The 124,023-nt window shown below is 32.3% G+C and overlaps 8 protein-coding genes across 28 annotated transcripts; 5 read left to right on the top strand and 3 right to left on the bottom strand.

Moving 5' to 3' along the window:
- Positions 1 to 13,641: 13,641 nt before the first annotated feature.
- On the bottom strand, positions 13,642 to 15,610 carry LOC145318266 (uncharacterized). Its single transcript, XM_080159586.1, has 3 exons — positions 14,926 to 15,610; positions 14,470 to 14,717; positions 13,642 to 14,139 (listed from the first exon to the last, which is right to left on the bottom strand). The coding sequence occupies exons 1-3, from the start codon at positions 15,607 to 15,609 to the stop codon at positions 13,752 to 13,754; spliced, it is 1,320 nt and encodes a 439-aa protein (XP_080015712.1). The 5' UTR covers position 15,610; the 3' UTR covers positions 13,642 to 13,751.
- A 9,358-nt stretch (positions 15,611 to 24,968) lies between these two features.
- Positions 24,969 to 33,739, bottom strand: LOC145316378 (calcineurin subunit B type 2). The gene is made up of 5 exons (XM_080156830.1): positions 33,628 to 33,739; positions 31,879 to 31,979; positions 26,172 to 26,271; positions 25,664 to 25,727; positions 24,969 to 25,308 (listed from the first exon to the last, which is right to left on the bottom strand). Exons 1-5 carry the CDS (start codon positions 33,702 to 33,704, stop codon positions 25,138 to 25,140), a joined length of 513 nt encoding a protein of 170 aa, XP_080012956.1. The 5' UTR covers positions 33,705 to 33,739; the 3' UTR covers positions 24,969 to 25,137.
- A 2,001-nt stretch (positions 33,740 to 35,740) lies between these two features.
- LOC145316390 (adipocyte plasma membrane-associated protein-like) lies at positions 35,741 to 41,496 on the top strand. 13 transcript variants are annotated; one of them, XM_080156853.1, is made up of 7 exons: positions 35,741 to 36,833; positions 37,455 to 37,788; positions 38,116 to 38,660; positions 39,029 to 39,167; positions 39,667 to 40,073; positions 40,423 to 40,520; positions 41,014 to 41,496. In XM_080156853.1, the coding sequence occupies exons 1-5, from the start codon at positions 36,724 to 36,726 to the stop codon at positions 40,009 to 40,011; spliced, it is 1,473 nt and encodes a 490-aa protein (XP_080012979.1). In that variant the 5' UTR covers positions 35,741 to 36,723; the 3' UTR covers positions 40,012 to 40,073; positions 40,423 to 40,520; positions 41,014 to 41,496. The 13 variants fall into 13 exon arrangements, with proteins under 13 accessions (XP_080012979.1, XP_080012975.1, XP_080012972.1 ...); XM_080156849.1 differs by having other exon boundaries at positions 40,969 to 41,496; XM_080156846.1 differs by having other exon boundaries at positions 40,712 to 41,496.
- Positions 41,468 to 47,686, top strand: LOC145316394 (protein RER1). Of its 4 annotated transcripts, none has more exons than XM_080156864.1 (8): positions 41,468 to 41,602; positions 42,623 to 42,727; positions 43,258 to 43,363; positions 44,390 to 44,604; positions 44,990 to 45,043; positions 45,311 to 45,830; positions 46,296 to 46,869; positions 47,500 to 47,686. In XM_080156864.1, the coding sequence occupies exons 1-6, from the start codon at positions 41,525 to 41,527 to the stop codon at positions 45,344 to 45,346; spliced, it is 594 nt and encodes a 197-aa protein (XP_080012990.1). In that variant the 5' UTR covers positions 41,468 to 41,524; the 3' UTR covers positions 45,347 to 45,830; positions 46,296 to 46,869; positions 47,500 to 47,686. The 4 variants fall into 4 exon arrangements, with proteins under 4 accessions (XP_080012990.1, XP_080012989.1, XP_080012991.1 ...); XM_080156863.1 differs by having other exon boundaries at positions 46,296 to 46,889; XM_080156865.1 differs by having other exon boundaries at positions 45,320 to 45,830; positions 46,296 to 47,566.
- Positions 47,687 to 50,013: 2,327 nt separating this feature from the next.
- On the top strand, positions 50,014 to 54,071 carry LOC145316392 (uncharacterized). Its single transcript, XM_080156859.1, has 4 exons — positions 50,014 to 50,071; positions 50,763 to 51,056; positions 51,596 to 52,064; positions 53,048 to 54,071. Exons 2-4 carry the CDS (start codon positions 50,768 to 50,770, stop codon positions 53,451 to 53,453), a joined length of 1,164 nt encoding a protein of 387 aa, XP_080012985.1. The 5' UTR covers positions 50,014 to 50,071; positions 50,763 to 50,767; the 3' UTR covers positions 53,454 to 54,071.
- A 4-nt stretch (positions 54,072 to 54,075) lies between these two features.
- LOC145316393 (uncharacterized) lies at positions 54,076 to 58,066 on the top strand. 6 transcript variants are annotated; one of them, XR_013878458.1, is made up of 4 exons: positions 54,076 to 54,113; positions 56,031 to 56,288; positions 56,937 to 57,510; positions 57,714 to 58,066. XR_013878458.1 is itself a non-coding variant. In XM_080156860.1 (3 exons), the coding sequence occupies exons 1-3, from the start codon at positions 54,094 to 54,096 to the stop codon at positions 57,379 to 57,381; spliced, it is 723 nt and encodes a 240-aa protein (XP_080012986.1). In that variant the 5' UTR covers positions 54,076 to 54,093; the 3' UTR covers positions 57,382 to 57,998. The 6 variants fall into 6 exon arrangements, 2 of the variants coding, with proteins under 2 accessions (XP_080012986.1, XP_080012987.1); XR_013878459.1 differs by having other exon boundaries at positions 56,937 to 57,503; positions 57,714 to 57,998; XR_013878460.1 differs by having other exon boundaries at positions 56,937 to 57,503; positions 57,689 to 57,998.
- A 74-nt stretch (positions 58,067 to 58,140) lies between these two features.
- On the bottom strand, positions 58,141 to 64,922 carry LOC145316396 (uncharacterized). Its single transcript, XM_080156867.1, has 8 exons — positions 64,823 to 64,922; positions 64,284 to 64,326; positions 63,523 to 63,552; positions 62,718 to 62,770; positions 61,700 to 61,768; positions 61,106 to 61,141; positions 59,459 to 59,562; positions 58,141 to 58,520 (listed from the first exon to the last, which is right to left on the bottom strand). The coding sequence occupies exons 1-8, from the start codon at positions 64,877 to 64,879 to the stop codon at positions 58,505 to 58,507; spliced, it is 408 nt and encodes a 135-aa protein (XP_080012993.1). The 5' UTR covers positions 64,880 to 64,922; the 3' UTR covers positions 58,141 to 58,504.
- Positions 64,923 to 87,674: 22,752 nt separating this feature from the next.
- Positions 87,675 to 113,849, top strand: LOC145316395 (uncharacterized). The gene is made up of 3 exons (XM_080156866.1): positions 87,675 to 87,989; positions 102,361 to 102,536; positions 111,449 to 113,849. Exons 1-3 carry the CDS (start codon positions 87,927 to 87,929, stop codon positions 111,624 to 111,626), a joined length of 417 nt encoding a protein of 138 aa, XP_080012992.1. The 5' UTR covers positions 87,675 to 87,926; the 3' UTR covers positions 111,627 to 113,849.
- The last annotated feature ends 10,174 nt before the right edge of the window (positions 113,850 to 124,023 follow it).

The raw sequence follows: 124,023 nt of genomic DNA, 5'->3' as shown, positions 1-124,023 counted from the left end.
GTGTTTTAGGCATGCTAGAATTGTCCTATAGTGCTCAAACATGGCACGATAGTTCCTTTAACAGTTAGGACAACTTAGCGAGCGCAACAACTCTATACATTTAATAAGTCCATCTATCCCTCCAAAACATCTCGATTTAAAAAAAAACATTTAACAACAAGTTTAATGTAATAGAATTAACTGATTCTTGAAAAAAAATGATTCTTAAAGCGAATGGGCACAATGTTGTTAACGAAGCTTTTCTACAAATAATAAAGTCTTCTTTACAAGCATTCTCTATACATTTAACCAATTTCATGAATTTTGGTTTGGACTTATATAAAGTGTTGATTGCATTGTAACTTTATATTGTCAATGTTTTTTTGTTTCGCTGTTGTCATCCTTGTTATTATAGTTTAGTGAAGGTAATGACATTATTGTATTGATTATTGATATTCTGTGCAAACCTTATCATCTCATTGTATCTTCCTTCTAGCGGCTACGCCCCTAGAAGCCTCTAGAGGCGGGGAGGGGACCTTCCACTTTCAAGTTTAAAAAAAAAAAATTTGGTGGTCATTTTACTAGGGGCGATTTCTCTTAGGAGGGTAGTGGTACCCTCCACCAAAATAGTTATAAACCTTCTAAGGACATATGAGAAGCTACTCTGAAAGGAGAACGGTACACACACAGACAGACAGAAATTTTATTATAATATTGGCCTTTGTAAGAAGAATTACTATATGTGGAGGTTAAGGAAATAGTTGTGCTAGGTTCGAAACCTAGCCATTTAGAAATGAGATTTACATTTCAATTTATGTTTGCTCGTAAGTCTGTCAAGTAAAAAATAACTTCGTCATAAATTATTTAATGAGGGTGTCAGGTAGTGTGAAAACCCCCTTAAAATTAAAAATAGGAAGGTCTGCCTTTCCATTTTTATAACCCCCTCCCCCCCCTGTTAAATCGCTGTGCACGCCACTAAATATATGCACTTGAAAAGTTATTATATTCAATAAAATAATATTTCTACATTAACATTCTTTAGTGTAGAAATATAAATCAATAATTTCATCATAAATTACACAGTAGGATAATGTTAAAACATTAAGTTCTTAGAAAAGAATGTTAAATATTAAGTGTTTATAGCGTATTTTGAACAAATATTATGAACATTCTGACCACTTTATTGGTTAAAAAGTGTACACGTTTTTTTTTCATCCTTATAATCATCCTGAAAACAATTAATTTCTTGGGAATGAAGCTTTCTTTAAGGAAATTTAATTATCCAAATATTTAGTTGCTCGTAGAATGGGATTGAATCATTTGAGACTTAAAATAAACAAAATTCGTCTGCTGGAAATTCAGTTTTGACAAACTATTGTGACTGATTGACAATTTAGGATAATAAATCTATTAGAAATATATCCATTACTGTAGGTGTTATGTCAGGAATCTAAAGGGATAAGACAATGACCTTTAAAGTCACGTACATACCCAATGAAGATAAACAAAATTAACCCTTCTTTAGTGGTTTGGACATCAACTTAATGAACCAATCAAAATTCAATAAAAGTCCCCAAAGTTGTTAAGCCAATGAATAAGAAAACGTTATGTAAAAATGTTGGGGACTAGTGTAATAATCAGCCCAATCTGCCGCCCCTTCCTGGTCTTATGTTCTTCCAGATATATTATACATACATGTGTAAATACATTTGGTTGGGCTTATTTTTCTTTAAACTTTAAAAAGAAATCTGGCTAATAAGAAACTTTTAGGCCTTTTTTAAAACTACATTTGTTTGTATATATATATATGATATTATTATGCATTAGATGTTGAAAATATCATAAAATTGACAATTGAATTAACTTGAAATTATGCACATTTTTTTTTGAAAATCAATAAAAATAAATTGATTCAACTTATGAAAACGGTGCTACTCTATAATTTAACGATTTGTAAAGATTTTAAATATTTTTTTTTAGGGGGCCTCTATTTCTGAAAGGATATAAAGAAGTAGAAAAATAGCCTCAAACCGTCCTAAGACTTAGATCAAATAATAATAAATGGCCTAAATCCACCCCGAGACATATGTTAATCTTCTCTCAAATCGATAACCCAATCGGTTCAGTGGTTAGTTAGATCTTAAGCTACATAGAAAATAACGAACTACTAGGACTATAATTGGACTAGTGACTTCGCCCCCATTCAAAATATAATTTTCAAAAAAATTTAAACCATATCTGTGGGGTAACCCGCAAACAATTGGGGCATAAAATTAACAAAAGTACAACTTAAAGCAACTATATATAAATTTAAATAAAAAGTATAATAGTTTTCTAATATAAAATTACCAATGTTATTGCATATAAAATTATTTTATAATTGATAATACAAACAAAACGCAATAACAATCTACAGAATAATCAAATGTGTAATATATGTTTTCATTAATAATATAATAACTAAATAATAATATTGTAACACACTTTTAACATTTTTTTATGTAAGAAATGGCAACAGTTTTAAATAGAATGAATCCCTAGTAAGCACTGATGATGGGAGATTATTTCAAGCAATTTCACGCCGCTTACTAGTACTACGATACCACTAACACACACACACACCTTAACTCGTCGTAATTACACACACACACTGATATTAGAAACACCAACATACAACATACACATTGAAAAGATAGACACACACACACACACACATACATATTCAAGCCACACACACTTACATTCAATAGGAAGATAAACATACATAGAATCAAGCCAATGCCTCACACACACACACTCACACGCATATGAAAACACCGACACGAAATCATCCCTCTTAAGCAGTAAAAAATTTAAATTTCATCTCGTCTCCCCATTTCCTAGAACTTTTTTCCAGTATGGCTTTGAAACCGACTAATATCCACTGGATTTGAACCGGTTCTCTACTGAAAATTCATGTATTGCATCGTAATAAAGTCAATTTTCTACAAATAATAAATTAATACAAGTTTTGTTATACATGGGGCCTTCGGTCCCTTGGGGCTAACAAAACTGTTCTTTTAATTTTTCATTTTCATATCCGCGGAAAACTGTCTTTAATACGATGCGATTAATAACTATTCTACCTTTCCCTTTTTACTACGTAATTCTACAGGTGTCCCATTGTTGTTGTGACTAACCAGGGCAGTTGACGTGGGCAAGAGGGCTGTTTCATTGCAGGGATAAGACTATGGCCGATAAATTGATGTACTATGGCCTATGATGATACACAAAATAGCCCCTTCTGTAGATTACAATTAGTGGTTGGAACTTTATGAACCAACCAGTCAAAAATCAATATTGGTCCCCAAAGTTGTTCAGTCAACGAATAAGAAAACGTTATTAAAAACTTTGGGACTAGTTTAAAAAACAGCCCAATGTCCCCTCCCTCCCAGGCTAATTTCAATGTATAATAAGAGATGTTAAGGAGAGACAAGAGGTATGGGGGGTTCACAATTTGAATGGATATAGGATATATTGACAGGAGAAAATTGGTCGTCAGTTTAGAATGCTAACATGGGACTCATTTATTGGTCAGTTCATTCATCCATTAGGAGGGGTTGGAATAAAGCAGTTGGATGAGGTGTAACCTTTTTTTAGCCAGCTGTTTTTATTATTTAAATTTACTTTGTCAGAGTACATGAAAATCTGGTGCAACATCCACGTAATCATATATCGATTATAATATGTGTGTGCTTGGTTTTATACTGCTTAGCTGAGTGCTTTCTAATAAAGTAACACTAGCCTAGTCTTTTTTATGAATATATTAAAGCTAATCACAAACGGTTTATTAGGGACCCCTTAAAAATAAGGGTATCTTTAGCCTTACTTTAGTTTAGGGGAGATAGTCTACCCTTAAATTTAGTAATGTCAAGCTTAGGTAAAGATTTTGATAGGAATACTTTAACCTTACATAAACCTATCATATCAATACAAGGTACCAGGGGCGTCCAAGCTTTTTTTTTTGGGGGGGGTAAAAAATTTTAGGGGGGGGGGTAATTCGTGTTTGGGGGGGGTAAAATGGCGCGCGAAGCGCGCCGAAATTTTTTTTTACCCCCCCCAAAATTTTTACCCCGGGGGTAAAATTTGATTGGGGGGGGTAATTACCCCCCCTAAAGTCTGTTGGGGGGGGTAAATACTCCCCCCAAATCTGTTGGGGGGGGTAATTACCCCCCCCAAACTAATTTACCCCGGGGGTAAAATTTTTGGGGGGGGTAATTTAATTATGTAAAAAAAGCACCTACCTAATCTATTAAGTTAATAATAAGTACTATCTTATAACATAAAGTAGTAAGTAAGGTTTATTTGACTATAGCTTCAGATTTCATTACTTTTAATACTGAGTTCTCCTTTTTAGGAAAGCTTCACATAGATCCCATGATGGTTCCACACTATTATAGGTCAATCCTTTGAGTGGTTTTAGGCTATTTTTCTCCTCCCTTTTTACCCTTTAGAAAACACGAGTTCTTAGATGCTAAGGGCGCCACTACTATTCAAATATATAGTAGTATCTCATTCTTTAGAACATAAAAATACAATAATTAACTCACTAACCAATGAACCAATATGATTTTACTTTAAAGTGAAGCGTTTCACTTTTCATTATTTAATGAAATATTTAATTTAGTTAGGTATCTATTTTATGGAATCTTCAGTGCTTTACAATTACATCAAAGATCCCCGGGATGGTTTTAGCCCTTATAAAGGCCCAAGCAAATAAAACATGATCAAACTATTAAATTTTTTGTTATCATGGTTAAGAACTGTTTTAACTGGTTGGACAGTAAAATTTTTTTTTTAAGAACATTCAATTTGGGGGGGGTAAATACCCCCCCCAAAAATTTTTTTTTAAAGAATATTTAATTTGGGGGGGGGGGGTAATTACCCCCCCCAAAATCGTTTGGAGGGGGTAAATACCCCCCCCAAAATCGTTGGGGGTGCCGACGGCACCCCCAAGGTAGGGGTAATTTTTTTTTGGGGGGGGTATTGTTCACAAAATTTTGGGGGTGCCAAATGGCCCATTACCCCCCCCCCTTGGACGCCTATGCAAGGTACCCCCCACATCTACCCTTTTCAAACGATTCCCCCCCAATGAATAGCCGCCATAACACTCACCATTCCCCTCCTCCCCCCGTCCCTTAGTGTTCTTTCAATTGGGGTTATATAAGAAAATTTTCATTAGCAAAGTTTCATTAGACTTAGAGGCGTTAAAAATTATCATGAATGAGGCTGTATATTCTATTTTAAGTTTTCTACATTTTTTCCCTTAATCTTAATCTTGTTTTTACTACTTTAGAGATTTTTTAGCTGATTAATAAAAACTCTTCCTATCTTTTAAGTAAAAGATTTAGGAATCCCTATCATAAACCCCTCTCCCTTTATGATGCCCCAGCCTTATAAATCCTCCCTTTTCATATAATTCTCCACCTAGGGTTACCTGAGGGTGTCGTTAATTTATTAAAAAAAATAATGAATAAAATTGTTTCTTAGCTTAACAATTTGATATATTTTTTTAACAAAAAATTTTGTGGATTAAATTAAACTTTAATACAATAGAAAAAAATCTTATAGAATCATATAGAACTAAAAGCATACTCTTTGTAATAAGTTTTAAATATAACTCTTTGTAGAATTTAATTTTCACATCGCCATAGTTGTTAATTCAATTTAACAAAAAAGGATCAAAGATTCAGCACTTTTTCCATTTCAAATATTTGATTATGAGTCATGTGATTTATCTATATTTCATGTAGTGCCTGTATACCAAGCAAAGAAATCACTCTGTACAAAAAAAAATTTAAAATCTTTCTTTATAAATCTTACATCTTTAAAGTTTAGAGAAGTAGCCGCAATTATGTATAACAAATATAGGATGTATGTCTGTGTGTGCGTGGGAATTGAATAGAAACTTCATTTGAAACTAATTAAGGCCATAATATTTTTTTCAATTCAAGCTAAAAGAACGATTTGCTGTTTTTAAAAATAACCAAAAAAATAATAAGGAAGTACAGCCGTACTACAGTATAATTAACCAATAGATATAATAGAACTAGATGGTCAATCGGGATCCATAATTTGTGAGACTTAACCCTTAACAGTTGGGCCCCTTGCCGCACCTTTATCAGTAGTTCAATGCCCCCCCCCCCCCATTATCTCAGCTCCTATTAAAGCTAGAGGGCTAAAAAAAATTGTGCAAGTCCCCTGTTTGATAATGAATTTCCGACTATAAGTGAGTGAGAGTCAATTTTTGCTTCCTCCACACTTTTATTCAACAACCTTTGTTTTTACGTCCTTTTTTACTTAAGGGGGGGATCACCAAAAAAACATAAAAAAAAAAACTTGGGACAAAATACAACTTTTTTGGAGATATATTTTTCATCCCCTCCATTTTATTTTATTTGGGGGAGGGGTTCCTGAACCCCATAAAACATCCCCCCAAACCTGTAGTAGTACATCCTCATCCTTATACCAAAGTAACAGGATGTTTGTGTGTCTGTCTGTGTGTCTGTACCAAAGGATCTCATAACCGCTGAACTGATTGGGTTCTCCTTAACAAGGTAGCTTCTCATAGGTCCCGGGAAGGTTTATAACTATTTTCTTGGGGGGTGGGACACCCCCAACGCCCCCAAAAATGAAAAATACCCCCCCCCCCCAATTTTTTTTTTTTTTTTTAATTTTTTAACTAAAATTAAAAATGATGATGTGGGGCACCCAGCACGCCCCCCCCCCTAAAAAAAAAAAATTTTCTACCCCACAAAATTTTTTTTTTACTTTTTCTTATAAAATCTAAAATAAGAAATTGGGTTATCAAATTCGACTCCCCCTCCTCAAGTGCCCCTAGAGGCCTCTAGGGGCGTAGCCGCTGGTAAGAAATATAGGCATACAAGTCAATTTCAGGTTCCATGTATGATTCTGAAGGTACTGATCCTCCAAGCATAGATGTCCAAGGGGGGGGGGTGAAGTGGGGATTACCTCCCCAAACAATTTGAGGAGGGATAAATACCCCCCCCAAAATAAAAATCTCTAACAAAAAAATTTTTGCCGTAATAAAATTTAAATTACCCCCCAAAAAATTTTACCCCAGGAGTAAATTTGGGGGGGGGGTAAACAAAATTTACCCCTGCCAACAGATTTCAGTTGAGGTAATTACCCCCCCAAGCAAATTTTACCCCCAGGGTAAAAATTTTAAGGAGGTTAAATAAAATTTGCGGCACGCTTTGCACGCCATTTTATCCCCCCTTAAAAAAAATTTCTCCCCCCCCCCCCACAAAAAAAGCTTGGCCGTCCCGCTCCAGGTATCCAGAAATTTTTTTAAAACTCCTTTTTTGAAATGAAAGAAACAGAATTTAAAAAAAAAAATTGTAGGGTGTTGTGCAAGGTCGCCCCAACCCCATAAAAATTGAAAATTGAAGAAAAAAAATTTGACAAGAAAAATCTTTTTAGCGAGTGTGGAAGGTCACCCCTTTTCCAAAAAAAAATAAATTTGAAATTGAAGACAAAACATTTTTTAAGAGGGTCACCCCATCCCCAGAAAAATTAAAAGTGGAAGAAAAAAATATTTGTACCAGGGGGTGTGGGAAGTCACCCCATTTCATGGAAGAAAAATTTTAAAATGGAAGATAAAAAAATTTCAGATAAAATATTTTTACAGGGGTGTGAGAGGTCACCTCACCCCCAAAAAAATTCAAAAATAAAAGAAAAAAAATTGAAAAATTGAAAATGGAAGTTAATTTTTTTTTAATTTAAGGGGGTTTGGGAGGGTACTCAACCCCAAAAAATATAAAATAAAAGTATTTGAAAAAAAATTTAAGGTGGTGTTGGAGATCACCCACCCATGAAATAAAAAAGTTGAAAAATTAACAAAGGGGTTTGTCTTATAGGAACCGCTTTATATGTATAACAGAATTTGATGCCAGATAGACCATCTAGATCTTAAATATCTATTCATTGGTTGTCAAAGGTGTTTTAAAACAAGTTAGAGAAGAAAGAAAAATTACCTGCTTTCTCATACATTTAAGAATACCTTAATTTATTTAGGTGTCCCTAACTTTTAATGTAAGCCTACCTTAAAGTTTTACTAAAAACCTTACATAAGTTTCCTAAGTAACCCTTATCAACCCCCCCCCCCTTCCCCTCTCTTCTCTCCTCTACCTGCTTTCTTTCCAATTAAGTACCCTTTAGCTATACCTAACTCTTTATGTAAAGCTAGTCTAATCCCCTCCCCCTTTTCAATGCCACTAACTCATATATCAACCCTTTTGATCCACTTCTCCAAGCCTTACTTATGAAAAATAAAGGTTACCTTAATTAATTTTAAAAATAATAAGAATTAAAATTCTTTCATATGCAGACAATTTGATGTGGACTTTGTGTGGATTATTTTTAATTTTACTACAATAGAAAAAAATTATAAGGCAAAATCTTATAGAAATAAAAGCTACTCTTTGTAATAAACATATCAAATTGGATAATATGTGACTCTTTGTAGATTTTAATTTTAACATCTATATAGATGTTCATTCATTTTAACAAAAAAGTACATAGGTTCAACACTTGCTTATTTCTAATATTTGATTATGTGTCATGTGTTTTACCTATATTTCACATGGTGCCTATAACATGGTAAGAAATCACTATATAACAAGGATGACAACATCCATAAAAGCGAAGCTCTGAAATGGAAGGACAAACGAACTTTAACACTTGTAGATTGTCAGAACTTAATTAGCAGAACATTAATACATCAGTACAAAAAATATTGTAAGTAAATTTGTTGCAAAACTGCATAAATAGATGATACTGTTTAAGGACATACTAACATTTTTGGGACTTGTTTATAGAGATGCTTTACTTATAACATTTCTAGTGGCACTTTAGATGTTTTTATTTGTTAAAGTCTCTACATTACTTCTTTATTTTACGATAATTCTCTTTATGTTACAATAAAGTCTCCCATATATTTTAAATATTTCGATTTTTTGTTATTTCTCTTGGGAGGTTGGTTGTACCCTCTCCCAAAATAGTCATAAACCTTCCCAGAAACCATGAGAATCTACATATTAAGGAGAACCCGACCGGTTCAGCGTTTAGCGAGATCCTTTGGTACAGACACACAGACAAACAAACATCCTGCTACTTTAGTATACGGATTTTAGCGCATATGAAGGAACACAAATGAATATATCAATCAGTTAAATGTAGATGAAATCAGGGATCTAAAGGGATAAGACAATAGTAGATAAATTGATACCCCGCCCAAATTGAATTTTGGGATGCCTAGGCAAAATTTTTGAATTTTGATCTCCCCCCCCCATATAAAAAAAGCTTGGACGTCCTTGTCCTGTACAATTAGTGGTTGAAACGGCTGGATATTAAGATTAATGAACATACCAATTAAATTTCGAAAAAAAGTCCCAAAAGTTATTAAGCTATTGAATAAGAAAACATTATAATACAAATTTGGGGACTAATGTAATATTTTAGAAAGCCCAATGACCCCTCCCTCCCTGGATTGAATGAGAATTTGTACTTGCTTTCTACCTGACTTAACTAGATAAGATACCTTTTATATGTTAAGTATACCTAAGTAATTTTATGTAACCCTAATTAAATAATTAAAAAATAAAATTAAAAAATATGAAAGATAAGTCTGAATTAGAGTAAATTTTTTTTCGTCTACATAAATAGAAAAAAAGATGCATTATAAATCACTAAAAGTGTACTCATTGTAATAAAATTTGAATTATAGCTCTTTAAATGTAGAATCAAATAATTACATCTATTTTGTTGTTCATTCATTTTAACGAAAAAAAATAATTTGCAAATGTTTAGCACACCTGCCCATTTCCAATATTTGAATATGATTTGTGTTTTTTATATATATTGGGGGAGGTTAATTTACCATATTTTCTATTAAAAAAATCACCCTATAAAAATATTTTTAAGTAACCATTCTTTATAATTAGAAAAATCAAAAATATCTTTGGTTACTTGCTATTATTTATAACACAGATAGGATGTATGTGGCGGAATTTACAAGGAACCGTGCTCAAAAACTTTAAAAAAATAGGAACCCCTAGTAAACTTTATAAGATACCTTAAACCTTTCCTAAGTCTTACTTGACATTACTACATTTAGGAATACTTAACAATAACTAAGAAACTCCAAAGGTATACTTAACTAAAAGCTTACATAAGCCTGACATAAGAAAATACCATTAGGGACACTTATCTTCTTTTGTGATTCTCACTAATATCTGATTGTATGCGATAAAATTAACAAGTGCCAATTTTTATGATAAATTAAAAAAAAACTAAAACCACTGAATACTTTTCAAAGCGAAGCTTTTCTTCAACTAGGGTAGGTCCGTCATTCCCTAACAACCAGTTCTGATCGTTTATTTAGGCAGGTTAGAATTGTATTATCAATTTCAAATTTTGCACGAGGATTTCTGTGACAGTTTAGATTGATTCGCAACCCTATACTCGTTATTAACTGTTCGTATGTCCATTTCATACATGTTAATTTTTAGCTTTTTAATTAACAATTTTCAACAAATGATTACACTATTTTGCCTCATTATTTTTACTTGCAGTTTGTGGTGATCTGATTTATTTTATAGTTTCTCATAAACCAAAGGCTCATCCGATGTAATATGGGTGTATTTGTCACGGGCTACAACATAACGACTGTGTTTTCAAAGATTAATAGTCATAATATTCATTTTGTTGTTTTTATCCTTGTTGTGTATCAATTCTGCTTGTGACAGTTTAAATTAAGCATCAGGGTCATTCTTGTCACATTTTTATCATCGTACATTTACATTTTTCTATAAAATTTAGATTAAGTTATGTGTAAGAGATTTTAAGATAAGACAATAATTATGAAGTAGAAATGTTTGGACACTGCTAGTTTGTACAGCCCAATCAAGATTTAATTAAAGTCTCCAAAATTTTAAGCCAAATAATAAGAAAATAGTCAATAATCGTATTGTATTATAGACAGCTCTTCGCGGATAATAAAATAAAATATTATAAGATGTTAAGAGTTCAACTTATAAAACAAAATATGCATATTTTATCTTCAAATATGTAAATAACAATCAAAAAGATGAATAATTTGTTTTATAAGTTTACCTCTAACTCTTGAAAATAATTTTTTTCTCTATTTTTACTTGTCCAGAGACAACCTGGAGGCCAGCAGCACCTGAACCTGAAGACTATGAAGATGATAATTAGAGGTTTACAGGTTTTGTGATATTATGTGCTTACCTTTATCTTTATTGAATGAAACATTATATTAAGTTATGTGTTGCATCATAGGTATGTGTAGCATGGTGACAATTCATGCTTGGAAAGCTTGAGAGCTGGCTATGCATGAGAGTCAACATCTATAAATATAGCTAGATGCCCTGTTTTTAGTTAGTTCTGTTTTGCCTTTGATGTTGTTAGCTTATGCGCAATATCAATCGGACATAGGAGCTCTAACCGAAAGACAGGTTCGTTTATATGATTTTATATCTATTCTTATATATCTATTGTTTTGCCTATTGTGTAAAATAATAACGATTTCGATTTAATGAGTTGTGGTCAAAGACACAGAGGGAGGCGATTTACTTCAGTTTGGACAACCCACTTAATGAACCAACCATTTAAAATTCAATACAAGCCCCCAAAGTTGTTAAGCCAACAAATAAGGAAATATTGTCATGAAAGTTTGGTACTAGTGTAATAAACAGCTCAATGACCCCTACCTCTCTCTGGTGATACATACTACATTTAAAATCCTACAACTCGTAACATTTTCTTACTTGTAATTTGGATATTATAATTCTTGTTAGTTCAACAAGGACAAACTACCATATAAAAGCGAAGTTAAACACAAAAAGATCTTGGTTCCTTGCAGTTGTATAAAACATTATCACATTAAATATTCGTCAAAATTAAATTTCTTAAAAGAAGATTAACATTCTTTTTTTTAAACCCATCCGGATTTTTTTGCCCTTTAACTCTCCTAAAAACAAGGATGACAACATCCATAAAAGCGAAGCACTGAAACGGAAGGACAAACGGACATTAACACCTGTATAGTGTCTGAACTGAATAATCAGAATATAAAAGTATAAGAGTCGACGCAGAAGGGGGGGGGGGGGGGGTAAAATGTGGTGACTCGTCACACGACATACCAGCAATTTTATTTTGGGTGCTACTCCCTTAGTTTTAGAGATAATTGGATGAAATCTTTTGGGCTGGGTCACTAATTACCCCAACTATTGGTATCTTTCCAAAAAAAACGGCGGCGGGACCGCCGCTCCCGCCGCACTTTTCCGCCGCCACCAAAAAAATATTTTTTATTGCATTTCTCGCCGAATTAGGCAATTTGGAATCATTTGAGACCATGTTATTTTTTTCAAAAATTTTTCCCCTTACAAGCAACCCTGCGGGGGGACTTAGTCATTTTTTTCAAAATCTCGTTTATTTAAATACAGTAATTTTCCTGTGATTTTGAAGATATTGAAACAAAATCTTTTTAGGTTGGTAAGTAAAAAATATTTGAATTAAGAAAACGGCGGCGGGACCGCCGCTCCCGCCGTCCGCCGCAGTTTTCCGCCGCCACCAAAATTTTTTTTTTTTAAACATAATCTTTTATCTTTTAAGGTGTTGGGTGGGTAAGTAAAAAAACATGGTCTCAAATGATTCTAAATCGCCTAATTCGGCGAGAAATGCAATGAAAAAATTTTTTCTGGTGGCGGCGGAAAACAGCGGTGGACGGCGGGAGCGGTGGTCCCGCCGCCGTTTTCCGCGGTGGTACCTCTGCCATTTTTTATTTAAATATTTTTTACTGACCTAGCTAAAAAGATTTTGTTTCAATATCTTTAAAAGCACAGGAGTAGCACTGTATTTAAGATATACCTTGATAAACGAGAATTTGAAAAAAATGACTAAGTCCCCCCGCAGGGTTGCTTGTAAGGGGAAAAATTTTTGAAAAAAATAACATGGTCTCGCCGCCGTTTTTTTTGAAAGATACCAATAGTTGGGGTAATTATTGACCCAGCCCAAAAGATTTCATCCAATTATCTCTAAAACTAAGGGAGTAGCACCCAAAATAAAATTGCTGGTATGTCGTGTGACGAGTCACCACATTTTACCCCCCCCCCCCCTTGTATGTTAATTTGTTGAAAAACTGCTTGATACAGGATAATGTTTATGGACATACTTACATTTTTAGGACTTGATTATAGAGTTGCTTCGCTTATAATATTGTTCTTTGTTGTCACAGGAATCAATATACCAAAAATCAGATCAAACGGATAATTAGTTCACATAAAAGTTTGCTTTTAAAAAAGTAGAAAAACCAACATGTTTAAAATGGACGTACGGACATTCTGGTAATGATTATAGAGTTGCTACGCTTTCTAAATCGTACCTAACTACTACAGGAATCGTCATGCAAAGTTTGAAATCGATAGGACAATTCTAACATGCCTAAATTAACGAATAAAAGCTATCTATCTCGGACGGACGGACGTACGGACGGACGGACCGACCCTAATTATAGAAAAGCTTCGCTTTTAAAAACAAGGTTTTTTGGGGGGATTTTTTTTGAAAAAAAATTAAAAATAGTTTTAAAAAATAAGTTTATTTTTCATTTTTAATTATTTATATAAAAAAAAATGTTTTCATTAACATTAAAACTGACATTACTCAATAGCATCCAGATCCACATCTAGAAGTTAATCCTCCACATCACCCTCTGTACCACAATCTTCGCTGCTATCACTGCTTATGCTTGATTTTTCCATTGTCATGGGCTCAGGAAGAGATATACCAGCAAGAAAAGCACGTGCAGTTTTGGGATCTTTAGATTTTGCAGTTTTTCTCTTTGTCCTGTAAATGGAAGCCAACTTTTCAGCTTTCTTATGTCCTAGACTGTCTCTGGCTTTAGACCAGTCAACTCCAACTCTGGAGAACCACCTCTTAATTCCTGCGGAGCTAGCTACGCAGGAGTGTAGTCCTACCATGAACTTGGCAAACTTAACAGCTTCCAGGTCGCTGCCATCTCTTTCAAACTGCTTTAGTTTGATGGTCCACCATTCAACAGCTGAGAACTTATACTTGTACCTTAAATGTTATTGATGCTATAGGAATCAGGAATCAGTTCAATTAAATAAAGATAACTTTAAAAAGTTGTAAAAAACATTATGTTTAATTAAGTACCTAAAGAAGATTAGGTTTATTGAATATGATTTTATGCTGCGAGAGCTCTAACCCTGCGGGGCCAATTACCTAACCCTGTGGGGCAATCACCTAACCCAATATAACCTAACCTAACCTAAAATAACCTATAATAAGCCATTTAAAAAATACGAAGAATCGCCCCTTACGGTGCGTTGTTACGAAAGGGACTATTCCCCATTTTTTTCATTCTATTTGTGAATCAATTTAACTAACCTGTCATTAAACATCTTTGAAGAGTACATTTCTGTATCTTTGAGTCTGTATTTTTCAAGCTGAATGAGCAATCCAATATCATATTCTTCTAACCAGTCTTCAGCTTCCTTAAGATTTTTATTGTGGTTTTTAAGATTCTTTTCATGCACATCAGCATATCTATGGTCTGTTAAATAGGCTACTATATGAGGGGCTTCAACTGCTTGATTGAATCGTGTCTCTATGATGGAAAAATCTTTCTTTATATCCTAAATAAAAAGCATTAAGAGTTAAAATGTAATTTTCACTTTATGTTGTTTTCTTTAAATTACAGCATTTATTGCATCAAATTAAGCTGTTAATTGTTGACAGTTATACATTTTAATTTCTGACATTTATAAGGTTTATTTAACTTTTGTTACTATAGGAAAGATAAAGAATTTGGAATTGATAAGCTTAAACTAAAATCTAAATTACCTCATTCTTAAGTAGACCAATCCAGGTGTGTGTTGCATCTGATAATTTGCAATGGTCTGACTGGAACTTATGCAGGGCCTCTCCATAAACTTTCATCTGGTCTGTCAATCTAAAAACCTCTCTTTTAAAGTCTTTTAGCAATAAAGATTCGTAGTGGGCTGAACAACCATAAACTATTATTTCAGGATATTTTTCATTTACAAGCTTTCTAACCTTCACCTTGTTTTCATTATCAGTGCATATACCAAATACTTTTTTATTGTACTTCGTTTCAATTTCAGTGATGGCTTGGTCTAACAAATCAAAACAGTATTCTGCTGTATTTATTGTAGATCCTGAATCAATCAGAGAATGCAAGAAGCTTGTTTTTCCATCAGTGAAGCAGTGACCTATGATAGGATCATTTGAGCATGATGACCAACCATCTTGTGTTAGAATCAATAATCCAGTAGATGCCTCAACTCTTGCAATAACTTCATTTTCACATTCTTCATATATAGTATCCAGTAGTTGGCCAGAAAGCTTCCTACAGGTTGGTGGCTTGTATCCTGGTCTAAGCAGTCCGCAAAGTTTGACAAACTCTTCTCCTTCTACTGATCTAAAAGGAATATTTTCAGAGAAGACAAATCTTGCAACTTGTTTATCTAGGTTCTCAGCTTGACTGTATGTAGTTTTCACAAACATAGAATCTATTTTTAAAGCCATTGTCAACAAAGTCAAAATGAAATTGAATGAGCAAATGACAATTAGATAACTTAATTAACAACATCAACAATTAAAGTTTTGGATTTCTAGTTAAGCCTTTCACTTATAAAGCAAAATTAAATCAATGGAGAGGTAAAGGGGACTATGCATAAGCAAAAAATAAATCATTATAAGCAACTTCCAGCAGTGATTCCAAAATTTTTTTTGTTAATATACTAGGTCTATTATTTATAATACAAAGTAGCTTGATGTCTGTCCGTCCGTCCGTCCGTCTGAAGCTTAAGATCTCGGTAACCACTGAACCGATCGGATTCTACTCTTCAGGGAATGTACCTATTGGTCCTGTGGTGGTTTTAGGCTATTTTCTTGGGGGGTGGGGCACCCCCAACCTCCCCAAAAACAAAAAATCCCTCCCCAATTTTTTTTTGTTTTTTTGTAGGAGATATCCTTGGTCCTTTTTTTTGTAGAAGATTTCCTTAGTCCTTCTTATTTTTTTTTACGAATTTCACCTAAACTTTTTTTTATCATCTCTTGGGGCAAAGCCCCTAGAGGCTAGGGGCGAAGCCGCTAGTATTATATAAGGTAGTAAGCATTTTTTGTCTGTCCTGAAGGATCTCGCTGACCGCTGAACCGATATTGTTCTCCTTTACAGTGAAGCTTCTTATAGGTCAAGGGAAGGTTTTAAATTTTTTGGGGGAGGGTCTCTTAAACCCTCTTTTGAACTCAAATTTAAAATGGGATGGTCGACTTTTCCCCCTCCTACCTTAAGTGCCCCTAGAGGCTTCTAGGGGGCGTAGCCGCTAGTGTATGATATAGACATACCAACTAAAAAATATAAGTTTCACCATGTTTTTCTATAAATAATTTTTTAAAATGCTAAGCATTTTTAAAATTAATATCAAAGTGCCTTATTGAGTTTCAAAGGTTCAAAAAAAATAAAATGCCAAAACATAAGAAAATGCTGTAAATTACGAAAGTACACAAATAAAACTGTTTACAATATTACAAGTTACCATCCCATCTTATAAATAAACATTTTTCATTGTAAAAGTTAACTTTTGTGGCACAGCAGTTTGAACTCAACAAAACATTTGATTATACATAGACAAAAAAGGCCTAACATTTGAAAGTTTTTTTCATTTAAAACTTGGCGAAACTTATTTCTAAAAATTAATATACGATATTAAACATAACCCTAGTATATTCTTTAAAAAAATATTTAGAATCATTGCTGAAAGGTGCTTAGAATCATTGGCTCTGGTTTGTGCATACTTCTCTTTAATGTAATTATTATTCATTAATGATTATAAAACTTCTTCAAGAATAATTGATTTATTGAAATTCCTGATTCTCTAAAACGTTTAAGGCTTGGCCCAGGTGTTGTTGATCTGGATACTGAAGCAGAGGCACATGTATCTAAAGTCATTGTACCTTGAACTTCTGATGATGATTTAGCAGCTGCTTGCTCTAGTGTGTTTGAGGTTTCTGCATTGAAATTAACAGCTTTATGTTTGCTTTTATATTTGTTACATTTGTTTAAATGGCTGGTCAATCTTGCTACTTTTGGCCATCCTAAAAATTTTATATTGTACCTATGAATTATTACAATTAAGGGGGGGGGAAGTTTTGACACATTTGCGTAAACAGGGCACACCCCTCCTCAACCAAACTTTATATTAAAAAAATGTCCCAAACATTCGGACAATTGGGCGTTCAAATAGGACCTAGTGGTAGTTAGAATCAGTTGAGAACAAAATCCTAGCCGTTCCTTCTTGCCAGATATGGCCATTTTAAGATTTTAGTCAATTTACACTAAATAACCTGATACAAACTTCACTCTTCTTTGAATATTTTAGTGTAATTGTAATGGGACAACCCAAAAATAGAGAAGCTTTGCTCCTCTGACCAAACTGACTGTCTGGAGTTTCTAACAAAAAGTGACTTATTTGTTAACACAAGTTTGGATTCGAACCCATTCCCAAAACTATCCAATATGGAATAGCTGTATATTACAGCATAACAACAGTAATTTGTCTATAGGGCTCAGGCAATGGATGCCCCTCTGGATACCCTCTGTTAATCCCGGCTGTTGTTGGTGATAAGCAGGGTCAGCTCCTTGTTGGACCTGTACCTGGGGTTCCCAACAGCCAAGCCTCTGCGCTGTAAGTTTGGCTTGGTCTTGACCACCACCTCTGTCCTCGGGGTTAGTTTGATGTGTCTGGGCCTTCCCCAGGCTTGGCAAGGCTGTGGCCACTGGCTTAATGGGAGTGGGGGCAACCATGGCTACTCTCCCAACTGATCTATATCATCAGCTTACGTCCATCAAACAGTAACTGTGTCCCCAAACTCCATCAGAAAGAACCCTCCCAGGTTCAGGGTATGGTTCAAGATGCATACCAGCATCTTGTATCCTAAGCCTAGGTATGCGGCCCACCACCAATGATCAGTTTAGAGAGTAGCCATGGCCACTCCCATTAAGCCAGAGGCCCCAGCCCTACCAAGCCTGGAAAAGTCCCAGAGCCCCTCCCACCACCAATGACTGAAGGCAAGATTCACTCTAGTCGTACAATCAACTGTCTGGCCTAGGCAGCTTACATGAGGCCACTGTCAGCCACAGCCATTGTCCCCATTTGTTCAGAGCTGACTGATACCCAGGATATGGGTAGCATGGAGTTGCTGGCCATTCCCATCAAGGTAGGGGCCCCCAGAAGGTGGAAAAATGGACGGGGGCTTTTCTAAGTTGTACACCCCCATGGTGTTCAAGGTGCCTCAAAGAGGTGCGAACTGGATAGGGTTGGGTTTACACATCAAACTGGATAGGGTTGGGTTTACACATCAAACTGGATAGGGTTGGGTTTACACATCAAACTGCCCCCTAGACAGAGATGGTGGTCAAGACCTGGCTGTACTGCAGGGGTCTGACTGTTTGGAAACCAAGGTACAAGTCCAACAAGGAGCTGACACTGCTGATCACCAACAACAGCCAGGATTAGCAGAGGGTATCTAAAGGGGCATCCATTGCCTGGGCTCAATATACAAATGAAATTACTCTTGTCATGCTGTAATATACAGCTATTCCATGTTGGATTGTTTTGGGAATGGGTTCGAATCCCCACTTGTGTTAACACATTAGGGCTCTTATTGTTAGGAACTCCAGGCCGTCAGTTTGGTCAGAGGAGCAAAGCTACTCTATTTTGGGGCTCTCCATTACAGTTACACTTAAAATATTCAAAGAAGAGTGAAGTTTGTATCAAGTTATTTAGTGTAATTTGACTAAAATCTTAAAATGGCCATATTTAGCAAGAAGGAACCGCTAGGATTTTGTTCTCAACTGATTCTAACTACCACTAGGTCCTATTTGAACGCCCAATTGTCCGAGTGTTTGGGACATTTTTTTAATATAAAGTTCGGTTGAGGTGGGGTGTGAGGGAGTATAGGCTTTATCTTTTGACTGAGAGTATAGGTTATTAGGGATAAAATCATTCTTATATGATGAATTTTCCCAAGTTTTAAGATTTTTTGGATAGGCCTCCAGGTTCCGGAGCTCCCAGCCTCCAGGTCCTCTCTGTACAGGTAAAAATAAAAAAAAAAAATTTTGTGAAGAGTTAGAAGTCAACTTATGAAACAAAATATGCGTTTTTTTCTTCAAATATTTGAATAACATTCAAAAATATGCATATTTTGTTTCATAAGTTGACTTCTAACTCTTCAAAAAATTTTTTTTTTTTAATTTTTACCTGTACAGAGAGGACCTGGAGGCCTGGAGCTCCGGAACCTGGAGGCCTATCCAAAAAATCCTAAAACTTGGGAAAATTCATCATATAAGAATGATTTTATCCCTAATAACCTATCCTCTCAGTCCAAAGATAAAGCCTATACTCCCTGTTTACGCAAATGTGTCAAAACTTCCCCCCCCCCTTATTTATTTCAGAATAAGAAATCTTAGCCAAAAAATGGATTTTTTAGATATTATGTCATTTTAAAAACATAAAAGAAAAATACTTTATGCGAAAATACTTATTATTTTGTAGATGCTTTGCTTCTTTAACTATGACCAATAATCATAATAATCGTTTTTCAAACAAGGATGACAACATCCATAAGTAGCGGAGCACAAAATCTATAATAAAATAGACAAAAGAATAAAGTGAGTTATAGAGCAGATTAACTGTTATCATAACAAAAAAAGAAAGAGTATTAAAAAGAAAAGCAGCTTAAAAGCAGTCACACTTCATACCTAATTATGGAGCACAAAGGGAATATTGGCAAGAAGTTTCAGTTGTGTTTCCATATAGATGGGAATATTGTCAAGAAGTTTTAGCCTTCTCTCTTTTACAGAAGCCGAGAAAATCAGTTTGGAAAAATAAAAGCGGTTAAAAAGCTGCTTAAAAGCAGTCCGACCGCTATTGGTGTTTTATACTCAATTATGCTCCATATTGATGGGAATGTTGAAAAGAAGTCTCAGCCTTCTCTCTGTTACAAGAGCCGAAAAATCCAGTTTTGAAAATGAAAGTGGCTAAAAAGCTGCTTTAAAGCAGTCTGACCGCTATTGATGTTTTTTATTTAATTATGCTCCATATTGATCCAATGTTGAAAAGAAGTTTCAGCTTTCTATCTTTTATAGGGACTGAGTAAATTCCATTTTCCCCATAGCGTAAAGGACAGACTGACGGACTACTAAAAATTATTTCATGTAAAAAATGTAGGTAAGTAAAAATATAACGAAATTAACATGTTCAAATTAATCTTATGGACGAGCTATCCATCCAATCTGTTATTGACAGACAGACATTTTAACCATGAGCTGGATCTTTAAATGTGTAGCCGTGGCCAGAGGTACAGCCACTAACCTAATAGCTATCTTTAAATCAACATTATACATTAATACGGCTACGACTACGGCCACGGATACACATTTAAAGATCCAGCTCTGATTATATCAAAGCTTCACTTTTGAAATTATATTTAACATACCTTTTGTTACTGTTTCTTTACAGTGATTGCAAATCCATGACTCATCAATTTGCTTAGAGAACTCATTCCATGTTGGATTTTTCTTCCTGCCAGAATCAAGTGGCATTTTGCTTTGCTATAATTTAAAAATATCGCATAGATTTAACTTTTTACAAATTGTGATAAGACAAAAATCGCATTTCTACCTATGAGACTAAGTTCTTAAGAAATTATTGTTGAGACCGCATGCTTGTTTGTAAAAAAAATAAGGATGACAACATCCATAAAAGAGAAAAAAACTTCTTGATACCGGATAATGTTTATGGACATACTTACATTTTTAGGACTTGATTATAGAGTTTCTTTGCTTATGATATTGTACTTTGATGTCCCAGGAATCAGTATACTAAAAATCAGAACAATCGGATAATAAGATCACATAAAAATTTGTTGTTAAAAAAGTAAAAAATCAACATTCTGGTAATGATTATTTAGTTGCTATGCTTGCTAAATCGTACCTAACTACTACAGGAATCGCCATGCAAAGGTTGAAAACAGATAGGACAATTCAAACATGCCTAAATTAACGAAAAAAGCTATCTGTCTTGGACGGACATACGGACCTACCCTAATTATAGAAAAGCTTCGCTTTTAAAACCCCCCCCCCCAAAAAAAAAAAACCTACATGGGTATTTCTAATATTACCCACGACCCCGTATTTTTTAAACCCGGGTTTTGCACAACACTGGTACAATAATATAATCAAGGCTCGGCAGACGCCACGAAGCCTCAAATCAAAACCCGTTTTGATGCTTGACATTTTTACAAAAGTTATAGAATTGTCATATTTGGGTCAGGTTTTGACTTCTAGCTGACCTTTTAAATTTTCAAAGGTTTATTTACCGGAGTCTTACAGGTGGCTGCCGAGCCCTGAATATATATAACAATACAATGACAAGGTATTAAATAAAGAAAACTAATATATATTCAATAAATTTATTTAAAGTCGAAGATAATGTTTAATAGAGCCAAAAATACATAATAAGTGTAAAGAATTCAGCAAAAACATACATATATATTTATTTATATATAATAATATAATCAAAATTGCACACCGTTATAAATTATTATTATTGATGATTATTTGATTTTTAAATAATATATTATTCTGGTGCTTGTGAATAGATTTTTTAAAAAGTTAAAATTAGGCCTTAACTAAAATTTTATAGGGCTTTATTTAGTTCTTTAAATTATGGATTGTCCATTTAAGATGAGAAACTTAAAATATTTAACCAATTCTAGTAGATAACTTCCTTAAGAAGCTTTGAACAGCTGCAGCTGTTCGTCCAAGAAAACAAATGTCATGAACTCAATCCACTGCACAGCTTTACTATTCATGGAGAATGCACTAAAGCCGAGCAGTATACAAAAATAGCAACTGCCGAGCCTCCCATTTGAAGACCCCCCCCCCCCCTCCACTGAAAAAGATTATAATCCAACGACAATTTAGTTTTGAGACATACTTAGATAATTGTATGATTGTTTAAGTGCATGACGACAGCATTTAGCTTCTGCTGACCTAACAATCAATTCATACCCTCACCATACATATAAATATATCTCGTTTTCAATCAAATCAAAAGTGCTAGCGACGCAAAATTTACTTTTAAACATTAAAAATGCAGTTATTTCCTGATTTATTCTGCTTAGTTCGACTTTAGGTAGAAATGTACTTCTTTTCTGTGTATACGTATAGATTATACAGGTATGATTTCAAGAAATATATTTAAAAGAAGTTACAGTTTTAATCACTTTTTTGTCCCCCAACTAAGGTAAAAACTTCTAAAATGGATAATCCTTTGAAAATTGCTATAAATTAAAATGACACAAGTTCAATAATAAAAAAATAAGTTTTTGAATAAACTAAATTGTAAAGCAACAAGACACAAAATGATTATTGAGCGGTTCTTACAAAGCAAGCCCTTACAACAAAAATACAAAAAAATCTTCCAAGCTAAAATTTAAAATAATTAAGAAAAAAAGGAGTTGATAAACTATTAATTTTTATGATAATATTGAGCTGACTTAGAGCTAATTCTCATCAAGAGTACAAAATATTACAACAATAATAAAAAAATTATGCATTGTAGATTATATTTCCTGCTCAACTAATGGCATCAATGCATGACAAATTATATTCTTCTATGATTTCACTAATTTTTGTAAATAAAAAAATTTGTCATTAATTATGATTGTGCTATTTATTAATTAAGCAGTAAAATATGTTACGAATATTTATAAGTGACAGAAAGATAGAAATAGCAATAGTTGCATAAATATAACATTCAACAATATCTTAAACATATCTACCTAAGTGCTTTTTTTGTTTATAAAAAATTGAATATGTACACTTGGATTTAGTTTTAGGGGGGTATCAGGGGGGAGGGTGTGTTGTCGGGGGGAATATAGTACCAGTATTCAAAACTTGTGTTTATTTTTTTACAGTCCCAGTGCAGGGACCAATATTTTGATGTAAAATAATAATAATCTAGGTAACTAATATATTATATCAGAACAAGCTTCAGAATATATTTATGGTATTTTTAACACAATATCATTTTATTAGTTATGGAAAAAATTAATAGAAATATCTCTAGGTAGTCATTATAATTCCTAATCAAGCATATAAAAAATGAATCTTAATATAAAAAACAACTGTCTTTGTCACGCTTATTGATTAATTCTTAACAACATTACAACAATGAATTACAAATAGATAATGAAACATACATTATTTTATTTTTTAGTTAGGTTTATTATAGGCAAAATTAATCATTATTACATAATGAAAACCAAATTTTTTTTACTTTAACTTGTGTCTAATACCCTATCTTAATAGTTATTTATCGCAATGTATTATAGACAGCTTTTCGCAAATAGTAAAACTAAAAGTTACAAGCTTAATTCCTGTTTTATTAAACCCGTAGGGGCCGAAGTCCCGTGCTAAAAAATTTGGTATTAATATCATTTTTTTATTTTGTTATTTGTAGAAAATTGTCTGTAATACGATACGATACAGGATTTTTCAGTACGGCTTAGAACCGGTTCTAATCCAGCGGATATTAATCAGTTTCGAAGCCACACTGGAAAAAGTATCATTAATGCATTTATAAGTCATAAGTGTTAAATAAAACGTAAAAAAATTTGCTTCCAACCATCTCTTCCTTGGACCAATGGACCCTGTAACTTTAAAAATAAAGTTAAAATTGCTAGTAATCGAAAAAAAATATTTTGATCATAAGTCATAATTACGGGGCCTTTTTCAGATAACTTAATGCTGCTGTCTGCTGTAAAATTGTAGAATTAGCAGCCTTTAAGGATATGGAAAAGTGTACCTTTCTTTATATTTTCGACTTGATCCGAATATTCTAGGACACGACGCTTTTACAAATGTCAATTCATATTTTTAAGACTACAAGTAAAATGATAAGTTAAGAAAAAAGCAGTTAAAACCTGAAGAAAGTGACTCTAAAAGATGTCAAGTCCAAAAAGAACTTTTTTCCTGTATGACTTGGAAACCGATTATTATCCACAGGATTATAATCGGTACTGAGACATACTGAAAAATCATGTATAGCATCGTATTACAGATAATATTCCTCGAATGTTAAAATGAAAATCTAAAAATTAAAGCCAGTTTTGTTAAACCCGAGGGGCCGAAGGTTTAAATCTTACAGTTTTTCATTTTAATATCCACAGAAAGCTGTCTACTATATCATATTGCTAACTAGGCTTTCTATGATAAAGACGACATTGTCATTATTTTATTTTTATCATGAAACAGTTATTCATCGCATCGTATTATACCTAGACAGATTTCAGTGGATATTAAAATAATAAAATTATGAGATTAAACCCAGTTTTGTTAACACCGAGGGGCCGAGAACTGGTAGGTATTAATTTTTTGGATTTAAAAAAAAATTTAATGAAAAATTGTCTGTAATTCGATGCTATATATGATTTTTAGTATGGCAGGGAACCGGTTCTAATCTAACGGTTATTAATCGGTTTCAAAGCCATACTGGAGAAGATATTCTTGACTAGTTTAATATTTTTGTGCCTAGATAACCAACAACTAATAGAAGTAAAACTCTCTACAGTTTTCAAGTATAAAAATCTTTGGTAAACCCAGTAAACAACAAGATAGCACAGGAAAATTCAAATAAAAATTTGACAAGACAAAGTTTAAGAACAGATGATGACTTAATTTACTATTTATCATAACAAAGAAAGACAAAATTGTTTAATTTCAAGCATTTACTTTATTTAGACCATTGTAATATAAAAAGTGAAGCAGTGTTTTTTTTGCTTGGAAATATTAAATATTTTCCTAATTTTAATAAGTGTAGGTATAAAAGTGATTTTTAAACATTTTTTTGTAAAAACTTTTTTTCATAATTCTACTATAACACGTTTTACTAAAATATTGATAAAATTGTTGAACATGTCATCTTCCTTAGTATTCAGACTATTCAGTGACACAGTAGTAACATTCTAAACGTCAACAACCATCTTCTTGTGAACATCTGTGTTGCCGACTATGCTACAGAACTCCTCGAAACTTATTCTACTATCGTTGTCCTTGTCGGCGAATAGGATGGTCTTGTCCACAATCTGCTGCAGCTGCGTCTCTTTCAAGTTGTTGCCGACCATCATTTTCAGAACCTGTAAGAAAGAATATAAATAAGTCACTTATGCCAATGGATATAGGGGGGGGGGGGGGGTGGGTTAATGCAACCATCTCGTAATCAATGAGCAAATGGCACTTAGAATTAGAATTTTGATCTGAAATTTTGCATGAGTAATCCTTGGTAGGTCTATTTTCCCTAAATCGAACAAAAAGTTGGAAAAGTAACGACTAACGGCTCAGCCGTTTTGCCATTTTTTGGCTATCTATAGGGAAAATTAGTCACGAATACTCTTTGCTGCTCCAAAACGATATAAAACGGTTCTAGCTTTTTAAAATCAAATTATCCAGTTATTTATTATTTGATATATTTTTTTTTTGTAAATAATTCACCTGAAAAAGTTCTCCATTTGAGATGTAGCCATCATTATCAATATCATATATACGAAAGGCAAACCTAAAATATAATTTTCTTTTAATAAGGTAGGTTTAAATAATAGAATTGAATCATTAAAATATTGTTTTATAAAAATTAACGATGCTTTTCATGAAAAAAACACACAATTTTACCATATATAAGTAGTCTTAGACGGACCCTAGTGGGCCCCAAAAACCCCTTCCCCTTACGTTAAAGTTAATTGAAAAAGGGAGGGAGGAGGTTAGTTCTCTTTGTTACTTTATTAATTTAGGTCAGATTAGGTTAGGTTATGTTGTGCACTGGTTAGGCATAGGGGAAAAAATACCCTTCAATCCCTTAATTACTTCCAATTTATTGTATGATAGCATGGGCAATTCAGAACAACTCTTTCATAAAAAAAAACATAAAGGCAAAAAAGTTGCATGTTATGTGGCCTTTTAATTGCATAGCTTTTTAGGTTAGACTAGGTAAGTTATATTTTACCTAAGTTTTGTATCTTTATCTCCCTTGACACTGAACTGTGAAACTCCCTGGATAAACTCCTTGAAATCAACCTCTCCGTTACCGTCTTCATCAAATATCTCTGAAATATTATAAGAATTTTAATTTTTGGCGGGTGCTCTTCGGCGGTTTATGTAGCAAAAAAACGAAGTTCTTCGTTAAAATAACCTTATTTTTGAAGTTAAAACTACTGTAAAAGCATCACTAATACCTATGAAAATTTATGATTAATAAAATAGTTACAAACCTTCCCTGGACCTATAATAAGCTTTACTATAAAGGAGAGAACCAAATCGGTTCAGTTGATAGCAAGATCCTTCGCTACACACAGACAGAAGACATTCTTTTAAAGGATAAAATAACTTAAGCTACATACAAATAAACATGTAGGATCTATTCATAAATAAATCCCTTAAAAAACAATTTAATGAAATACAGTATAAACAGTTTATTAAACTATTTTATTCCAGTTTGTTCAAACTGAACAAGTTAAAACTTTGGATCTACTGCAGTTCACGGTAAAATATTGCTGGTAACAAATATTGCCAAAAATCTATGAATTCTAAACGGCTGAACGTAAAGATCATGCCCGCACACTGTTTTATGGCTATTCCAGATTATGTGTTGGCCTTCTTCTGCTGCTTAAAACAGTGTGCGGGCATGATCTGTACGTTCAGCCGTTTGGCAGCTAGCAGCCTTTAAAATTAAAATATTTTACCGTGAACTGCAGTAGATCCAAAACTTTAAACACGAGTAAACTAAATCTGTTAATCCCAGGGCTAAAGGCATAGTTCATAAAAGATAAAAAATACCTCCTATCCATAAATCATTTAACTGGGAGGGTAAAATGAGGTAAATTAATATTAACACAACATTTTTAAGCTTTAAAGGCAGAGTTTTTCATGCCAAGTATTTGGGGGAGAGAATGTTAAAGCTCCTAATAAGATAAATATATTTCGACTAATGTCCTTTCCCTGCCTGTTAAATCTGTGGATGTGTTAGGTTGTCATTAAAACTTTACATTTACAAATACAACACAACTTAAACTTTCTATTCAACTTAAGTTTAAATAAATTATATAATTCCTTTTCCTTAACTACAACAATTTGGTTTGTCCAAATAGAAAGGGGGGGGTTTTTAATGCAACCATCTCGTAATCAATATATAAATGGCACTTAGAATTCGAATTTCGATCTCAAATTTTGCATGAGTAATCCTTGGTAGGTCTATTTTCCCTAAATCGAACAAAAAGTTGGAAAAGTAACGGCTGGCAGCTGGCGGCTCAGCCGTTTAGCCGTTTTTTGCCTATTTTCAGGGCAAATTCATCATTAATTACGTAGGAATCAACTTTTAAAAACAGATTTTTGGTTTAATTCATGTTAAATGATAGCAATAACCATTTTTTAAATTTCTAGTACCAGCTGCTAAACGGCTAGAACCGGCTGAAAACGGCTGGGAGCTGCCAAGAGTATAAAGAGTTGATAGGGCATGTGACATGTCTAGGGGTAGGTTTTTATGGTTGCTGAGCTCAAAAATGCTACCAAAAATAGTGGCAGCCCATCCATATGGCAGCTGGGTAACAGCTGCAGCTCAGCTGGTAGCGGCCAAGAGTAGAATGAGTAGATAGGGCTTGTAACGTGTCTAATGGTAGGTTTTTATGGGTGCTGAGCTCAAAAATACTACCAAAAATAGTGGCAGCTCAATCATATGGCAGCTGGGTAACGGCCGCTGCTGAGCTGGGAGCTGCCAAGAGTTGAATGTGTAGATAGGGCTTGTGACGTGTCTAGGGGTAGGTTTTTAGGGGTGCTAAGCTCAAAAATACTACCAAAAATAGTGGCAGCTCAATCATATGGCAGCTGGGTAACGGCCGCTGCTGAGCTGGGAGCTGCCAAGAGTTGAATGTGTAGATAGGGCTTGTGACGTGTCTAGGGGTAGGTTTTTAGGGGTGCTAAGCTCAAAAATACTACCAAAAATAGTTGCCGCCCATCCATATGGCAGCTGGGTAACAGCTGCAGCTCACCTTGGAGCGGCCAAGAGTAGAATGAGTACATAGGGCTTGTGACATGTCTAGGGGTAGGTTTTTAGGGGTGCTAAACTCAAAAATGCTACCAAAAGTAGTGGCAGCCCATCCATATGACAGCTGGGTAACAGCTGCAGCTCAGCTGGGAGCGGACAAGATTAGAATGAGTAGATAGGGCTTGTGACGTGTCAAGGGGTAGGTTTTTATGGGTGCTGAGCTCAATACTACTACCAAAAATAGTGGCCGCCCATCCATATGGTAGCTGGGTAACGGCCGCAGCTCACCTTGGAGCGGCCAAGAGTAGAATAAGTAGATAGGACTTGTGACGTGTCTAGGGGTAGGTTTTCGGAGTGCTGAGCTCAAAAATACTACCAAAAATAGTGTCGGCCCATCCACATGGCAGCTGGGTAACAGCTACAGCTCAGCTAGGAGGGGCCAATAGTAGAATGAGTAGATTGGGCTTGTGACTTGTCTAGGGGTAGGCTTTTATGGTTGCTTAGCTCAAAAATACTACCAAAAATAGTGGCCGCCCATCCATATGGCAGCTGGGTAACAGCTGCAGCTCAGCTGGGAGCGGCCAAAAGTAGATGAGTAGATAGGGCTTCTGATGTGTCTAGGGGTAGGTTTTAATGGACGCTGAGCACAAAAATTAGTGCCGTCCCTTCTATATGGCAGCTGGGTAATGGCCACAGCTCAGCTGTTTTTTTAGGCTTAAAAAATTGATTATTTCAGTGAAATTAAACTTCTCCCTATTAACATTTTAACTTTTTTTCATGGATATATTACTAATAACTCTTTTTAATTACTAGATTTCACTGTTTCAAGAGCTGAAAACTACAAAAAAACGGCTGAGAAAAGCTAACAATAGCCAAAAGTACATAGCATGTGACGTGTCTAGGGGTAGGTTTTTATGGGTGTTGAGCTCTAAAATACTACCAATAAAAGTTCGGGCCTGTCTATATGGCAGCTGGGTAACAGCTACAGCTGAGCAGCAGCCCTTACCATGCTGCCATTTGGATGGGCTTTTCTATTTTTGGGAGTATTAATGAGCTTGGCACCTATAAAAACTTACACCTCTTTGACACATCACAAGCTATGTCTTTACTTGTTTACTTTTATCTGTTGGTAACTGTTCTCAGCCAATTTCAGCCGTTTTACAACTAAATCAATACATTGATAAGGTGTTGTTATTAATAATATAAAATGACAATAGTGTATTTATACTGAAATATGCAATATTTGGTTATCCTTCAATAGTCCCAATAGTCAATGAGTCTTAAATAACGGCTTACTGCTAAGCTTAGCTGTTACCCAGCTGCAATATGGATGGGCGGCCACTTTTTTTAGTAGTATTTTTGAGCTCAGCACCCATGAAAACCTACCCCTGAACACGTCACAAGCCCTATGAACTCATTCTACTCTTGGCCGCTCCCAGCTGAGCTGTAGCTATTACCCAGCTGCCATGTGAATGGGCCGCCACTATTTTTGATAGCATTTTTGATCTCAGCACCTATAAAAACCTACCCCTAGACATGTCACAAGCCCTATCTACCCATTCTACTCTTGGCCGCTACCAGCTGAGCTGCAGCTGTTACCCAGCTGCCATATTGATAGGCGGCCACTATTTTTGGTAGTATTTTTGAGCTCAGCACCCAATAAAACCTATCCCTAGACACCTCACAGGCGCTATGTACTCATTCTACTCTTGGCCGCTCCCAGCTGAGCTGTAGCTTTTACCCAGCTGCCATGTGGATGGGCCGCCACTATTTTTAATAGTATTTATGAGCTCAGCACCCCTAAAAACCTACCCCTAGACACGTCAAAAGCCCTATCTACGAATTCTACTCTTGGCTGCTCCCAGCTGAGCAGCGCCCGTTACCCAGCTGCCATATGGATGAGCTGCCACTATTTTTGATAGCATTTTGAGCTCAGCACCCATTAAAACCTACCCCTAGACATGTCACAAGCCCTATCTACCCATTCTACTCTTGGCCGCTACCAGCTGAGCTGCAGCTGTTACCCAGCTGCCATATTGATGGGCTGCCACTAGTTTTGGTAGCATTTTTGAGCTCAGCAACCATAAAAACCTACCCCTAGACATGTCACAAGCCCTATCTACACATTCAACTCTTGGCAGCTCCCAGCTCAGCAGCGGCCGTTACCCAGCTGCCATATGATTGAGCTGCCACTATTTTTGGTAGTATTTTTGAGCTCAGCAACCATAAAAACCTACCCCTAGACATGTCACATGCCCTATCAACTATTCATACTCTTGGCAGCTCCCAGCCGTTTTCAGCCGGTTCTAGCCGTTTAGCAGCTGGTACAAGAAATTTTAAAAATGGTAATTGCTATCATTTAACATGAATTAAACCAAAAATATGTTTTAAAAAGTTGATTCCTACGTAATTAATGATGAATTTGCCCTGAAATTAGGCAAAAAACGGCTAAACGGCTGAGCCGCCAGCTGCCAGCCGTTACTTTTCCAACTTTTTGTTCGATTTAGGGAAAATAGACCTACCAAGGATTACTCATGCAAAATTTTAGGTTGAAATTCGAATTCTAAGTGCCATTTATACATTGATTACGAGATGGTTGCATTAAACCCCCCCCCCCCCCTTTACAAAACGAATTAGCTTTTAAAGAAGGTATTTTTGTTTAGGTATCTAAAAAATAAGACATAAAATTGCTTCTAAATCAATTTTTAGTAAAGTTGACTGACTATTCACCTGGCATTTACACATTTTTTATAGCATTTCAATGAAATTACTTTTTTTATGCAAGGAACTGAGAGCCGCGATAGTATAATGGAAGAAAATTCTGGGATTTGAATAAGTATTAAATACCTATCTAACTCGTAAATCTGAAAATAACTCCTTCGTATTTGTATAACGTTGTAGTTTTTAAGAATAAAATCTTAGGTTTCACTTTTGTCTTTACTACTAAGATGTGAAGTATTCGGATTCTCTGTACAAATATCGTGTTAGAAAAGACCTTGCTAATTTTTCCACTATTTAATTACCTATTTTTTACTTTTTATTATTCAATTATTTGAATACTTGTTTCTATAGTTTATATTTTATTTTGCTAAATAAATCATAATTTTTAATTTAGAGTAAGGGACTTTCTAAAGGAACTGAATGAAATTGACAAAAGCCAACAATAACATCTTTTTAATTTAGACTTGAAAGGTTAACAAAACAAGGACAAATTTTTTTATAACTTGCAATTGTGTAAATAAGCAGGGAACTAAAGGGATAAGACAATGGCCGATAACGGATAAATTAATGAATACACAAAATACTCCTTCTTTAGATTAAAATTAGTGGTTAAAACGTTTGAACACTCAACTTAATGAAACAACCTATCAGAATTGAAGTCACCAAAGTTGTAAAGCCAGAGTATAAGAAAACGTTATTATAAGGCTTTGGGGACTAGTGTAATAAACAGCCGATTGTACCTAATTTCTCTAGTAAATCAGAATACAATTGGATAGTGTGTAGAAACTTAAATGTGAAATGAAACATATAGAGAGGATAAGGGGAACATTGAACAAATTATTTTTACTTGCATTTAAATTTCAAAACAAAAATATATAGGTACCAATCTAAAATATTTCAAACCATTCTTTTTGCTATTAAATTGATGTACAACTAAATAAATGAACATTACCTATAACTCTTTGAACTAATGGATTTTGTTGTAATTCAGGCAGGGACATGAACTCATCTACAGATAACGAACCAGAATTGTCTAAATCCAACTTCTTAAATCTACAATAAAATTAATGTATTAGATGAAAGAACAAACGTAATTATTAGTTCTTAAATTTTCTTAAAAAATAAATAGAGACCGATATCTATTCTAAATACCTATATGTAGGTATAAATGTAATGTAATAAATTTGCATTAAACTATTCTTGATTTTTTACGCTGATTTTACGTTTTATTATTTTAAAAAAATTTAATGATATATTTTGCTATATAAATTCATGAAATAAAATTACAAAAAAAGTATTTAGTTTTCATCTTAAAAGGATATTATTTACAGTTTATACAAAAATTTAATAAAACTACCTAAGTGGAACCTTCAAGAAAATATCGCTTAATCATTTTATTAAATTTTTGGAAATTTTAATATGATTTTGGAATTTTTTTTACAAAAATAGTTTTGATGATTTGGTTACAATAACCGATTCCGAAATAGGTACTTGTTGGTTTTTAAAAAAACCACCTCTGTAGCATACTAATTAGTACTGAATAAACAGACCCTAGTTGTAGAAAAGTTTTACTCATAACAAATGATCATTCAGAATTACATTATTTGTTTCTAACTGATGTGACAAAAGGAAAAATGTAGACAGGCGAAAATAAATGGATAGGCAAAAATATGCAGCCTGCATTATCCATTAATGTAATTGCTTTTTTATTCCTATGTGATTGTGGATATGTATTATATCCATAAAAATTTATATAGTATTTTTGGTAACGATGCTACTCTAAAATTAACCTTTTTTGTACATCAGTCAGTCCGTAAGGCTAGGGAAAAAAATGAGATCTACTCAGCTGCTATTAAAGCTAGACCCCTAATTTTCAACAATCTTGAGCATTTTTAGTATATAACATCAATAGCAGACCTATTGCTTTAGAGCAGCTTCAAACTTAGATTTCATGGATGTTGTCATCCTTGCTTGTATTCAAAGACAGACACAAAAAATACCATATATAACAAATTAGAAAGTTTTAGGCGTGACAAATGTTAGCCGTTTGAATCTTAAGAGCTCTAAAACTGCAATACAAAAAAGAGGGGGGGGGGATTTTCAGGTAAGCTTCGTATTGTGTTTTAGCCATTTTAAAAATTTTCTTTCATCATTATATAACTTCAGATTTCTGCATAAAAGGACAGCTATTCTATAACTTGGACCATTCAGTCGGCCTTAAATACAAAATAGAACGTTGTCGGTCAGTTAAAATCTCGATAGCCGCTCAAGTTTCAACCAATTGTCATCTACTTTTCAATAATATATTTACTAGATTTATTATGATTTTAAGCTAATTTACGGAGAGAGATGGGGCAATCCCCTCGTTATACCATTGGAGATGCCAGAGACCCCGCTAGTGAAAAGGGGCGAATCCACTAGTTATATTAAAAGTAGTAAAAAATAAAACTTTTTCCAGTGTGGCTTTGAAACCGATTAATATCCGCTGGAACCGGTTCTTAGCTATACTGAAAAATCATTTATAGCATCTTATTACAAAAAATTTTATACGAATATTAAAATAAAAAAATCATTCAAGTAATGCCATTTTTGTTAATTCCGGACCTTGGCAAACAACACTGCACTGGTTTTACTCTTACAATTTATAATTTGAATAACCACGGAAAGCTGTCTGTACTACGAGGCGATAAATAACTATTACCTTTTGCCAAGTCTCTTAATTTCGTCTGCGTCAAAATTGGCGCACATCTCCAGCGGTAACGAAGCCTCGTTTCCCATTTTTTATTTTATTTGATCTAACTAATCTAAAAATATTATGGAATTTAATCAAGAATTTTATTATAATTGGATCTAAATCATTTTACTGTAAAATATTTCTGGTAACGATTCTTCAAAAATCTATTAACTTTATAGGCTGCCAACGGTGGAACGAAAAGATTATGCTTGCACAAACTTTCAACCAACAAAAGAAGGCCTAGAAATAATATGGAATAGTTATAACTCAATAATGACACAGAGAACATAAATGCGCAAAAAAAGGCTTATTTTAAGTTTTTTTTCCTCAGTGAAACTTGTTTTTTTTTGGTAACTGAAGGAAAGAGGGTTGTGGGAAAATTATTAACTAGAGTTATTTGTCAGAATAGTATTCCCTGGTCTCTGATATATACGTTATAGACGTTTGGCAGCTAGCAGCCTTCAAAGTCCAAAGATTTTTGGAGTTAGTAGTTACCAGGAAAATTTTACTGTGAACTGCACTAGATCCAAAAAATTTAACCAATATAAGAATTGATTATGTCTTATGTTCTCAATCGCTAATATGAGAAAAATTCCCATATAAAGTTAATAAATTGACCTAAAATATGTACTAAAGAGGCTTAACTTTAATTTCAATTTATCTCGACTATGTGAGATAAGCATTTAATTTAGATTTTTAATTTTTAAAGATAAGAATATTTATATGTACAAGATACAATATACTATAATTACATTAAGATGGGGTGCGTTTATACTTTGATTAAATGTTAATAAACACAAATAAGAGATTTAAATCAAAACAAAAGAAATTCAACCATTTTATGAACTGGGTATCTTAAGATTTTGGAAGTTAAATAAAAAAATGCCTTAATTTTAGCAATACAATGTTTACAAAATGACTTTTAACGATTACATTAATAATTTGAAGATATTACTCTACTCTGTTAAATATTATAATAATCAAGAAGCCTCCCCTCCTCTTGTAAAGTTTACTGACTGGTCCCCCCCAAAGATTCATAGTTACATTCATTCATTCGTAATATCGTGAGTGATATTATACATATTATACGTCCATTGTCTTGTCCTTTAAATCCCTAGTTTTAACCGAATTAATGTCATAAGCAGTTCATTAGGAAGAAATTAAAACATTTAAAAATATGATAAAATTATCAGTCTTTTTGTCTTTAACAAAATTAAATATGATTTTCCTTATAAACAAAATATATAATCGATCTCTTAATTTCTCTTTGGTAACTAAAAATTAGATCATGCAAAAAAATTAATATGATTGATTTTAAGATATCTAAAAATAAGTATCTTTTCTGTAATATAAACAATTAAAGCAAATGTCCTTGAAATCTAAAAATGACCTATTTTTTTTATATAAAAAGCATTTAATCCTATTTTGAAACATTAAAAAATTCCATTTTCCCATAGTATAAGTCATTTATATAAAACCTAATAAAAGGCAGTTAATTTAACTTTTTTTTCATGATATGCCTAATGTAATGTACATATGCATGATAAGTACCTAGGCACTATGCATTGTTTTAAGGAGAGTTTACCAAATATAAATGCTGTCAGTCAGTCAGCTGAATCCCTTCAATACACTTACCAGAGTTGCCAAATATTTTAATAATTACAAAATATTTTAATAAACCTAAAATTATGAATTTATCGGTCATTGAATTCAAATCTTATTTTTTAGAATTTTATGGAAAAAAATGAATTATAAAATTAATGAATGTTGGCAACCTTAAAAAATTGATTATTTACATGAAAACGACGACATTTATTTGTTAAAAAAAAACCGCGGAATAATTCTTGGGAGGAAAACGGCCAAGTTTTTCATTAAGGGCCAAATTTTAAAACTAATACTTTTCATCTTCAAAATGTTTTTTGATATATATAAAAAGATTATTTGTTATAAACATAATAGTATTGATTTTTTTTACCATTTTTAATGATTTTTTAGCTTGAATTTATATATGAAAAATATTTTTATTAAAAACTTGGCCACTCTGTTTATCCTTATGATGTCGTGTACATTACTCAAGTCCAAACCCTGCCGTCTGTCTGCCTCTTATTCATTTCAGATTTCTATCAATTTTTTTTCTATTACAAGTTTTTCATTTTTATAGTAAAATAATATCAATTTTGTGAATTTTATTCAATTCATAGTTTTTATATGAAAGTTGATTATTTAATAATTGATTGAGAATTATATTTATATTAGTAATTTATTACTTTTAAAGGTGATATAAAATTGAATTGATTTATATAATTTTAACCGGTTTAATGATAAGGTTAATTATTGTAAATCTATTTGTATTTTACAACTATTTTTTTATGGATTTAGGCTATTATTAGGCAGGGCTTGTAAACTTAATAGGTATTAATGAGCGAATTATAAAATTTTTTTTTTTTTACTTTATTCATATACGTACATTCTATTATATAATATTAATCATTTATGACGAAATACATAGCAGCCAAGTCATGTAATAATTAAATGTATACGTATTCGTACTTTTTAACATCTTCTTATAATTATTGTTTGTTTGGGTTGCATATGTATTTGATTGTTAAACGTTAATATTTTTACCATTTACTGAATGATCGAGTGCCAAGCTTTAACTTTAAACTTAAAAGTGCACAATGAAGAAGTAAGGATAAGATCTACAAGTTTTAATCTGAAGTGCACCTTGTATTCATAGACGCATCGAAGCAGAGCTATATATCATTACATTTCTTCCTTTTAGTTATTTTCTATTAAGAAGCCAATATGTACGCTAATACGCTCTAATTAATGCATGATAATTATAAAGTTTATCGCGAATATTTTTCTTTTAAATATTAAGTTTCTCTATGTTTCAGATAGTTTAAAAATGTAGTGGAAAGGCAAGCAACGTCAATTATTATTGATAATAGTTGATGAATGATTAAGAAGTACAAACAAACCATGCACTTAACAAATCTTGACGCCAAAACTCAATTATCATCTTCCAATCAATGAGGGGCGGACAGAAAACCTTATTAAATCATGGGATTCGTGTCCGCCTTAGCCCGCACTGTCCTGGACATGTGTGTGGTCACTCTTGTTATTCTTGTTATGCCAGGCTTTCCTCCTTACAACACATTTACTTCATTCAGGTGAGTTAATTCATATTACATTCATTAAAATTAAGCACATGGCGGTATACCTTCAGACAGGGTTTCGGATCCGGATCTGGATCCGGATCCGCAAGGATCCGCATATTTTTGGGTCCAAGGATCCGGATCCGCAAAAAAATGCGGATCCGGATCCGGATCCTTGGACTCAAAAAAATGCGGAAAAAATGGAAAAATCTACCTAAATTTATATAAAATCTCAGACATTCTCTTGATGAGAGCCAATCTTTAAAGTTTAGGTAATTTTGACTTCGAATTAAAGAATAAATATTTTTGAAAAATTTGGTTATTTTATTTTTATTGTCAAGGATCCGGATCCGCATCCGGATCCGCACTGACCCAATTTGGAGGATCCGGATCCGCAAAAAATCAATGCGGATCCGAAACCCTGCCTTCAGAGAAGGACTTTTAGTCATACAAAAAAACATTTGCCCCATAAAAAAAGTGAATAAAAATCCCAATATGTGAATATTAGGTATATTATTCTCTAGTATTATTATTGTTCATTTTTATATCCGCGTAAAACTATTTATAATACGATGCATTAAATAACTAATCTCAATTTTACAGCATAAATAATAGATTACTTTTTTATTCTTTTAGATTACCAGATAGCCCTGATTGGAGTGGTCCACTAAAGGCCAACACTAAGCTAAACTTTGTTGATCGAATTTTTGAAAATAAAATTAAAGGTCCTGAATCCTTTGCCATACACGATGGACATCTTTATACAGGCCTTATGTCAGGACTCATTGTTAAAATAGACCCTGAAGATCTGTCCATAACTCCAGTGGCCAGAATTGGCTTAGAGTGTGAGGGTCAACACGAAGACGTTATTTGTGGGAGGCCGCTGGGCCTAGAGTTCACCCCAGATGGAGATTTGCTTGTTTGTGATGCCGTGTTAGGCCTTCATCTTGTTAAGTTTAATGAAGAGCAGGTATTGCCTTTTTTCCAAAGAAATTTTACAAAAGAGCAAATTAAAAAGAGTAATGCGAGTCCCGTATCAACTGTAACAAACTAAATTCTCTTTATATTATACGTCTCAAAAAACGCGGCGGCATAGAGCTATACTTCACAAAACAAGAAGAAACTTCTTCAGTAGAAAATATAATTCGATTTATTACAGCCTTCTCAATTCTAATCGTTTGAGAGTTTCTGTATAACCTTTGGATTTAGTAATTTGATTTGTGCAAAGATTTTATCTTTTTGTTATAACAACAGTGAAAAATACTTAATTGAACCTTAACCTTACTGTTATTTTTAGGAAGAAACAGTTGGGCGTATAACTTCCTACAAACACCCCAACCATGTGAGCTATGAACACCTGCTGAAACCTGAAGACTTGCTAGATGGAACTCCAAACACACTGTTCAACTCAGTGGTGCTAGCTAACGACAATCGAACAGTGTACGTCACTGTGTCAAGTACAAAATTTCCATTGCGAGATGGAATGTTCGAGCTTATATCAGACCCAACAGGTCGAGTCTTGCAGTATGATCTGGTAAGCCGCCAGGTCAAAGTTATCCTTGATAATCTTAATTTTGTCAACGGTCTGGCTTTAGACAAAAATGGTGAATATTTGCTCGTTACAGAGACTGGCCGTGCCGCTATACATAAATATCACATAGCCGGGCCAAAAGCAGGAACAGCTGAGCTCCTGACAAACAGACTGCCAGGTCTGCCTGATAATATTCGGGTGAACGACCGAGGGAACTTTTTTGTTGGTGTTATAAGTCCTCGGTTACCGAATACGTGGCATGTCATGGAGCTAGTCGCACCACACAATCTCATCAGAAAATTCGTTTCCAGGTAACGTTTCACCATCCTATTATATAAAGTAGTAAAGGTTTTTTGTCGGAAGCTAAGGATCTCATTAACTACTAAACCGTTAAAGTTTTATTTTTTTAGGTAAATATTTTATAGCTCCTGAGATTGTTTAAAGCTACTTTTCTAGCTCCTTTCTGCCCATTTGATTACAGAGCCCCTAGAGGGTAGGGGCATATCTGGTAGTATCATAAAAAAATACTAGATTTAAGAAGAAAGGGAGTTATTTTTATTGTGCCTTTTTCTGAAATCTAACACATCCAAAAGTAGACAGATATTATTACCCTATCCTACTGGTTTGATAAAAACATGAAATGCTATAATCTTCAAACTAAAACATTTAAATATTGTAGACTTGTATATATGGTGCTAATGCCTGTGAAGTTCGTGAACTACCTTGTGCCTACCACAGCAACTAGAAAGTTTGAATATTGGTGTGGAAATATGGAACCATTTGCACAGCTTGCCAAACCTTATGGTCTAGTCATTGAGGTAAAACACTTGTAAATATAGAATTGAACGAATGCATCATTGGAATTTGAATTTTATTGTAAAATGTGTAATTGTTTTTACTTGTTTCGTTTTGAATTTTTACAAATGGATGAAAAATAAAATGCGGTTATTTGAAGGTCAAGTTTAAGATTTGGTTATTTAGTGTATAAAGCATTCAATACCTGTTGATAGGAAGCTAAACACGAATTTTTTGCTTTCTATGATGTTTTTAAATGTTATCAAAGATACTTAAAAATACGTGATTTTCACTACCTAAAAGATATAGAATATACTTAGATACTATGACGACAGTGGAAATATTATCGTCCTTTTATGTTGTAAACATGGACATCATTTATTGGGCAGTTTGTTTATCCAATAGGAGGGAATCGATGGAGGGATCGATATTTTAGCCTGCTACAACTTTTGTTTATTATAATACATGATTTAGATCGAAGTAATAATAAATCCATTACTAAAATATATATTTTATTTTTAGATTGATGGAGAAACTGGAGACATAGTTTCGTCCATGCACTCAACCAACGGAGCTGTCAGATTCATATCAGATGCTGTTGTTCTGGGCAGGTGGATCTATTTTGGCTCCCCATACAACAACTACCTTGCCAGGATACCCACCCGACTCAGGGATGTTAGTCAAGCAGATTCAGATGCGGGTGGGGATAACCATTTTATTGATGATGATTCCATCCCAGGAAACTTTGAATTTCTTCATGATTCTAGTGATATTAAAGAGACAGAAGTTGGTGAAAATGATGATCAGATGCTGGATGGTGATAGTTTGGATATGGAATATAAAGATGAAAATAGGATCGAGCTTTGACAAAATATAAATATTTATAATTGGTTCATAATATTTACGCTTGTGGAACACGTAATTTGCATGTATTAAGAATACTCAAATTTTACATTTTTTAAAGAAAAAATCCATCTTAATTTTGATATTTTATAAGATATTAAAAGTAATATACATAATTTCTTTAGCTTATTTATCAAAAAGTTTTGTTTTAGTTATTTTCACAGAAAGCTGTGAAAAAAGTAGTTATTTAATCAATCCTGATAACTCACCAAAAAAAGAATTATTTTGAAATATTCCTTGAAAGGGCATTATGAAGTTGTATTTTTACATAGGCAATATTTTTAATTGAAATCAATGCAATATTATAATTACTCGTATCATTTAATTAAATGGTAATATACTATATGCATGTCTATTGTCTATTTACCTATTTAGTTGATTAAAAAATCAATTTGCAAAATCAACACTTGAATCTTTATTTGAATATCATTGTTTTGGATTATTATTTTTTTTTACCATCAAATATGAAAGGGGTATGTTGGTTTTGTTTTAGCTAAGTGAGCAGTCGCTAGTTGACTTTCCAATTTGGGGGAAATTTTTTGTTGAAAAATATCTCTTGTTTTTGGTTCCAATTCTTGGGGACGGGATTGTTTTGGGTTTTTTTTGCAAGTATACACTCCAATATAAAGCTCCTAGGCGCTAAAGGCACAGCATAATATCTTAGCTTACTTTGTAAACAAAACTTACATTAACTAATGTCAATTGTACCACTATATGCACACGAAACCGCCATACACATAATCTCAATATTTATAAGCTACTTAATGTAATGTTTTACATATAACTATTGAGGAAGGATTGTTTTATCATTCATTATCCCATCCCTGCACATTATATCTACACATTGGTCAGGTTTAGATGAGATTTACACTTAAAGTTCATATAAGCTTCATTCTTAGCCTTTAATGAATGCTCTTAAAGAGTGGCAAGTTCCCACCTCACCAAAATAAAATCATAATATTTAAGTAGATGCAAATTATTATATTATTTTTTAACCTCCCCAATAATCTCATCTTGACTTGGCGTAAAGGAGAATGTTAACGAAAGGTATTCAAACAATTATGTCAATTAGGGTTGGGCGCCCGGATACTTTTTTGACCAGACATCCAGTTGATTTATAATGCCGGATATCCGGTATCCGGCCGGATATCTGGCCAACTACGGATATCCGGCATTAAAAATCAGCCGGATATCCGGTATCCGAATAGTTTCAATATCCGGTATCCGGCCGGATATTGAAAATGGTCGGATATCCGTCCCAACCCTTATGTCATTACAAAGTAGGTATAAAAAAAAATTAATTTCCATGATTAATCTGCAATTCTTTCGTTAATATTCTCTTTATCATCGTCCATGACTAATGAATGATCTGCCTACCCATAAATATTTAATATTGTGGAATATTGAAACTGTGCTTGTGAATAAAACGGCTGTCAAAATACTTTCAGATTTGAATAGAATTGTATAAATTATCAAGATGATGGAGGATACAGGAGAGGATGTACTCAGATCGAGGCCAAATGTTGTCACAACCTTCTTCAAAAGACTGGGACATGTAAGTATAACTTTTTATAACTATTTAAGAAGCCAAATATTTAAATACTAGCGGCTACGCCCCTAGAGGCATCTATTGGCACTTTAAATGTTTTTTTTTGTTCAAGTCTCTATGATATCTCTTTATGTTACATTAAAGTCTATAAAATATTTGAAAAAAATCAGATTTTGTTGTGAATTCTCTTGGCACAAAATAGTTATAAACCTTCCCAGGACCTATGAGAAGTTACCATGCTAAGGAGAACCCACTCGGTTCAGCGGTTAGTGAGACCCTTCGGTACAGAAAGACATACACACATCCTGTTACTTTATTATAAGGATTCAATCAATAATATTTTTTTGTTGTCGAAAAACAGAATCGGCGACGTTGAAATTTATTTGTTGACGATGTTTTCCAAAGTTAATCAGTGCCATATTATTGTTTATTAACTAGTACGCTCTTAGAGGCCTCTAGGGGCACTTGAAGGTTGGGTTTGGGAAAAATTTAAAAGGAAAGTTTAAAGACATTTGTTTGAGGGGGTGGGAGGTTTTTTTTTTTATAGGAGGCGATTTTTCTTTGGCTGGTTGGTGGTAGTATCCTTCCCCCAAAATTATTCTAATCTTCACCAAACCTATGAAAAGCTTCACTGTAAAGGAGAACATGATAGGTTCATCGGTTAGCGAGATTCTTCGATACACACAGACTGACTGTCATTCCTGTTACTTTAATATAAGGATTAGGAAATAGGGTTATAAATCTTATGCCCGGTATATAAAGAATAGTTATTTATCGCATCGTATTAAAGACAGCTTTCTGCGGATATTAAAATAAAAAATATTAGATCAAAACCAGTTTTTATAGCCTCGAGAGGCCGAAGGCACGGGCAAAATTGGTAATGATTTTATCATTTTTTTTTTAAATATTTGTGGAAAATTGTCTTAAATACTATGTTATACATGATTTTTCAGTATAGAACCGGTTCTATTACATTGGAAATAAATCGGTTTCAAAGCCATACTAGAAAATGATTTTTTTTTGCAGACATACCAGTTGATGTTGGACAGATCCACCCCTTATGTGACAGGCAGATGGGTGTTCACTGTTTTCCTCATACTCGCCTTTATTATCAGGATAATATATGCACAGGTAATGCATTTGTTATTACTTGGATCTTACACCAGATTTTCATGTTCTTTATTAATGTGGAACTTTTAGCTGGCTAAAACTACGATCCCCACATTTATTCCACCCCCTCCCCACCTTCTGGATGAAAGAACTAACCCATAAGTGATGTCCATGTTAGCAATTTAAATTGACAACATTTTTCCCCTGTCATAATATCCACGTATATTTTACATCCATTGCACATGTAAAACATTTGCTTACTTATATCTTCTTCCTCTGTGTTAAGATACGAAGTTTATAGAAATTTTGAGGTTTTTTATTTATAATTGTAGTAGGAAGTACAAAAATTTCCATGTAAAGGTGGCGTTTTCAATGATTATTTATGTCAAAAAGGCCTTCCAAATCGTTAAAAAGACAGATTTATTAGCATTACCCTTCTAACTTCTCAAATGGCCACTCTAAATATGAATTACATTTGCTCCAAGAACTCAGAGATGCAGCTAATTCTTTGGTAGTTGCCAAAAACATCCATAAACAATTTTGTATTTCAGGGGTGGTACATAGTGACGTATGCACTTGCAATTTATCATCTAAATTTGTTCCTTGCTTTTCTAACTCCAAAAATTGATCCTGCTATGTCGGAATTTGAAGATGAAGGTAATCTTTAGCGGATTAGCTACTCTAATAAGGTTGAGTCCGTACGTCTGTCCGACCTATCAACCGTATGTCATTAAGTTTGTTAAAGTAATATAATCTGTAGAATCTTGATAAAAAAACAGTAATACAAAATGCTACGGCTTTATCATTTACCTAACCCTTTATTTATTAAATAAAAAATTTTTCTCTTCGATTACTATATAACAATTAACTGTCCTTATTGACATATTACAAGAGACAAATGAAATATTTCAAAAAATAGGATATAACGAAGTTTTAAGAAAATCGAGTAATGGGAGGGAAATAAGATGTTTAAAACATTGATATTTTTATTCTAAATCTGCTGCTGTAATGTCGGTTATTAACTTTTCCAGCTGTCCGGTGTAATCCTGTAATATGAAGTAGTAAGGTGTTTTTGTATGAAGTTTAAGATCTCGAAAACTGATAGTAAGAATTAAATGTACTTTTCAGGGAAGCTTTATAAATGTCTGGGATATTTTAGGAAATTTTCCTGACCTCATTCGCCCTCCTCTAGAGGCTAGGGGCGAACACACTAGTTTAATATTTTGAAGTACCTTTATTAAAAAGAATTGAAAGCATATTATTGATAATTTGAGAAATAAAAGTAACGAATAAATGAATATTAGCGAAAGTTACGAAGCTGGGTGTATTATCTGCTCAAGATTCATTATTTTCCCTGACTGTTAAAAAATTTATTTCCCCTTACCTCCCTAGTTCTCTTTTCGTATTAGGTTTTTTTTACCTTAGAAAATAGCTTCTTACAGCTGAAAATCCGTGAAGTCATTCATTATTAAAAAGTTTGGATTCTTTTCCTGTCCTTTAAAAATTTTGTAAACTTGACGACAGATTTAGTTTATTTTTTTATTTTCCTCCCCTTCACATATTTTTTTATTTTTCCCTCCACCTTAGCAGGGTCGCAATTAGGAATATATACCCTGTGAAGGTTGATTTTTACAGTATCACGCTTTACGCTTCGCTTTTAATTATAGAAAAATTACTATTTAGATGGACCTGACCTGTTGCCGACAAAACAGAATGAGGAGTTCCGACCCTTTATCCGCAGGTTACCAGAGTTCAAGTTTTGGTATTCTGCCAGCAAGGCAACCCTGATTGCCCTGTGTTGTACCTTCTTTGAGCTGTTCAATGTGCCAGTGTTCTGGCCAATTTTGGTTATGTATTTTATCACACTATTCTGTATCACCATGAAGCGTCAGATAAAGGTAAACTTAACCCTTAATTCAAATTAATAAATATTTAACAAGGATTCTATAAGTAGCAATAAAAAATAAAAGTTGTTAATAAGCTGCTTTAAAACAGTCTGTCTGTTATGATATAAACTCAATTATGCCCAATAATGATGGGATTGTTGACTAAAGATGAGAGGTTTAGCTTTAATAGCAGTAAATCTCATTTCCATTGTAGCGTTACAGACTGGTGAACAAACAAAGTGAATTATGGAGTAGTCCTTTATTTTTGAGGTTGGGGACGGGGAAATTGTACTATTTATACAACTTGAAACGCAAAGAAACAACTTTTTTTTTTGCCTTTGCCACCTTTTTTTTCTAAAACTTCTTAATATATAATACATATATTTTTTTATTTTAGCATATGATTCGGTACAGATATATTCCCTTCACCTGGGGCAAACCAAAGTTTCAGGTTCAAATCAGTGTCCGGACTTGGATTTTTAATTTTTAAATTATTTTTAAAGATATTCAGATTCTTTTTATTCTAAAATTTTTTTTGACTAACAAAATAATCTATTAAAAGCAACACAATCATGTTTTTTTTGCAAAACCATATCATTGATTTGTTTGAAAAATGTGATTATGTATGCCACTGGCAAAATAAGCAAATTTTTAAGAAGCACAATTTGAATATACAAATATAAAACAAAATTTTTGGCCTTCAAATCTGAGTCCGCAGTATACTCAGGGCAAGGATGAAGTATCACCAAAGTAGGGGGAGATGTCTCCACTCAACTTCAATCTAGAAACAAACCTGAATTCTGTGACAATAAACCAACCTATAACTACTCCCTAACCACCACCTACACGTCAATACTATGCAGTTAGATTGCAGATTTGTATTTTTACGTATCAGAATTTTGTATCGCCAGCAGCAGAGCTACCTGTCTGATCAGCCTGGCGTGGCCGGGTTGCAGCTCTACAGTATCAACACAGCATTATAACTCAGAAGAAAAATTCAATATTTTTTAATGAAGAGCTTTATTAAAGGAAAAAGAAATGGTTTTTAAATTTTCAATACTATTATCTTTAAAACTTCCTATTAGTCTACCAAAATAAAGAGACTGATAAGCAAAAAAATCTTTTTATTGACTAAAGACTTTTTTAGAAGCTGTGTAATTAAAAATTAGTGTGAAGCATTAAATTCTTTTGTTAGAAAAGGGCCACCATAAAATGATCCTACTATGTTGCGAACATTGGTATTTTTTTTCAGTGAATATACTAGTTTTATGTTTAATATAGTTATATCGATTAAAAAAAGTTAAGTTTAACCATGGTTTCTATGAAAAAAACTTAAATGTTAAGCATTTTTTGTCACAGTATCAACAAATGTTTTGTTGAGTTCAAAAGAAAAGAAGTGAAATAGCACGGCAAAAATTATCAAATGCTGAATATTGCAAACGTACATTAATTGAACTATTTACACTTACAATTTTCAAGTTACCACCTCTGTTTCAAAATACACATTTTTTATCGAAATAATATACTTTTGTTGAAACAACAGTTTGAACTCAATAAAACATTTAGTGATATAGCATCCAAAAATTCTTTTAAACATTTTAAAGTTTTTTTTTCTCAAAAAAAAACAATGGGGAAACTTAATTTTTTAGTCAATATAACTATATTAAGCATAAACCTAGCACATTTACTAATAAAATACTAAGGTTCGCAGCTAGAAGGTGCTTAATATCACTTGCTCTCGTTCGTGCATAGTCCCCTTTTTATCTTTGTCTTGAAACTGTGATCATATTTTGAGGAGACTGTCTTTTTTCAAGTACGGACAAAGTCTTAGTGTTAAGTAATTATTTAAATAGTTTTCTGTTTTAATCCTTAAAATTTTTATATTAGATTTTTAAATAAAGTTAGTAAGTTCTTTTTAGCTTTTGGTCGATTTTAAGAACCACCTTTTGGGGTTTCAACTCTTTTTGGAACTTATTTAGACTCAAGTTTGCCAATTATTTCAATTCCAGTAGTTTCTTTTTTGACATTAAACCCTTTAGGTTTGTGCCCTAGTCGGCTGACAAAAGGGGAACAAGTAATTTTGTTTTTAATCGGGCTCCTTGCAGCAAAATAACTACAAATCGAGTTGATAAAATAGATGTTAGGTTCTTCAACTTGTTTGAAACTTCTGATTGAAATATATTTAGTTTACTACTTGTAACTAATAAAGTTTTAGTATTTGTATTTATTTAATTAGTCTAATAAATTTGTATTATGTCTATGTTTATTTATTGTGTGGTAAAGAATGAAACTTTGATGTTATAATTGTTAAATAAAACATTTTTAATAACAATAATTATTTTTTTGGGAAGACAATCATTTTTATTAACATTAATAGGTAAATTAATATGACAAAAATTAAGGAAAATCACGAAGGCGTTTTTTAAAAAGTTATTTCAATGTTGTTTTGTTTCTATTTATTAAGATAATTGCACCCTACTTAAAATTTATGTTATTGTTGATCTTTTTTTCTACAGAGTTTTTTATTTAAAAAATTATGTAGTTCTTAAACAGTAAATTTTATGAAAAAGTAAATGAAAAGTAATAGTGCCAAGCTTAAAAGTTAAATTAAGTGAAAAGAACCTTTTTAGAAAAGGGCAATTTAAGTTTCTTTCCATTATGGCTTAGAAACCAATCAATATCCACTTGATAAGAACAGGTTCTCAGTCATACTGAAAAATCATGTATCACATCGTAATAAAGACAATTTTCTACAATTAGTAAAATTAAAAGCGGAATTAGTTTTCGATTTTCTATCCGCGGAAAGTTGTTTATAATACGATTTGATAAATAACTATTTAATAATATTTAATGCAAGCAAAATTTGAGAAGTAACAATAATATCACTTTTTCATTCTCTCATGTTAGATAATATAATTAGTTATATTTGGTTTAGTAATAATTTGATTTTAAAAATATATTTAAAAATTCTTGATGTTTGTGCTTTAGTTATTATTATTAATTCTAATTGATATTTTATTGTGATAAATCTTGATTTTTATTTTGAATTAGATCCCGTGACCCAGGGAAATTAACAAATACACTGTCAATTTAATTTTTTTCTTTATGTTAATAAACTTCGAAACATGGTTATATTTATTAGGGTTGGCAATCCGGAATCCGCCCAATAGCCAATTTTAAAATCCGGAATCAGTTTTTTAATAGCGGATTCAGATTCTTAATTGGTAGGCTAAAATAAGCGTCTTGATTTTTTTCTTTCAACTTCGCCTTTTTGAAGGCAAAGATCATCATCATTATATATAATATCTTAAGATCTGGTTCGAAACTCGGAAGTGAATTATAGAGAAAACCAAGAACATTAATTTTTAGGACATATGTAGCACTTAAATTTTTTAATTAAAAAAAAGCCTTTTAAATTATTGCTAGATTCCGGAATCCGCTTTTTTTGGACGGATTCTTGCAAGAATCCGAATCCGGTCCAAAAATTTGACGTATTGCCATCCCTAATATTTATGGATTTTTCCCCGTTAAGTTATGTGTTTTAAGACTTTAAAGCAGGAGTAGGACGCTTAAATTAGGCGTGGCGGTTGCTACTATGTTTTACACTATAGTAATATGAAGAAATAGCGGCGAAACCGCTTTAGTGTCCCGCCCCCTTCCGTATATTCGCCTAAAAGTAAGTCAGCACTAGAATTATTATCTGTCAGTTCTATGGGAGTTTTTAAAGAATTGTGCTAAATATAAATCCAATGGCTTTGGTCTTAAATAGTACTTTTCGCAATTACAATACAAGTATAATGTGGCATCGTTCCTAGTTTTTAGGGGCAGACCCTCATGAAAATGAATTTTTGCTTGTTTGTAATTTTCCCCTGCAATCTAAGTGGAACAAGACGAAGTTTAGCCCGTGCGGAAAAGAATAAATGTTTCAAGCTTCTCGCATTTTTTAAAATCTTAATTTTAGTAGGTAATACTTAATTAACCAAAGGGGGAGGTAGGTTGTGCTAAAATTCCGTAAAGGTGTGAGTTTTAAGGCTTAAAAACAGTAGAACGATAATATTCAATAAATATGTGTAATCCTTATTGAAAAGAACTACCTATAGACAGAAATTTTCACACAAATTTTATCGTTCTACTACTGTTTTTATGCCTTAAAACTCTAACCTTTACGGAATTTTAGCACAACCTACCTCCCCTTTATTAGTAAAAACTATAAAGTGAAGCCTATTGCAAAATATTTTTATCATACAAACAAATTTCTATATACTCGTTTAAAATACTACTAAGAAAGCTAGGTCAGGTTAGGTGTTGACTAAACTATTAAACGCGATGCTAATGTCAAACTGCGCTTATATAAATTTTACCATTAAAAAAAATAATGCAAGGAATTGTTTAAGAATCGTTTGTGAAGGTTTGTTAGAGGCGAAACAAAAAATACTTTATAGCTATGGCAAACAAAATATAACTGGATTGATCAAATCTAAAAAAAATACAGATAGGTAAGCGAATAATGAATGATCACATTATTAAGAATAATAGATCTGTTAATATCTGGTTTGTTCAGTCAATTGAAAGTCCCTTCCTCGATATTAAAACATTTTGAATCTGTAATAATCTGCCCCGCAGATAATAGTTTATAATCTTAATTTAAAAAATAAGTATTTGATAAAGTTTTGTTTAATTAGAAGATTAAATTTAGTGCTTTAACTCTAAATTGGTCAAATTTCTTTTTATTTATTAAGGCGTTTTAGACGAACCCAATGGCTTTTGGTCAGCTCTCTTGGAAAGAGAAAAAATTCTCTCTTTAAAATCGTCAAAGTAATCACTAGGGATGGCAATCCGGATCCGGAATCCGCCCAATTTTTGGGCTAATTTTGGAATCCGGAATCCGTTTTTAAATAGCGGATTCCGGATTCTTAATTGGTAGGCTAAAACTAGAGTCTTGAGTTTTTTTTCAACTGCCTCTTTTTGAAGGCAAAGATTATCATCATTACATATAAAATCTTTTAAAATCTGGTTCGATAATCGAAAGTGAATTATAGAGAACACCAAGAACATTAATTTTTAGGACATATGTAGCACTTAATTTTTATAAAAATTTTAAAAATGCTTTTAAAATACTGCTAGAATCTAAAATTCGAATCCGGAATCCGCCATTTTTTTCGGAATCCGAATCCGGCCAAAAAATTTGACGGATTGCCATCACAAGTAATCACACCAATTAGCAATTCACGGTACATGCACCTAGTTGTAGCACATTTACCCTCTTCAACCAAATACGTGCGCTACTATAACTTATAGTAGAACAGCAAACTAGCTCAAACAAACCAAATAAGGTATATACCAGGTGTAAGTATGTACACCCTACCTTTGGACTAATAATATTTTTATAACCAATATTTTAGAATATTTTTATTTGTTTTCAGATTGCAAAGTTAATAAATGTAATTCCGTCCGAATTTTATAAAAGAGGATTTAAAAGGTAAATCTTTGATATTGTTAAAGAAAGGTAACAAATGTAAATAGCTCTCAATAAAGCTATGAAGGACACTTAAAAACATTCTATAAAATAATTAAGCATTGCTTCCTATCAAAAAATGTTTGAGGTTAAATTGAATAAATAATATCTTAAGGGGTAGTTCCACAAAATGAATTTTATCCCTGTATTTTAATATTTCATAACAGTATGATAGTACAAAAAATGTCTACCTTATCGAAATAATTGTCTACCTTAAAGTTTTAAAAACTGAAAATCTCAATCATGTACTAGGTATTTGAAACTTAACTAGACATCTTTTTAAAGCCTTGTTCACACCTTTTAAGGGATTTTTGATATAGTCGGATATTTGTAAAGAAGTACTATATGCTTACTAATGATCAAAAATGAATAGTTAAAAAAACAATGTGCACCGCTTTGATTGTTCAGGTCATGTGAAGGAAACGAAGTTGCGGGTTGCGTCATATTTTCACAGTAGATTTTCTCCTATTTCTAGCACCTGCAGGGGGCTCTAACCCTGTCTGTGGGGCAATCACCTAACTTAATCTAACCTAAAATAACCTTTCAAAAGCTACCGTGAAAATACGACGAAAATCGCAACTTGGTTTCCTTCACATGACCCGATTATTCTATTGCCCAAACGAACAACTTATCAGCAATTAGTGTTTTTACTTAGGCACAATGCAATCTTGCGCTGTAAGTGATGAACAGCGGATGGAACACTATATGTCCGTATTTGACTGCAGAACACTCAATGAGATGTACAACAAACTAAAACATCTTGCCAAGATTCACCTTAATGAGAACAAGGTACCCTTTTCTCTCTCCGCCATTGTTCACCCTACAAGTGATAGCCAAGGCCGTGATGTAGAAATGTATCTATCCACGTTGAAGAGCATTTACCAAGGTGACAACTCTGCTCTAACTGCCAAGAATTTGATTGAAAAGTTGAAGAAGGATATACCAAAGGATTGCATACATCAAAAGTCGAATAACTTTTTCGCATGTGACTTTTATGAAGCTTGTATTAGAGTCTCCCAAAAAAAGGTGACAAATGTTACAACGTTTGACTAAACTATTGAGATTGACCTAGTATTAGAAGGAAATATGACGCCTATCAGGATACTTCTGCTTAAAGTTTTATATTTTCTTTTTAGGAAACACTGATTGTTTTTTTGTTTTCTGTTTAAAACAAAAGAGCTTAAAAATTCTTTTGGTAACCTAAGTGTCCTTGTTTAAAATAGGTTGATGTAATATTGATTTAGACAGTTAATTTATAATTAAGGTTGTTTTAGTTTTCAACCAGCAAAACAGAATTCCCCAGATTTTACTCAAATTACCATGATAATACCTAAACCACAAATATGCCGATCTTATGATTATTATACCTAATAACTTTAATCCAGGGCCCAGGGGTGTATATTTTCCAACCAGGTTGAATATTTTTCTTGAATTAATCTAGTTGGTTATACCCATTAATGAAAACGATGTATGACTATTTTCTGAAGGTGAGCTACAGAAACCCCATTTGGCCAGAAGATTTTACTTGTGAGGAATTTTATTTAAGCAATTTTATCTTCAACTTTGGCTTGGAACTACCAGGTAGCAGATACAATCCGCTGGGCATGGGCTACTTCTCAGACATTTTCATTGATTCTTTTTTTGGCAACATCACCGAGTTTCAGAGCCACATGGAGAAGATGTCAGCTTACGAAAAGAAAAGGATGTTACAGAGGAGAGAGGGACATTTCAAGTATAGCATAATGTTTGCTCCAGTTGAGGGCATCAGAATGATCACAAAGGATTTCTTCTACCTGACAACTCAAGAAGAAAATGAGCTGAATATTGTGTATTCAGGCAACAACGAGAATAAACATTTAGAGATTCTGGAAAAGCTTTTAGAAATGGGTGCAGACCCGAACGCTCAGGACAAAGATGGACACACCGTTATGCACCATCTTCTCAAACTTATGATTAGGTATAAAGAAGTTAAAATGTTATTTATCGCATAGTATTAAAAACAGCTTTCTGCAGATATTAATATAATTAATTTTTTGTCAAATTGAATTTAATGTGCATCAAAAAATCACAGCAAAAATATCTATAATTGCTTCAGAAAGGCAGAAATAGAATATATCAAAAAAGTTTGCTTTGGTGTCAAAACATTTGATAATCTACTACCTACTTTTTTTATATTTAATTTTTTCTTTGTACACTTAGAACATTAATTTTTAGTATTGAAGCTACTCTATATTTGAAATGTCCGTATGTCTGTCTATATGTATGTATGTTTGAAAAGTTTCGGGTTAAACATGATTTTCTCGGCTCCAATAAAAGATAGATGCCTGAATTCTCAGGGATGAAATAAGTTAACATTCTGCATATTTTCACCAAGTTGTAATTCGTCAATTAATTAGGGTGCTAGATCAATTCCTACATTTTTAAGTTTTCATGCTTTTCTTAACTTCTATTCAAAATATATGGCTGAAATTTTTAGGGATTAAATTAGTTTAAATTCTGCATACTTCTATAAAGTTTCATTGAGATTTTGTTTATTGGTTGGGGTGCTAGTTCGATTCCTAGATAGATCATTATTTTGAATTTCAGAGATTTAATAAGTTCACAGTTAACCTATCCCAATAAGTTTCATTAAGGTTTGTTTATTGGTTGGGGTGTTAGATCGATTCCTAGATTTTCACTCAAATTTTAAAAGGTTTCGTGATTTATTTTAGTTTAGTGTTTATTTTCTGGATGTCCATCCACCAATTTTGAGCTTTGCAACTTATGGATGTTATCATCCTTGTTTTAGTTCATTTAACTATATTTAATAGACACCTAGAAAAATTTTTAAATTCCTGACATCGCTGGTGGATGTGCTTAAAAATCACTTGCTCTTGTTTGTGCATCATAGTCCCCATTTAGAAGATATTTTGATTATTTAACTTCTTATTATAAAAACAGACAAAGTGTTGATATCAGAGTAAAGGCATTGAGAATATTGCTACGCTACGGAGCTGACCCAAACAAGGAAAATAGGTTTCATCTGAAACCACTTGACGTTTTCATCAGTAAGGATTGTGAAAGCATTCCTTTGGTGGCTGTTCTTATCCAGCACGACGCACAAACCAATAATCCCTTGGCTTTAAACATCATTAGACGAATGTCCGAAGATCATGGTTGCTCCGGCTTCGTGGCAACTGTGAGACAAGCACTGCCCAGAAAGTTAAATGAATGTGAGAAGTGTGGAGTGGCAGCTGAAAAGAAGTGTTCGGCATGTTCCAAAGTCTTCTATTGTTCTAAAAACTGCCAGAAAATTGATTGGAATTTTCATAAAGTTACATGTAAATACATAAGAAACAAAAAGTGATGTTATGTCAAAAATACCTGATCTGTTATCCCCCAGAGTATTTCATATATTTTTGTGTGACTTTAAAATTTTATTCTTTATGAAATTACTCCAGTGTCCCATAAATCTAAAGGAATTGCACCCATATGGGAAATGTCTCTCAAGATCCTAACCCCCTGTAGTAATCTGTACCTCGCTGTGCCCTATTTAGTATTGTAAACTTATCCCAACCTATGTAAACAAGACTGAATTAAACCAACTAACCTTAAAAATATTTTTTGACTTATAAAAATTGTGTAATCCCGCGTGGATGAAGGTCTATTTAATATGTAATATTTCCTAAATTGATGATAAAAAATCTTATTGCTTGTAGAATTGAAGAATGTTGGTGGTATCAATATCAAATTATACTTAAGATAAAAAACTACCCTTTGATATTTAATTTGTGCACTTTATTCCTGTGCATTTTAAATATGTGCATTTAAAACAGTCCCACTTCTGCAATCAACACACAAATAAGACTCGTTGCTTTAAATATCAAAAGAACTCTCATTTTGTAAATATTTATTATAGTTTAAGCTGTTAGTAATTTGACGGATTTTTAAAAAAGTGCCACATTGTAAATATTTTTTTTCAGAATTATCCTTAGCTGAACCTAAAAATGTCTTCATGCTTTAACAAGTAAGTTTAAGAAAAATGAGCCTGCAGCTTTTTATACATATGATATCATATGTTACTTAAAATTTCTAGTAGGTAAACTGCAAAGCTATAAAGAAAAGTATTTAAAATTTTTCCCAATTAAGGAAAGTTCATATGTATATTTCAATTAGCACCGGAGTTTATCATTTTAAGTAGCGAAGCTACTCTGTAATTCCAAATTCCCAAACGTTTTGGGGATTTTCTCGGCGCCTTGTCAAGATTGACAAATAAAATTTTGGGATTAAAACGTTCGCATTCTACATATTTCAACCAAGTTTCATCAAGATTTGCTATTGGTTGGGTTGCTAGATCGATTCTAGATTTACATAATTTTCTCGATTCCTATTCAAATAGACAGCTGAAATTTTCAGGGATTAAAAATTAATTCTTAATCTTCATATTTCCATAAAGTTTCTTTGTGATTTCTTGCTTATTGCTTGGGGCACTTCCATAGCTAAAAGTCTGCTATTTAACTACATATTTAATATCAAGTTTGTAGGTATTGTTAGAAAGCAGAAGAACAAGTGTTGTTTAGTTTAAAATATATAATATATTCAAAAGAAATTATGAGATATTTTAGTAACACCTCTCCTTTGACTTCAGAATGCTGACAATAAACAAAATGAGGGAGCTTTCTAAATTCTATCTTACGAAGTTTGACTGCAAATCATACAACGAGTTGTATTCTAAGCTGCTGAAGATTGCCAAAGAGAAACTAAATGAAGATAATTTGCCCTTTACATTGTCTGACTTAGAACAACCCGATGGCGATGATCTACATTTTCGAGATATAACAATTTATGTCGAATCTCTGTACAATTTTAACATAAATGATAATTCTGAATTAGAGGCTAAAACTTTAATCGAAAGTTTGAAGAAGAATCCTCCTAAGGAATACATGCATTAAATGATGACTAAAAATAAAATAAAAATTTAGGTCTAAGTTAGATGCCTTTTTGATTATTAAATGCGATTTTACATACAATTTTTTTGTATTTCTTCAGTAATACTTATTTGGATAGTCTTCCAGACTCCGGAGCTCAATGCCTCCAGGTTCTGGAGCCTTAGGCCTTAGGTGGTCTCTGCACAGTTAAAAATGAAAAAAAAGAGTTAGATGTCAACAAAATGCGCATCTTTTTTTTAATGTTATTCACATATTTGAAGAAAAACCTACATATTTTGTTTCATAAGCTGACATCTAACTCTTTTTGTTTCATTTTTAACTGTCTAGAGACCACCTGGAGGCCTATCCAAAAAATCTTAAAACTGCGGGAAGTTCACCATATAAGAATGATTTTATCTTTAATAACCTATCCTATCAGTCCAAAGATAAAGTCTATACACCAGGTTTACGCAAATGTGTCAAAACTTCCAAGATTTGGAATCGTCTAATCCAGCCCAATCAGATAAAATTGATTTTAAGTTCATTATAGAGGGTAAAGGTTCTTAAATCAATGTCATACTTATTAAGCTGCAAGTAACAGAAAAAAGTCTATATGTTTAAAGTATGACATGAAAGGACAGTTATCTTTTTTCATTCCAAAATGGCATCAGTTTTGTTAAGAACTAATTTTGTTAATGTGAATTTTCTTGTAAAAATTACTTGATTAAAATACAAATTAATAAATTTAGCCTTTAATTAGGATATTAAAGAAACTTTATTCTGGAAACTAAATGCTTGATATCAGGCTAGTTACGAAAATCCAGTTTTTCCAGAATCCCAGACTCAAGATGAATTCTACTTGAGCAGACACATATTTTTATATGGTCTTGAGCTACCTGGGAGTCGACACAACCCATTGGGCATGGGGTACTTTTCAAATATATTCTACGATATGTTTTTTGGTAACTTTTCTGACTTTTCTTCACATATCAAAAAAAGTCACGCACTGAAATTAGTAGGATGTTGAAAAGAAGAGAGGGCTATTATCAGTATAGTGCCATATTTGCTCCAATTGAGGGTATCAAGATGATCACCAAAGAGTTGGCATATCTGACCTCTGATGAGAAAAGGGAGTTCGACACCGTGTGGTCTGGCCATAATGAGAATAAGCATCTACAGATTCTGGAAAAATTACTCAAAATGGGAGCAGATCCAAATACCCAGGACAGGAATGGTTATACCCCTCTACATCACATTGTCAAGTTTGCAAACAGGTGGCAATTTTTTGTTTAATTATTGACTTTATCATAGCCTGATATATTAAGTAGTAAGGTCTTTTTGTCAGTATCTTAAGATCTCGCTAATCCTCAGCCCGATATGGTTCTCCTTTACAGTGAAGATTCTTTTAGGTCCAGGAAAGGTTTATAATAATTTTAGGGGAGGTTGCCTTCCCCTTGCAAGATATCGCCCAAAAAATACCTCTCCCCCCAAAATAAAATATTTTTATTATTTGTCTAGAAATAAAATGTAAAGTGATAAGTCAACCATAGTTCCCTCCAATAGTCCTAGAGGTCTCTAGGGGTTTAACCACTTCTATGTACTTGTATTTATGACAAAAATTACTGAGCCGCTTTAATATAGTTTCCAGGGTCATCTACCAAGAGTGGTTTGGGGGTAAACCTGTATTATTTTTTGTTAAAACAATGAAGCAAATTTATTTAAAGGGAATTTATTCTCTTGACTAAGAAGTGATTTAAGTGAACAAATGGATTTCCCCCGAATAATATTTCTAGGACTCTAACTCTAAGAGGCAAATAAACAAATAAACCTGTCCATGAATAAAACTTTCCTGCAGTTTGCAATATCTTACATACATTTACATACAACTTACTATGTATTATTGACAAAAATATTATAACTAGTGGGGACGGGGAGACAACTACAGAAATCAGAGTCAGTGCAATAATATTGTTGTTAAAATATGGTGCAGATCTAAGCAAAAAGAATAGATTCAACAACACACCATTGGATGTTTGTGATACAAAAGGTCAACCTGGATTAACAATGTTGTCTACTCTCATTCATTTCAAGGCCAGCACAGACAAACCAGAGGTCATAAATGTGATCCGAAACATATCTGAGGGGTTTAATATATGCCCTCACTTTGTGCGTGAAGTAAGACTAGTGCTGCCTAGGAAGCCAAATGAATGTGAGAAATGTGGGTCGCCAGCAGCCAAGAAGTGCAGTGCTTGTAACATTGTTTATTACTGTTCTAGAAATTGCCAGAAACTTGATTGGAGGTTCCATAAAATCCTGTGCTGCGTTAATGAAATGAAATACGTACCCTGCACTACCGGTAACTGTTAAACTGTTTAAATCATAGTTTATCTAAACGTTTTGATTCAATACTGTGAATTTTATTGACTTTGTTATTAAATTAAATAATATTGTAATAGATTCCCAATTTCAGTTATTTTTGACCAGTAGTAGTATGGGGTATAGTTCCTCTCGTTACATTGCCTCTTACGGGGCGTTTTGTCGTATTTTCACAGTAGCTTTTGATAGGTTGGGTTAGGTTAGGTTAGGTGATTGCCCCGCATGGTTTAGAGCCTCTCGCAGAAATAGGAGTGTGAAAATACTACGAAACGCCCCCTAAGAGGTGATGCTACGAAAGGGACTATACCCGTATTTATAACCAGGAATTATTCAGTTTAAACATAAAAACAGTGGGTTTTCAATTTGAATATAATTTTGATCTATTTGATTTGCAACCAACCTTTTAATTTGTAATTTTTTCAGATAAAAATGCATAAAATGTTATTAAAAACATTTTTTTATTCTTTAATTCAAGAATATACTTCGGGGATTTGAAGATTTTTATTAAAATTTTTGTGCAAATAAGCGAATGATTAGTATAGATTTACCACACTTTTACTAGCGTTTGTTATTCTTCTTTAAAATATAAAAGTCTAAATATGTAGACGTGGAAAAACCACAAGCAAAATATTTACTTCTTTGGAAGACCCACAAAATTAAGAATCTTTTTGTTGGTTAAAGCTGCTTAATGTGTATAATTGAAGCTTCATATTATATTCTTATTTTTAGACACTTAAGAAAAAAATATTCTTTAGGCAAATAAAAAACATATTTCGTGGTGTTATTTATTATATAATTATACATACATAGGTTACACAATTTTTAAAAATAAATATTGTATCATTAATATTATTTATTTAATCGTATTATAGATAGCTTTTCGCGGATATTAAGATAAAAAATTTTAAGATTAGGACCTGTTTTATTAGCCTCTAAGGCCCGGGCTACCAAAGCGGGTATTTATTTAACATTATTTTAATATCGTGGAAAATTGTCTGTAATACGAAGCTGAACTTAATTTTTAAGAGTGACTGAGAACTTGTTCTAATCCAGCGGATATTAATCGGTTTCGATTCCATACTGGAAAAACGATTATTTTGTCTCTGTATGTGATTCAGTATTTAATTTCTGAAAACCAAAATATCTTATGTCTAATGACTCTGAAACAAGGATGACAACATACATACAAGTGAAGCTGAGGAAATCAGAAAGTCGGACAAACGAACAACAACATGAATAGAGTAACAACATTTTTAATATGGAACATTAATTAGAAGTCTGAAAAAAAATTCCGCAAAAATCTATCAAAAAATTACCTAGTTACATACACTTTAAGACTATCATAGGGGTGCTTTGCTTATAACAAAATACCATATGGTTCTAGGAATCCACATTAAAAAATCAAGCGAACAAGAGGATTATATAACATTTAATATATTTTTTTTAAAGGTAATAAAATGTCATTTTAAAATGGACAAACGAACGTTCTAGTCTTGGTTAAAGAATTGCTACGTTTTCTAAAATTTCCAGGAATCATTATAAAGTTTAAAATCGAAAGGACAATTCTAGCAGGCAAAAAGTCAACGCTTTCCGGACTGAACTAAAAGTAGAAAAGCTTCGCTTAAAAAGATATTTAACAACAAAGATTTTTCTAGTTAGAGTTAGCATTAAAGGGAGGGGAAGGGTTTATTACTCTCTAGTCGTCTTTTTTTCTAGATGTCAAAAGAGTAGCACTTACCACTACCAGGTATCTAAAGGAATAAGACAATGGCCGATAAATTGATTTACATTCCAAATTATGACACTTTAAATTACCTTTTCTGTAGATTGAAATTAGTAATCAACAACGTATTAACACTCAACTGAGTAAACAAACTAATCAAAATTTAGTAGAAGTCCCCAAACTTGTTAAGCCAATTAATAAGAAAACGTTATTACAAAACTTTGGGGACTAGTGTAATGAACAGCCCATTGACGCCCCCCCCTCTCTCTCTCTCTCTCTCTCTCTCTGCTTACTTACATTTCATTCTATAAAAGGACAATTTTAAAAAGTTAAAGATATTTTCCTTTTCCATTGCACTTTGCCCACTCTGGTGGTTCTCCATGATTGAGAGGAAGGTGGATAATAGAGTTACAGCAGCCATTCTTGTCTTTTTCCTCTACGTTACAACTAATTGGATCAAAACAACATTTTGGAAAATAATTAAGAATGATGTTTACCAGCGGCATACACACTGCACAGCGGAAAATTTGGAGGGTTTGAACTAGAGTGTCAATCCGAATCCGCGCAATTTTCAAACCCCAAATCCGCAATTTAAAAAGGAGATAAGCTACTGTGAAAATACTAACAAATACGCTACTTTGTCTTCGATCTTCCCAATACCCGGTAAAATGAAATCCCTTTTTAAAAGCGAAGCTTTTCTATAATTAGGGTCGGTCCGTCCGTCCGTCCGTCCGTCCGTCCGTCCGTAACGGATAGCTTTTTTCGTTAATTTAGGCATGTTAGAATTGTTTTATCGATTTCAAATTTTGCATGGTGATTCCTTTAATAGTTAGGTACGATTTAGAAAGCATAGCAACTCTATAATCATCACCAAAATGTCCGTACGTCCATTTTAAACATGTTGATTTTTTATACTTTTTTAACAACAAATTTTTTTGTGATCTAATCATCCGATTGATCTGATTTTTGGTATATTGATTCCTGGGACAACAAAGCATAATGTAATAAGCGAAGCAACTCTATAATCAAGTCCTAAAAATGTAAGTAAGACCATAAACATTATCCTGAATTAAGGAGTTTTTCAACAAATTTACTTACAATTTTGCTTTGACTCTTATACATATGTATATATTATGATTATTCAGTTCTGACACTATACAAGTGTTAATGTCCGTTTGTCCTACCGTTTCAGTGCTTCGCTTTTATGGATGTTGTCATCCTTGTTTTATTTACAGATTGACGTTTAAAATACTGATAGAAACCGTAAAAAAATAGTCCGTAATCCGGGGATTAATCCGCATTTTTTTTTTTGGCGGGGGGGGGGGGGTTTGGAGGGGGCGGATTTTTGTAAGAATATGAATCCGACCTAAAAATTCGGCGGATTAACACCCCTAGTTTGAGCTTTAGGGTTGTGTAATACAGAATACAAGAGGGGTGTTATTTTATTGTCAAGGGGTTACACACACCCACCTAGTTAATCAACATACAAACAATCGATTGTAATATTGACGCCGCAATTTTCTTTCATGCGCCTCTCAAATCTATGGATGGAAGTGTCTTTTTACTTGATATCCTCATTAGGTGTTTTAAGAAGGTGTAGACCATTTTTAAGGTGGGTTTATCGACCCCTCTGGGGGGGGGGGGGTATTGTGGTTTTTATGTAAACAGTTTTTTTTATGTTATTCATTGGCAGATCCTTGCATAGTGACTTTAGAAAAGCAATTAAAACGGCCAATTAATATTTAGATTCTTGTTGACAAGTTAGAATTTTTTGTTATGTTTAAAAGAATCTTTGTCTTCTTTTTATTATATCTTTGATAAACGAGGTAAGGATTTATATTTTGAATATTTGAAACCCAAAATATTAATAATTTTTTATGCCTTATTAAACTTCAAAAAAAACTTGATACTGTTTATAAGGATTGATAGTTAAAGTAATATGTTCGCTGCCATTTAAAAACATTGTTTGCTTCTTATAATGTTGGTTTTCCTTTGATTTTTCTTGCAGAATCTTGTACAAACATTGCCCTAAGAAAATGATAAATATTAAAAATTTCTTTATAGCGAAGCGGAGATAAGTGGGTAAAACCTGAAGTATTAATGCTCGATGTCCCTTAGGACTCTAGCTTTAAGAGAATTTTCCCGAATTTCGTTATGAAACTTGGCATGAGTAATCCTAACCTTGGTAAGTCAATTTGAACTATTCAGATTTCAAATTACGACCGTTTGTGGCTTATCCTATAGGATTCCAATTTTACTATGATTTTTTAGTAGCGACAGTACTCTATAATTCACTTTGTCTGTCCGTGATTCCGTTCGTCAGTTAGTGTTGGTATTACGAAAAGTGATTTTCTCGTCTGCTATAAAAAACTGATTATTTTGTGATGTATTCGAAAAGGTCAAAGATAGCATAAAACCATACTAAGTCTTCAATCCAAAAAAATAATATCCTTAAACCAGCACAAAAACTATGTGAAGCTTAGGTACTTAGAATAGAGAACCTAATCGGATCTGTAGTTTTTGGGATCTTAAACTTCATACACAAATCCCTTAGTACTTGATATAATAGGATAATTAAACGCTCACATTTTCAATGTATCTTCTTTCTTCGCCGCAACATATACACCTACTGCTGGCCCCCCATTGTCTGCATGTCTAAAACAATAAAAATGTGTAAAAACTTTATAGACGAAGCATTTTATTTACCTTTTTTAATAGTACTGCAAGTCTTTAATTAGGTTATGAACACCAGACATTCAATTAAAGATTATTCAATATAAATAATCAATTGACAAAAGGAAAATATAATTCATAACTAGCGGCTACGCCCCTAGAGGCCTCTAGGGGCACTTGAGGAGGAGAGAGTCGAATTTAATAATTCAATTTCTTATTTTAGATTTTAAAAGAATAAGTTAAAAAATATTTTACGTTTGATGTTTGTTTTTCGTTGAACTCTCTTTCTAAAATTGGGAAATTTAAAAAAAAATTTATTTTCTCTAGGGAGGGTGGTGGTACCCTCCCCCAAAATAGTTATAAACCTTCCTGGGACATATGAGAATCTACCCTGTTAAGGAGAACCCGATCGGTTCAGCGGTTAGCGAGATCCTTCGGTACACACAGACAGACACACAGACAGACACACAGACAGACACACAGACATCCTGTTACTTTAGTATAAGGATTACTAAACTTATTATCGTCAGGGGCTGTGATTCAGCCAAGTAATTCCATTTAAAATTGAATAAATTTAAATATTTTGTTTGTGTAGAGATGGCGTAAAATTTTGCATGTAGCTGAAGGGAAGTGGATAAGAATGGGGGGGGGGGGGAAATACGAGAAGAGGGTTGTGGGGAAATTATCACTTAGAATTGTTTGTCTGAATCACATTACCTGGTTCCTGATTATCGTAAACTAGACAATTTATATCACCCTATGAAACTTATTCTCCAAAAAGTTGGATCTTGTTAATTTCTATTGTTTTTGTGCTTCTTAAACAATTGTCCTTGTATGAAATGTATTAAAATTGAGTTACACTAAGATGTATTTGCGCACAAACATGTTGTTTTTATTTATGTAATAATTTCTATTTTAAAAAAGTACTCACATAATCTTGAATTTGGTCTTCGTTCTTCCAGCATTTGCTTTGCCCTATGTCTGCACATAATCATGGAAACTTAAGATTACAGATTGCATTGAAATGGATTTTTTTGTTATCTTACACCAGATTATCATATACTATAATAAATTTAAACTTTGTAGCTTGCTAAAATAAGGATCCCCCCATCCACATGCTTTAACCCATCCTCTTTCTCCTACTGAATAGCGAACTAACTGATAAGTGGCGTCCAGGTTAGCAATCAAAATTGCCAATAATTTTTCCCTTATATATTATCCACGTAAAGTTTATATCCATTGCCTATGACAAGGAAATTGACCTGAAGCAAACCTTACAACATTGTCCTTGGGTTCAAAGGTCGTAGTAGTCTTTAATTATTATCATTACAGCAACACAAGACAACCTTTAAATTCTAAGGAATGAAATTGTAACTCCTGCCCAATGCCTTATCTCTTTTCAATAATGGAGATTTGTGATAAAAAAGGGAGATCTAGTCACATAATATAGCAGGTCAAGTGATTGTTTATAAATCACAGTAACCTTATAGACCAAATAATCTTGACATCACTGATTTAAGTTAAATATTACTCGCTCTCATTCGTGCATTTAGTCAAAAACAAAGATTGCATTTGGATATAAAACAGGAAAACAATGCAAGTATTTTTTTTTAATTTCCGCATAAATATCATTGCAATCAAAATGAAACAAGGACAAGTATTCCAATTAAGCAGCGCAAGCGCAGACCCAAGAGTAAATTGTGCTACTAAAAAGCAATAATGAGTTTCCATTCCTGAGCTTTTAACTCCTCGACATTTTGGATTAGCTAAAAAATACGAATAAGAATAAAATAAAAGATCCATTAAGCTTTCTTGGATCATACCTGAATGAATCCAAATGAATCTAATTTTTAAATGAATGCTTTTTTTTGAACTTTTCTTCTTAATTTATAGTTTTCTAAATTTAATTAACACAAACTTTACAATTTTCTTCAAATTTTCTGGATAAAACTGGATTTCATGGTCTTTCTTTGAAAACTCTTAAATTGAATTAATTGCCCATTGTCTTCTCCCTTACTCCCTGTTTATAATAACAGTTACTTTATAACCGCAGGTTTGAAAAGTATTTTTTACCTTGATTAACATCTTATCTATCCTATTATTTCTGAAGAAAAATATGAAGGAAAACTACTCCTAAGTAGGTGGTGAAATTGTTAAATACAATTCACGGAAATATCCCTTTCATACAAAAATTATTACTTTTGAAATCATATTAGATTCATCAAATTCACTTCAAATTATTTTAAATGTATTAATACCTAGTTATTTACGCATCGTATTACAGACAGCTTTCCGCGGGTATTAAAACACAAATTTTAAGATTTAAACCAGTTTTGTAAGCCCTGAGGGCATTTAAATTTTAATGGTTTTTATTTGTTATTCGTGGAAAGCTTTCTAAATTACGATGCAATAGATGATTTTTAGGATAGCTGAAAACTGGTTCTAATCCAGCGGATATTAATTGGTTTTGTAGCCATACTGGAAAATGTTTACTCACTCTCGTAAAAGTTTTTGTAGAGATTTTGTGGAGGAACCAAGTTCTAAAATAAAGTAATAATAATGATATTTTTTTTGTATAATTCTTCAAAGAATATGGTTGGTTGGATAGAATTTAGTTATAATTTTATTTAAACACTTCAAGATTTCCATACCCTTAATTCAATTTAAGATAATTATGTCCTTTTACTCTATCCTTTTTTACGCAATTTTGCAGCAAATTTATGTACAATTTCGTTTAAACTTAGAAATTAGTTCTGACAATACAAGAGTTAGTGTTGGTTCGTCCATTCTCCTGATTTTATAACTTCGCTTTTATGGATGTTGTCATCCTTGTTTAAACTAAAAATAAACTAAAGGGCAATTCTTTATAAGTGTACAGTAGGAGGAATTATCTCATTTTTTCAAGAAAAATCTTGAATAGGTAATTGGCTAAGGGAAGACAATTTTTTTTTTTTTTGGGGGTGGGGAGGGTAGTGGACTAGACTTGGACAAACAAATATTTTTAAACACATCTAGCTTGATGATTGTAACTATTACCGTATTAGCAATTACAATTTGAAGAATAAAGGAGGATAGTTGTAGATTAAAGTTCATTTTCCATGTATCTAAATAACATTAGGATATTCATCAACAAGGTACTGAAAACCTGACCTTCGTCAAGTGCAAGTAATATGACACTTAATCAAAAGGGGACTAGGCACAAACGAGAGCAAGTCATGTTTTGCTCATTATAGCATTGAAGTTAGGCATATTTTTGGTGAACCGAAAAAAATCAAGTTCCATCACGGTTTTATTGAGAAAATACTTAAATGGTTTTATCGAAATAGCATCAAATGTTTTGTTTAGTCTAATTTATAATAAACATGGATGACAACATCCATAAAAGCGAAGCTCTGAAACGGAAGGACAAACGGACATTAACACTTGTATAATGTCAGAACTGAATAATCAGAATGCGAATGTATAAGAGTCAAAGCAAAATTGTAAGTAAATTTGTTGAAAAACTGCTTGATACAGGGTAATGATTATGGACGTGCTTACATTTTTAAGACTTGATTATAGAGTTGCTTCGCTTATAATATTGTACTTTGTTGTCCCAGGAATCAGTATACCAAAAATAAGACCAATCGGATAATTAGGTCACATACAAATTTGTTGTTAAAAATGTAAAAAAAAATCAACATGTTTAAAATGGACGTACGGACATTCTGGTAATGATTATAGAGTTGCTACGCTCTCTAACTCGTACCTAACTATTACAGGAATCACCATGCAAAATTTGAAATCGATAGGACAATTCTAACATGCCTAAATTAACGAAAAAAGCTATTTAAAAAAAGTAAAAAAATCAACATGTTTAAAATGAACGTACGGACATTTTGGTAATGATTATAGAGTTGCTACGCTTTCTAAATCGTACCTAACTACTAAAGGAATCACCTTGCAAAATTTGAAATCGATAGGACAATTCTAACATGTCTAAATTAACGAAAAAAGCTATCCGTGACGGACGGACGGACCGACCGACCCTAATTATAGAAAAGCTTCGCTTTTAAAAACCTGCAAAATATAATTAAATACTATAAAGCCATAGTAATTTATTTATACTGTTTATTTAAAAATACTAATTGAATATAAAAAAAATGTCTAAAATCAACTGATCTCGTTCGTGCATGGTCCCTTTCATGATATAATATTGATAGACGTGGGCAATCTTTTTATTAAAAATTGACTAAAGTAAATTTGATTATTGTAAGTTAAATTTTAGTTAATGATCAGCTAACAATAACCGTATGAACAAGAAAGACTTAACAAAATTTATATATAATACCTATTATTTTTGTTGCTATATTTTGTAAAGATAAACTTCAGACGAACAAGCAAGACTTGTAGGGCAGTTTCTTGAAAATTTATCCTAAAATTCGTTATTTAAGTAGTATTATTTTTGACAACTATAATAATGTTTTTTATCAACAATTTTAGTTTCACTTAATCTTGAATTACTATATAGAATTAACTTTTAAAGAAACTGTTCGCATAATATAAGCATTAAAATTTGTTTTTGTTCTTTATTTGTGCATATCTGCAGACAAATAATTCACAACTGATTGGTTTACGGTCTTGCGTCTCGTCCAGTTTTAATGCAAAACAGGATTTTTGGCCCTGCACCTACCATGGATACATGAATATAATCATTTTGCGCATTTCATAGCATTCTAATTTGAGTAAAGCACCTTGGTAACAAAATATGCCCCCCCCCCAAAAAAAAAAAATATTGCTGAAAATGGTAAACAAGGGAACACTAACCTCTCCCATATAAAGGAAAACATTTCTTAGATTGAGGTAAAATATTTTTTTTTGCCAATTTTACTCTCCTCTTCCCTTTCAATCATTGCATGCCAGCCTTTGCTAATAAAGCCAAAGAATCAGGGATAAAAAGGGATATGACAATATCCGATGAATAGATTTACATCCCAAATGATTCACAAAATTACCCCTTCTGTAGATTTCACTTAGTGGCTGGAACGTTTGGACTCTCAACTTAATAAACCAACCAATTAAAGTCCCCAATGAGCCAACAAATAAGAATACTTTTTTTTACAAAACTTTGGGTACCAGTCTAGTAAGCCTAATGTCCCCTCCCTCCCTGCTGAGAACTGAAATTTTATAAATCATTTTTAAGGGGAATTACCTTTTTTAAAAAATAGCATGATTAACTGAAATATTTAAACAATCATGACGACATTTACAAATAGATTGAAAATATCTGTGGGGGAAAATGAATTTCTTTTTAATTAAGCTAATGGATGCGCCAGTAGTCCACAGGGACAACTTTTTGAAAAATCTAATATTCTAAACCCTAAATTAAGCCTTATTATTACAGATTGGCTTGGACATACTACGATACATTGAAAAGTAGTTCTATTATTAGAATTTTTTTTTCTCAGTTTTTTTAGTATTATATTTCTGAAAGAGAAGTTTGGTTGTCAAAAATTGCTATAGGAATAAGGAAAAGAATATTTATTTATCACATCGTATTATAGACAGTTTTCCGTGGATATTCAGATTAAAATTATAAAACCAGTTTTATCAGCCCTGAAGTCCGTGAAAACCAAACTAGTATTAATATTTGCGGAAAATTGTCAGTGAATTGATACTATACACGAATTTTGAGTATGGCTGAAAACTGGTTCAAATCCAGCAGATTTTGATCGTTTTGGAAGCCGTACTGGAAATTAGGTATAAGGTATACCCAACAAGTGAAATAAATCTTAAATAATATTTGGAGGGCAAATGGAGAGGTTGTTAATTTTACTATTTGTCACCCCCCAACGACATCTGAAAACCACGTATAAATTTCGTGATTTTTTTTCGAATTAATTTCGTTATTGATATTAGCTGACTGGAAATAGATTTATAGTCCAGACAGTATTAGAGATATTAAGCTTCAAACATAACCTTCAGTGCTTAAATTTAAGTTTAGTATTAGTGTTGTTGCTTAGTTGTTTTAAATTAAAAATTCCCATTATTGTTATTTTGACCCTAAGCTATTTTAATTTATAAAGTTCCAGAAAAAGGATAGACAATTAAGAATGATAACCCGCGACAGTGGCTTTACACGTAGCTCATCCGCTCGTAGTCGGGGAGGTGATTGTATCGAATCTCGGCTCTTCATCGCGTCATAGCAAAAGACGTTGGAAACGGTTCCTTACGCGACATCAACAGGCAGAGATTGGGGAAATGCCTTGGCCCTAATTAGGTTAGAACTTCCAGACAATTGTTGTTTGACCAGATGCTATAGTGTCATAGACGGCAGCCTCCCCCTTATAAGGTATTGAATAGACTGATATGTAAACGAATTAAAGATGTACACATTAAAGAAAAAATTAGATTGGTAGTATGTAGGATTGCTGCAAAATGGCGATCGACTTGATATGGAAAGATCTGGCCAGGTACACAAATATAAGACCTACATCACCCCAAGGAAGTAATTTAACTAGATTAAGACTAATAACTTTAAGACAAAGTTTAGGCTTTAAAGTGATTCAAGTGGTTTAATTGATTGATTGAGTAAGGAGGGTTTTTATTTTGTCAATTGCCAATATTTTGGGGGATTTTAAATAAGAAGAATGATATCATGCAATGTATTATTTTATAATCGTTTTGACACCAAATACTCCCTCTAAATAGTATACAGATGACGTAATATAATTCAAGTGAATCAGTTTGAATTAGGGCTCGGCAGCCGTAATTTTCAGACAATTAGCAGCCGTGAGCCATACAATCTATATGTTTACAATCTTCGGGCGCTACCAAAAATTCAATAATCTTTAGCAGCTTTAAAAACAAATTTGATGCAGATGGCACGTCTAACTGATTTGGTTCTTCTTTACAATATAGCTTTCATAGGTCATGGGAAGGTTAAAAACTATTTTGGAGGAGGATACCACCACCCACCTGGGAAAAATCGTCCCTAGAAAAGAAATATTTTAAAAAGTGCCGCTAGGTAGTGCCACTTTATGACTTACTTCATACAATTTCCGCAATTTTTTCTTTTTAAAATTAGAATTGAAGTTGGTTGGTCGACTTCCCACAACCTTAAGGACCCCTAGAGGTCTCCAAAATGGCGTAGCCGCGAGTATTAAATATAGAAGCTGTAAAAATAACTATGAAAGACATGCTGTGTTTTTATGTTAAGTTTGATGACATCATACAATGGAAACTCAAACTTTTTATGAAAAGACAATTGTAAAGCTGTCACTTACAATTTTACTTCTGTAAAAATTATGTCCTCAAGTTTCTGTTTTTAAATGTATGTTAACAAATGACAGGGTTTCCAGATCAGATTTTTCAACAAAAATTCTGTAAAATTAAAATCTTCTGGTTGGCAGGTTGGTCCCTTCTTCAGGGCAGATAAACAGGTATGGAGTAATGTGTTAAAAGAATGGGTGTAGTGTAGATATACATTGATATTTTGACTAAGGAAAAATTGTCGTCTCAATTTTGCTTCCTAACAAGGAACTCGCTTATTGGCCAGTTCGTTAATCCAGTAGGAGGGGAATCGTTATTTTTGCCCATTGCAAGATAAACTTTATTAGAGAACATCAAAATATGGTGTAAGATCCAAGTAATAATATATCCATTGTGAGTGGTTAATTGAGCTGTGGCAGATAACTTTTATGAGAGGCATATCTCTTATATAGCCTAATTTAACCCCATCTGTTGCCGGCTGGTTGCTTTTTGCACTTGCGCTATAGTTTTCAGAATAAGCTACTTCTTTATCTGAAACAAACATCTTTCCAAGCAATGGGAAGGGTTGGGTAGGGTTTTTTATTATGCAAAATCCCGTTTAGGCCTTTACCTGGGTGTCCTAATCCTGCTAGTCTACCTTTTATCATTTATAACCTAGCTAAACTATGGTATAATATTAATACATTAAAAAAAAACCTTCTCCTTATTTTTAATTTTTTAAAACAAAATAAGGAGGGGGGGGGGGGAGGTGTGCTTGCTTGTTACTTTGAGGGAAATAAATATTGGAATCTGCTGTTTAATTTAATAAGTGTTTTAAAGGGGTTAAAAAGCTGTAAAACTAAATCATAAAAATGTGCAACGGTGAAATATTAGATTTAATGATGTCATACACTTAATAGTCAGGCTTTATTTAGAAATTTTATTAATGTATGTCACATTTTTAGACAACCCGCTTTAAATTAAAGTTTGTCTTCTTAGTGTCTTTTAAATAATCGGCATTTTACATGTTTTCTTTCTGAACATAGAATACATCAGAACAAGGGTGACAACATCCATAAAAGCAAAGCTTTGTAACGGCAGGATAAACGAAAACAAACATTTGTAAAGTGTCAGAACTGAATAAGCTGAATATACGTGAATATGTCATTGTCTAAACAACATTAAAAGTAAATTTGATGCAAAACTGCTATTTTTAGGACTTAATTACATAGATGTTCTGATAATAAAATTGTACCTTATTGTAATAGGAATCAGACTTTTAAAATCGTTTACCAAAAATCGGGATTTGTTTACCTTTAGTGGCCGAATTCTACTCCATTCTTGAAAGTTCCAATTAATTTTCGCTGAATTTAAACTGGTTCTGAATCATACCCATAGTTTTATAGTAAATGGCCACATACGACCTTTTTACGGACAGGACAAGTGGTCTACGAGTTTGAAACCTCGGTTTTGACACAAGTATTGTAAAAAAGGCCATAGCATCCAGTAGTTATGTAATGGACATAGAATATATGTGGATATTTTGAAAGAGGTCAATTTTTCGTTAACCTGGGTTGCTAATATGGCCATCACTTATTGGTCAGTTCGTTTGTCTAGTAGGATTGGAGAGAGGGGGGAGGACATTATTTTAGCAAGCTACAAGTTTCACTTTGGATTACATGATAATCTTGTGCAAGATCCAAGTAATAATAAATTCATTAGTTATGATTGAAATACCACTTCAAGTAAACAGCAAATCTATACAAGGTTAATGTCTGTTAGTAACAATTTATGCAATTTATTTTTATTTGATAGATTGCTGTTGCTGCGCTATTTTCTGTTCATTGTGCTTATCAATGTCACTGACTTGGCTTATCTACAATATGTCAATATAAAAAATAATTCTTTAAACCTTAATTCTAAATTCATCATCTGATAAGAAAAAAAATACTTTTTCTACACTTTAACATTCAGTCAACTAAACAGTAAAAATATCTTTGATAGAAAATTATGATAAGTTCTAGAGGTTCCGCCCTAAGGGGCTTTTGGAGGGGAGGGGGGAGGTTTAAATTAGAAAACCCCATTTCTTAATCTTAGTTTTAAAAGGATAAATTTAAAAAAAAATTGGGTGAGGCTTTTTTCTAGATGCGATTTCTCTTGAGAAGGTGGTGGTACCTTTCCACCAAAAAGTAATATACCTTCCCAGGACCTATGAGAAGATACACTTTATTATAAAGATTGACAGAACTGTTAATGTTATGTAAATGTACAATGATTTTTATGCTGTTTTCTATTACCCCTTTGAAGACATAGTACCTAGATGCGAGGGGCGTAGCTGCTAGTAAAACGATAGACGAAGAGTCCCACTTAAATAAGAAGTATGATTTACTTACCCTTTAAATAAATTTTGAAAGGGAGGAGACATTGGCTGTTTATTACACTAGTCCCAAACTTTTATAATAACGTTTTGTCGTTCATTGGATTATCAACTTTGAGAACTTAAATCGATTTTTAATTGGTTGGTTAATTAAGTTGAGTGTCTAAACGTTTCAACCACTAATTGTTATCTAAAGAAGGTGTAATTTTGTGTATCGTCAATGGGGATGATCCCTGCTCTAAATCCTAGTAAAAAGTGTTTGTTTATGTTAGATGTAATATTTGGAGCAGACAGATTGACGCTCTATCCAAAATTAGTCAACATAAAAACATTTATGATTAAGGGGGGGGGAAGTTCTGACACATTTGCGTAAACCTGGTGTATAGGCTTCATCTTTAGACTGAGAGGATAGGTTATTAGGGATAAAATCATTCTTATATGATGAATTTCCCCCAGATTTAAGATTTTTTGGATAGGCCTCCAGGTTCCGGAGCTCCAGGCCTCCAGGTGGTCTCTCTACAGGTAAAAATGAAAAAAAAATTTTTTTTTTTAAGAGTTAGATGTCAGCTTATGAGACAAAATATGTATGTTTTTTCTTCAAATATGTGAATAACAATCAAAAAGAAGCATATTTTGTTTTATAAGTTAACTTCTAACTCTTCAAAAAAAAATCTTATTTTTAATTTTTACCTGTACAGAGACCACCTGGAGGCCTGGAGCTCCGGAACCTGGAGGCCTATCCAAAAAAGCTTAAATCTGGGGGAAATTTATCATATAAGAATGATTTTATCCCTAATAGCCTATCCTCTCAGTCCAAAGATAAAGCCTATACACCAGGTTTACGCAAATGTGTCAGAACTTCCCCCCCCCTTATCATATTTTTGAAACATCAATGATAATAATTAATCAAAAAACTAGTTTGTTTCCTATACATTTTAATAAAAATATAGTTAGTTTTATCAAAAAGAGGGTTTTATAGTAAACTTCTTATGGGTAAAAAATAACCCTTCAACTTGAAAGGAGAGAGTCTATTTCATCTTCATGCAATTTCAAAAAAAGGATGAAACGTCTTTCTAGCTCAACCGTTGCCTAAATGAGAGCCGCGCGCTGTGTCGAAGGGTAGCTAGAAAGATGGGTGAAGAATTTGGATCCTGCTGTTATTCACGTACCTAAGGATATGTGGCCTCCCAGCAGCCCCGATCTTAGATCAATGGACTTTTGGGCCTAGAGAGACCTTTAAGTATGCCACAATCAAGGAAAACTTCCCCTTGTCTTGGACAGGCTCATGGTTGCAAGGGCCTGCGGGCGGTTCAGGGGGCGGGTAGAGGCCATGATTAGGGATGGCGGCGATTTCATTGAATAATCTAATAGTCCTATACCTGTTCTGCTTTCCAGTTTTTAAAATTCAATAAAAATCTTTAAAATTGATGATTTGATGTCCATTTGTTTACAAATTAGGAAAAGTCTGGATCTATGTGCCGCATCCTGTATGTACATGTTAAAAAAGAAAGGTTCCTTTAAATCACTACATTCTTAATTCTGCTGATATATTGTGTGTCCTAAAGCACCACAATAACTTGAGAGTATTTCTTTTCAAAAACCTTTACTAATCAATTTTACACTTAAAACCAACATCTGAATGGATATAGAATATGCGTAGTTATTATGACGGGAAAAAATTGTCAATTTAGGTTCCTAACATAGGCACACTTATTGGTAAGTTCACTATCTGAATGGATATAGATTATACGTGGTTATTGACAGGGGAAAACCTGTCATCAAATTATGTTGCTAACATGAACATCACTTATTGGTCAGTTCACCATCTGAATGGAAATAGAATATACGTGGTTACTATGTAAGGGGAAAATTTGTCGTTAATATGGACATCATTTATTGGTCAGTACATTTATCCAAAAAGAGTTAATGAAATTCTGGTGTAAGATCCATAAATAAATTCCATAAACATGACGTCATTCGGGATGCTTTGGCTAAAAAAATTTTGATTTATCCTCTTTTTTTTATATAGGCACTCTAAAGAGCTTCAGTGTGAGATCCAAGTAATCCCATCTGAGCACATCTAAAAGTACGCAACCAAAGTATGACAGCATTGAGGATGAGGTAATAAACAATATGTGCGAGTTTGTGTACCCAGGGAGGGATGGGACATTATACTGTTTATCACACAAGTCCTTAAAGTATTTAATTCGTTAATTAGCTTAGCAACTTTGAGGACTTTTATTAGATTTAAATTGGTTGGTTTATTAAGTTGAGTGTCCAAACGTTTTTTACCAATAATTGTAATCTACAGAAAGGATAATTTTGTGTATCACCATTGTAGATGTACATCAATTAAATCAGTCATTGTCTTATCATTGTCCCTGGAGTGTACCCCTTTTGTTCTAATTCAGATGACATCATCCTTGTTTATCAATATCATCTGGACATAGGCATGTGTCAGGCATTTGAGAATAGTTATTTCTCGCATCATATTATAAACAGCTTTCCGCGGATACAAAATGTACAATTATAAGATTAAAACCAGTTTTAATCTTATGATTGTACATTTTTATATTTGTAGAAATATATGTATAATACAATGCTAGACATAATTTTTCAGTATGGCTGAGAACCGGTTCTAAACCACCGGATATTTATCGGATTCGAAGTGATAAAGGAAAAGTGGTTACCTCATACAGGCAAGGCTGCTGTTCATGACACTTTAACGTGTCAGGTCCAACAACCCAGAATAACTAAGAGGTGCATAATCTTCCTTTTTCTGTCCAAACACTCAGGCACTATGTTCCAGCGAGTGACAAAAAATAGTTTTTTACATTTTGGAAAATACAATTTTATACAATTGATTAGTAATATACACAAGTTTTTGGAAATATAGCCGAAAGGATTAGCTTTTACTATGAAAAATAATAATTTTATGTGCAATTATACCATAGGTATGGAATTAAGTTCCTTTTCTTCATTGTAAACAACTATTTTTAAGGTCAACTAAACTACATTTCAAATCATCTATTTTTAAGTATTATACATTTTTGGAATCAGTATGTAATAATTTATACGTTTAGCCTTTAACAGAAGTCAAATCTCCATGTTTTGTTGTAATTGTAGATGGTTTTCTTAGCATACCTGATTTCTGTAAAATAGTCAATTTTCTTCTAATGAAAATTTTACGTTTGGTTCCAGATCTTTGAGGACCAAAAAAGTCCAAGCAAATCCTCTTACATGGTGATATTAGATGTCTGTACAATATCAGAGAACTTTACCCTGTTTATGCAAAATTATGCGAAGTTTGTTTTTTTAAGCCCTAAAGATACTAGGTCTATAAAAAAATAACAATTTTTAAAGATATAAAAGTAATTTATTTTCTACTTATTTCCAACACATATTCAATTAAACTAAAAGTAAAGAAAACTTTTAAATAAAGATTATCCCTAAATGTCTAGGCTCTCATAAGCCATTTTACCTTTATATTGGGGGGGGGGGGGGATGCCCCACTTATATCCACATCTGAACCCATAAAAGCTAGAAGTTTAAAAAATTTTATGTAGTTTCCTAGTTCAAATATGTATTCTTATTTAATTTGTTAGCATTATTAACTCCCTTCACCATTATATTAAGCAATCTTTTTCCAAAGGTGCTTTCATACTTATTAAAAAAAGACAAGTAGAATTTGTATTGTTTAAGATGGAAAATGCTTCCTTTCAAGTAAATTGAAAATAAAATGAAAGACTTACATATCAGAGATTTATCAGGGATTAGACAATGGCCGAGAATTTAATGTACATTCCCAATGTTAATACACAAAATTGCCCCTTCTATAAATTACAATTAGTGATTGAAACGTTGGACACTCAACTAATAAACCAACCAATCAAATTCAATAAAAGTCTCACAAATTGTTATGCCTACAAATGAGAAAACGCTATTTTGTGAATTTGGGGAGTATTATAATAAACAGCCCATTGTCCCCTCCCTCCCTACATATACACACAGAAAATAAATAAGACATAGGCTCATCTGTATGTAAACTTTAGATTAGAAATCTCAAAATTTAAATTTCGGTGGCGGCGATCGGCGGGAAAACGGTGGCAGCAGATTTTTTTATATAATTTCAGTAGGTCATACATACTTGTTAGAAAAGCTTATGTTTAAAATTTGAAGTCTATAGGTCAAAAATTGAGGTCTCAAGAGCTGTTTAAAGATTTCTGAGGGATCAGGACCTGCAGGATCATACATGGACCCTGAAATTGACTTAAACACTTAAATTTTATATTGGTATTATTATTGGTATTATGTACTAGTATAGGATATTTTGGTATTTGATAACTTAAAATGCTTTGTTTAAGGCAAACAAAATATTTTTGCTCTTACCTGTATGACCCTGCCAGGTTTACTGGCATCCTGTGCCAGCCAGGATGGAGATATATAAAAATTTCGCCATTATATTGAAAGATATATGGATACTTATTGCTATTTAAAGGGAGTGTGAACGTAAAAATTTCTCATCTGATTATCAAATCTTAACATTTACTAAGCACATTTCACTACACTGATCAACCAAAAATGTCCTATTCACAGAAATATCCAGAAATAATGCCTTGATTTTATGGTATTTTGAGAGGGAAAAAGGAAAAAACAGGGAAAATCTGAACGTTTTTGTTTCTTATAATGTTTGTAGGGATATTTAACTTGTCATATATAGTTGAAACAATTTACTTACTGTTAAGGATTTATTTTATGCTATAAAATTGCCAATTCGTTTTTTTATAACGTAGTAATTAGGTAATAAAGACATATTTTAAATTCGTATTATTGACAAAAAAATACCTCACTGTCTACAAAGGGTTGAATCTCATAGGTTATATAAAATAATAATATCCATTTTTATTGTGTTGAACAATAAATAACCCACTTTGGAGAATTAGTTTACACTTTTATCAGACTGTTTATAAAGAAATATTGCGTCTTTATTATTTACAAATTTGTAATTAAAGGTGGGCGAGAGATGGGCCATTTAAAGTTAATTGGATACTAATAAAAAACCTGTTTCTGGCTTTGTTATTGTATTTGGTTTTCAATAAAAAAATATTGCTTATTTTATCAATTTCTAAGTAACTATACATTGGATTAAAGCAAGGATTTAGTTAAAAGTCAGCTTAACTGTTAGGAAAAATCTAGAACTATGTGAAAAAGTTCAATTTTAGCTATAATGGGAGAAAAAAGCAATTTAATGCACATTTTATATAATACGGAAAATTTTTTCCTTTCCCCGTACCTTATAAAAATCGTCGGAAAAAGCCGTTTTTTAAGCAAACAAAAGCGCGTTTTGCTCTATCTGTGAGATATTATGAATGAGATAATGTTAAGATTTGATATTAAGATGAGAAAAATTTACGTTCACAGTCCCTTTAAATAAAATCTCATAAAAATTTTTAAATATACCCTCTCTATGATTTTTTGTCATTTTTGGGCTTTTCTGGAACACGGTGTCAGGGTATTAGTTTAAATATTTGATTGCACACCCTTTGCCCAAGAAATCCTAACTGTACATGCACGTCCAATTGAAACATGTTGATTTTAAATTTAACACTAAATTTTTGAACAAAATACATAATTATCCTATTTATACATTTTCAGGACAGTGATTCCTAGGAAAAAAGGGTATTATATTTTAAGCATAGCATCTCTGTAATTAAGTCACAAAAACGTAAGTATGTCCTTAAACAGAATCCAGTATTCACGTAATTTTGCAACATTTGTTCATGTTCTATTGTTTGATTTTTGATCTTTGCTTTTATGGATGTTATCATCTTTGTTCTATTGCTTTGAATTAATTGTTGTAGTTTAACCAACTTTATTCCCCCTTCATTTAAAACTAGAAAAATGGATAAAAAATACAATCCTGAATTTGAGGTTTTCAAAAACAGCTTTAATAAAATTCTATCGCTACCTATTGTATTATATTATAAAAGTTTCCTGTTTGAGCAATTTAATCGTACTCTTATAAGTAGAAATAAACTGTATGAAATGAATCTATTGGAGAATAATCTTTGTTTAAAATGTAATAAAAAAGCAAATACTGATCACTCAATTATGGAATGCTACTTCCCTAGATATTTTATGCATTGTCTTGCTCTATTTCTAGACCATTATTACAATGATGGCAAGCCAGATTTCATTTTTTTGAAAGAAAACTTCTATCTGTTTAATATACATTTTCCTGTATACCAAAATGATGAGTATATTCAAATTAGCATGTTAACACTTGTAGCCAAAGATAGGGCATTAAAAATAAGCAAGGATGAACATTTATTGAAATATGATGATTTTAACTGTTTTGCTCAAACACTATCTATTGCACAATTTGCGTCAAAAATGCTTACTAACACAGGAATTGATAAATTTGTTGAATTTATATTGCTTAGTAAAAATAATGTACAAATTTTTTGTATTAATTAGATATTATATTGCTATTGTATTATCATATTATGATAATTATATCAAATATTAATCATGTTTAATTTGTTTCTTGGAAATAAATTATTAAAAACAAAACAAACTTTTTAGCAAACTGATACAGTAAAAGATAATATAACAGTTAGGGAGTTGAATCCATTTTTATAGAAGCAGAAATATAATCTATGATTATGGTTTGGACCCTCTAAAACTGTAATCTACCCTTCCACTTTCCCCTCTCTTGGTGAAGATATCTTCAACGCCGATACGATTTTTAAAATATAAGATTCCACTTTTGTCTCTCTTGTTAAAGATATCTTCACCAAGAGAGGCAAAAGTGGAATCTTAAATTTCAAAAATCGTATCGGCGTTGAAGATATCTTCACCAAGAGAGGGGAAAGTGGAATCTTACATTTCAAAAATAGTATCGGCGTTGAAGATATCTTCACCAAGAGAGGGGAAAGTAGAATCTTATATTTCAAAAATCGTATCGGCATTGAAGATATCTTCACCAAGAGAGGGGAAAGTGTAAAGGTAAATTACAGTTTTAGAGGGTCCAAACCATAATCATAGATTATATTTCTGCTTCTATAAAAATGAATTCAACTCCCTAACTGTATAACATGAATGAAAATATTTATATGGAAAATAAACAAACAAAAATAAAAATAGGTAAGACCTAGAACTGATCCTTAAAAACCTTTTAAACTAAGAATTGCCTGCTCTTTCCAAATCCGTTGAGAGCTTAAATATAGGGTTAATATTTTTTTTCAAAAATGAGCAAAGTTCGCGCGGGGTATTTTTCAGTAACGTTGAAAAAAAAATTCAAATTCGATTTTTAGAGATCAATTTTTAGGTTTTCTTTGGTAAAATCTAAAATTCAATATGGGCTTTTTAAGAATTAGGCCAAAAAGTTAATAAAACAGGTTTTTTTAGGTTGAAAAGACTTTACCGGATTAGCCCCACTCTGGGGTAAAGGTCAGTAATTTCTTTGAGTCCAATTATGACCAACTTCTGTAGGTCCTAGGATAACGTCCTATTAGGACCTGATAGTCTTTTCTGTAAGCTTTCGAATGGTCTTGGTTTTATTTGAAAATATTAATAATTATCCAATTTTTGTCTTCAAAAAACCGAAAAAAATTACCGGTTTAGCCCCGCCTCACCCTATGCTGGAGAAAAATTTGATTTAAATTGTTCTCAGGAAGGTCATACTACATTGAAAATAGAAATACTAATTACATTTTAACTAATCTTCATAGGAATCTTCAAAGGAATCAAGGATAAGATAATCATATGTAAAAGAGTGATAATAAAATAAGGGAAAAATCAACATTTATGAAATGAGTTATTCTTAATTGTACCATATTGATTAAATCATTATGCTTGAAATTAAGCTGACGTGATAGGACAATTCTGACATAACCTTATTAATTATCATTTAAGGGTGGACAGACAAAACTGAACCGTAAACAGAGAAATGCTCTTAAAAATGTTTTAATTGAAAGCTAATAGGGCCAGGAGAACTCAGAGTGTGCTAAATTGAAAGAAGATTGGAGATTGAGAACCAATGTGCGTTGCCTACGTTCTTCAAAGATGAAATAAATAGCAATGCTGATGAGAGATGGAAAAAAGTAACATTTCAGTGTATTTCGGCGAATCCTTGCCAAATATGCTGCAAATCCAATTATTTGCAACAACCCTTGTGCAAATACATCATAGTGGACTTTAAAACTGAGAGGAGTTGGGGCTTTGTGTGGAGGGGGAGTGGGGGCCCTGTGCGGAGGGAGAGGTGTCATATGAAATGTAAGCAAACCATAAATCTGTCATCTAGTGGAAACTGGCGAGCAAAATTGTAAACACTAAATATATTGTGTGTGTGTGTGTGTACATTACAGATAAGGTGATTCTAAAAAACCTTTTTTATTCTGCACTTATATCTTGCACCAGATTTTCATGTTCTTTAATAAAATTCAACTTGTAGTGGGCTAAAATAACGATCATTCGCATCCTCGTCCCTCTCCTGCTGAATAAACGAACTGACCAATAAATGACAGGGTAAATAGCAACGTAAATCGACGACAATTTTCCCCTTGTCATAATATCCACGTACATTCTCCATCCAATAAACAAACATTGTAGTTGTCTAAAAACAAGGATAACAACATTCATTAGGGTTGGGCCGGATACTTTTTTAGCCGGATACCGGATATCCGGCTGATTTCAAATGCCGGATATCCGGCCAAATTTTCGGATATCCGGCCGGATAACCGGCCAAATTACCAGATATTAAAGTAGTAAAAAAAAATTCTTCAGAAATCTTATATAAATTTACATAAAGTTAAACTTATTCAGAAAAAATGTTCTTCTAGCTTCAATAATAAGAAAATTATAGCCATTTAAGATTTTACAGAGATTTTTGGTATAAAGTATAAAAAATTATAGAGCCGGATATCCGGCCGGATAGTTTCAATATCCGGTATCCGGCCGGATATCCGGCCCAACCCTAACATTCATATTAGCAAAGCTCTGAAATCAAACAAAATTTAACACTTATAGAGTGTCAAACTCAATAATCCAAATATTAAGTTAAAAGTATAAACAAAATTGTACATAAACTTGTTGGAAATTGCTTAAATAGAGTATTCTATTTAAGGACATACTTGCATTTTTAGGATTTGATTATAGAGATGCTTTGCTAAAATATTGTACCCTTTTGTTCGGAATCTTCCAAAAATTAGATGAACAGGATAATTATATCAAACAAAAAAATTGGCAAAAAGTTAAAGATCGGCATGTTTTATTTGAAACCACCCTAAGCTTATTATGTTACTTAGGATAACATCATATTTTGGAAGCATGTAGAAAATTCAATCAAATCAAAGTTCATTATTATATTATATTCTAGTATATATATACTCCTTTCTGGTGAATCTTTCTTCCTTTTGTCTTAAAGTTCTAACAAGTCACCCTCAGGATGTCAAACTTAATTATTAATAAGCCAGGGAATTTTTTCTCTTCTCTGGTTTACATTGCTGTTTTTAGGATGAAATCTTTTATCTATAATACAAAGTAGAACGATGTCTGTCTGTTTGTTTGTAGCAAAGGATCTCGCTAACCGTTGAACCGATCGGGTTCTCCTATACAGGGTAGCTTCTCATAGGTCCCGGGAAGGTTTATAACTATTTTCTTTGGGGGTGGGACACCCCTAACCCCCCAAAAAATGAAAAATACCCCCCTCCCTCAAAAAAAATATTTGTTTTTAAATTTTCTTTAAAATCTAAAACACGAAAAATTAGTTTGATAAAACCTCTTGGGGCATAGCCCCTAGAGGCTAGGGGCGAAGCCGCTAGTTAATGATAAAGCTTTCTGACTGAAAATAATCGATTTTGACCAGCTTTAACGAAATTAATTCGAAAAAGTTTTTACATCTACTACTTACTAAAAACACCGACTAGCTATAAAAATAAAAATAATTAATTTCAAATCCTTAAAATGTCATTTTAAGGTGCCATAACTTTTTTATTAGAGCTGGAGCCTTTAAATTTGGATGTTTTGGGTTCTACTTATGACAGTCTATCAGCAGTTAGAGCGGTGTTTTTACTGCAGGCTTCCTTTAGGATACCTGAAATTCCAGGCAGTTGTCACTTAATGTGATAAAATCAAACATAATATTTAAAAAATATATATATCATTTTTACTTTTTCTCTAAGTAAAAAGTAATTAATTGGTTTTCCCTTAAATATTTCAACAAATATATTAAATTTTTTAATTTATTGACATTTGACTAAATACTGTATTGACATTAAAAGTATTTTACAAGATCAGAAAGTCACATGGCAGTCAGGGGTCTAAAGGGATAGGACAATGGCCTAAAAATTGATGTACATCCCCAATGTTGATACATAAAATTACCCCTTCTGTAGATTACAATTAGTGGTTGAAACACTCAACTTAATAAAGCAAGCAATCAAAATTCATTAAAAGTCCCAAAAGTTGTTAAGCCAACGAATGAAAAAACGTTAGTATAAAACTTTGGGGACTAGTGTAATAACCCTCTCTCTCGGCCAGGCGGTACTAGGTAGAAAAATAGATGAATGAAACTAAATGCTAAACCCGAGAAGTTACTTACTAAACTTTTTATGGCGCTTCCCCAAATAAAATTATTGTCAAAGTTAATAACAGTAAGGTGTAAGGGTAACTCATATAGCCGCGCGGCTGATGGTGAGGCTTCTTTAAGCCATGCAGCTGTGGCTTCCAAGCACAGTTAGGAGAACACTTTGAATTATTTCAAAAGTAGTATCTCCTTTTAAAAACATTGTTATTAATGTTTAATCTGTAAAGCTCCTCCATCAATATATCAATGAATACAAATACAAATTTTCAATATTGTTATACCTGAGTGAAAAGCAAAGTTTTCCAGGGAGGGAGGGAGGGGATATTGGGCTGTTTATTACATTAGTCCCCAAATTCTTATGCTAACGTTTTCTTATTTGTTGGCTTAACAACCTTAGGGACTTTAATTGAATTCTGATTGGTTGGTTTATTTAGTTGAGTGTTCAAATATGTAATTGTAATCTAAATAAGGGGTAATTTTGTGTATCATCATTGGGAATGTACATCAATTCAAGGGCCATTGTCTTATCCCTGAAAGTTAACTGCTGTAGAAATATGACGTTACTTCAAAGGATAAGAAATTGGGTCAAGCTTAAATATGAATACACATCACGTAAAGAAAACGCAAAAAACTACGTTTTTAGTAAAGAAGCTACTCTTTATTTAAAGTTTGTCCGTTCATCACTAAAGCAAAGTAATATATGGATACATTACTGTAATTCTTTGTTTACTAACAGATTTTAAAAATACCATATTGTAAGGTTGCCCTCCTTGAAATTTTGTTATTGACGAAATGTAAATGTAGTTAGGGTTCACCCACCTCCCTCTTGGGACAAAGTCACAAGTTAATAGAAAATTGCAGAAAATGGATCATTAAACAAAAATGTCAAATTTATTGACTTCATGACAATACATTTGAAATTATCAAATTACAGTTATGATTTTGTTTTCCTTAACTTGTTTTTGACGCGCTGTTGAAGTATGACCTTGTTAAGTTCTGCAATAGATGTAGAATATGCGTGGATATTATGACGAGGAAAAAATTATTGTCAATTTAGCTTGCCAACATGAAACTCATTCATTGGTCAGTTCGTTCATCCAGTAGGAACGGAGGGGCGTGGAAGGAGGAAATCATTATTTTAGTCCGCTATGTGTATTATTAGTAGCGAAGCTACTCTATAATTCGAAATGTCCGTCCGTCTGTCCGTCTGAGACAAAGTGGGGGAAACGTGATTTTCTCGGCCCCTATAAAAGATAGACAGCTGAAATTTTTAGTGAAGATTCTTATAACATATGCCCATCTAATCTATACATTGTTTCCTCCATCCGTCTGTTATTTGGGGTGCTAGATCGATTCCTACATTTTCATGTTTTCCTAATTTTCTCAACTCCTTTTTAAGATAATGGGCTGAAATTTTCAGGGAATGCTTAAATTTACATTTTACATATTTTCCTAAAGTTTTATTACGATTTTTCTATTAATAGGGGTGCTAGATCGATTCCTAGATTTTTAGGTTTTCTATTGTTTTCTCGATTCCTATTCAGGATTTGCGGCTGAAATTATTAGGGATTTAATATGCTCATATTCTACATTTTTTTATCAAGTTTCATGAAGACTTTAAATTGCGGTGCTAGATCGATTCCTAGATTTTTCAATTTTCATGATTTTTAAGGTTGCGTGATTTTAAAGGTTTTCTGATCTCCTTATTTTATCAACATTAATGTTAATTGTATGACACTGCTTTATAGTATTTTTTCCTGATATATAATCATAATTTTTGAGCTTCGCTACTTATGGATGTTGTCATCCTTGTTTTATTATAGAATATGAAAATCTGGTGTAACATTCAAGTAATAATATATCCATTAGTTCTGCATGTATCTGTCTAAATTTCTGTCTAGAAGTTTCTTTTAATATTTATTACTTGGGTAATAAATATTTTACCAATTATATTTTTCTAGTTTTTAAGAAAAGCATAACAATTCATATGTGAAATAAGCAGGGATCTAAAGGGATAAGACAATGGCCAATAAATTCAACAATGGTGAAACACAAATTACCCCTTCTTTAGATTACAATTAGTGGTTAAAATGTTTGGACACTCATTTTTTTTAACCAAACAATAAAAAATCAATAAAAGTCTCCAAAGTTGTTACATCAACGAATAAGAAAACGTTATTATAAAACTTTGGGGACTTGTATAATAAACAGCCCAATATCCCCTCTCTCCCTGTTCAAGGATTTTTTCTAGACTACATTTCTTTTCGGAAAATGTAAAAACAAGAATGAAAATGTCTTGTAGTAGAGAAATACCTAGATGTAGAATATACGTTATACATTACGACAAAGGTAAAATTTACGTCAATTTATGTTACTAACATATTGACATCATTTATTGTTCGTTCATCTAGTAGGAGGAGAGGGATGAGGTACAGGGGTTGAATCGATATTTTATCCAGCTACAAGTTTCAATTTATACTACAACATTAGTTTAAAGGATTGGAGATAAAACCATTAAAAAAAAGAAAAAATATTGAAAATAATGCGAAACGGTAATATAGAAAATGAAAATTAATCAAAGCATGTATCATGGAGAATTACTCATCAAAAATTGAATTTTCTGGAGAAGTTAAACTTGCAATGGGATACATTACTACTTACGTGGATCTTACACTAGATTGCCATGTATACTGATAAAGAGATGCTCATAGCTGGCTTAATAACGATTCCCCCAACACCAATCACCCCCTTTACCCTATCCTCCCCCCTCGTACTGGATAAACTAACTGACCAGTAAATGAGTTGAATGTTAGCAGGCTAAACTGACAACAATTTTTTCTCTGTAATAAAATCCACAATATTCTACATCCAATTAAGTAGCACATTACCTAATTATAGAAGAGCTTCACTTCGATCTGTATTGAAAAAAAACTACGCATTTAATTTGGACTGCACGATTATGTATGTTTTGAAGGATAAACTTAAATATTTTATTTTAGGCCCCTTTTTTAGGGAATTTAATTTATGTACTTTTTTTATCTTTCACGTTTTTACTCAAACTCTTCGTCTTGCGTAAAATGTATTTAATCTCAAAGGACTATTAAATTAAAGACTATCATGGGTTAAGCCGTTTCTGGAATCTTATACATTGTTACTTTGTGCTATCAGCTTTAGCTTCGTCTTCTCAGTGTTGGTAGGTTTAGTTGATTATTAACTTCAAAAGCTTTACATGATTAGTAAGAATGTAATAGATATAATATTACTTGGATGTTACAACAGATTTTCATGTTCTCTAATAAAGTGGAACTCGCAGCGGACAAGAATAATGATACTCCTAATCCACCCTCTTTACCCCATCCCCTTCCCTCCTACCTGATGAACGAACTGACCAATAAATGAGTTAGCAAGCTAAATTGACGTAATTTTTTTTCCATGTCATAAGATCCTTGTATGTTTATTTGTTTGTCAAAAATGCTTAGATATGCAGGAGATACATGCATACATGGCTGTCTGTAACATATTGCTAACCACTGGGTCGAATTTCCATCCTTATTCATAAAGTAAATACGAGATCATCAGAGTTACAGTCTTTATAATACTTTTCTGACAAAATCAAGTTTCATTTTTGTAAACATTTAACAATAAAATTAAGAAATTCATGTTATAAATCTTAAATTTTTCCTGTCTTTTTTTACGCCGTTTGAAATAAGCCGTAACAATTTTCGTTATTTGTATTGTCCTAAGAAAATCATGAAAATTACAGTTTTTTCTTCTCCGAAGACCAAATTTATAATGAAAAATTAATATTTCTTCTAGTATGGCCCTTAGACCGATTAATATTCATAGATTTAGAACCGCGCCGGTTCTCAGCCATTAAAATTTTAATAAAAATCATAAAATCAGTAACAATTTTGATAGTCCATGCCTTCGGCGCTTAAGGGCTCAAAAACTTGTTTAATCTTATAATTTTATTTATTTTAATATCCACAGAAAGTTTATTATAGGACTTTTAAATCAATAATAAGGTGTACACTACAGTCTTAAGTGCCTTGCTAATGTCAAACGAGCATTAAATATTTGATTGTTATTTTTTGGCATTGCCCTTCTTTTGAAATCCTACTATTCTATCCTTATATTAAAGTAACAGGATGTCTGTCTGTCTGTATGTTTGTACTGAAAATCTCACTAAACCGATACAGTTCTTCATACAGGATAGCTTCTTATAGGTCCTGAGAAGGTTAATAACTATTTTTGGGGATGGTATCACCTCCCTCACAAGAGAAATCGCCCCTAGAAAAAAATAATCCTCTCTCCCCTCCCCCCTATTACATAAAGTAATAAGGTTCTTATGTCTGTAGCTTAAAATTTCTATAACTAATGAACCAAGCGACTTCTAAATTTTAGGGAAGTTTTACATAGGCCCCATAGTGGTTTTAGGATATTCTATTTTAAAATTAAAGCTTAGGGATGGTTTATGGCTACTTTTCTGCTTTATTATTACTCCTTTGAAGACAAGTGCATTGTCGCCAGTATTAATCATAAAAAAAATTTATCAACATCAATAATAAGAGTCACGCCTGTTTTCCAACCTCTTACTAAACCTCTTTTTTATCCTTCTATATAAAGTAGGCAGGTCACCATGTATGTCCTTTAAGATCTCGCTACTAAACCGATTAAGATCTCCATTTAGGGAAGCTTTGTATAGGTCCTCGGATAATTATAGGCTTTTTCATTTTTAAAATGCGATTAAGGCTGAAAGGGTGGCTGAAAAAGCCGTGCGGATGATCTTGAGGCTCAAAATATAAATAATGATTCACAAAATTACCCCTTCTGTAAATTACAATTAATTTTGACACTCAACTTAATAAACCAACCAATTAAAATTCAATAAAAGTCCCCAAAGTTGTTAAGCCAACGAGTAAGAAAACTTTACTATAATACTTTTGGGAGTGGTGTGATATACAGCCCAATGTCCCTCCCTTAGATTCTCCTCTTTTAAGCAAATCTCGATGACGCATTCTACCTCTTTTATAGTTTCACATGTGCATTAACCTTAAAATGTTTTTTTTTGTCAGAGTGCGAGGGACAATGGGCTGTTTATTCACTGGTCCCCAAAGTTTTTATTCGTTGGCCAAACAACTTTGGGGACTTTTACAAATTTTGATTGGTTGATTCATTATGTTGAGTGTCCAAACGTTTAGACTACTAATTTTAATCTACAGAAAGGGTAATCATTGGGAATGTACATCAATTTATAGGTCATTATCTTATCCCTTTAGTTCCCTGATTTTGTGGACAAAGTACCTATTAAATTACATTACCCTTACTGCTCAAAATATGTTTCTAATCATTCTATGTTTACATTGAAAAGACAAAAAAAACAAAGCAAAAAACTCCACTAGAGGAAGGGGTTGGATGTACAGGCTGTAATATCAGAGGGGAGGGGTGTGCATATGGGTGTTTACAGGGGTAAAAAAGGTGGCCAAGGCAGACTACCGGGCGCCGAATATCAAACAGATACACATATAAACAAATCAAACAAACTTTTCTCTTGTCCCTTTTTTTATGTCATTTCTCCAGCACCTTATAGCTCTGTATTTCTCCATTTTAAAATCCCCCCTCTCTCTCCTATCCTATCCCCCTTATCTGTTTTTCTCTCTCTCTCTCTCTCTCTCCCTATGTTTGAAATGCACAGACACTGAGCTATCTCCATCTCTCTCTTGCACAAATATCTCTCAGTTTCATATCAATTATTCTTCCGAGAGGTTCAGCGGAGATTCTCTTGTAATTATAATTACAAGGATATAACATTAAAACGTGTGACTTTAATTGCTCCCAGCATAACATATATTCAGCCCCCCTCCCAAGGCCCTCACAACCGCTAAATAATTTTGTGAACTTTATTTCTGAAGTGAAAAAATACTTCTCCGGCCTCTTTGTTAAAAATGGTCAGAATTACCGGCTTCTCATCTGGCAGTCTTCTGCTTTACTCCCTGCTGGTTTTAATGGTAATATTTCACTTATTTTTGTCAATTTTTACCAGGGCTCGGCCAGGGAGTGCCTTAGCCGCTCATAGGCCTAAGATTTAAGCCCGCTAGCATGACAAGACAAAGTTTTTTTTTCTCTCATAAAGATGGATTGTCTGTTTGGGACCAGGTTTATACATTTATAGTATGACGATTTCACTCAGGTTTACACGCGGCTGCCGAGCCCCGATTTTTAACCAAAAATTTTGTTTAAAAATACTATTTATAAAACAATTTTAACAACTTATTTTTATCATATGAATTAACAAAATTATCTTTAAATACAAAGAAACATATGATATAGATAATTCATAAAAGTTATGAAACAGGTTATCATAAAAGGAAAATTATTAGATGCATGAAAGTATATCAAATGAATGGTGGGTAGACTTAAAAAAATATACAACAGTATGTTTTGTTTTCATTAAATCTTTCCTAGAATACGTGAGGTGGGGCTGTAATAAGAGGCATTCCATTTTAGGGAAGGTTCAGGGGGGTTCAATTCACAAAAAAAGAGGGGGTGAGTGCTGGGGGCAGGGAGTTGTCGGTCAAGCGAGATAGAAAGCTTGTAAAGAGATCAGGGAAAGATTCTAGAAATTATTTTTTTATTGCTGTGCCGGGAGGTTAATTCTTGGAAACAAATAGTCTAAATCTATTTCATTTCACGTATTTTATTTATATTACATTTATCTAAAAAGCTATGGCGATTTTTTTCAAACAAAAAGTAATAAATTCTTACATTAGTAGTAAGTGTCTTGATAGCATACATCCTTTTATATAAAGTAGTAAGAATTTTTTTGTTTGAAGCTAAAGATTTCAATAGCCTTGTAATGGTTTTAGGCTATTTTTTGCCTTTTTCTTACCCCTTTGACTACAAAGCCCATAGATGCTAGGAGCGCATCCGCTTGTAAATAATATATTTTTATATATTTTTGTAGAATTTAGCCTTCTTTTATGCTATTTATAACAATTCTAAATTTGCATTTATTTCAATGCAAAAATAAGAGATTGTCAAATTGAATTTTGCACGCATATTGACATATGTCTACACGAATTTGCCAATAGTTCTATATTCGCAAGTTCAGCAACTTAGGGCCGTTTGCCGACAATTTTATGTTTTTTAAAGTTACTTTGGAATGTTTTTCACTTGAAAAAAAAACAACATTTCTTAAAAAAGTATAAATTTTAAGCTGCCATCCGTTTGATACAGAATAGTTATTTATCGCTTCGTATTATAGACAGCTCTTCGCAAATATTAAAATGAAAAATTAAAATTAAAAACAGTTTTGTTTACCCTAAGGGGCCAAATTTCCAAGCAAAAAACATGTACTAATTTTATCAATTTTCAATTAAATATTTGTAGGTTTTTGTCTGTTATACGATGCCAAACATGATTTTTCAATGTGGCTTAGAGCCGGTTCTAATCCAGGAGATATTAATTTGTTTCGAAGCCATAAAATAAAAAATACAATACATATGTAAAAGGGAACTAATATAATTTTGGAGGCAATATCTTTTTATTTCAGGTGAAATATACCTACCTCGTTACTAAATAAGCTACCGCGCAGAAAACGTTGAAATAAATTTACTAATTAAACCTTAACACGATTAAATTTAACTTTTTAGAACAGTTGTATAAGCAACATATAAACAAGGATGACAACATCCATAAAAGCGAAGCACTAAAACGATAGGACAAACGGACATTAACACTTGTATAGTGTCAGATCGAAATAATCATAATATAAATGTATAAGAGTCAAAGCAAAATTGTAAGTAAATTTGTTGAAAAACTGCTTGATTCAGGATAATGTTTATGGACATACCCACATTTTTAGGACTTGATTATAGAGTTGCCTAGCTTATTACATTATACTGTGTCGTCCCAGAAATCAATATACAAAAAATCAGATCAATCGGATGATTAGATCACATAAAAATTTGTTGTTAAAAAAGTAAAAAAATCAACGTGTTTAAAATGGACGTACGGACATTTTGGTGATGATTATAGAGTTGCTACGCTTTCTAAATCGTACCTAACTATTAAAAGAATCACTATGCAAAATTTAAAATCGATAGGACAATTCTAACATTCCTAAATTAACGAAAAAAGCTATCCGTAACGGTCGGACCGACCCTAATTATAGAAAAGCTTCGCTTTTAAAAAGTACGAAAAACGCAAAACAATTAAACACAACATAACACAAGGAAACTATATTGCACTGTACATGGAGGCTGATAAAATATGTAATAAACTAGTTTAAATCTTATAATTTTCTATTTTTATATCCACGGAAAGCTGTCTATAAAATGATGCGATATGTAACCATTCCTCTTTGTTTTTGTTGAAAAGAGTAATTAAAGTTGTGGTCTATATCTGTTGGAAATAGCTTAAAACCTGTTTATGCCATAATATTAGACTAAAACAATAGAGGGGAAGGGGTTAAATAACATGATGTCCCCACCCCTTTTCAATTGGGTCTTTGAAAATCAACCAATAGGGAAAACTAACATAGCTAAGTCGCTACAAAAGATCAGAAAGCAATTTGCTAGCAGACGAAAAAAAATCCCGAACCAAGGGCTCCAGGAAGTTATCTGGTTATAGATTTATTGCCATAATAATTAGCTTTCTTGTTAATTGTTAGCTGTTAGAATCAACACGCGGACAAACACACATCGTATTACTTTAATATTATAGGAAATTCATTTTTATGTAACAAATTTAACAGACACATTTTCCTCTAATAAAATTCTCAAAATGCTTTTTAGCCAAATAAATTTTTAATAAAAGTATTTTGTATCTAAATGTTAAACAATAGATTTGGATATTATTAGAATTTACTAGATCTTGAATTGTTCAACTTTTTTTATGAGATAAAACAGATTTTTCTTTATAAATTTGAACTTTTGTTCTTATGTAGACAAATGTGAATTGTTTTATAAAAAGTACGAATTATTTGTAGATTCAATTTGTCCGCAAATCGCTTATTTTGTGACTTTACTAAACCCCCCCCCCCCCACTCCTTTCCATAATAGTTATTTATCACATCGTATTATAGACAACTTTTTGCAGATTTAAAAGGAAAAATTGTAAGATTAAAAACAGTTTTGTTATCCCCTAGGGGCCGACGGCCCGGGCTAACAAACCTAGTATTAATTTCATGATTCTTATTTTAATATTCGTAAAAAATTGTCTGTAATACGAAGTTCTACATGATTTTTTAGTATGGCTGAGAACTGGTTCTCATCCAGTGGATTTTAATCGGTTTCAAAGCAATACTGGAAAATGCTAATCAAAAACTACCCTGTCAAACGTTTATGCCATTTTCATGTAAAAATTAGACCAAAATATTGACGACAAAATGCTTTAAAGTGAAATTGGGTGAACGTAAAACGTTTTAATAATAGCTGTAAGGTTCGGCAAGGTTTAAAAAACAACTGACTTTGACGTATTATAGCAAAGCCCTGAAAAAATGAATCTTTTGGGTCAGTCAATTATAATACCGTGTATTTTTTCTATGTTCTGATGTTTTCTTTTTTTTTTTACAATAATTGATATATTATTACTTGGATGTTGCACCAGATTTTTATGTACTCTGATTAAATAATGCTCGCAGCTGGCTAAATTAACGATTTAAACCCACCCACTTCCCTCCCACTAAATGTACGACTACAAACTGACCTATAAATGAGGTCCATAATCATATTAACAAGCTAAATTGACGACAAATTTACCCCTGTCAATATATTCACATCTATCCTATATATATATCTTTACAATTGATCCCCCTTCCTCTTCCAAAAATAAGGTCCACTTACAAATCCCAGGATTGTACCCAATTGTCTACTCTTTAGTTTATTTGACATTTTCCTTTTCAATTTTATTATTTTAGCAAAGCTAGGCCTGAAACTTCTATAACAAGGGTGAAAATACATATTTAGTATAGCTATGAAACAGATTAATATCGGCTGAATAAGAACCGGTTCTTTCAATACTGAAAAAGCATGTATAGCATCGTATTATAGACAATATTACACGATTATTAAAATCAAACTCTAAATTTTATAACGAGGAAAGCTGTCTAAAATACGATGCGATAAATAACCTATTCTCATAAAAATTAATTTCTTTGTGGTTGACTTTTAGTCAGTGTTGTGGATCCGGATCCGCAAGGATCCGCATTTATTTGAGTCCAAGGATCCGGATCCTGGGGTATAAATTTATGGAAAAATCTACCTAAATTTATATAAAATAGTCACTTACAAATTTACAAATTTTACAAAGGAGGACATCATCTCAGACATTCTCGTGATGAAAGCCAATCTTTAAGGTTTAGGTTCAGACTTGAAAATTAAAAGTATTTTTGACTTCGAGATTAAAGAATAAATATTTTTTGAAAAATTTGGTGATTATATTTTTATTGTTAAGGATCCGGATCCGGATCCGCACTGACCAAATTTGGAAGATCCGGATCCGCATACAATCAATGCGGATCCGCAACACTGCTTTTAGTAATCAAAAGTTCTAAATTTATCGGATTCCACAACATTATTGAAAATGATTTTTTCTAAATTTTTATTAGCTTTGGGATAAAAGATATGATTTTATTTATAGCTGTATGAATTTTTTATGTTATGCAAATTTTGAATAAAATTTACAAAAAATATTACTGTCAGACTGTCACAAAGTGATAAAAAAATCAATGTTATATAATCTTTTTTCCTTTTCATCAAGAATTTTTTTTATTTGTCGTGTCAAATGTTCATTCACTACATCTAAGTCATAAAGGAATAGAGTTGGTTGTCTGCAAGGCTATAGTAAATGATGGTAGATAGTAAAAAGTTAAATTAAATTATGTAATAAGTTTACAATTTTTAATTTTTTTGTTTAAACTTACAACAATTGAATATAGGTATTGTTTCGTTTTGAGTTTTAGATAATTTACTAATTTTTATGATTTACAAGGACAATGTTTTTCAATATTCATAACAACAAGCTAACAAGTATTTATCTTGAAAAATGTATATAAAATAGCTTACTGAAAGAAAAGAGTGTTTTTACTTTTTATTCAACTTGTCACTAAATACAAAATAGAGTCTTTACTAGAAGTGTCGGACAGACGTTCGGACATACCCTAGGTATCGTAGACGTCCAAGGCGGCGCCTAAAGAAGTAAATACCCCCCCTAAAACTTTGGAAACCCTTATTTGAACCACCAAATTTTAATTTAAAAACTACATGAAATTACCCCCTCAAACCTTTAAAACTCCTTATTTTACCCCCTAGAAATAATAAGCTTGGACGTCTCTGCTAGATATAGAGTAGCTGCATTACATAAAGTATATCATGATTCAAATCAGAGTAACGCCCCAGAAAAAATGCATATTTTGATTTTTCAAACAATGTCATATTGAACAATGGAAATTTAATTTTCAATCCAAATAAATTAAATGAAAATTATTACCTAAAAATTGCCTCTTAATTTATAGATTACTTTTGAAGTAAAGCTCCTCTATCAATAAGATCTGTAATTACATCCCTCTGACCCTATCTACTTTGTTTAATGATGAATTTAAAATGTAGATAACTTAAAATATGCGGACTGCCTGAAAAAAATATGTCTTTAGAGGTATATTTACAATACATGTAAAAAATTAAGATATTTCGCCAAATCCTATAAATTTATTAGGCTAGCATAGTAGTTAGATTGTCTAAGCCTTACATAAATATAAGAATTAGGAAACCCATTTACAAGGCTAGCTTAAGGAATTATATAGGATTTGGCCTATCTTTATTGCATTCTTTTAACTTAACGCCAACTGTTATTACTGCGTTACTTAATTGGCATTAATCATTGAAAAAATCCAGCCTTAAATAATTTTGATTTGATTGCCAGGATGTAACCTGAGTAAAAGTTTGCAAATAGGAACTTTGTTATCTTATTGAATTTGTATTTGGCTGGATGGTTTGCAAAATTATAGTAGTGCAAAAATAGATCTAATAAATGCAAACACACACACACACACACACACACACACACATACATACACACATGCACATCTCAAACATACCTTTGACATCAAATAGCACACATTTATACCAGAGATCTAAAGGGATTAGACAATGGTCCATAAATTGATTTACATCCCCAACGATAATACACAAAATTACCCATTCTGTTGATTTTAATTAGTGGTTGAAACGTTTGGCTACTTAACTCAAGGAACAAACCAATCAAAATTCAATAAAAGTTCCCAAAGGTATTAAGCTAACGAATAAGAAACGTTATTATAAAACTTTGGGGACTAGAGTAATTAACAGCTCATTGTCCACTTCCTTCCTGCATTTATACATACAAACACAAGAAAATCAAAAGTGCCAATTAAAACCTTTTAGAAACCTAATTAAACATATAATCTGATGTAATTTCTGGCATTTAAAGTAATTTTGGTTATCAAATGTTGTATATCTATTTTTTAGATCTAAAAGTTATGAGAATCAAGCTTTTTAAAACAAGTTTAGCTTTAAAAGAATAAAAATGTCTTGAGCTATAATGTGGATTAAAATAGAAGGAGTTTCTTAAAATTAATTGCTCGTCTAGTGAAAAGGATTTAGTAAATTTTTGGATTAATTGAAGACAATTGAGACTTTTTAACACGACAATCGTGTTCAATATAGCTTATATAGCTTACACACCCTAACTATATATGTAATTATGTTAGAGGCCTCTAGGAAAGTATATCCCCCCCCCTATTTTAAATTTTATGTTTTTAAATGAAAAAAATTTTGTGGTTGTTTAATTTTTTTCCCAAGGCCTATGATAAGCTAGATTGTAAAGGAGAACCATATCGGGGTAGGAGTTAACAAGATCCTTTAGTTCACACACAAAGACATCCTGTTACTTTTATATAAGAATTAAAGCAGGGAGTATCTTTTTATTGTAGGATTGGCAGTGATTACGTTTTAGAATGCATTTACTAGTATATATATCTTTATAGAGCTGGAGGCCTGCATATATTTAGTTCCTTCTCTTAAAAGGAAGGGATTAAAGGTATATAAAGGCATATAAATTGATGTTCATCAAAAATTATGTTACACAAAATTACCCCTTTTGTAGATTAGAATTAGTGGTTGAAACGTTTGGACACTCGACTTAATGAACAAAACAATAATATTCTTAAAAGTCCCTAAAGTTTTTAAGCCAACGAATAAAATGATGTTATTGAAATACTTTGGGGACTAGTGTAATAAACAGCACATTGTCCCCTTACTTTCTGCTTTAAAGGACAATAAAATCTTTAAACTTATTTGGCCTATATTGATTCATTGGTTTACAAATTCATATTACCTAGGCATTATTACCTATTTCTTTATTTTATTATTAACAACTATATTAATTTTTTTTTTACAATTTTTGAGACTAAGATTTCTTTTGAATTGAGATAAAATACTTCTATATGAGTAGTAAAAGTTTTTTTTTTATTTTCTGAAGCTTAAGATCTTAATAACTACTTAATTTATTCGGGTCTCTATTTTTGGTAAACTTCCTGGAGGTCCCATGTTAGTTTAAGGATATTTTACTTTCAGAATTAAGTCTTGGGATGGTTATAGTCAATTAGATAAATTTCTGGAGAACATAAGAATGTCTAATAATCCCACCCATTAATAAGCCACAGTCATTAGAACAAACATGTGATAATATCCCAAGTGATTAAGTTGACCGTCTGATGGATCATCTCTTCCTAATTAATTAAAATTGCAAATAAAATTGGAAAATAAGGCAAAAGATTTTACTGGTACAAAACATGGATGTAAAGGGATAAGACAATTGCCCATAAAATTGAAGTATATCCCCAATAGTGACACACAAAATTACCCTTTCTGTATATTACAATTAGTGGTTGAAATGTTTGGCCACTCAACTGAATGAACCAAGCAATTAAAAATCAACCAAACTTATAAAATTTTTATACATGTGATCGAATCGTAACTATATTATTTCTTTCTTTGTTAAAAATAATGAAATGTGATGGGTAATTTTTACAATTTTTCATTTTATAATTATAATTAGAAGTTACTAGTTTTCACTTGATTTACAAGTAAAAAGTGGTAGAAGTAATAACTGAAAAACAGTTCCTTAACCCTATGACTTAGATTTTATGCCATTCCATGTAGTTTTGTGGTGATTTCCTTTAAACTACCTGGTGTGCACTTTAACTGAACCCCTTATTTTTAAAAATAAACTGAAAAAACGGGGAGGGGGTTGTTCTTTCCCCCTATACCTATACCTGCGGTGCCCTAACATTGCAAAAGTATCTAATAAATCCTAAATAATAATTTAGATTTCTAAAAAATAAGGGGGGGGGGTTCAATGCTCGAAAGGCATTTGAGAAAAAACATTAGTTTTGAAATTAAAGTTTGATAAAATCACAAGATTTGAAAGCACATGTCATGCAGTTACATTTCCTATGTCCAGTCCAGCAATGGATATATTATTACTTGGATATTGTACCAGACTTTCATGTACTCTGATAAAATAATGCTAGCAGCTAGCTGGCTAAAATAACGATAGCCCTATCCACCAACTTTACCCTATCGCCTCCCCTCCTACTAGATGAAAGAACTGACCAATAATTGAGGTTCATATGACGACAAATTTTCCCCTGTCAATATATCCACGTATATCCTATATTCATTGCTACGGCTCTAAAGACAATTTATTCAGTGTCAAAATAAGAATTATGGGCCGACACAATGACGCACACACACACACACACACACACAAATATCATACATACTTGTCTTTCCATGTATAGGGGTAATTATGTTAGCATACCTGAAATTCTATTCAGTTATGGTAATTTCTCTTTAAATTTTTCCTTTTGATTGTCAGTTTAGATCAGGTTAATCCATCAACAATTGGAGTTATTAATTTTAGGAAGCTTCACACATAAGTCACAGGATGGTTTTAGGCTATCACCAATCCCTTGGGATTTTTTTCTTGTTGCTTTCACTAGAACCTTTTCTTGAACAACCCAACACCCCTCCCCCCTTATTTAAACGAACATATAGGGCTCTATACCTACGTGGTACTATGCCTCAAACCTTTACTTAACCTAATCTAACCTGAAACAAGTCTCAAAAATACATTATTTCTTTTAATTTTGATTGTGCTCTATTTACATCATTTACATCTTACATAGAATTGATAATAAGCTTCTGTTAAGATAAGCAAAAATAGACATCCTATAATATAAAGTAATAAGTTTTTTTGTCTTGAATTGGTTTTAGGCTATTTTTATAATCTTGCCTTCTAGTTGCTAGAGGCGCAGCCGCTAGTTAAAGTATATATAAAAGGCATTTTACACATTAAATCTAAGTTCAACAGACAGGATTAAAAAGTACAACATGTTGATAAAACATAAACAAATTCCCCCCCCCCCCCCACCCATAAGTATGATTGTATAATGGAATTTAAAACTTGTGCCCAAGAGAGCTGAAAAATTTCCAGAAATGAAAATGTATGAAACATAAATTGTTAATGAAAAGTGACATTAGCTGGGTAATGGAGTGTAACGCCAGCCCCCCATCCCCCACACACACCCACATGCCAATGTTTAGTGTTTACTAACAAGGCTTGCACCTCTGAAATATTTAGACGTTTAAAGAAATTTCTTAAATTGTGTCTTTTAATTGTTAATAAAAAAAAATACTGAATACTCATTTCTGTTAAAACAGATAAAATGGATGTTTTATGAATTATGATTGTTTTAAAATTAAAGTAAAACAACAGAGGGGGAAGTGGTTAAATAACTGTATGTCCCCACCCTGGGTATCCCGTGCAAACTTTCAATTGGGTCTTTGAATATCAGCCAAAAGCGTCGGAAATATTAACACAGCCAAGTCGCTTCGAAAGAGCAGAAAGCAATTTGTTTAACTGTTGAAAAAGGTCCAAAACAATGGATCTAGGTAGTTATCTGGAATATCTATCTATACTTATACATTTATTGTTTAAAAGGCTGTTTTAAAGCATGTGTTTTTATTGTTATCCTTGCTGCATTTCCAAAGGAAATTTATATACTTGTTGAATATCAACACCATCTAATTAATTGTAGAATGTTGTGCATATTGGACTATCTAGGTTAGCTAAACATACAAGAACAAAATGTATAAAGTTTTTGGAGTACATTAACTAATGTCTTGGGATTGTTAGGTAAAGTATTTACAATCTAGACAGTTGCCAGGTCATTCCAGCAGGGATCTAAAGGGATAAGTCAATGGTCGATAAGTTAATGTACGTCACCAATTATGATACACAAAATTACCCTTTCTGTAGATTACAATTCGTTTGAACACTCAATTTAATGAATCAACCAATTCAAAGTCCCCAAAGTTGTTAAGCCAACGAATAAAAATCGTTATTAAAAACTTTGGGGACTAGTGCAATAAACAGTCCATTGTCCCCACTTTCTCTGCCATTCCAGGCAGGCACCCAAGATAATTCATTTATGTAAAATATTTATTTCTTATAGACAAAGCATCAATAATTTAGTTTAATTGTTCTCAACAGGTATAGAATACAAATTTGTAATATGACTGTTAAAACCTTGACAACCCTGTTGAGACAAGTATAAAGATGTTGACAACCCTGTTGAGACAAGCCAAGATGTTGTCAACCCTGTTATTGTCTACTCGTACATAACAAGAGTATATTTAGTGCATTTTTTCTGCTAATCACCTTGCAAAATATCCTCGACCTATCAATTGTAGGGGCGTGCAGGGGGAGGTGTTTAGCTAGATGTTACACCCCTTTGGCTTTCTTATTCGTTGGCTTACCAACTTTGAGGAATTTTGTTGAACTATGAGTGGTTGGTTCATTAAGTTAAGTTAAGTTGTAATCTACAGAATTGTATCATTACTGGGGATGTACATCAATTTATCGGCCATTGTCTTATCCCTTTAGATCCCTGACTTGGAGATGAATATGTGCGGTATAAACATCCCCCCTGGCAAAACCCTGTGCACGCATCTTGCTACACGTAACTCAATACTGCTCCGGCTTCCACGTGCTAAATAAATGTTACTTAAACTTTTGTAATTAATATAATTTTAAATAATTAAAATGTGACTTTCTTATGTTTTTAAAACACGACAAGAAATCTTAGAGTTTTTTTTGTAACGGCTCGTAAAAAGATTACCTCATACAAAGCGATATATTATAACTTGGATGTTGCATCAGGTTTTCATGCGCTCTGATAAAGTGATGCTCGCAGCTGGCTAAAATAACGATACCCCTATTAACAACTTTTACTCCATCCCCTCCCCTCCTACTGTATTAACGAACTGACCAATAAATAAGGTTCATATTTTCCCCTGTCAATATATCCAGTATATCATATATCCATTCTCATACATGCTTACCTTCTTTTTCTAAAAGAAGAAAAAAGGGAAGGGGGTAAAAGTAGTAAGGGCATAAGCTACAGAAAGGTCAACTTACTACCTATACGGAGAAACAAAAAAAGGGGAAGGACAGGTGCAAGGAGGCCTACATGAGCCTAGAAAAGTAAAATAAGATTTTAAGATTACTCTCGAGTTAGAATCTTAATAAAATTTTATAATATAAAAACGATTAAATTAGATATAATTAACTTTATACATTTATTTTTCATAAATTCAAATTATAATTGGTTATAGAAGTTTAATAAACCTTAAACATAAAAGGGAAAGAACTCATTCAGGAGACGGAAAATGTAAGGGCAAAACATTAATTTCAAAATAAAGAAATTAAGGCAATTTTCCCTCAAGTTTCTAGTCGAGCACTGATCCCCCATTCCCTTATCTTGAAATGAATTGAAAGTAAGAAGAGGGGGGGGGGGAACAAGTTTTTTGTGTGTTCGTATTGCTTATTGGGTACAACGTTAGGTCACCGCAGGTATAAGCCCTGCAAAAAGTACTCCCTCCCCCTTATATACAACTTATTTTAAAAATAAGGGGGGGGGGGGTTCTGTGCTCGTCATGCACTTGAGGGAAAACAGCGAAAATAAAGAAAGAAGGAGTTTTTATTCTCTTATATGTTACATAAAAAGAGAGAATAAGAGGAGAAAGATAGAGAGAGAGAAAAAAAGATAGAGCGATATAAAGATAGATAGGGAGAAAGAAAAGAAGAGAGAGATAAGGGCATGGAAAGATGGGTAAATAGGTGGAATAGTTTTACAGTATGGAAAATTTTTCTACCTTTGCCGCTCAGTCATAGTACAAAAATATCCTAAAGTCTTATCTAAATGTATGTTTTGTTAGTCAGGGTGGGAGGAGACATTGGTCGGTTTATTTCATTAGTCCCCAAAGGTTTTATAATTACGTATTCTTATTCATTGGCTTGACAACTTTGGGGACTTTTATTGAATTTTGATTTGTTGGTTCATTAAGTTTTATTAAGTCCAAACTAATTGTAATCTACTGAAGGAGTAACTTTATGTACCATCATTGGGTATGTACATTTGTGTATTATTATTGGGTATGTACACCAATTTCTCGGCTAATGTCTTATCCCTTTAGATCCCTGTTTGTTTGTACTATAATTATTTACATATTTGTCTTTGTCATTTTATATAAAGATAACATTGATAAGATTTTATCATTTTTAGGAAAAAGCTAAATTGTAAAACTTAAAAAATAACTTAGTAATTGAATAATTAACTACAAATACATCAACGTATATTCTATCTTCTATAATACAAAGTAGAACGATGTCTGTCTGTGTGTTTGTCTGTGTGTCTGTTTGTTTGTAGCGAAGGATCTCGCTAACCGCTGAACCGATCGGGTTCTCCTTTACAGGGTAGCTTCTCATAGGTCCCGGGAAGGTTTATAACTATTTTCTTGGGTGGTGGGACACTCCAACCTTCCCAAAAAAACTAAAAATACCCCCCCTCAAATTTTTTTTTCTTTTTAAAACTAAAATTAAAATAGTGGGGTCGACTACCCCCCCCCCCCCAAATTTTTTTTAAAATCTTTTCTTTAAATCTAAAATATGAAAAATTGGTTTGATTTAATCTCTTGGGGCAAAGCCCCTAGAGGCTAGGGGCGAAGCCGCTAGTCAATAATACAAAGTAGCTTGATGTCTGTCTGTCTGTCCGTCCGTCCGTCTGAAGCTTAAGATCTCAGTAACCACTGAACCGATCGGATTCTACTCTTCAGGGTATATACCTATTGGTCCAATGGTGGTTTTAAGCTATTTTCTTGGGGGGTGGGACACCCACCCCCCAAAAAAATGAAAATTCCCCCCACCCAAAATTTTTTTTTTCTAGAGAACACAGTAGACTATGAGCAGCACCAGTAGTAATTTTCTTTAAAACACATTAGACTATGAGCAGCACCAGTAGTAATTTTCTTGAGTACACATTAGACTATGAGCAGCACCAGTAGTAATTTTCTAGAGAACACATTAGACTATGAGCAGCACCAGTAGTAATTTTCTTGAGAACACATTAGACTATGAGCAGCACCAGTAGTAATTTTCTTGAGAACACATTAGACTATGAGCAGCACCAGTAGAACTTTATTTTATTTTTAATTATCTCTATGGGCAAAGCCCCTAGAGGCTAGGGGCGAAGCCGCTAGTCTATAATACAAAGTAGAACGATGTCTGTCCGTCTGTCTGTCCGTCTGTCCGTCTGTCCGTCTGTCTGTCCGTCTGAAGCTTAAGATCTCAGTAACCACTGAACCGATTGGGCTCTACTCTTCAGGGATTATACCTACTGGTCCTGTGATGGTTTTAAGCTATTTTCTTGGGGGGTGGGACACCCCCAACCCCCCCAAAAAATGAAAAATACCCCCCCCCAAAAAAAATTTTTTTTTTACTTTTTCTTTTTAAATCTAAAATACAAAAAATTAGGTTGATCAAACCTCTTGGGGCAAAGCCCCTAGAGGCTAGGGGCGAAGCCGCTAGTATTATATAAAGTAGTAAGCTTTTTTTGTCTGTAGCGAAGGATCTTGCTAATCACTGACCCGATATGGTTCTCCTTTACATTGAAGCTTCCTATAGGTCCTGAGGTGGTTTTAGGCTATTTTATTTTATAGATAAAGTCTGGGTATTTTTCTGCCCTTATTTATCCTTTAGAATAGAGCCTCTAGATGCTAGGGGCGCAGCCGCTTGTATCTTATATTAAAATTCATCAAAAGTCCCAAAAGTTGTTAATGCAATGAATATAAAAACTTTCCTCCTTCTGGGAAATTTTATATCACCATTAAAATATCTTTTAATTATCATTAACAGTTAGAATTGTTTGATTTTCCTTAAACACATTAAAAAGTTTTTTTGTACTTATCTGATTAATTATCTGAATTTATTTTGTAGATAGCAGACACGTCACCTGCCCTGCCCAGACCCGACCTCACCAACCTCAGGTCCTCATCATCTGGATTCAGAGGAGTGAAATCTAGTGGCTGGGGACTCAAGCTCGACACCCTACCCCTGAAGGACATACAGGAGAAGAAGATAGATTTTCACAGAGCAGTTGATCATATACTTAGGTGAGTTGTTTCTCGTATTCATTCGAAACCGATTAATATCCCATGGATTAGAACCGGTTCTCCTCCATATGAATTTTTTTTGTCTAGCATCGTATTATATCCAGTTTTATATAAAAATGTTCAATCATAAGATTAAAACCAGTATTATATCGGCAAATCGTGGCTAAAAAAATGGTTTTATGTTATAATTGTATATTTTATATCCGCGGAAAGCGAAAAATAACTATTATGAATAAGTTTATTTAAGGTTTGGAATTTTTGACAACTAAGATATTTTAATTGCTGTTTTAACAATATTAAGCATAAACTTAATAAAAAAGTGATTCATAATCATAGCAGAAGAGAAATATTTATAAGTAGTGGAGCTATAAAAACAAATCTAGACTTACTGTCAAAATATACACGGGTGGAGAAAAGTTCACAATAAATTTCAGTATCTTATCTCACATAACAGCAGAGAAAATTCCATTTTCAATTTTCCTAAATATATTTACAGACAAACAAAAGGAATTCTGTCTGTGTGTGTAACGAAGGTTCTCGCTAACCACTGAACTAATATGGTTCTCCTTTACAACATAGCTTCTCTTAGGTCCTGGGAAGGTTTAATAGCTGTGTACCACCACTCTTCTAAGAGAAATCACAAAAATAAAAAAAAAATAAACATAAAAAGCCGCCTATGCTGATCTTAACATAGATTGAAAAAAAAAAAATTCTACTTGCCCCTAGAGGCCTCTAGGGGCGTAGCCGCTAGTGATGTACATAATGATAATGAAGTTGTTGTGTGCATATTTGTCATGATAATGTGTTAATAGTTATTTCTCGCATCGTATTATAAACGGCTTTCCGCGGATATAGAATGTACAATTATGAGATTAAAACTAGTTTTTTTAGCCCCGAGGTGACGAAGTCACCGGCTAAAAAAACTAGTTTTAATCTTATGATTGTACATTTCTATATTCGTAGAAAGCTGGATATAATTCGATGCGAGACATAGTTTTTTCGTATGGATGAGAACCGGTTCCTATCCACCGGATTCGAATGAATACGAGAAACATACTTATTATCAACAACTAGGTTTCTATCCAAAGAAGTCAGCTATATTTTGGGATAAGACAATGGTCGATAAATTGATGTACATCCCCAATGACGATACACTAAATTACCCCATCTGTAGATTACAATTAGTGCTTGAAACGTCAGGACTCTCAATATAATGAACCAACCAATCAAAATTCAATAAAAGTCCACAAAGTTGTTAATTCAACAAATAAGAAAATGCCATTGTAAAACTTTGGGGTTTAATAAACAGCCCTATGTACCCTAAAATCTCTTTTTACACTTGGCTTCAAAAAATAGCCTAAAACCTGCAATGGAAAACAAATTCTTGATTTACCGATCTATCAGTTAGAGAGATATTAAGATGCCTACTCCCATTTAAATAGATTAGATTAGTGCTTCATGTGAATGCTTAGTTTACACGGTGCATGGACAAACGTACAAAACATTAGAAAGTATGCTACGCTTCATTAAATTGTTCAGCTCAGCTCTTTAGCATGATGTCATTGTAGTAAGAAGAACTATTATCAACTAGACCTGCGTTTCATTTAAAATCAGTCAAACTTTGAATATTTAGTTTGTTTTTATGATATTTTTATGCAAGGGACGTTAAGCTGTTTATTACTCTAGTCCCCAAAGTTTTATAATAACGTTGTCTTATTTGTTAGATTAATAACTGTGGGGACTTTAATTGAATTTTCATTCCTTAAGTTGAGTGTCTATAAAAGGGTTAATTTTGTGTGTCATCATTGGAGATGTACATCAATTTATAGACCATTGCCTTATCCCTAGTTTTAATGTTTGTCTGACTTATCATTAAGATCCTTAAATATTTCTTTTCAATGAAACTTTCCAAATAATTGCCTTCTAAATATATCTACATTTTAAGGTAGGCTTAGAACTCCCCTCCCCCCCCCCCCCTATTTTATGAGATGATCCTATAGGCTAGGGGCTCCACAGCAAGAAATTTGCAGAGGCATGTTAACGGGAACAATATTTACATATGTTTTTGCATACTTAGTGGGAGGGGGGGGGGTATTAGGTATGGAGATTAAATGGAGGGGGGGGGGGGAGATTTAAGTAAATTTGCAACAAAAATACATATTATTTAAGGCACTGCTTTTCTACAGTTAGGGTCTGTATTTATCAGTATCTCACTCTAAGAGATTAGTTGAGACTATTTCATTTTTGAAAATGTCTAAAAGTTATGAAAACTTATGTCACATGTTCAAGTGTTGTTTTGCTACGATTTGAGTATCAAAACTATTCCATTATTTATCATATTATATATATTTTTCTGAAGCTTAATATTTGAGTGAGTTCTCCTTTATAAGGTGGCTTCACATACGTCACTGGATGTTTTTAGGCTATTTTTAGCAAAGATTTAATCATTGGGATGGCTTTAGGATATTTTCTGTTTCCTATTAACTCTTTTTGACATTAGAGCGCAGCTTTACTACAATATTAACAATGTCTATACGTCCTTTGATAATTGATTTATGAGCTGCGCTTTTATGGATATTATTATTCTTGTAGAACATGTATCTTACATATAAACTTAAGTATCACAACGAAGGATAACATTCAAAGGACTGAAAATTAAAATTTAGCCTTTTTAACAATTTATTAAGGTGTCATTATAGTTTTTTTCATAAAAAATATTACTTTTTAAGCAAAATATCATAGTGAAATTATATTTTTTTGTAAAAATAGCGGATACGCCCATAGAGGCCTATAAGGGCACTTGAAGCTGGACCCCAGAATAGTTATAAACCTTCCAACGACCTATGCAAAGCTATATGGTAAGGGAGAACCATATTGGTTCAGCGGTTAGCGAGATCCTTCGCTACAGAAAAAATAACATTTCAATAGGAATAATGATGAGAGATCTGTTTTTTTATTAATGTAAAAAAACTAAGTTGTTAGTTAGTTTAGCAATTGTAAAATAGTTTCATCATGTGAAAATTTATAAACTCCAAACTTGAATTGTTAGCCAATGAAATCACTTCAAGTCAGAATGATCAGTGTATTTTCAATCATTTTATATTTTAATTATTAGCAATTTATTTTTCATTTGCTGATTTCACAATAGATTATGAAAGCGTTAATTTTACAAAGAATAAATAATTGTTTCGTTTTAATAAGAAAAATTAAAAATATGTTTAAAATTACCTGTGGTCAATAAAAAATTTGAGTAAAACCGACTTTCTGATATTTCTGAATTGTGTTTATATTCTTAGAAGCCAATTTTTCAGTTTTTTTTTATTATTTTCTAATGGTCGCAGTCCCTTAAGGGTGGAGGAAATTATTAGTTATTTATCGTGTCATATTATAGGCAGCTTTCCGCGGATATTAAAATAGAAAATGTCTGTAATACGATGATATACAAAATTTAAAGTATTGCTTAGAACCGGTTCTAATCCAGCGGATACTAATCAGTTCCGAAGCCATACTGCAAATTATATTATACAGATTTATGAATGAATTTGAATTGAACAAAATGCTGATTTTATGTCTTGAAAATTATTGATTATTAGATTACGCATAGTTGAATTGAAGTCTGGTTAAAACAGGATTGTTAAACTTTGACCTAGGGGACACTTCTGGGAAAAGTTTAATATGGGTCTTTGATTTGAATAACATTATATTACGCCTTTTAATCACAAGGCCGTCAAAAGGATAATTCAATTATTGAAGGCTAAAAAAGACTTTTTCATTTTATTACAATTTGTGTCATTAATTTTCAACTTACAACAATTAGAGTCCATCCTTAAAAGATCACTCTAACTGTCGATTTATGCATGTTATAATCGTCCTATTGATTTAAACTTTGTTTCGGGATTCCTGTACTTGTTATTTAGAATTTTAAAAATTTAGAAAGGTTAATAATTCAATTTTTTACATGATGAAGTTATCCTGACATTTGGTTTTTGAATGGCAATTTATCTAATTGAATGTCAACAACTTTGGGAACTTTTATTGAATTTTGATTGATTGCTTGTAATCTAAAGAAGGGGTAATTTTGTGTATCATCATAAGGGATGTACATCAATTTATCAGCCATTGTCTTGTCCCTTTAGATTCTTGGGTGAGTTCTAAATAAATTTAATCTAAATAAAGTTAATCAAGAAGGACAATATACCCAAGCTATAGAGTGTTTGTTCTGCAAAAAATATGCATAATTTTGATTAATAGCAGCGATAAAATAATTATGATATAAAATTCTAAAAGGTTTCTCTAATATAAATAATTTATTAGTCTACATAAATTTTAAGATTTTATATTTTTTGATAAAAACTGTCAAAAATGCATTTGACGACCTAAAGTCTAATATTTCTGTTTCAAGAAAAGTTTTCATCAAGTTTTATCTTGTTTAGCTCTACATTTATCATATTTTTAAAAGTTAACGGACAGTTAGCTCTTTTCGTTAATTTGAACAGGTTAAAATTGTCCAATCGATTTCAAACTTTGCATGATGATCCCTATAGCAATTAAGGTATGATTTAGAAAGCGTATCATCTCTTTATTCGTTCCTAAAAAGTCCGTAAGCCCATTTAAAACATGCTGAATTTTTACTTTTTTACAACAAATTTTTGTATGTTATAATTATCATATTCTTCTGATTTTTGGAATACATTCATATTGCCAAAAGGTACAATGTTATCAGCGAAGCATCTCCATAAACAAGTCCTAAAAATCTAAGTGTGTCCTTAACCAGTATCCTGTATTTAAGAAGTTTTGCAACAAATTTGCTTTCAATTTTGTTTATACTTATGCATTAATATTCTGCTTATTCAGTTCTGACACTCTACAAGTTTAAATGTTCGCTTTTCCTACTGTTTCAGAATTTCGCTTTTATGGATGTTGTCATCCACGTTTTAGTATGTCCTTGTTTAAATTAAAAATGAAGCTAAAAATAGATAGAAATAACTAGATAAAAAGTTTGACAGATTATACATGAACTAATCACGCTGGATCAGGGACCTCAAGGGATAAGACAATGAGCAATAACTTAATGTACATCTCCAATCATGATAAGCAAATTTACCCCTTCTGTAGATTAAAATCATTGGTTTAATAGTTTGGACCTACAAATACTAGTTTATTTTAAGTGGCCAAAGTTTTCAAGAAAGCGAAAAAGATAACGTACTTGGGTACCAGACTAATTTATAGTCCAATGTCTCCTCCCTCCCAGCACATAACGGAAAATAAAAAATGCTTGAGAGAGATGAACTTAGCAATACATCAAGAGACAATTGTTTTTTTTTAATTTGTTTTACTCCAACAATCGATTTAATATTGCATGGATGTTGCACCAGATTTCCATTAACTCTAATGAAGTGATAATTGCAGCTGGCTAAGATAACAATACTCCCCATACAACCCCTTACCCCCTCCCCTACTACTGGATAAAAAGGGCGATTTTTGTTGCTTAGCAACTTAATTTTAAAAGAAATTAATATAAACAAATATCTAAGGTACACTATTTGCAGTTAATGCCCTAAATTTTTATATATTTATGACATTTTTTCATTTACTAAGAAATATTTAAAAAACTTATGTTATAAATATTTAGAAGATAAATTATCGGCCGATATTGTTTTTAATCTTTTAAATTTAATATAAAACACTTTTTTTTAAAAAACAGTCGCGTGCATAGTGATTTTCTAAGGAGTATACCCCTCCCTCACGCCCCCAATATCAATATTACGGGATTTTAAGGTTAGAGGTTGCGTGATTTTTCAAAAATATCTATTTTTTATTAATCTTAATTAAAACTTGGGGCGTGGTCGCTAACTTTAGCTTCCCCCACCCCCCATAATGTTTGAGTTTTTTTGCAATGAGGGGGGGGGGGAGGGGGTAATTTGATAGATAATTTTTTTTCATTTTCCATAAATATAAAACATCCCTGCAATCTAATTTGTTCTTGGAATGATAACCCCTTCCCCCCCCCCCACACAAAAAAACACACACACACATAATCATGCCCAGTGCCGCAAGGGGGGGGGGGGGCAAACAGCTCTGTATACCCAATTGATACGCTTATGAATATAACTTAACTTTTATATAATTGTTATTTAATTGGCAGAGTAGAAATTTTTTGCCGATTTCGTGTTTTGAAATCAATTTTTCAATGGCAAATTGATTTTGATTCATTTAGAAATTATCTTTGAATTTGCTATAAAAATAAGTTTTTTTTCTAATTAAAAACAAAAACTTAAGTCGAATATTATTGAAAAGTACTTCTAATATTTTTTTTAATCTAAAAAAAGTTCTTAAACTAGATTTATATTTTTATCTATTTTGACAATGTCGCTTAAAGTTTCTTTTCATATTCTATATTTCACACTTTTAATTCTTTAATATAAAGTAGTAAGGTTTTTTTGTCTGAAGCTATATATATCGGAAAATGCTTATCCAAATGGTCTGTATTTATTAAGGAAGCTTTACAAATGTCTTAGGGTGATTTTAGGTTATTATCCTGACCTCAATCTTCCTCCCCTAGAGGCAAGGTGAAAAGCTTCTAGTGTTAAATAAAGTAAAAAGCTAATTTTTACCAGTCTAAAATCGCTACGCAATCACTGGTGAGGGGGTTTGTTTTTTTTTTGAGGGGGGGGGGGTGGGGTTCATATTTCTGATTGGGCTGACAAATTTAATAAATAGATGAATTATTTGAAATCTTTATCAATGAATTTTAAATTAAAGATGGCTATTAATGTTTTATCTTAGGGAAGGGGGAAGGGGGTTTATTATAATCAAATAGGATATTTATATAAAAAAGTTACTGTTGCTTGCATATGCAATGTTATGTGTCAAAATTTTCAATTGATATTAATTTTTTTCCATGTACTATATTATATTTTTTTCATTCTAACATCTATTTTTATATTATATAACTTGGACTAAAGATTTAAACTTTGAATGATGCCTTTTTTCAGTCTGATTTTAATAAAATAATTGTAAAAACAATAATTAGAATAATCCAATAATTTCTAGTTAAAGGAGACGCGTGCACAGTGCTGTGCTGGTGCTGTCTCTTAATTCTATTTCTTGACCGCCGAGATACGTTAATTTATCCTACGGGGGACTTTCAAACCTTTACTTAACCTAACATACATTGAGCATAAATAATACGCCTTTTTTAAAAATTTGGTGGTGCAAAATTCCTTATTCGTTACTCCAGGGGGTGTTTCACCGTCCAACCCCCCCCCCCCCCCCCCACTTTTTAATTTAAAAGATTGTAGTTTGGTCCAAAAAAATTTTTATATTTGCCATTGCAAAAATATATCAATCAAAGTAAAATAATGAATTATTTAAATTGACCAATGAGAGAGCTTGAAATTACAGCTGTCCCTTATGATACTGACCAATAGGAGATAAGTATTTTCGTAGGCAGATGGTTCAATAAAGGTGTTTATTCTAGAGATGAATAGATTTTTGTTTAATACATTATTTACAGAAATAAGGCGAGATTTTGTAACTAATATACCATATATTTATTTATCGCATATAAAAAGGTTTCCGCGGATACAAAAATGTACAATTATAAGATTAAAACTAGTTTTGTTAGTCCCGAGGAGGAGAAGGCAAGGGCTAATATGGTTTTAATATTATGATTGTACATTTTATATACGTAGAAAACTGGATATAATACATGATTTTTCAGTACGACATTGAACCGGTTCCTATCCAGCGGATATTAATCGGTTCTCAGTCAAATAACAAAAATAATTTTAATCTTTTAATTCTTCCTTTAATATCTACGGAAAGCTGTCTATAATACAATGCGATAAATAATTATATCCTATAAGTAGCGCAGCTTTAAACTCTTGTATATCATTCTTCTGTCTGTTAACATTTAAACAATTTATTCCACTTTGCTTTTGTGTTAAAAAATTTGTTGTTAAAACTGTTATTAGTGCGCTACTCATAGACATTAAATGTAATTATAAATGAATTCCATGAATAATAAAGACTGATATAGTATTCATTTAATCACTTATAGCTGTCAGGGAAGGAGAGGACATTTGAATGTTTATTAAACTGAGCTGGATCTTTAAATCATTTTAGTGGTGAGCCAGATCGGGGTGAGACAGAGGGATGAGCCAGATCGTGGTGGCTCAACTCGATCTGGCTCACCACTAAATGATTTAACGATCCAGCTCTGGTCCCCAAAGTTTTATGATAACGTTTTTTTATTCGTTTGCTCAACAACTTTGGGGACTATTTTTTAAAATTTTGATTTGTTGGTTCATTAAGTTGAGTGATCAAACGTTTCAACCACTAATTGTAATCTACGGAAGGGGTAATTTTGTGTATCATCATTGAGGATGTACATCAATTTATCGGCCATTGTCTTATCCCTTTTTATCCCTGTATAGCTGTACTCAATGATACATTAAAAATGACCTTGCTATACAAATTTTTTCTTCGTTGGCAAATAATTAGAATTCATGCAGCTTTTGTACATAATTTTTATTACATTTGATTACTTTGTAATTAATATTGCATCATACATTAGTAAATTTTTATTGAAAATGTTTTATTTTTCTGAAATCTTTACTTAAAATTGATGAATTGCTCAATTTTTGCTACTACGCCCCTAGAGGCCCCTAAGATGGGGGAAGTTAAATCTCCTCTTTTCCAAAAAGAAAAAAATACAATTTGTTGGGGTATTTTTCCTAGGAGCAATTTCTCTTGGGAGAGGTGGGGTTCAATCCTCCAAAATAGTTATAAACCTTCCCCAGACCTATCAGAAGCTTCACTTAAAAAGAGAACCATATTGGTTAAGGGGAAACGAGATTTTTGCTACATCCTGTTACCTAATTATATAATAATATTTTCTTTCATTTCAGTCAGAACAACTCTCCATCTCTCCGCCTGGCCCTGGGGGACAAGCTGTTCCTGCACCACCTGAAGCTGCTGGTGGAGCAGCCCAGCAAGAAGCACCTCAACCAGCTCCAGAACAGGTTTCTCACCCTGAGGAGCAGACGGACAGACGAGGTCTCCAGCAGGTTCTTTCTCAGAGACTAAGCTCTGGAACTAACAAACCCCCGACAAGAAATAAATATGGACACAATATAACAAAATAGACAAATTTACAAAAAGAACTTTTTTTACAAAAATGTGAAAAAAACGACAAGAAACTTGAAATGTGGCTCACTTTATCACAAGACCTTATATTTTTTTATGAAACTACCGAAAAAAAACGACCACTTATTATTCGACTTGCAAAAAAAACTTGTCCTATGTCTGATTTAACTTATTTTAAACTATTATGTACAGTTTCACAAAAAAATTTTGTAGAAAAAAAGCATGAAATTTAATCAAATCATTTGAACAAATCATTTTATGACATATAAAAATTATCTATAGCATACACCCGTCATGATTTATATTAAATCTTTACATCTAGAGCACTTAAATATAATTCTACAAGTTTTAATTTAAATGGTATTTAAAAATTTAAGTGCCGAGTTCAAATGATTTATTAAAATTTTCAGCTTTAATGAATTTGAAAAAAAGGACAAAATCATCATTTTAAAAACTTTTTAGGAGCTACACGTTTTTCTTACTCAAAAAAACTCACAATAACCCCAAACCTGAATATATTGTATTAAAGGATCAAAACTTTTTAAGAGACTTATTTTTCTTTTTTTAATTGAGTTTTAAATAGAAAATTTTCGTCTTTTTTTTGCTCCTCAAGATCATGATTTATTCTGCTATGTCTAATAGTTTAAAGTTTTCTTTATGTTATCCTATGAATCTAACTTAAAATGTATTAGGTGTTCTATAATCATTTATTTATAGGATCTTTTAATGAAATTAATTTGAAAATTGTTTTAAATCTAGTATTTTTTTCTTTTGATAATATTTTCTAACAACCTAACAGGCTTAAAAATGCATTGTGGTCATTCAAATCATGATAGTAGGTATACCTTGTCTTCTACATGGATTAACCAACTGATTTTTAAACCTATTATTTTTACTCCTTGAATAAGAGAACTAGGGCTCGGCAGCAGCGACCAAGCCTTAAATAAAACCCGTGTACATGTTATGATTATTTTTAAAAAAGAAATTACGATATTTTTGTCAGTTTTTTGCTTCCAAATCATTTTTAAAATTGTAAAAGGTTGATTTTCCTGAGGCTTACATGCGGCTGACGCGCGGCTGCCGAGCCCTGGAAAAAACTTCTGAAACTTTTCATTTTCTCAGCTGGACATTTTCAAACTTTACTTTAAACATACTTTTTTAAAACTATTTTTAGATGGAAAAAATAAAATTTTTTTCAAAATTTGTTTTTTTTGAATATCTTTTTTTCATAGTTGAGAATATAAACCCTAGAGTTGTTAGAATTTATTTACATTTGAAATGTAAACACTTAAATGTAAAAGTAAATATTGATAAATTCCTTCACACAAAAATTACATTTTTTTTGATTTATTACCAAAACAAATATTCCTGTTTTATGTTAAAATTTTGTTTAAAAAATTAGTCAGAAACCACAGGTTTTTTTTTTCAAGCTAACTGTTGTCCAATAAAAAAAAACTAGATTTAAAGAATATTTTTTTCGATGTTATTTTATTTACAGGTTGTCCTTCAATTGTAAAAAATCTTTTTTTCTTCTAAATACCTACTCAAGTTAAAAAACAGGCTTGCACATGGAAAAGTAGGATGGTGTAAATCCCACAAAAATATATTTTCCCATTGACCTATCTCTGTGCATGCACCAGCCTAAAAGTCCCACCTGTATTTATAATAACCTTGATTTTGATCATGAAACCTGCCAATCAACTGGTAGGCTCACATATACAAGCCAATATTTTTTACAAGGTTTTTCAATTAAGGTGGCACAATTATGGTTGCGCTATTTATTTTAACTAATGAAATGTTAAATTATATATTACTATAACATAAATTTTTAAAAAAATTATTGCGCCTATAATTATTTGTCTACCTTAATACAGTTGCCTTGAAATGCCCCTTGCCTTTAATAATCTTCACAAAAAATTTGATTTTTTCCATAGCTCGGGGGCTCCTATATCACGATCACACTTTTAAAACACACACACACACAAGAATCAGAATTTAAATTCAATTAATATTTTTTTATGTAAAATGCAAAGTTTTTCTAAAATAAGTTTTTCAATTCAATGTGAAAAAAATCTGAATTTTTGTGTGTGTTAACTGTTTGAACCTAAGCTATAAAAATTATCATTTTATTAAGTGTTCATTTTGAATAAATCCATATATTTATTTTATTTGTATAGTTATAGTATTAGTGTGTATATATAAATGAAATAATATTCAAACTCTGAAAGTATTTGTGTCAAGTACAACAAAATAATATTGTATGTAACGTAACTGATAATTTAAAAAAAAGAAAATGAAAAAAATGAGGAATAAACTGTTTTTTTTAGATATTTTGAGATTAAAGTAAAAGAATAGAGGGGGCACGAGCTATGTGTAACACTACCCACAACAGTGTTGGGACCCTGTGGCGACTTTTTAGGTCTTTGAATATCAGCCAATAGCATCGGAAATATTAACACAGCCAAATAGCTACAAAAGAGTAGAAAGCAATTTGCTAGTAGACGAAAAAGATCCTCACCGCTTGGGTCATGTAGTTGTCTGGATTTTACATACATGTATACTTATACATTTATTATTTTGAGCTCAAAGGTTGTTCGCGCAATAATTTCATTAGGTTAGCCCGCTGCAAGTTTTACTTAATTAGATAACATGAAAATCTAGTTTAGGATTGCTGAGACATTATAAAGGCTATTTAGCCTCAATCTACTCCAACTCACACACCAGTGCTTAAATTTTACATTAAAGAATAGCATTGCGACCAGATTCCTGTGTTGATATGATAACAGCACGAAAATTCGACAAGGTACAACTCGCCATATATACATTAAAAATATCAAAACCTATTATTCCTGGCTACTGGCTTCGGTGGTCACGGCAAAAAAAGTCTACTATAGTTATTTAACGCATCGTATTATAGACAGTTTTCTACGAATACAAAAAAGAAAAATTCAGTTTTGTTAGACCCGTAATACTATGGTATACCTGATTTTTCAGTATGGCTGAAAACTGGTTCTGATCCCTTGGATATTAAAAGGTTTATTCTTGTACACTTATGGCTTAAGATTGCCATATGAGCCATTAAAACAATCTCGATGTGATAAACGTCTAAGAACGGTAGCCCAGTAATAAGGTAATATTTAGAAACGATGACGAAAACAATCTACAGGAGCAAATGATCCAAATTTTTGGTTTGTAATGTTTTGACACTGCTAGATTGATAAGTAAAAGATCCCTCAGATTTAAAATCAACAAATGCGAAAACATATTTCTTAAACGTTGGCAACCAGCATTTATTAAATGCCTTCTCCCTGCCTAGTTTAAATTTACTTATAAAGGTATAGGACAATGAAGTATAGATTAATCTTCCGTCTAATTCTTGCGTTCGAAATTTTGCCCATGGTAGTTCAAAGAAAAAAGTGGTATAAAAAAATAATCACACGCAACCCCTCCCTCCAAGAAAAGTATTTTTTAAAGCGAAGCTTTTTTTATAATTAAGGTCGGTCCGTCCGTCCGTCCATATCGGTTAGCTCTTTTCGTTAATTTAGACATAGACATGTTAGAATTTTCCCATAGATTCAAAACTTTGCCGAATGATTCCTATAGCAGTTAGGTACGATTTAGAAAGCGCAGCAACTCTATTATCACTAGTAATCCATTTAAAAACTTTTTGACAACAATTTTTGTGTGAAATAATTATCTTATTCATTTGACTTTTTGAATTGTGAATACTAGGACAACAAGGTTCAATGTTATAAGCAAGACATCTCTATGATTAAATCCTAAAAATAAAAGTACGTTCTTATACAATGTCCTAAATTTAAGCAATTTTGAAACAAATTTATGATTTTCTTCTGATTTTAGAGCTTTGCTTTTATGGATTTTATCATCCTTGTTTTTATATAAACTTGATGTTAAAATTGTTAGAATATCTTTATGGTGTTTATAAGACGCGGAAAAAAGATTTATGCAAAACATTTTTCATAAAAGATTAGCATAATTAGAAGGTTTAAAATCGCAGTAAAGGGTCTAAATATCAATGTACAACTTGCCAAAGAGACTGGTACCAAATTTCTAAAAAAAAGTCCTCTATAATTATGTATCTCTGTTAATTATGATACTAATGATTGCCCTATGTTACCATGGTACTAAATATCTATCTATAGGGTGGTAAGTCCTCTATAATTATGTATCTTTGTTAATTATGATAATAAAGGTTGCCCTATGTTACCATGGTACTAAATATCTATGTATAGGGTGGTAAGTCCTCTATAATTATGTATCTCTGTTAATTATGATACTAATGGTTGCCCTATGTTACCATGGTACTAAATATATATCTATAGGGTGGTAAGTCCTCTATAATTATGTATCTTTGTTAATTATGATAATAAAGGTTGCCCTATGTTACCATGGTACTAAATATCTATCTATAGGGTGGTAAGTCCTCTATAATTATGTATCTTTGTTAATTATGATAATAAAGGTTGCCCTATGTTACCATGGTACTAAATATCTATCTACAGGGTGGTAAGCTCTTTATAATTATGTATCTCTGTTAATTATGATAATAAAGGTTGCCCTATGTTACCATGGTACTAAATATCTATCTACAGGGTGGTAAGTCCTCTATAATTATGTATCTCTGTTAATTATGATAATAAAGGTTGCCCTATGTTACCATGATACTAAATATCTATCTATAGGGTGGTAAGTCCTCTATAATTATGTATCTCTGTTAATTATGATACTAATGGTTGCCCTATGTTACCATGATACTAAATATCTATCTACAGGGTGGTAAGCTCTTTATAATTATGTATCTTTGTTAATTATGATAATAAAGGTTGCCCTATGTTACCATGGTACTAAATATCTATCTATAGGGTGGTAAGTCCTCTATAATTATGTATCTCTGTTAATTATGATACTAATGGTTGCCCTATGTTACCATGGTACTAAATATCTATCTATAGGGTGGTAAGTCCTCTATAATTATGTATCTCTGTTAATTATGATAATAATGGTTGTCCTATGTTACCATGATACTAAATATCTATCTATAGGGTGGTAAGTCCTCTATAATTATGCATCTCTGTTTATTATGATAATAAAGGTTGCCCTATGTTACCATGATACTAAATATCTATCTATAGGGTGGTAAGTCCTTTATAATGTATCTCTGTAAATTATGATACTAAAGGTTGCCCTATGTTACCATGGTACTAAATATCTATCTATAGGGTGGTAAGTCCTCTATAATTATGTATCTCTGTTAATTATGATACTAATGGTTGCCCTATGTTACCATGGTACTAAATATTTATCTATAGGGTGGTAAGTCCTCTATAATTATGTATCTTTGTTAATTATGATAATAAAGGTTGCCCTATGTTACCATGGTACTAAATATCTATGTATAGGGTGGTAAGTCCTCTATAATTATGTATCTCTGTTAATTATGATACTAATGGTTGCCCTATGTTACCATGGTACTAAATACAGTATGACCCTCGAAAAAGTATCTTTAAGCATCTGCAGCCCTTCTTTCTCAATGAATTATTAAAAAATGTATATGTCCTTGTTCTCTATAGATTTCCACATAAGTAGATATAAAAATATTTTTTTTACCTCCATTAACACCGGAGATTTTTAGAGCTAAAGTTTTGAAAAAGTGACTGAGGAAAAAGTAACTTTTAACATGAAACGACTTTTTTAGCAAAATTAAGGTAGAAGTCCTTTTATTTTTGTTACTAGCAGAAACTTTATACAAAAATGAAATAAAAAATTTAGGCTTTGAGTAAAAAGCATTTTTTTACACATATTTTTTGAGTCTTTTTAGTTTAATGATATTTTGAAAAACTTACTTATTAGGCAAATTTGTTTTAGATTAAAAAACCAAATAAATCTTTATGAATATAGCAGGAAAATTGTTTTTGTTTCATAATCCTAACTTTAATAACAAAAAAGTTATAAAGAAAATAAAATTAGAACATAATGATTTTTTAGTCTGAAAAACTTAATTAACCCCCTATTAAATGATTGAGATGTCAGAAAAGGGGGCGGAGCAACTGTCATAATTAATCCTTTTTATAAATAAGGGTAAATAAATAACCTAAAATTTGCAAATAATCAATTCATTCAGTAGTATTTTTTGCCATATAAAATTGATATTTTTTGGTAGAATAAAAATAAATTAATTAGTGAACTTGTTTTTCTTTGTGTATTATTATTCAGTTGCCAGAAAAACATAATATAACCATCCAAAAATTATGAGAAACAAAAAAAAATTCTTTTTCTCAGTCACTTTTTCAAAACTTCAGCTCTAAAAATCTCCGGAGTTAATGGAGGTAAAATTAAAATTTTTATATCTACTTATGTGGAAATCTATAGAGAACAAGGACATATACATTTTTTAATAATTCATTGAGAAATAAGCGCTGCAGATGCTTAAAAATACTTTTTCGAGGGTCATACTGTATATATCTATAGGGTGGTAAGTCCTTTATAATTATATATCTCTGTTAATTATGATACTAATGGTTGCCCTATGTTACCATGGTACTAAATATCTATCTATAGGGTGGTAAGTCCTCTATAATTATGTATCTCTGTTAATTATGATAATAAAGGTTGCCCTATGTTACCATGGTACTAAATATCTATCTACAGGGTGGTAAGCTCTTCATAATTATGTATCTCTGTTAATTATGACACAAAAGGTTGCCCTATGTTACCATGGTACTAAATATCTATCTACAGGGTGGTAAGTCCTCTATAATTATGTATCTCTGTTAATTATGATACTAATGGTTGCCCTATGTTACCATGATACTAAATATCTATCTATAGGGTGGTAAGTCCTTTATAATTATGTATCTCTGTAAATTATGATACTAAAGGTTGCCCTATGTTACCATGGTACTAAATATCTATCTATAGGGTGGTAAGTCCTCTATAATTATGTATCTCTGTTAATTATGATACTAATGGTTGCCCTATGTTACCATGGTACTAAATATTTATCTATAGGGTGGTAAGTCCTCTATAATTATGTATCTTTGTTAATTATGATACTAATGGTTGCCCTATGTTACCATGGTACTAAATATCTATCTATAGGGTGGTAAGTCCTCTATAATTATGCATCTCTGTTTATTATGATAATAAAGATTGCCCTATGTTACCATGGTACTAAATATCTTTCTATAGGGTTGTAAGTCCTCTATAATTATGTATCTCTGTTAATTATGATAATAAAGGTTGCCCTATGTTACCATGGTACTAAATATCTATCTATAGGGTGGTAAGTCCTCTATAATTATGTATCTCTGTTAATTATGATACTAATGGTTGCCATATGTTACCATGGTACTAAATATCTATCTATAGGGTGGTAAGTCCTCTATAATTATGTATCTTTGTTAATTATGATAATAAAGGTTGCCCTATGTTACCATGGTACTAAATATCTATCTATAGGGTGGTAAGTCCTCTATAATTATGTATCTCTGTTAATTATGATACTAATGGTTGCCCTATGTTACCATGATACTAAATATCTATCTACAGGGTGGTAAGTCCTCTATTATTATGCATCTCTGTTTATTATGATAATAAAGGTTGCCCTATGTTACCATGGTACTAAATATCTATCTATAGGGTGGTAAGTCCTCTATAATTATGTATCTCTGTTAATTATGATACTAATGGTTGCCCTATGTTACCATGGTACTAAATATCTATCTACAGGGTGGTAAGTCCTCTATTATTATGCATCTCTGTTTATTATGATAATAAAGGTTGCCCTATTCGACCCCGATACTAAATACCTAACCCAAAGTCAGGGGACACTTTTGCAGTTGTTTTTATATGGAATAATTTATCACATCGTATTATAGACAGCTTTCAGCAGATATAAAATGAAAAATTATCAGATTAAAACCAGTTTTGTTATTCTCGAGGAAAATTGTCTGTAACAAGATGATCTTCATGTTTTTTTCAGTTTGACTGAGAACCGATTCTAATCCAGTGGATATTAAATTTCAAAGCCTTACTGGAAAAATTTTTTAAATAAAGATTATAGAATTAAGTTTCTCTTTAAATTCTTTGCATGAACTAGGCTTTGGTAATTATTCAAACTCTTCATTTAGTGAAGTTGTTAAGTTTTAAAATCATGGTTCAAATTCTAAAATCCTATCCAAAAGAGGTTATAATATATTATTCTTATTTAGAGTAAATTAATATATGTATAAATATAGATGTATAACCCAGACAACTACCTGGCCTAAGTGATTGATTTCTGCTCCTTTGTAGCGACTAAGGTATGTTAATATTTCCGACGCTATTGGCTAATATTCAAAGATCCATTTGAAAGTCGTCACAGGGTCCTCAACCCTTGGATAGAGTTACATATAGCTCGTGCCCCTTCCATTTTTAATTCAAATATTCTTAAACAATCCTTGGACCTATATTAAGCTTCACTTAAATGGCGAACTAATTAGTTCTGTATTTATTGAAATCTAAAGCTATAAACAACAAATCCCTTCTATTTCATATAATCTGATTACTAATTTAAACCTAAAATTTTCTGTTCTATCTCTAGCGATGCTCATATATTAAGAATGTAGACGCAAACATATAATGTTGTTTTAACATTTACACCAATATCCAGTTAAGATGGAAATAGCTAAATTTTTGCGTAGATGACTGTACACTAAGCTTAATATACCAGTTAAGATGGAAATAGCTAAATTTTAGCGTAAATATATGCACACTAAGTATAAAATAACAGTTAAGATTAAAATAGCTAAGTTTTAGCGTAAATGACTATACACCAAGTAAAATATTAAGATAAAAATAGCTAAATTTTAGCGTAAATGACACCAAGCTAAATATACCAGTCAAGATGTAAAAAAGCTTTTTAGCGTAAATATCTGAACACTAAGCATAATATACCAGTTAAGATGAAAATAGCTGAATTGGCCCTTGACACGAGAACATAAAGTAAACTATATCCATAACAGCGCAGCTAGTTAATTTTGTATTTGTTTATATCAAATATGGTTGTGGTTGTACTTAATTCTATATTGGCAATTTTGGTTGTATAGGACGTATTATAGTTATTTCTCGTATTCATTCGAATCCGGTGGATAGGAACCGGTTCTCATCCATACGAAAAAACTATGTCTAGCATCGTATTATATACAGTTTTCTACGAATATAGAAATGTACAATCATAAGATTAAAACTAGTTTTTTAGCCGGTGCCTTCGGCACCACGGGGCTGAAAAAACTAGTTTTAATCTTATAATTGTACATTCTATATCCGCGGAAAGCCATTTATAATACGATACGAGAAATAACTATTATCGTATTGTATTACAGATAGCTTTCCGCAGATATTAAAAGAAATTATAAGATCAAGATGAAGGCCCATGCTAACAAAGCTGGTTTATTTTTGATATTTTTACTTTAATATTCTTAAAACATTGTCTGTAATACGATGCTGTACGTGATTTTTCAGTATGGCTAAAAATCGGTTCTAACCAGCGGATAATAATCGGTTTCAAAGCCATACTGTAAAATTAGTGATAGAGATGCTGCACTGCACTGAACATTTATTACATGTATTGTATAGTATACGTAATTCATCTTATACCATAGGTGTTTTTACATGAATATAATTATGTCTATTCCAATAATAGCGAATTATTATGTTTGTAATAATTATTTATTGCATCGTATTATAGACAGATTTCCGAGGGTATTAAAATGTAAAATCATAAGATATAAACCAGTTATGTTAGCACCGAGGGTCCGAGGCTAACAAAGCTGGTTTTAATTTTATGGTTTTTTTTATTATTCGTGGAAAATTCTCTTAATACGATATATTATTTTATTTTTCAGTATGGCTGAGAATCGGTTCTAATCCAGCGGATATTAATCGGTATCGAAGCCATACTGTAAAATCTTTTCTTCTCTCTTATAAAGATTACTTGTATGCCCTTATAACTTATTTTGTCAATAAAATTAAGATTGCAAGTGAATAGAGTTTTGATATTTGTGCAATTTTCTAGCATTTTAATATTGTTGATTCGTATGACAACCTCTAAAGATTGCTTGCTTAATCATAACATGAAAAAAAAACAAGAAAAACAAATGTTCGTTTAATTATATTTTCATAGCTCCTATTCTCATTCATTTACAGCTGAATTGAAACCGGTTCTGTGCCATAATAAAAAAACATGTATCGTATCTTTATACAATAAGATATAAAAATTATTTATATTCTTATCTGTTATATTTATTTTTTATGATTAGCTTAAATGTCGTCTTAGTATTGTTGAATAATAAAAAAATACTTAAATTTTAAAATGGAGATGATATATTAGATTTTTTGATAAAACATGCAAGGGCAACATCTATGAAAGCAAAGCTCATTAAATGAAATTGTTGGCAAACTAAAATTAACAACTACAAATCTTAAAGTAATCGAAATACAGTGTGTTTTTAATGGAACAAAAGTATTGCTTAATTTACCCACTTCCCATTGACAGAAATTAATTGTCAATATCTTATTTTCTTCATTGGCTTGGGGCATTTTGTATAAGAAAATTAAAATTAGTGATTTTAACAATTTATGCCTCAAAATAAATCAAAATTCCAAGATAATTGTTTTGACTAAATAACTTAACATGCAGCTAAAAAGTCTACAAGAAAACTGTAACAATCAATTTTAATAATTGCACAAGATATGCACAGCAAACAAAAACGCGCGAAAAAACTATAAACTTATTGTCTCTTTCCCTTGGATATGTCGTTATTTTAATCATTTCTGAAAGAATATATAAAAATTAGCATTTTCTTCCATATTAAAAATCACGAAACCTGTTACTATTTTACAATTTTGTCATAAATATTTATATTCATATTTTGTTATCAAATTTTCTTATCAAACCTTGAAATATATATATTTTTCAGCAAATGTATTTCCCTAGAAAAATCACTCTTTCAAAAATAATCAATCCAATTTTAGGGGCTGGGGGCCTTATATTTTTTAATAAGCAATGGTCTGTTGAACAATTATATCAATCATTTTTTCTTACAGAGAAGCCTTAGATGGTCCTTGATATTTTTGAACTCCTGTATCTTCTCAATTGTATTATTTAAAGTAAAAGGGTTTTTTTTTGTCTGTAGCTTCTGTAAGATTTTAATTTATGAAATCTGCATATAGGTCCTGGCCGGGATGGTTTGAGGCTGTTTAATTTTTGGATTTAGGCGGCTTTTGTATATTTTTCTGCTCTTCCTACTTCTTCAAATACAGTGTACCAGGGGACGCGGCCGTTAGAACAATGGCGGCTGGCAGTTCAATAGATTCAGTTTTGTGGCTGCCGCTTTGTAATTAAAAATTGTCACGAACTATTTTGGGGATATCATGGTAGCTCAATTGCTTTTATTTAAATAAACAAAAGCGTGACAGCTCTAAGATGGTTGCTTTTATTATAACTAGTGGCTACGCCCCTAGAGGACTCCATAGATCCTTCGGTACACAAAGACAAACACACAAACACCCTGTTACTTTTACATAAGGATAGTGCAAAAAATGCAACTGTGGATTTATTTAACATTTAAATATTTATTCCAAATACGAAATAATATACAAACAGTTAAATAATAATATTAGATAATTAGAATTAAGACATAAATCAATCCATATAGAACGAATAAAAATAATTTATAATGGCTGCATGATAAAAGACGGATGGAACTCTGAGGTTTTTATTACACTGATCCCAATAGTTTTTATAATAACATTTTCTTATTTGTTGGCTTAACAATTTTGGTGATTTTTATGAATTTTGATTCGTTTTTTCGGTAAGATCAATGTCTAAATGTTTCAACCACTAATTTTAATCTATAAAAGGGGTAATATTGTGTAAATTCATTGGGGATGTACATCCATTTATAGGCCATTGTCTTATACCTTTAGATCCATGCTTGGTATTATAGCGGCATAATAATTTATTGATCCAAAAAAATGTAAAATTCAAAATATAAAGAATAAAGATTGCATGTTAACTTTTTTATGAATATATTTTAATGTCATTTATCAAAACAAGTTAGCCAGCTTCCAATGTTATTATAATAAAAGTTATTCGATTTAACATAAGCGCACTATATGTGAGCAGTGGCGTAAAATAATGAATAAATATAGATTTATAAACCAGACAACTACCTGACCCAAGTGGTGGGGACCTTTTTCGTCTGCTAGCAAATTGCTGTCTACTCTTTTGTAGCTACTTTGCTGTGTTTATATTTCCGATGTTATGAGCTGAGAT

This window comes from Acartia tonsa, chromosome 4, assembly GCF_053477335.1.
Source record: "Acartia tonsa isolate MP-2025a chromosome 4, ASM5347733v1, whole genome shotgun sequence".
In the NCBI taxonomy this organism is placed as follows: domain Eukaryota; kingdom Metazoa; phylum Arthropoda; class Copepoda; order Calanoida; family Acartiidae; genus Acartia; species Acartia tonsa.
This window is presented reverse-complemented; position numbering and strand designations above follow the sequence as displayed.

Excerpts from the sequence above, each read along its gene's own strand:
- LOC145318266 (XM_080159586.1), bottom strand. The coding sequence starts at position 15,609 with ATGTTTGTGAAAACTACATACAGTCAAGCTGAGAACCTAGATAAACAA. Across the intron at positions 14,718-14,925 it reads TTGGTCTACTTAAGAATGAG|GATATAAAGAAAGATTTTTC; the intron begins GTAATTTAGATT and ends CTTTTTATTTAG. Across the intron at positions 14,140-14,469 it reads TCAAAGATGTTTAATGACAG|GTACAAGTATAAGTTCTCAG; the intron begins GTTAGTTAAATT and ends ATAACATTTAAG.
- LOC145316378 (XM_080156830.1), bottom strand. The coding sequence starts at position 33,704 with ATGGGAAACGAGGCTTCGTTACCGCTGGAGATGTGCGCCAATTTTGAC. Across the intron at positions 31,980-33,627 it reads ATTAAGAGACTTGGCAAAAG|ATTTAAGAAGTTGGATTTAG; the intron begins GTAATAGTTATT and ends ATTTTATTGTAG. Across the intron at positions 26,272-31,878 it reads ATTAGTTCAAAGAGTTATAG|AGATATTTGATGAAGACGGT; the intron begins GTAATGTTCATT and ends ATAATATTTCAG.
- LOC145316395 (XM_080156866.1), top strand. The coding sequence starts at position 87,927 with ATGGTCAGAATTACCGGCTTCTCATCTGGCAGTCTTCTGCTTTACTCC. Across the intron at positions 87,990-102,360 it reads ACTCCCTGCTGGTTTTAATG|ATAGCAGACACGTCACCTGC; the intron begins GTAATATTTCAC and ends TTTATTTTGTAG. Across the intron at positions 102,537-111,448 it reads GCAGTTGATCATATACTTAG|TCAGAACAACTCTCCATCTC; the intron begins GTGAGTTGTTTC and ends CTTTCATTTCAG.
- LOC145316394 (XM_080156864.1), top strand. The coding sequence starts at position 41,525 with ATGATGGAGGATACAGGAGAGGATGTACTCAGATCGAGGCCAAATGTT. Across the intron at positions 44,605-44,989 it reads CCATGAAGCGTCAGATAAAG|CATATGATTCGGTACAGATA; the intron begins GTAAACTTAACC and ends TTTTTATTTTAG. Across the intron at positions 45,044-45,310 it reads GGGGCAAACCAAAGTTTCAG|TATACTCAGGGCAAGGATGA; the intron begins GTTCAAATCAGT and ends CTGAGTCCGCAG.
- LOC145316396 (XM_080156867.1), bottom strand. The coding sequence starts at position 64,879 with ATGAACTTTAATCTACAACTATCCTCCTTTATTCTTCAAATTGTAATT. Across the intron at positions 63,553-64,283 it reads CTACAAAAACTTTTACGAGA|CTAATCCAAAATGTCGAGGA; the intron begins GTGAGTAAACAT and ends CGTATTTTTTAG. Across the intron at positions 62,771-63,522 it reads ATGTCGAGGAGTTAAAAGCT|CAGACATAGGGCAAAGCAAA; the intron begins CAGGAATGGAAA and ends CATGATTATGTG.
- LOC145316392 (XM_080156859.1), top strand. The coding sequence starts at position 50,768 with ATGCAATCTTGCGCTGTAAGTGATGAACAGCGGATGGAACACTATATG. Across the intron at positions 51,057-51,595 it reads GAAGAAGGATATACCAAAGG|TGAGCTACAGAAACCCCATT; the intron begins ATTGCATACATC and ends ATTTTCTGAAGG. Across the intron at positions 52,065-53,047 it reads CTTCTCAAACTTATGATTAG|ACAAAGTGTTGATATCAGAG; the intron begins GTATAAAGAAGT and ends TTATAAAAACAG.
- LOC145316393 (XM_080156860.1), top strand. The coding sequence starts at position 54,094 with ATGTCTTCATGCTTTAACAA. Across the intron at positions 54,114-56,030 it reads ATGTCTTCATGCTTTAACAA|TAGGATGTTGAAAAGAAGAG; the intron begins GTAAGTTTAAGA and ends CACTGAAATTAG. Across the intron at positions 56,289-56,936 it reads ATTGTCAAGTTTGCAAACAG|TGGGGACGGGGAGACAACTA; the intron begins GTGGCAATTTTT and ends TATTATAACTAG.
- LOC145316390 (XM_080156854.1), top strand. The coding sequence starts at position 36,724 with ATGGGATTCGTGTCCGCCTTAGCCCGCACTGTCCTGGACATGTGTGTG. Across the intron at positions 36,834-37,454 it reads AACACATTTACTTCATTCAG|ATTACCAGATAGCCCTGATT; the intron begins GTGAGTTAATTC and ends TTATTCTTTTAG. Across the intron at positions 38,661-39,028 it reads ATCAGAAAATTCGTTTCCAG|ACTTGTATATATGGTGCTAA; the intron begins GTAACGTTTCAC and ends TAAATATTGTAG.